Source organism: Pipra filicauda, unplaced genomic scaffold (assembly GCF_003945595.2).
Source record: "Pipra filicauda isolate LSUMZ 115617 unplaced genomic scaffold, ASM394559v2 scaffold49_size4853605_pilon, whole genome shotgun sequence".
In the NCBI taxonomy this organism is placed as follows: Eukaryota; Metazoa; Chordata; class Aves; order Passeriformes; family Pipridae; genus Pipra; species Pipra filicauda.
The window spans coordinates 254,716-386,581 of record NW_024104642.1 but is presented as its reverse complement, the minus strand read 5'-3'; the positions used below and the strand labels follow the sequence as shown (position 1 = coordinate 386,581).

General features: G+C 40.5%; 1 protein-coding gene and 1 long non-coding RNA gene across 2 annotated transcripts; both read left to right on the top strand.

Annotated features, from left to right (window-relative positions):
* Positions 1-22,858: 22,858 nt before the first annotated feature.
* On the top strand, positions 22,859-27,439 carry SOX4 (SRY-box transcription factor 4). The gene has a single exon (XM_027748325.2). The coding sequence runs from the start codon at positions 23,734-23,736 to the stop codon at positions 25,033-25,035; it is 1,302 nt and encodes a 433-aa protein (XP_027604126.1). The 5' UTR covers positions 22,859-23,733; the 3' UTR covers positions 25,036-27,439.
* A 23,398-nt stretch (positions 27,440-50,837) lies between these two features.
* LOC114002394 lies at positions 50,838-131,219 on the top strand. The gene is made up of 3 exons (XR_003545841.2): positions 50,838-50,936; positions 53,122-53,429; positions 131,140-131,219. It is a non-coding gene; the product is annotated as an uncharacterized LOC114002394 (long non-coding RNA).
* The last annotated feature ends 647 nt before the right edge of the window (positions 131,220-131,866 follow it).

The following is a 131,866-nucleotide window of genomic DNA, read 5'->3' as shown; positions in this document are numbered from 1 at the left end:
CTTGGTTATAGATTTCAGTCAATGTATATAACTAAATTTTTTAAAATCAAATAATATTTTTTCAAATGGACCTTTTCAGGGTTTGGTTGTGGGTTTTTTTGGTTGTCAGATTTAAGTAAATCTGATTGTTTTGATTTGAATGATGCTACTGTGTAAGAAAGTAACAATGAATACATTATTCTACAGATTTTTCCTGTCCATTTTTTTACTTCTTCCCAATGTAAAAAACCTGGAGTCTTCAGGTATTTACAATAATGAGCACATACTGTATCTTCCCAACAGCTAGTTCTCTTAAGAATTCAGTGACGCAGCATATTGACCACCATCCCCTGTTCCCTATATCTTCAATAAGCTTCATATAAGTCAAGTCTGCTGGAAGAAAAGAGACTCCAAAACTCTTACTTTTCTTCAACAGAACCTGCCAAGGAACTGACTTTTCTAAAAACATGCTTTCAGAACTAGTCCCTAAAAACACTTCAAAAATGGCCTTATCAAATGGGACTCAAATTTGAGATATAGAATTAAACTTTTACAAGCTGCCCTCAGAAGACTAACAGGGGCTAATTAAAAATATAACTCCTGTCACGGAAGTGAAAGAGAATCCTGTGTATTTCCCAATCCTGCTTCTGCAAATCCTTCCTGCTGAAACAGCTGAATCAGAACAAATTGCTTGTGTGTGAGCTACTTTGGCCATATGGTGAAAGAAAAAAAGAGTTGTGTGCCTCCTCAGCTATGTAGTAAATAGGAACTCCCTCCATGTGGGTTTACACGTTAATAGCTAATGTGGAGACTTAAATGTGAAATTAGGAAAATTTAGTGAATTCATGAGTTTGTCTCTGGGACTTGGGACTTATAAGTCAATAAAAAGATGTAAAAAACCATGTACAGATATATATATATATATGTCTCAATACTGATTTCTCCTATGAATAACCTTTTTTCATTCAAGCGATTAAAATGCAAACAAGACTATGTGAAAAATAAAACAAAATTGCGATATGCATAAACCATTAACATGGAAATTTTTTGATCCAAAGTGTGAGAAGATCACTGTACGAGGTTGGTGAATACGATGCGACAGGAATGTCAGTAAAGGACAGGCATAAAAGAGACATCTTGTTGTCTGCGACACATCACTGGTGTCAGTCACTAACGATCTCCTTGACATGTTGAGTACATAGCTCAGAATGTATCAACATTACTCTTTTTTTCTCCATCACTATTAATGGAAGTTGGTTTAAACTTTCCGTGATAGAAACCAAGGCTTGTGCAAAGGGGTGGTTGCGTGCCTTGAGGAAGATTACAATTACATGTTTGACCTTATTTGGATGTGGCATTTGATAAATCTGGGATAATTAATCACGGAATAATCTATGAGATTATCCATTTGGGGCCTCTGTTTTTTCAGCTTTTGTTTGCTCTTTTCTTGGTATTTCTGTTTGCTGAGAAAGACTGCAGTAGTGCCAGGGATGAATGAGGAAACAATCTTGGAGAGAAATAAAAAGTGAAAAATATGGAGTAAAGTAGGGGAACCTCTATAAAAGGACAAAACTGAGTGCACTGAATGTATTGGCCAAATGCAGCAGTCTGCAGATAAAGCTGTCAATCTGCTACAGCCCACCCAGAAACCTGAAATTCTCTGCGAACTTTCAGAAACCTAATCCTCTAATAAAAAAAATTCACACCTATATCCAGAACACCAAGCTGTGTTTACATGGCTGTGTATTTTTTTGTATTTGATATGCAATGATTTTACTTAAAACTGTCATGCTCCTAATAGAAGCATTTTTAATAATCACTATTGCTTGCAATTGGAAAATAAATCAATTTGTTCATTTAAACTATTAAAATATACACAGCTAAAAATAAAAATTGGAATTAAAAATTACAAATAGAAACAAACATGCAGGGAAGTGCTAAAATGAATGCAATCAGTTCCAGATTTAAAACAGCTTCCCCACACTCACCACTCCCCCTTTCCACTACTGGGTGGTCACGGACTCATTGCTGTTACTCGTGGTTTTCTTTAGAGTCATTCCAGACTTCTATTTTCACTCATTTAAAAATGGGAAGAAACAGAGGTATTGACTTAATTTTCTACATGCTCTGCACTAAGTTTCAAAATTAAGGAAGCAGGCTCCTGAAATGGTAGTGCAGTATTCCTAATCAGTGGAGCAGTGGGAGTCTGGAGGAGGCTTATAGTACAGAGAACTTGGGCTAAAAAAAAGCCCAAAAGTTATTGTCCCTCAGGATGGATCTTACTAGGTTTATAGAGTGCAGTCTCTGGCATACAGGCTGTGATGTGCAAAGGCTGAGCTCCCAGGCATTAGGAAGTGATGCAGTCCATTAGCAGCTGAGTGATAGAGTAAAACATTTGATGCCAAGCACCTGGTACTGGCCCTGTATAAATTTCTGGGGCTTTACTTAGTACTTGCACTGGTCCGGCTCCTTGGGACAAGATGGATATTAGGTGCGCTTTTGGTGCATGTCCTCCAGGTTAGGGTAGTCCAAAAGGAAGCCACTGCGTGTGCTACAAAGGGGCTCCGCGGTGCAAACATCAGCAGAAATGGAAACAACTGAAAGACGTTCTTCAAAAGAACATCAAGATGTGCTTGATCCAAGCTGAAGTCGTAGACAGAGACTCTCTTCCTGTCTTATGGTCAGTAATAAAACTGGCCTACTTCAATGAAACAGACACTGGGGATCTGCCATTCTGACCTCTCCTCCCATGCCAACCCCCACCTGCTGTGTGTCCTCAGTCAGGCCCTGTGTGACACAAAACTGCTTAAGTTCTGGGCCCCTCAGTTCAGGAAGGATATTGAGGTGCTGGAGCGGGTCCAGAGAAGAGCAACAAGGCTGGTGAAGGGACTCAAGCACAAGTCCTATGAGGAGAGGCTGAGGGAGCTGGGGTTGTTCAGCCTGGAGAAGAGGAGGCTCAGGGGAGACCTCATCACCCTCTACAACTCCGTCAAAGGAGGTTGTAGCCAGGTGGGGGTTGGTCTCTTCTCCCAGGCAGCTATCAGTAAGACAAGAGGGCACGATCTTAAGCTCTGCCAGGGAAAGTTTAGGTTGGATATTAGGAAGAAATTCTTTACAGAGAGGGTAATCAGGCATTGGAATGGGCTGCCCAGGGAAGTGGTGGATTCTCCATCACTGGAGGTTTTTAAGATGAGACTGGATGTGGCACTTAGTGCCATGGTCTAGTAACCACGGTGGTGTTGGATCAAGGGTTGGACTTGATGATCTCAGAGGTCTTTTCCAACCCAGCTGATTCTATGATTCTATGACATTTTATCCAATACCTAAAAGAATATCAGAACCTGGGGTTTTGTGTAAAATTAAAAAAAGAAATTGTAGATAATATTACGTGGGCTGATGTAGCATAATTAAATAAAAAATTAACACAGTTATTTAGAGTTTTGTTTCTCTTCCTATTCAGTTATTTAAAAAGTACTTAAAAAGATATTGCATTTCTTCTCATTTTAACTTGCATGTTTCTTACCTTTCCCTCCCTCACAGTACAACTCTGATGGCCACTTGCCATTTCACTCTCCTGTTCTGAGGCACAACTGTGACCTGATCTGACCTCTCCTGCCTAGAGAGGCAAGAGCTCAGTTTTGTCCCATCCATCCAGATGTATTGACTTGGCAAGTCTCAACTTGAAGTTCTTCTACATGTATGCAGTACAAAGTTCAGGGCCTAAATATCCTGCCTTTCAGAGCATTAAAAGAAGCACCTAGTTGTGAGGTAGCAAGGAGCTAATCCACATCTCCTCCAAGGAAAAGACCAAAGGGTCAAAAGAAAATGTCCTGAGAGCCTGACTTGGCTGCAGGAAAACCTATTAAAGCCTCCTGCACAATCCTCCTGCCTGAACACAGGGCTCCCCATACCCTTGATGTCAGATTAGCTTTCCTAAAACTAAAACACATACTTTTAATGAGCCTTAGCAAGCTTTCTCTGCAAATAATCTTTGTGACATTCTAGAATAAGTAGGGCAATAAATCATAGTTGTAATGCAGGTTTCATGTTTGGTCTGCTGGGATCTGTGAAGCTGTGGCAATGCAGCCACTTAGTTAGAATTAACCAAATCATCAATCCATTCACTAGTTTAATGGAAACGATTTTACATGCAGATTTGTTATTTGTTTTACTGTAGAACTGCAAGAATACTTTGCACTTGTGTACTGCTTTTATACTACATACAGCTCTTCTGAAGCTGTGAAGTTACTTGAAGAATAAAGTATTATTACTCAGTATTGACAAGATTATTAAAACTGGTTTCGATACAGCTGCTAAAGGCAACCACTGTGACTTAGTTTTTAAATTGCATATGCTTAAGAGAAGATGGCTCCTCTATATAGGAATAAACATTTCTCTTATGCAAGTGCACCTGTAGGTAACATCTAAAAGACCATCTTCCATACATGTACTAGGATTTTTGATAGGCCCAACGCATGCACAGTTCATGGGTAACACACACGGGCACACGTACAAACAAGTTCACACTTCAGAGCCTGGAACACTGGAGGCTCCTGTGCAGACAAAGACCATACACCCAATGACCTCTGTATCATCCTTCATCTAGGAAATTTCCACTTTTTTCGTGGGTGTAAACCACATTACATTTCATATTAAGACAAAAATGCAGGTAGACAAACTCACCGCTATCCACGTACGACAAGCAAATTGCTAATTGCTAGGTCTAGAGGCATGTATCTGTGGAAATACCATTTAGAACTACCCAGTTTCTCATGCTTTGTTTTTCATCAGCTTCTGCTGTCCAGAAACAGGAAACCATGCCTGATGGACTCTCACCCACTCAGAGGAACTCTAACGCAATTACATTAAGTACATAGCAAGCCCACATCACTTAGCAGACGGGCACTTAAATCCACAGCTCATTCACCAGCCACGTGAAAGTACTTCACAGTCACTCAGAGGTTACAGACTTCTTTGCTTTACACTTCCAGTTTTGCTCTGTTTAACGATTCTGCAGTTTTATATAGTGCCTGAAAATTACTCATTTCTCCTTCTATCTGCAAATCAAATATAGCCTGATCAAAAAGAAAACAGAATTTAAACCTCTTTCAGGAGAAATAAAAATGTGCCATTCTGTTTTGAAACTTAAAAAGAATAATAGTCATTATATTATCCCATTGATTTAACAGGGCCGGGATGTGATGTGCAGTATTTCCTTTGCTCTGCAGTCTGAGGATGGGAATCATATTTCTGTATGTCTTTGATACAACACAAAATGCAGTGTATCTCTCATCTTATCTGAGCCTATAAAGTGCTGTTATGCTAAACAACAATGTAATGAATGATTTTTTAAAAAAATTAGCAAAGGAAGTTCAACCAGTTCTTCTAGTTGAGCTATTAAATGCAATTAACATTTGCCTGAAATTTATCCCCTTGTTCCTTTCTGCAGTAGTTTAAAACCTGAACTAAATGACTTCAAAAGTAACAGAAGCCTCAAGTTAAGCATATGCTTAAAATACGTCTTAAAAAACTTTTCTGTAAAGAGGTTCCTCTGATATCTGTTGACCATCTTCTGAAAGTTCATTCATGTTTCTCCATCTTATTACTCATACACCGTATGACCTTGTTTCTGCTGTCAATGGGCTAATTTCCCAATGGCTAGAACACAACAGATGTGACCTACTGCAGCCCCAGTCCTGTGTCACATCCACATAGACCAGTGGTCTGGGAGAGGCAGGGCTTATACAAGGTTTTGAGCATTTGAAGTTTGAATGTTTTTTATTTGTTTTCCAGCTTGATCTTCTTAGTTCCATGGGCCTTGAGCAAATTTTGGGTTGGTGAGTTGCTGTACAGTTATTATTTATTTGGTAATAAATTTAAGCAATTGAATGTGTTGAATTAGAGACCAGAATTCTAGGTTTGAAATACAATGTGCATCTATGACAGTATAAACAAAGTTGTGTATATTTACCATATTATGAAATTAGTCATAATACATATAGAAAACATGATATCGATGTTTCTGAAAGGTACTATGAAATTAATCAGTGTAAAATTAAGAAATTCCAGTGCGTAGGAATGAACTCTTTTCTTACTGTGAGATACTGTTGTTCTTAATTTTATTGTTGCAATACTTAAAACAGCTTTGGTTGAAATGTTTCATGGCACACATCTAGCTCAGGCTGGCATTTTACTGAGAAGTTGTGGTTAAATCCATTTTGATACTGTGACCAAGGAAGAACATGTCTTGTCTACCTTAAGAGCACCACCACATTTTACCAGCTGTTAGGAACTTGCTTTGTTGAAGCCTGGACTGGAAATCTGAGAGCCCAAAGAACTGCGTCACTGTGAAAATTTGGCATAATGTGACCAAGTTACGAATTTATGAAATATCAAAGTTCACACATGTTTGCGGTTTAAGGTCTGGTGTTGAGTGTCTTGGAAAATTAGGAGCTGCCCACCAGGCTCTGCTTGTTCCATCTCCAGAGTGACTGATGGTGTTTCATCCTCTTGCAGCTTTGGGTATGTGGCTGGGCAGTGCACATGTCATTCCAAGGAAGTATGATCTAGCCCGAGGCTACAGCATTTCCCTGTACATGCACTTTTTGATCATTGAAGGCTGCTGCAATATCAAGAAGACTGTCACACTATTTGACAGGAGAAAATCTATTCTCTTATATATTAAAAATTATATTTTAAGTAAATACATGCAAAAAGGGTTTTTACAGAATGCCGAGCTTAAGGCTAAAATAAAAGAAATGCATTACTAATATATCCTACAGACTGTTGGGCCAACATTTTAAATTATGTTTTAAATAATCCTGCATACTTTCACTGTATGGAACTTTGGATATAATAATTACTTCTCAATTTGCTCATAGTTGTTTTATAACCATTTAATCTTTTGGTAATCCCATTCTTAGCTTAGCTCTTTAAGAGCTGTATTCCCTATTTGCTGTTTATTTTAATTAGGTAGAAGTTCAATCCCCTCTTTGCCTTTGGTCTGCCAAATTAAAGAAGCCAATCTTTTTTAGCCTCCATACATACATTAGATTTCTCTGCTCCCTTGGAGAGAGACTGTTCTCTAAACCTATACTAATCTGAATTCATCTTTCCTGAAAAATGGATGACTAGTGTCCCAGGTTTCTCACTAACATCTTACCAGGACCTTGTATAATAATATTACAGTTTTCCACAATCTCTGTTGAAAAATCCTAAATTGATCTTAGAATCATTATAATTTATGAAATTATTAAATTTATGCCTCTCTGTGGCTGCTGCACCTTGATTGATGATAACCTTGCTGTGACAGGCTTGTATATCCAGAATGTTCTATCTACCTTTGTCATTTATAATCACTGCACACTTATCCCACAGTAACAATGATTGCTGGTAACCTCTACCAGCTTGGACTAGCACTTTCTACTTCCACGGCCCATTTCTCCTGCCCCATTCATATGGTAATCCAGTTCTCCTTGTAAGTTATCCCAGTCCTGCTCTCTACTAGCAATGCCTCTTTGTGTTATGAGCAGATTTCCTCTATGTACTTCTGAACCATTAATGAAAATACTAAATGAAAAGGTCAGGACCAATCTTTGTCAACTTCATGATGAGCTTCCCTCCAGCCCATACCTTCCCTTTTCAGCAGCCTCCAGAGCTGATCTTCCTGCCTCCATGCCTCATCAAATTCACAAACAAAATTTCCTCGGTCTCTCCAGTTTAAGTAATTATTCCCTGCGCAGCGCTATATCAAACACTTAACTGACCTCTAAATACTTATTTTTGTTTTTCTACAGAATTTTTTATTTTACCTAATGCAGCTTTTGAGTTACTCGGCCATAGTACACCTTTCGTAAAGCCAAGAGAGTGTGTTTGTCCATCTACCATCTGTTCATTATACTGTCTGAACTGATGAGGATCAAAGACATTTCTTTTTACCACTTTGATCTACTTTTGGTCTGAAAACTGTTACTACTAGTAGCACCAAAGGTACCAATGGTGTCATCTGTCCCTTCTGCATCTTGTGGGTTTAGACTTGTAAGTACCAAACCTGAAGGTCATTTCCTGGTTCCAATGGCTCATCTTGTCTTTTCCTGACTGAGCCTATACCCAGCAGAGGGCTTTTGCTGACAATATGAAATCTCAAGTCTGGAGCAGAAACAGAATTGTCCCTGCTGTGAGGTTTGTTATAGTTTATAGACCAGTGAAAGCCAGCTTTTCTCTTACATGCTACCTTGGGCAACAAATGGTGCTGCACAGTCCAGGAGGAATGGTTGCTCTCAAACAGGTTTGCCATGAATGGAAAGCGCACTTCCTGCATCCTTCAAAGGACAGCACTCATTTCCCTTAGCTGAGGCTGATGCTTAAATTCATGCCCACTTGCTGCAGTGGCAGCATCTGAGAGTGGTAACATTCTTTTTAAGGCTTGAAATTGGAGTGTCTCTTAATAAATTTAGGAAGGAAAAAAGCATTTCTTACCCCTCCTCATGAATCTCTCCCCTAAGCCAGAAGACAGAAGATTACTTCTCAAAACTGAAATGCTATACTTCAATGAAACAGTCCTTATTAGAAAATAATATTCTGTGAGGGTAAAAAAAAAGTCAGTTGTGCTTGCCTGCTCTGAAGTCTGCCAGAGCATGTGTAACATATTCTGAGTCAGGAATAATCATTACTTGAGTGTCTGAAGTGCCCTTATTAAAATAATGGTGTGCTTAGTCATTAAAAAGCAAAATGAATCCAATATCATCTCAGGTTCTAAACAGGCAAATTTAAAGAAAGCCTTCAGATTGACTTGAGAAGTCATTTGGTAGTGGGGCACTCCTTCCCCAACCATCCTGCAGGGATAAAGGTTCGGCCCTGCTACAGTAAAGTACTGTAAGTTATCAACTGATGAACTCCCAGGGCCAAAACACCTCTATGTACCTACAGTGAAAGGGCAAAAGCCGAAAGTTTCATGGCACAGAAAAGCCAGGTGAGTTCAAGGTTGCTGCTGCTACAATAGTGTTTGGGCTTTGAGTACAACATTAGGTGTCACACCATACTCTTCACCTCAGAAGATAAAAACAAACACTCCCTAGAGAACATATCAAATTAGGCAATCTTATGAAGTAGTGTCTCACGTTAGGAAGTTGCCCGCATTCAGTCAGTAAAAGGAAAGACGCAAAGGGGATGATGAGCACATCAGTACCTGGTGGTTTATTATACACATAGAAATGTCATAGTGAGGCTGAGAGCAGCGCTTCTCTCCAACCTTGCACCCATTTCAGCTGTGCATTCACCTGTGTTTCTAAAGAAAATTGTATGAACCGTGCACTTCCTAAAACTAAATCTTCCTTCAGTGGATTACTATTTACTGAGTCTTCAGATGCCTGTAGTCAAAAATAGTAATATAATAAGCAAGTACATGGAATACTGACAGGCAAAGACCTGTGATGGCACCTGAACCTCAGCATTTGCTTGGCAAAATAGCCAAGAGCTTCTTGCTCTCCTTACTGCAGGAGAAAAATCAAAAATATGAAAATGTGAGCCAAGGGTTAAAGATTCTGAGATGCGTGCCTCGGTCAGCAAGCAGATATCATGAGAATTGGGAGACTCCAACATCTTGTCCCAGCTTCCAGAGAAGAGAGGATCTCCAGTGGGGATCAGCCTGGCTAGGAGTCATAGTGCTCTTGTGCTTTTGCAGTTGGTTTCCCTTCCATGCATGGCCAATGGAAACCTTTGATGCCCTCAGATTCTCTGCAGGGTGTCCCGCTCCACAGACCAACCCGGGAAGAGAGCAGCAGCATTTGGTTAAACATCCTCCTGCCTCAGCACCGGAATGGGACACTGCTCCTATGCTTTTGTTCTTCAATTTACTCAGTAACAAAACACTGAAATCACCTGGCTCGGCACTGGAGATAGAGCCAGAGATAAGGAAAGTATGTTGTACTCCTTGCTGCTGGTAAGAGCAGGTTTTCACTCTTAGAGAAGAGTGAAGAAAAAGAAGGTTCAGGCTTTTTCCTTCAGCCTTTCAGACTGGAGGAAAAATCAGCAGGACTAAACCCATTTCCCCTCTTTTTAATGAATATAGAGGCTGCAAAAGGCACCTTGTTCAGAGACCCAAGGGCAGAGCCATCCAGAATGGTCAGCCAGGACTCAGTGGGTTACTATGGCCTCAGTACACACACGTAGAGCAAATAAAATGGACCTGTTAAAAACCGTTATTGTCACTAACACATGCCTATTGAAAGTCTACAAGTTTCTGCTATTCTGCAGGTCATTGTTTAGAAAGGAGCTGTAGAATAAGTGCCCTTGGAAAAAGCTGTGAAAAGAAGTGGTGGAAGAGCCACCCCTAACTCCATGGACCAGAAGGGTGAGAGCTGCTCTTTGGAGACACGTTCACCCTTGCTCACAACCAGTGTCAGCAGCAGTCCCAGGGTAACACTCAGCCTCACTTCACAGGCTTTCAGAGCAGTACCACTGCCACTGGAACCCAGCCACGGGCAGGCCACCCAGGAGTCAAGCCCCACACTAGTGAGGTGAGGCCAAATGCACCCCCATCTCTGCTCCACAGTACAGACAGTGAGTGAAATCAGTATGATGTGCATAACATCACAAGAGTTAGACAGGCATACATGTGTTAGTATCATCTGCTTTAGACTGGAAGGAGCATGTGTAAGCAAGCATAAGCAGTCAACTATTCAAATATTCAATTCCTGAAATTTATGTACAGACTTGACAAGTAAATCATGTAAGGCAGTTACTTTACCTTCCAACAACCAAAGCTCCTTAAGCTGGAGGCTTAAAAATTGCTATTATTTTCCTGCTTATTTTCCTGACTGTAGATTCATACATTTTTACAGTGTATTATTCAATCCGGATAATTCTGTCTCCAACTCCAGTGACAAAGTAACTGATGTAGATAGCCTTACCTGAAAAAGTCTGCCCATCTACAACAATGTGATGAGCAATAAGAAGATGGATGAATACCAGAGCCTTCAAAGACAGGACAGTGGAGAAAAAAGGTCAGTTTGTGCAAAATCTTGGCATGCATCTAATCATTATTTATACCAAATTACAAAATGCTTTAAAACCTTCCTCTTGGATTTTCAATCTATAAACAACTGCTAATAGACCTTTTTAGGAAAGATCTTATTTTCAGTGTTTTATACAGCAATGCAAATATAGCGCTAGGATTAAACATTAGAGCATTAAAAATGTGTTAGAAGGTGAAAATGTAATTCAGAATAAAAAGTCATAGGGAATTCCAATCCACCTCAAAATAATGTGAGCAGAGAAAGGAGGTAGTCTGAACAGGGAAATTATTCCTTGCAATTATTTCTTCAGGTCCATTAAATTCATACATTTAACCGTTTCCAATTATTATGCATACATATAGTGCTCTATGCCAATGATAAGACACTTCTGGTCATGCATTTTAAAACCATCATGAGGATCAAAATCTGAAATTCTCTTCTCTCTGTTTGTCTTTTTTTTCTATAAACTCATTTACATGTGCAACTTCATTACTTTCGAGAACACCTGACTCACACACATTGACATGTGAGAATAGGTGTGCTCTTTACCATAAAATTCCTTTTGTTGGGAGCAGATTTGAAGATAAGTGTAAGCAAAACATATATAAAAATGTACACTATTAAGGAATTATTTATCATTCTTTATCTAATACAAAATGGTCTTGATGTAAGTGAAAGCCAAAAAAAAAAAAAAAAAGACAACCAAGACTATCACACAGTACAAAAACTGGAAAAGACTCATTAGTAAGGGCCACATACATGTATTTTACATAAAGTCTTTAATTTTGTACGAGAATGTAGAAAGCTTTGGAGGTTATATGGTTTATTTAGTTGGTCCACTGCTGTATATATAAATATATATGTGTATATATATATATATACACACACATCCCATTGTCCACAGTATGAGCCATAAAGCTAAGAAGACAATTTAATACTTTTTTTTATGACCAGTATTTAAAATTCAGCTTATACAGATTATCTTTGAGTATTTGGAAAGGCTGACAGTGAATCCACCACATGACTTGATGGAACTAAACAGGCAAAAATGAGCCTTCATCAATGACGGATCAGTTTTAAATATATATATATATATACTTGACAAAAAACTTGCCTTTTACTGTAGATTAGACAAGCACAATACCTAAAAGTCTCTAAATCCCTAGAAAAATGAATGGATAAAAAGAAAACAAAATGGTTTCTCTGAAAGACATTGTCATTTTCTTCCTAAGTGGCACTAATAACAAAAAAGCCACACACACAAAAATTAAATGTAAATTCAACAACTGGGACAGTTTACGAATCACTTCTGTAGCCTCAAAGCACAATAAAAGCAAATAAATATACTTCATGGTTGGTAACCTATTAACTGACACCAACTGTTGCAGCTGTGAATAAAACAAATGCATGATAAGATTATCATGCACCTGGCCATCTGTAAATTGCTGCTTACCATAAGAATCACATGCTTTCTACTAGTCACTGTGATAAATGCAGAGTAACTGTTGTTGGTGGGGTGTTTTTTTTTCCTTTGGTAAATAATAGAGGAAATAATAAGGAAAAACTTGTATGCAGTGGATTTGTTTTTCTAGTTTGTGAAGTGTCCTGTTGTTTTCCTGCTTTTAAGAAGAGAAAGAGAAAGAGCAAGTCAAATAAATGAGACTGTATCTCACCAGTGTGGACAGAATAAGTCATATAAAAGTGTTTGTTTCAGATAGAGAGACGGAAAACACTCTGTAGTGAAATTGTCTTCAGGACTGCAAAGGCCTTGCAAGACTTCCTATGGTTTTGAATAAAAATACAGTGTAGGTCAACTTACCAACAGCTATAGCAGTCACTTTTTTCCCTTTGAGGAAGTCACCAGCAGCTCCTGAGTAGCAGACGATGTTGATGATGATGATGATTATCCCTTATTTTTTGGCTAGAAAAACCACAAAAGAAGAGGATGGACATGGCATGTGTGGTGTTCAGACACTGCCTTATCTGTTATTGAGTGAGTGTCAAAATGCTGGGAAGCAGAAAGTGGCTGTGAAGAGCAGCATGAGGCTCTCGCGGAGACCAAGGTATGCAAAACGTCTGGCACCCCCCCAAAAAAAAGCAGCAGCTGACCCCTCCAGAGCTGCTCTTCCCCTTCCCACATCACTGCTGGGGTTGATGTCTCCTCAGGAGGGGCAGCTGAGCGCCTTGTAGGACAGGAAACTTGTTAAGGCCCAGGGGGAACACCTGAGGCTGGGAAACGCTCAGAAAGCACCCACTCCTCTGCAGCAAGGCAGTGCCATGAGCTGATGGGTGACTGGCCACCATTCCTGGGGCAGGGCAATTGGGTACCACATCCCAAAGCAGTAGGATGTTTTCCTTCTTTATCGTGGGAAAATGCTGCCTGAGTGTTGTCTTGAAGGATCACCAGCCCTGGGTAGACTTGCCAAATGCGCAACCAGATCAGGTACTCACAGGTTAATTTAAAGAATCAAAAGCCAGAATGATAAATAAGGGGCACTCTGAATACAGGGTGTGGATTTTTTTACTCCAGCTAGATACTATCCTATGCTGTATTAACTAAACCTTAAAAAATTGCTCAACCATATTGATTAAAATGTACTTGTGCTATAATTTGTCTTTGTTTCAAATGACAGTATCAGCTATACGAGTCTCTCATTTAAGTAATGGCATATCACAGCAGTCAGCATGAATATTACAGCCCTCATTAAACAACAGATTCCACTGGTCCTGTCAGTGTCTGTTTAATATACTGCTGCTGCCCTGTGTTCCAAAAGAACAGTTACAGACAAAAAAAACCCCAACAACAACAAAAAAATCCCAATCAAATATCTGAGTTGAAGTCTTACCATGGCTGTGAGATAGTTGGGTGTCAGATATCTTTCACAGCTGGATTTGCTTAGAAATCTGTGAACAATCCAAAGAGCAGTCTGACACCACTTCTGCTCCCCTAGATTGCAGTAATTTTGGCATTACATGTTGAGCTTTTCTGAGAAGCAGCTTCAAGCCTGTTTAACACCAGGATGTACTGCAGCATGCATTTTGAAACCTCAGTTACTGAATATAGTTATGAAGCATATAAGATTACAAAATACATCAGCATATATCTATGTAAGAACAGCAGAAATTCTTCCATTTATAGCAGTAAAGATGGTAATATATTTCTAGGATAAGAAAATAGAAAAACAAAAATAGCTTACTTGAGAAAGTTTAAATGATGGATGATTTTTATCTTCATCAGTGGGTGGCCAATTTATCTGCTTACTTGCTCCATGTGATTCTGAAGATGAAATCAATAAAGTACCCATAGGTAAATTTTTGCAAGGCTGGATGGAATGCGAGCTATGCGCTGAGTGAACGCAGTTTAAATTTCCTTTATGTGATTAAAAACAAATTAACGCAAAAGTTATATTAGAGGTTGAGAACAGGGAAATAGAAAGTTCAAGACACAAGAAGGTGTGGGCTGGGGAACCTATGCAAAGGAGCTGAAAGCCTGCTGGTGCTTGCTTGGTGGAGCCCGCCCCCCCGGATGGAACAGGAAGCAGAGTTGTGCACAGGGAAGCTACAGGACAAGAGCCAGGTAGGACATACCTGCACCACAGCCCATTCCCTGCTGCTGTGTAAATAGCTCGGGGAACTGGAGCCACCCTTGAATCACTGCTGATGGGTTGCATAAAACAAAGGTGAGAACCGAAAAGCTACTATTGTTTCTAGTGCCTGAGATGGCTCATTTACAGCTAGCTCGGGTATTTTTACACCACACCACAGTCTGTAGTGTATATCTATCCTAATAAGCATCTCCTCTTGCTATAGGATATTTCTATAGGAACTTGATATACTTATGTCTTTTCTAGCTCTGTAGGCTAAATATTGGGGGGTTTTCCCCAGTGTTCTCACTATTTGTTTCTAACAGTGAAATTTTTTCCCCCTTTTATATATATAGGTAGACAAGGTCATATACAGAAGTCTTCAGTACCGTGCATATGCTGGTGCATATGCATGTGCTTATATCCAGCAACGCCCTGTGGTGCCTCAGAGCTGTTCCTTGACAGTCACACCTCTCCAGAATGTTACTTAACACACCAGGTACAAGATACACAAGATGCAGTTTTGTATCCTGGTTACTTCCATACCCTGTGAAACATCTACACTGTTTCCACATAACTTCCCTGCCACACCGGCAGAGGCTTTCTTTGGTACTTTAAGTCACAGGATGAGAGCCTGAGGAAACCAAAGTGCCTCAACCCCCACACCCGCACCTCACTGGGGCACACATGGCAGCATTCAACCCTGGGGTTTGAATACTTAGTATGTGGCTATGCTGCAGCAACCACCCACCTACCAGCACCTCACCTTACCTTCCACCTCGGAGTCTCCATGAAGACCAGTTACCAGGATGAGAGCCTGAAGGAGTAGATCTCAAGTGCCTGGTGAAAGCAGGTGCAATGAAGTTTAAGCAGTGTTAGTCTAAATGCTGACTTTCTATACTATCTGGGAGATACTTGGGTTGTAAGGCAATTTTAGAGCATCTTATTTGGTATCTAATTGTGTAACTTATTAATAGTTCTGAGCAGATTACTAATTTTTGAAAGCATCCCAGTAAGGCATTAAAATAATTCATTTTTTTTTAATGAAATGAGAGTAAGAATAGACTATTTGAAGGTACAGTCTTTCCCGAATACTGATATTTTCTGACCTATCAATAAGATTTACACCTCAAATTTCAAAGGGTTGTTTAGCTGGTAATCTTTCTATGGAAGAGCTTTGATTAGCAGGAGTGCAATATTTTTCAAATTTTTCAAATACGATATTTATAATCCACAAAATTACTATACACTAGCATACTCTTATACAATATTAAGTATAGCAGTAGTTTTATAAAGCAAAATTCAACAATTCAGGGGTTTTTTTTTCTAATTAATTTCTGATACAAAGTTAAGACACCAGACTCTCTGTTATTGTTGGAAACACAGGAGATAATGATTACAACTTTGGAATATGCCAATTCTTGTACTATGAGACAGTGTATAATATTAAAGCTTCCTGAGGTTTCATACGGACAATTTATTTTTGATAGAAATTAATCAAAACTCAAATACAGACTCTATAAGGTAATGCAAATTCAGACATCCTGCCTCACTTGAGCACACCTGCACATCAAGATTACTCATATATACAGTTCTTGAGCATGACAGCTAGATCAGGATTACATAAGGTAGTGCAGAACTCCTCCACATTTTTCTGACATTCTGTTCAAAAAGGTACAATTCTTGGAGAAAACAAGCTTTCAAAAATATATTTGTTTTTTCAATGAATATTGATGTTTAATATAAAACCAGTAAATTTATTCTGCACAAGCAGCATAAGCAAGGTAGGTAACAGAGATTATAGAACAGACCCTGGCAAGTACAGAGTGGTATCATTTGAGCAATCTATTTGGAAAAGATTAAAAAAAATAATCTACTTACTAGTTGTCACACCACCACCATCATTAAGAACAATTATATGGAAGGAAACCAGGATGAAAGCCAGACTTCTATTTGTCCTGAGCACAAAAGGGAAAAAAAAAATTAGTTTTTTCTCCCATTCATTTTAGATTTAAATGTATGTTGCCTCTTTCCACCAGAACGTGCTGTGGCTTTTTTGATCGGTGCATCAGAAACACCAAATCAGAAAAAATAAGTACAATTTTTTTGACAGGAATTAATCCCTTAATGTCTAAAGACTATGGGGCTCAATGAAGGGGATGAATTTTTGAGTACAAAGGCAATTTTATGATAAAAAATACTAAATAATGTCTAAGGTTGAAATATCAGAAAATGATAGACCACTCTTTGTCTACCTCTGTCAGAACCATCTTAGAGTACATAGATAAACCCAACTGCCTGCAGGTTGCCAAAGGAGTTTTCTTTACTTAGAGTTGGATCCTGTGGATAGCTACCTGTTAATAACCTAGTTTGCAAAAGAAAAAAAAAGACAATTTTCACAACTAAATAGTATGAAGGATATTTTTCTTTTTTTCTTTAATTTAATTATATTGAATATATCACTCAAGAAATAGTCTTGCAAAACCAAGTTAGAAATGCAAAGGCTTAAATTTTAAAAGAACCCTTTTTTCTGTGTACACAGGGATTATCTTATGCCTCCTTTCCAGGAGTACTAAGTATAAGCAACATTTTGCTTAATACAAAAAGACATTCTGAATTTAATAGCATGTAACAAACCACTTAAAGGTCTTTAAAAACAACCCAAATTTAATTCAATGCACAGTGGTTTTGTAGCTCTGTCTTATCAATGATGCTAAAGTCTGGGTGACATCATCATGTTGTGGAAGTGGGCAGAAATATTGCTTCATTCTTGGTACTATGCGGGCTTCTGCTGAACTGTCTTCGTGCAGCTGTTTGCTCTTTCATAGAGATGGCAGGAAAAGATGAGCTGAACGTTAGAGGGGTGGTAGTGATAAGGTCGAAGGACAAGGCAGAGAAAGGTGAGAACCAGCAGGAAGGAGAACACAGATGTCTGGGAGGGAGAGTAAGGGGCGGAAGAGAGGAACACGTTCAAAAAGTGCAGTGGTCCAAAGAAGTGGGGCGCTCCTTCCCTAATCCCCCTGCAGGGAGAAAGGCTCGGCCCTGTCAGAGAGATGGCTGCAGGCAGCCCGGAGCTTCTGCTCCCCTCCACTGGCTCTCCTCTTGGGCTCCCCTTCCTGGGGTGGCCTTCACGCAGCTGCAGCTCATGCATATGCAATCTGCTGCTACATATGCAGCAGACCGGTAATTCCTCTTCAACCTTGTGGCTATGTTGCTTTCCACTTTGCAGAAAAGGCTTACCAAAACGGCTTTAAAAATTAACTAAAAGCTTTTCTTGTATGAAGCTGTTAAAAAACAAAAAACCCAACCAAACAAAAAACCCCAACAAAACAAAAGTTTACTAAATCTTATAGAATTCTCCTTTTAAGTAAATGTAAACAATGTATTTTTCAAGTTTCTTTTTTTAGTATTATTTTTAAAAGAGCTTTTTGAACTTGTGTTATTCTTAGAGAACAAGTTTAAACTTAAAAAGTTACCAAAGTGGATAAAAAGTAGAAGGTATTATCATATTTTCTTATTAAAAATCACTGGAGAGATGATTCTGCCTTCCCAAACCAAGCATTTCCATATAAGTGATAAATATCTGAATTAATATAAATATGTATATGCAAATGGATTTTTACCTACTTATTGTATTAAATGAGTGAGAAATGTCTTGGCATTCTCATAACAGGAGCACTGGGTGTCTATGTGAAGGCTTGTATGCAAGTAAAATCCAAGTGAATATACAGTCTTGAAGGAAGCAATACCATACAACTTTAGGCAACAGATTTTCACTCCTAAGTAAATAATATCCTCCATAAAACACTTACCAGTAATAAAAGTTCTTCTCCACAAAGCTATCGGAGAGAGTTCAAAGCATTTATGAATCACGTTAAATAAAAGTATGCTGTGAATTGGAGTGATGCAACTGTACAAAGGAGTTTTCTTCTCACAAACAGGACTAAGAAGGAGGGCCCACTTTCATGTCTCAGTTTACACCTCTGATCCTTAAGCACGCTCTTCTTTGATCGTGAATATCTGTTATGACTTTATTTTTAAAGCTATGGCTTTTTTTTCCCCCTTAATGGCAACTATCTCATCTACTTCGTTTTCTTTGGATCAAAACAGGCAATGGAAAGGTGGTGGGGGACGTGTTCTTTAGCAGCACACCTCTGCTCTCTTGGCCTTGTAGTTTGCAGTTCAAGAAGTCTAAAATAACCCCAATACACTCATTTGAAATGCGGAGCAAAACGCCAGGGGAAAACACGTGCTATGGCGGTGAATGTTGGTCGCAGACAGGAAAACACTCAGAAGTAATACAGGGTCTTTTTCAAGGTAAATAAGACGCCACCTCTCCCCACTCTGTGGACGCCTACCACGGGGTGACGGGGCCCTCGGTCGGCGGCGGGGGGTCGCGGCGAGCCGCGCGATGCCCGGCACATCCGCTGCGGGCGGTGCGCGGCCGCGGAGCTCCCACCGCGCATTCCCTGCAAGGGGGGTGGTGCACAGCGCCGTGGGGGTGTCTGCTCAGGTTACAGCATGGAATCAACGCGCGTGTTAATTAACCCGCACTCCCCAGCGGCGGGCTGAGCTTGCCGGTTCCCCGTGACTGGGGGTAAAAAGCGACTGAGGGAGCTGCGGGGGCTTCTCGTTGCGCACCGTCAAGGCAGGGGAGGGCTCCGCGCCTGCAAGGGCACGCAGAAACACGCTCGCAGGAGGGAAGGTCTGCTCCCGAGAGCTCCGCCGGAGCAGGCTGCAAAGCATTTCCCACAGCCTACAGAGCTGGGGGTGTGGAAAAGATCAGCTGCAAGGGCTGCAGTTAAAGAAGCCTGAGCACTCGTAATCCTCAGTTTAAAACAGAAGAAGTGGGGGAAAGAGTCTGCTACTGTGCTAAATCTGAGTGCCCTTAAGATATTTGAACCGATGGGGACTGCAGGCTAATTCACACATAAAACCTGGAATCAATCGTAGATTCATAGAATGTTTTGGGTCAGAAGGAACCTTAAAGATCATCTAGTTCCAACCCCCCTTCCGTGGGCGGAGATACCACCCACTAGATCATGTTGCTCAGGGCCCCATTCAACCTTGTCTTGAACAGTTCCAGGGATGGGAATCCTGGATCAATGGTTGCGGAGCCCAGTCCTGCAGTAGATTTGTCCAGAACGTTGGCTCTGAACAAGCTCTCTTGCTCCGTGTGCAAGGCAAACTGCAGGTCCCAGTGTGTGGAAAAGGTGTTAGCAGTGCCCGTGCCCTTAATTTCCACAACGGGGTTTAGCATCAATCGCACACTGTTCCGGCGGCGTACAGGTGACTGCGTGGGCACTGCCGCTCTCTGATGCAAACCTACAGTGTTTCAGTCAGAAAGCTGCAGCGTTATACTGCTCGGTAAGACCATAGGGAAAAAAAATAATTAAAAAAATAATAATCGCGGGTTCGCTAGCTCCGCGTTTTCCCACGTCTGGCAGAAGAGGCTCAGCGCTGCCACCTCGCGTCCCGTGCCTCACCCCCGGCCTCATGGAGCCTGCAGGAAACAGAATGGAGTTTCAAGGCTTTTTAAGTTGTAAAACACGGAGAAGTCTTGCCAATGCTCTTAAAACTTCATTTTTTAGACGGAAGCTGAGTGCTCTCGCTTTACATTTAGGCTTAAAAGTTTGGGGAGCTGGAAGGTACTTTCGGTCCAGCACTGGAGGATTAGGGGTGGAAGCAATTAACTTTGAGGAAACAGCTAAGAAATTGTAGTAAAATGCTTTTATAGAGTTTCACATCTTGTTCTCACACTTGCTTTATTAAGCAGTTCTAAATAGCACTTTTGTACAGTTTTCTTTCAGGAAATAATACTCTTCTGACCATCCCACATAAACACTTTTTCAATCAAGATTAAATTGATGTGGCTGCTTTCATTAAGAAAAAACTTAACTCCTCACCTGGAGATAAATTTTATTCATGGCAGTTAAGACCTTGCAGAACATAACACAACCAAATGAAAAGCTTTTCTAAAGCTTTTTCTTTCTATGTCTGCCTATCAGTTTAGTTTTTATTTGTTCTGCTTTAACCCATGTCTAGAAACATGAGAATATTTTACTTGCTTTGTAGTTTAAACAAATTGATATTTATATGCAAAATACAACAGTTGGGTGTTGAAATCCTGCTAGATACTGTGCTGACAGGTGGGGCAGCCAGAAGCTACTGACTGCTCCCAGTCCCAGTTTTTCATGCTGCTGCACATGAATACCAAGAGTGTAAGCAAAAGCCAGTGGTTATTCCTGACACCAAACCCACTGCGAGCCTCTGTTTCTGTAGATGGTGCTGGTATAGGGTAGAACAGATTTGATCATAGCTTTGGGGCTGCAGGGGAAAAACACAGTGTGATTTATTACTTACGAAGTGTAAAGGTGAGAAACTCCGCTGATGTCACTGGGTGTCGTCAACCTAGTGGAAAGCAGTATTTTATCCAATGCTGACCAGAGGCTGTATGAGGAACCCATGTATTATTTTTGCAAGCAAACCAATAATTTAGCTTGTATCTTTGTAAACAGTCTCAATAATGTAGGTGACCTACCAGGGAGGTATTGGGAATTCAGGATTTTTCTCCACACTTCACGACAGTGTACTTTGAGTCCAGTGTGAGATCCTAATATTCAAAGCCTGTTCTCAAGCTAGCTAGAAACTCTGCTAAAGAATCCTACAATAAATTTTCTTGCAAAAATATGTAACTTATTTTCTAGTCTGAGACATTTTAGCTGTTTCCAATCATTATTTTTCTTCTGATTTAAAACGTGTTTTTAACTGGTGTTGTGTGAAACAAAAATTTTCACAGCTGTTTTGTCTAACAGCTTTTGTGGGTTCCTGGCCAGATGAATGATGTGAGGAATCTTTGGGGAGTAACAATGCTATTATGGTCTTACCGTCCCCTTTACCTGGATGTGAGGTGGGTTTTTTTGGTTTTGTTTTGGTTTGTTTGTTGGGTTTTTTTATGCCACGGGGCCTTAAGGGGTGGTGCACAGCGCCTAGCACTGCTGCCTTGCTTTTCTTCACCACTAATCATGGCAGAGGGGTACATGAGATGAAATAGCAATCCCCGAAAACCACCTTGCGCCCCAGGAAGGGCCCCGGAGAGGGGGTAGGGCCGCTTAGCAGGGCAGATTGGGACACGCACGGCAGCACCTCCGCCCCGGAGGCTGATACCTGCCTGCCGGCCGAGCACCGCTTTTTCCCCCCCCAGCCCCTCCTTCTCTCTGGGCAACCGGCGGGGCCGGGCTGGGCCCCCCCAGCCGCAGCCTTTCCCCGGGGTCGGGCGTCGCGGCGGGACCGCGGAGCGAGGGAGCGGCAGCCAGCGAAGCGCAGGGGAGGGGGGCGGAGGGTAAAAAGGCGATAAGGGCAACACCTCTTCCTCTCTTCGCGCCGGGGAATTCGGGATGGGTGGCAGCGGCTAATTAGCGCTGTGACCGGCCCGAGGCCGGGAGCTCCGCGGGAGGTGTCAGCCGGCTGTGCCGTCCCACCCCCGGCGCCGCTCCGCTCCGCTCCAGCTTCAGCTCCGTGGCGGAGGGGGCGTGACGGCCGCGCCTCGCGGGCTCTTCCCGAGGGGTGACGACCCTTCCGCGACACTCTGTGTGTAGGCGCGGGGACGGGCATGCGACGCCCTCCGGCACCCCCGGGCAGCGCTGCCCGCTGGGCGTGCGGCGGCTCCGGGGCGGCAGGAACATCCTCCCGGCCCTTTGTGCGGGCAGGTGCCCCCGCTCTCCGCCCCGCAGACACCGCGCGCGGGGACAGCACCGCTTAATTCCCCTCTCTCCCGTTTTTGTTTTGTGTTTTTATGGTTTTTTTTTATGATTTGTGTTATGATGATTTTTGCTGATTTCCTAATTTTTTTTCCCCGGCAAAGGAAGGCAAGGGGAGGGGGAGGGAGGGGAAAGGAAGGGGAGGGAGGAGCGCGGCCGGGGGCGGGGGTCGCGGGCACGTGCGCGGCGAGGCGCGGGGCGGCGCGCGGAGCTGCCCTCCTGCCCCTTTTAAAAAGTTCGCCCCGCCGCCGGGAATGAGGTCAGCGCGGGCGCTTCCCATTGCACGCGGCCATTATTACCGCGCCGCGCCGGCCGCCAATCCCGGGGAGGCGGGCGGGGCTTGGCACGCGGAGGGCGTTGGATACAGCGCGCGATTGGCCGCGGGGCGGGCTGCGAAAGGATAAAGCGGCGCGGGGCGGGCGCGGGGTCCGCTCTCAGCTGCGGCCGGCGGAGCGCGGCGTGCGGGGGGCGCGGGGCAGCGCCCGGCGGGCGGGCAAGCGCGGGGGGCGGCGGCGGCGGCTCCGCGGGGCTCCGCGGGCGCGGAGCAGCAGCAGAACCACCACCGGCGGCGGAGGAGGACGGGACTGGGCGCCCGGCTCGCCGCTCTCTTCCTGCCGGGGACGTACACACTCGTTCATGCACGAGCGCTTTTTTATTTTCCTTTTTTTACGTCGATTTTTTCAATTATTGCTGGGTTTTCCTTCTTTTTGGTTTTTTTTTTTTTTATTATTATTTCTTTATCCTGAGGGGTTTCCTTTTCGCTCTGTGCCTCGCCAGCTGCCAAATCCAACCTGCACAAACTCCTGGCCGCTGACCCCGCCGCCGCCACCACGCGTCCTGGAGCCGGGATTTTCGGTGCTTCGGGGGCGCGCCGCCTCCCCCCTCCCCCGCGGCGGTGCACGCTGGCCGTGCCCAGCGCTGAGAGACTTTCGGCGGCAGGCGTGCCGCTCTCCTGAAACATCGGGGGCAGGCGGAGCGCACTTGTGAACTGGACCAGCTGCTTCGGGGAGGGGGGAGACCCGATGTGGTGAGGAAAAAAAGCAGACCGACACCCCCCTCCAAAAAAAAAAAAAAAAAAAAACCAAAACAAAAAGCCAAAAAACCCAAACCACGAGAAAAAAAAAAAAGCAAACTTGGACGGGCGGCTCGCGGCGCTGCTTTTGCAGAAACTCTTGACTGACCGCGAGCGGCACCGCTGCTGCCGCCGCCGCCTCGAGGCGGAGAGGACCGCGCCGCCGGGGACGAGGCGCCGGTGTGGAAGTACAAGTGGTGCGGGGAGCGGGGGCGCGGCCGCGGGGGCCTGCGCCGCCCCGGTGCCGCTGTGAGAAGTTGCGCGCCCTGCCCCGCGCCGGAGCGGCGCTGAGCCCCGGCGAGCCCCCCGCCGCCGCCGCCGCGATGGTGCAGCAGACCAACACGGCGGAGAACACGGAGGCGCTGCTGGCCGCCGAGACCTCCGACTCCGGGTCCGGCATCGAGCTGGGCATCGCCTCCTCCCCCACGCCGGGTTCCACCGCCTCCACGGGAGGCAAGGCGGACGATCCGAGCTGGTGCAAGACGCCCAGCGGGCACATCAAGCGGCCTATGAACGCTTTCATGGTGTGGTCGCAGATCGAGCGGCGAAAGATCATGGAGCAGTCCCCCGACATGCACAACGCCGAGATCTCCAAGCGCCTGGGCAAGCGCTGGAAGCTGCTCAAGGACAGCGACAAGATCCCCTTCATCCGGGAGGCGGAGCGGCTGCGCCTCAAGCACATGGCGGACTACCCTGACTACAAGTACCGGCCCAGGAAGAAGGTGAAGTCGGGCAACAGCTCCGCCAAGCCCGGCGACAAGGCGGACAAGGGCGGCGGGGGCGGTGCCGGCGGGGGCAGCGCGGGCGGCGGCCCCGGCGGCCCCGCGGCCCCCGCCAAGCCCGCCCCGAAGAAGGGCGGCGGCGGCGGCTCCAAGCCCTCCCCCGCGGGCGGCGGCGGAACGGGCGCGGGCGGTAAGCCCCACGGCAAGGCGGCGGGCGGCAAGGCCGCCCCCTTCCCCGGGGAGCCGTCGGCCGCGCTGCTGCCGCCCGAGCACCAGGCGCTGTACAAGCCCCGGGGGGCGGCGGGCGCACCCTCGGCACCCGGCAAGCCGCTGGCCGAGAAGAAGCTGAAGCGGGTCTACATCTTCGGGAGCGGGCAGGCGGCGGCCGCCTCCGCCTCCCCCGGCGGCGCCGTGCCCGGCAGCCCCACGCTGAGCAGCTCTGCGGAGGCCGGCGACCCCTTGAGCCTCTACGAGGAGGGGGGCGGCGGCGCGGGCCGGCCCGACGGGGACTGCGGTGGCGTCGCCTGCCCCTCACCCTCTGGCTCCGGCTCGCCCTCGGATCACCGCAGCTACACCAGCTTGCGCGCCTCTTCTCCGGCCCCCTCGACGGCGCATTCCTCCTCCGCGTCCTCCCACTCCTCCTCTTCTTCCTCCTCCGGCTCTTCTTCGTCGGACGACGAGTTTGAGGATGACCTCTTGGACCTCAACCCGAGCCCCGGCTTTGAGAGCATGTCCCTGGGCAGCTTCAGTTCCTCGGTGCTCGACCGGGACCTGGATTTTAACTTCGAGCCCGGCTCGGGCTCGCACTTTGAGTTCCCGGACTACTGCACGCCGGAGGTAAGTGAGATGATCTCGGGGGACTGGCTGGAGTCCAGCATTTCCAACCTGGTCTTCACTTACTGAGGCGAGGGCCGGGCCCTGCTGGAGGAGACACCGGCGCTCGTGGCTGTCGGCAGGACTCGCCCACCCCGCCGGGCGCTTTTGTGTCTTTTTTCTGTTTTCTTTGGTGTTTGTGGTTTTTTTCGGTTTTGTTTGTTTCTGGGAAGGGGCTGTTGAAAGACTGCTTCTTGTACTCGGGGAAAGAGGCGGCGGGATCGGGATCGCCCTTTCCTTGCGGAAAGGCCAGCAGTCCCTTTCCTCTGGCTGCAGATGGACCCGCACACACCCCCTCCGAGAGAGGAGCCTGACGGTGCTTTTTTACAGACTGGCGGGAGCGAAATGCTGCCTTTTTCCATTTTATTTCCTGAAAAGAGAGACAGAGAAAGGGGGAGGGAGGGGGGAACCATACACACCTCTGGGTTCTTTGTTATTGCCCACTTTACACGAATAAAGAGGAGGGGAAGCGGTGCGTTGTGCTGAGCGCACACTGGATGTCTTGAGGATTCGCCCTTTCCTGTGAAAGAGCGATCAGAACTGCTTGGAAAAAAAAAAAAAAGAGAGAGAGAAGAAAAAATCCACCCAAAGCCTTGCAAGGTTCACGTTTGGGGGGGAGAAATCCTGTCCCGGTTTCTTCTGTGGTGAGAGGAGGCGACGATGCTGGGAGGAGGAGGAGGAGGAGGTGGATGGAGCTGGACTGAGTCCTAGTTAACCGGAGAAGATCCAGACTTACACTTGAGAGCTGTCTTGGAAATACGGTGGGGGGAAAATAATAATAAACTGAAACGGATTTGCACGTACAGATGAGGTGACAGCAGCGCTTTTTTCAGTCACCTCATGTTATATGTGGAGAGAAACATAAGGCTGAAACTTCAAGAACACTGAAAACTTCTTTTGAAACAGAGAGCGAATAGGAACGGCTTCTGTCATGATGTGGTACAGGGGAAACTGAGGGCGATGGCTTTTGCAAAAAAAAAAAAAAACCCAAACCCGAAAATACAAAAAAAAATAGTAGTTTTTTTCTTCTTACTCAGAATCGTGATGGTGTTGGATTATTTCACTGGTGGGGTTTAATATAGCATGTTATACTGTCTATCTTTTCAAGATTTCTGTAAGACTGTTGAACAGTTAAAAAAAAAACAAACTAGTGTTAGGATAATATAAAAGCAGATAGATGGCGCTATGTTTGATTCCTACAAAAAATATCACCAGCTTTTTTTCATTCTTAACTCTTTAAAGGATTCAAACGCAACTCAAATCTGTGCTGGACTTTAACAATATGAAATTCAGGACCAAATTTTTTCTCAGAGTATGTATGTGTTTGTTCCTTATAGCTGTAAATGAAAAGACTGTTTTTTCTCACCGATGCTCCATCCTCGTATTGTTTTTTTCCTTGTAAATGTAATCGGATGCCATTTTATAAGTGGACGTATTTATACTGGCCAAACATTTTTGACTTGTATTTCTTTGTCCTTTTTTGGTAGTTCTTGTTGTTACCCGCACCATTTTTATGTCTCCTTCACTGAAGGGCTAGAGTTTTAACTTTTAATTTTTTATATTTAAATGTAGACTTTTGACACTTTTAAAAACAAAAAGAGAAGAGAGATGAAAACGTTTGATTATTTTCTCAGTGTATTTTTGTAACAAATATATAAAGGGGGTGTAAATCGGTGTAAATCGCTGTTTGGATTTCCTGATTTTAACAACAGGGCCGCTGGTTAGTATCTCACACGCGTGTGCGCGCTCACGCTCACTCACACTCACACACCCACGAATCAGCCCCTATTTTGTCCATGTTTACACTCCAATCTGCAGGCATCTGAAAGTGACAGCATCCCTCACCGCCCCCGCCGCTGCCCGCTCTGCAGCCCCCCGCCTCTTCGCGGAGGGGGCGCGAGGGGACCGGAGGGAAGGGATATACACTATATGCTACCGTTTTGGGGAACCACTTGTCCCCAAATGAAGTGAAGCAATTGGTGCATTTACATAGAAGGGATCCTGTACCTTTAACTTGTAAACCACATCTTTTGCACTTTTTTTCTAAGCAAAAACGTGCCGTTTAAACCACTGGATCTATCGAAATGCCGGTTTGAGTTCGCGACACTATGTACTGCGTTTTTCATTCTTGTATTTGACTATTTAATCCTTTCTATTTGTCGCTAAATATAATTGTTTTAGTCTCTTATGGCATGATGATAGCATATGTATTCAGGTTTATAGCTGTTGTGTTTAAGATGAAGAAAGTGAAAACATCTTTGTACATTTAAGTCTGTATTCTAATACGCAAAAAAGAAGATTGTGTGTTTATGTATGTTAATATAACATGACCGGCACTAGGACGTCTGCCTAATGAGGTGGTTCCGTACAGGATTTAACTTTTTTGTTCTTTTTTTGTTCTTTTTTTGGTCATCCATCCTGTGCACTATGCTGTGTAGATTTTTATCGTCTAACGATCACCCCACAATGCAGGTGGGGAAAAGAAAAAAATCATGCCAGCTAACCATGTCAAGTTCACTGCCTGTCAGATTGTTGATATACCTTCTGTAAATAACCTTTTTTTTTGTTTTTGGTTTTTTTTTCCTTTTTTTTGTTTGTTTTGGCTTTTTGTTTGGTTTTTTTGTTGTTTGTTTTTTTTTTGTTTGTTTGTTTTTTTTTTCTTCTGGAAGGAAATAAAATCAGCTGGAACTGAACCCTAACACTGGGCTGCTCTTGTCGTTATTGCTAAGTCCTCAGCCCGCTCCGGGCAGGTGTATCGGAGTCCCACGGCCGGCCCGGCCGGGAGGGGCCAGGGAGGGAGGGGCGCCCGCGCCGTCGATCCGCCCGCCCACCCACCGCCCCCCCACGGGCCGGAGCGGGGCCGGGGTGTGGCCGACGCGGGTGGGGGCTGCGGGGCCTGGGCTCCCGGGGAAGGGGCGGGAGGACAGCGAGCGTGGCGTTTGCTTCTCCCGATTTCCCGGCAGCGCGTTCGCCGCGCCTCGCCTGCCGGGGCAGCCCGAACGGGCACCGCGGGTTGAGGTTATTTTCCCTTTAAAGAGATACCCCGCTCCCCTTCTTTTTTTCCGTTCTGCCCCGGCGTTTCGGGTGCAAACCGCCGGAGCAAACGAGAGAGCAGCAGTGAGACCCCCGCGCCCACCACTCATCTAAAATAGTTTCTCTGGGATAATTTAATGAAGCCTTTCTAAGGCAAAGGGGTTGCACGCCCGGCCATCAGCGGTGTGAATGCGCGGGGCGGCGGCCCGGGGCCTCTGTGGCCCGAAGTGGAGGTCCTTGCTCCAAACTCCCTGCTGGCCCTCGGGGTGGGGGGTGACCAGGCCGGGGCCAAGGTCGATGACCCCGCTGGCTTTCCGTGTCCCGAGTACCCGCCTGCGTTTCCCTCATGCCCACGAATATGCATCGTACCTCAAGCAGTGTTTTGTTAACCGACTAAAGCATGCCACTGACATAATGATTTCACTTAGCTGTTAATTTACAGATTCCTTTGAGCCACAAACTCTTTTTCCATGAAAAAGGAGCAGCAAACGAAAATAGCCGTGGCACAGGCTGTTTCACAAAGCCACCGGCACAGGAGGTTAATGTTTGCTCTGCCTTATCCCCGTGAATTCCTGGGTTGTATTTGCCATGCAAAAAAACCCATCAGCATCTCCGCGCCACCCATCGCCCGGGAGCATTCCTGGTTACTCGCTTTGCATGCACCGCCTTTCCTGTCCAAGGCCACTTGCAAAAACGATGTCTCTGCCGGTGGCCTCGGCGTGTCCCCGGGTGTCGGGGCATCCCCGGCCGGGCGGGGCGATGGGGGCGGGCAGGCATCCCACCGGAGGTGTGAGCCCGGACTCGCCCGACCAGGGCACTTTGCTGTGCACAGGTGTTGTGGTTAGCGATAAACTTCCTCTTGGAACTGGGCACTGGTCAAAATCAGCAAAGAAAACGGCCAGGGATCGCGATGGGACGGGTGGCAACATCAGGCTACAGCCACTGGCAGACGACAGGCCTGGGACGTCATCCCCCCCCGTGCCTGGCTCCTGTGCCCGCTGCCGCTCCAGGCCTGTCGTCCGTTGGCTACAGTTAACTTGAGGGGTTTTATGGTTTCCTGCGTATGTGGGTTTCGTTCTTAATTATAATACAGTCCAGTATTGGCAAACAGATTGTTTTTCTGGGGACTCTTTGGTGACAAAAGTTGTTGCCTCCAGATAGCAAAGTGGAAGTCAGGCTAAAATACATATATATATGTTCACACAACAGTTACATATGTGCAAATATACATAAATGGGAAATATTCCTGTGTTCCTTGCTGCTTACAGCAACATAAGTCTCTCACTACAGGAAATACCCAGAACAAAGCCACACAAGGATATATAACCAAATGTACTCCCTGCACCCCCACCTCCTTTTTTTTTTTTAATAGATCATATTTCTAATATAATTGTTTTGGAAGAAAAAGTAGTAGCCCTTTAGCAAATGTGAAAACTAGCAAATTTATTGGAGATTTTTTTTTTGTTAATGAAGGTTGATGTAAAAGAAAATGAGATTTTGGGAATCGCAACTGTTGTCTCACTGTAGGATTGCCTAACACTCTCTTGGACATGGGCCAGAGTGGTGGATGCCTACAAAGAGATGTATTTCCACAGCATTGTGAAATCTCTCACTCGAGATTGCTGTAGCTTTCATTCTCTCCTGCTGCCCCACCACCGTTGCCAGAGCCTCTGCCCCAGCTGCTCTGAGAGGCCCCAGCCCTGCTCCTGGCAGGTGCAACCATGCTTCAGCACACAAGGCAAAGAAAAATTGCTCCCTACCTGCTGTGCCTTCACCCTGGTAGTCAGCATTTTAGAGATTTCTACAGCCACACACGATCATTGTTAACAGTGAATCCCATCCCACTAATTATTTATTCTATTCTCCATGGCATTCCTTTCTTGCTTGTGGCCTTCACAACATCTTGTGGAATGCTGAGGGAATTGATTTGTGTGCTGAGTGAAAAAAAAAGTTTCTATTTTCTATTTTAACTTTGCTATAGGTAATTTTGTCTGTTCTTGTGCTGTGACAATTTTGTCTCTTCATCTTTGCTAAGCCACTCATTTTTATAGCTCTTTTCTGTTCCTTCATCAGCTCATCTTATAGTGCACAGAGATATAGAAAAGAATTGAACTGGAAGATTTAAATGAAAAAGTCATCATAATAGGCTCCATATGTCTGTTGGTAAAATTTATTTTTAATAGATCATGCTTCTTTGTAAATCATTAATTTACCTGCAAATTAGATGAAGACTGTTCACCTCAAGAGTGTATATATAATTTTCAGTAATCAGATCTGCCTCCCTTGTGTATCATTTCATTTCCTTCCCATCCTTGTCAAGCAGTGTGCGATGTGATTACATGCATAGACCGTATTGTATTTTCTTTCTTTCCCAACACCAAAGTAGGATTCCCTGGGACTCCCTGGGAGTCAGCAGTGCTGAACACATTTGCAAGCTTTGTACTCCTGTGTTATGCTTCCAGCAGAAAAGACCTGTCTGAGCAGAAAGGACAGTATTGAGCTAGAGGCCTCCCCAGCCTCCCTGTTAGCTGTCATGACACATACACTCACACGATACATGACAGAATATCAGCTGTATGAGTGCAGAGCCTTCACACTGACCAGCCCCTTCTCTGCCACATCTGCTTCCACAACAAAGTGGAAAAAGAAGCAGATTAGAGTTTAACCCTCGTCTCAAGGGCTCTTTTATTCTGCCTGTTGGATCTAATTTTTGAATGTATATATTAAGGTTAATTTTTTTCCCATAGAATAACTCCATTAAGGTCTCTGAAAAGCTTAGAAGACATTAACAAGGTATTACAATGAGACCTCCTGGGCCTACACATGTTTTGATCATATTAATATGCCAGAGTTCAAAAACTATTATCCACCTCCCACCATTTCAACCTTTTCTCTCCAGGGTCCTCAAATAAGCTCTAAACGTCTGGCAGGATTTTTGTCACCAACATGAGGAAAATATATGTGGTTTTCTGTAAGATGGCTATACCATGACACAAAAGATGACTTATTCACATCTTAGTAATTACCCAGTCAGTAACTGCTCTCCTTTGGGCATTGTACATAAACCTCTCAAGGCAAGGAGTAGCATTCACTGAACTTACAGCAACCAACCTATAGAACACCAACAGAATTAAATTCCCTGGATAGGCATAACTCAGCATGGCTTTGCAACCTTTCCTAATACTACTAATCTTTTGTCAGATTATACTAGTCTAGAGTCATTTCCTGTGCCTTTTTCCTACCAGTACACTGAGTATCCTAGTATCCTTTCTCCCTCTGTAATAGCCCCTCCACGCTTCTTGCAAACAAAACTTAATTCTCCTGCATGGCAAAAGAGTATCCCCAAACTTCAAATGGCTCCTTTCACATCTTCCCTTTTGAGTGAGTTTATTTGAAGCAAAGGACAACGTAACAGCAGACCCAGAACATTACATCTTTCCTCCTTCCCAGACCACCTTTTTCTCATGTTTAAGCATTTAGTGTCCTTTGCAGTAGAATGAAAAGAAATCTAATTTAGGATGTATCCAAGATGTACCCATGCTACGTCATCATCCTGAGCTTAGTCCAAGGCTCTCAGATGAGGGTATCTCTGCACATTGTCTGCCTCAAAAATAGCACCAATCTGCATACAAACTGTGATGGTGTTTCTGAAAGCTAAATGAAAACAACTGGTATCTAACTGAAAAATTTAAAATGCAGTTGCTCAGGTCGACCATTTGGAAGAAATGGAATTGCTATGAAACCAGACAAGATCTAACTGCGTGATCTCAGCACAGTTCACTGAAACCCTTACACTCAGGTTCAAGTCTGACCACATCTTTCAAATAGTCGCATTCTTCACATGTCAGACTCTTTGCTGTATCATTCTGCCTGAAGTTTGTGATTGGGTGCAGCTCATGGTCTGCTCGGTCTGTTCTGTCCCTTTCAAAAAAGTGAAACCAATATCCAAATATTTTCAGGCCCCTGGAACTGCTGAAGCCATAATTACTGGCGCAGTGGGAGGGTTGCTAATGAGGGTGCGTTGGCCAGACACAAAGAGACTGCTGTGCTGATGGTGTGGGACACAGTGAGTGGCAAAGGGAATGGCAGTTTAAAGGTGGATCTGGGCATTTCTCCGGATTTGAACACCTGGAACTGGATTCGTTTACTTCCATGAAAGCAAATTCAGTCTTTAGACTTATCAGAATTTGTGCTAGAGACTGCTGTCATTCAGACATGTGGTATTTGAGGTATTGCTCCTGTGATGCCATCGATTAAGACTTACTCAGGGCACCAAGAAAGGCATAACATTTTTCATTATGTGAGGTAGCTCCTGTCTACATATAAGTATTTATGTGGTCTAATTGTTTATAACTTTAAGGCCCAATTGTCAAGAAGGGGGTGTATTTTCTGTAAATAAGAAAACAACAGGATTATTTTCAAAAGAAAGAACTTGCATAGTTCCAACTGTAAGGAAATGAGAGATACAGTGAATAAAACAGGCAATTGGATAAAGGCATCTTCAGATTAATTCCTAGTTTTCCTGCAAACTTTGTCCAAGGCTCAACGTCATTTGGTCTATCTTATTAGACTGCTTTGGTTTAAACGTTTGGGGCTTGGTTTTGTTGTTGTTTAGTTTTGTTTTGGTGGTGTGTTTTTTTGTTTGGTTTGGGTTGGTTTTTTTTTAACTAATAAATTATAAATGTATGATGTTTCTAGGAAGCAGGGTAAAGAAGCAGAGTCAGAATACACCTGTACATTCTCATTCAAAAAAAAAAAAAAGGAGGAATCCTGAATATTTTAAACATATTTGGGTTTGTTCTCTTTGATCAACTTTGTGGGGAAGAAAGTGTGAAAATGTTCTTTGCTTGAGCTCTCTCCTCACTTTTAGGATCATGAAGCCTTATGAACTGAATCCTTTGCTCTCCTATCCTGAATTGGAAATGCATAGTAGTGTTGTGGAGCTGGTTGAGAATGGAAGGTCAGAAATTCCAGCTCAGCTTATCTAAATGGTGTACTTCACATAGTTATAAAATACTGTATTATCTCGGTGAAAGATATGCACCCTGAGTTAGACTTTAAGTGACGTACTCAGTGATAATTACACAAAGGAAGCTTCTTAATTCCATTAACAAATTGTTCCAGGTTTAGATAGAAATGAAATCATAGTGTCTCCTCCTCTTCTCCTGCGTTGTATTATTACTGTTGTTATGTTGGTGCCCTTAATCCTAGATCAGCAGCTCATGTCCTTGATTCACTATCAGTACAGGACAAAAAGAGAAAACCCACTTTGGACTGTGTATACTTTAAATGTAAGACAGAAAAGCAGCCATGGACGAGCAGAAAACAAACTAATATTACCATTTGGTTTGGCAGCACTGATTGCACTACATCTCACAGCAGCCTGAGCTAGCTGCTCTTTCACTTTTTGTAGGTATCACAGATGAAGACAGTTATTAATGAGGGATTTGGAAGACAACACACATAAATTTGCACTACTGAACAAGGACCTCTTTTGAAGTATTTCTCACCAAACAAAAATACAAAACATAATAAGCAAACAGTTAAGAAGTTGGGATCACAAAGTGAATGTAGCCAACTCTTTACTGCTGCATGGCAACAATAAGATAGTTAATAAGCATGTGGTGGTGCTGGAAAGGACCCTGACATTTGTGTGTGCCACTGGCCCTTACTTGTGAAAAAGGGCCAGTGGCACACACAAATTGGGTTACTGTGGTCTAGCCCAGGGCCCGTGAAAATCATCATTGAATCAGAGTCTGGATGCATAGAAAGATGGGAAAAACCTACTGCAGTAGCAGGGACCCAAGGTGATGTGAACTTCAAGAAAGATTTTAAAAAGACTCCCATACTGCTAAATCATAGCCTGGGTATTAAAGGAGAATTATTGCTGATGACTAACAGGAAACTGGTGTCTTAAGGCAGTAATTGAGAAAGAGGTAGGAGGAAGGCCTTAATAGCCTAGTGGGGATTGAAAATTGTATCTTTTTTAAAATTCAGGCAGAGTATACAATCTGGGTGTTCACAGGCAATGTTCACAGGTAATGGATGAGGTTTTAATTTCTTGTGAGGTGAGGATATCAGCAAATTGTTGTGTTAGCCCATGAAACCTGCTTTCTACAGATCCGTATCTCAGGAGAGCTCCTGCTATAACCTATCTGGCAGGGCCTGAACCGCATTATCTTCATTCTTCTGGCCAACCCCACCTGGAACTCTTATCCACCCCTGATGAGCTCATCAGGGGGTCTATCCTTTCTCCTAGGCTTCTCTCTTTGCAATACCTGTAGAAATGTAGTGTCTTTGGATCTCAGTTTCCCTCTGTAAAAGTTACGGATGGATGGAGGAATGAATGAGTCAGTGAAGACACATGTATGATCCCTCTTCAGGAAAGCAGGTTAAAAATGCAAGTCCGAAGAGCCTTTTGCCTATAGCCATCTCCAGCTGGTGAAATGGGCTTAGGAAGCATTTGAGTGTTGTGCTTGCACTGCTCCCAGGGACCTTAGAACTCAAGATAGGACCTGGTGTCTCATGGCCTTATTAGCTGTGGTTTTTTGGAGCCTCCTCTGAAGGATGTTGGATGCCAAATGGAAGATCTGAAGCTTTTGTAGCTCTGCTTGTGACTGGCAGGTCTGTTGGTGATCTGAAACTCAATTAATTCTAACTTTTCCTGTAATGTTATGAAATATGGGAATATGATGCAAGAATGGGAAATATTATCACTTAAAAAATAAAATTCCCATTTAATGATATTTCTTGGTAAATAGAGTTGTGCCATAGGTATGCTAAGGGGTAGTTAATGATTGTCTTGTCATAAATGAATTACAAATATATAGAGCAAAATGTTCTCATAAGGAAATATTCACATGTGCACATTTACAAATACTTTTTTCATCAGGCTGCTCTGAGAACAATAATGATGACAAACAAAATGGCTGGTTTCACATCAAGGGGATAGATTTAGATCAAAGTCATTTAAATTGCCAATTTTAATCATGATTTAAATTGTCAAGTTGGAAACCTTGATTTAAATAATTGATTTTCATCTTGTTTTGCATTTGTGCTTCCGAAGTATTTTTCTAAATAAAGGTTGATTCTCATTGGCTGTTGTAATTCAGCTTTTCCTTTTGCTAACCATTAGGATTTAGTACATATTACGTCTGCATATATTTAAGTAGTTTAACATATATTTACACAGATTCTTAATTTATACACTTTTATCATGCTAGCAAAATTATTAATGAATATTTTCTGACTTTCTAAATGATGTTTATTTTTCCTCATGCATTCATTCAAACTGTATTTGGATGGTAATTAAACTTTCATTAAAAATACATACAATCTGGAGGGAAAGGGGGATGTTAGTTAAAATATGCTGGGAAACTAAAAAGTAGATTTCAGTGTCTCATAATGTGTTTTAACCTAATTGAACAGGAAGAAATGGACCATTCTACTTTTAATCCCTGTTGTTTTCTTTGTGTACCTTGTGCTCTCCTGGAAGGCCTGGTCGTTGAAGAAGGTTCTTCATTTGCTGTACTGCGAAGTATAAATTATTTAATTTTTGACACTGAAGAAGGCATTTATACTTGTTAATCAGCAAAAATGCAGCACAGTTTTTTGATACTTTATTTTTTTTAAGATTTAAATACATGTACAGTGTCTTTAACATTCTTTTGTTTATGGAGTAATGAGGAAGACATAGTTCTTCCTTTGCTAACTGTGATATCTTGAACATACTGATTTTATTAACTACACAGTCAAGACATTTTTTTTAACCTTTCATCCTGATGACAAAAGATTACTTGTGAGTGTAGACTGTTTGATCACTGTCTGTTCCTTTAGGTAGTGAAGCTACTGTGGCTGTAGGAAATTTTAAATGAAAATATTTGGAAGGTCTGTGTGATCCTTAGTGTTACACACACATTTCTACACGTGATAAAACTGAACAGAGCAAAGGTGCTCTAAATATATTCCAAAACATGTAAGATGTATACAGAGTGGATGGTTTGACTTATAAAAGGAGAGGCTTAAATAATAGCTGTTCAAAGTTTTCCCTAAAATTAACTTTCTAAAATCTCTTAGTCCTCGTAAACTGCTTGGCCAAAGTTGTTTTAAGTAGGAATAAGGTAACAAATTGCCATAAACTTTTTTTTTATTATTATTTTATAAGAGACTGTTAACCTCTACCTCTTGATTTCTGCTTAAATAAGTCTGACTTTTTTTAATTAAAATTTTTGATTTTTGATTTGACAGTCAAACATAGAAAAAGTAACAAAGTACTAATTAAGTCCTATCTAATCTCAGTCTGATCTGGCCATCCATGCCCATAAGTTTCTCAGGTTTAAAGGCACTAATCACTTAAAACAGCCAACTGTGCTAATTGAAATTAATGGAATTCATAAAATATGAATTCAGCCCTTGCAGAACTCATTTCACATATTTGTGTTAGCATTTTTGTCATTGTGGTTCCAAGTGTCTCGTAGTGCCTTGTCTCTGTAAAGGCAAGGACAAATAATGCCTGAACCTTCAGTCCCAAACGTGTAACAAATGTAAAAAGAGACATAGAAAACAATATGAAATTGCACTTTATATGGTGATGAAAATTATGTTAATGAGATAGTCATGACTATGACATGTCAAGACAAAGTCTCTCAAATTTGAGGATGGTGATTCTTGATTCTGTGCTTTGGATGTTTGGTGGTCTTAGTACCATATTTAAACTGGTTAATTTTAAAAAGAAGATTTCTTAATTTATCTGGGGGGTTGTTTGCATTGTTTTATCCATCGTGTCTTACAAAGCTAAAAAAATACCTCCCTTCCTCCAGAAAAGTCCAGTATTTTTATTCTTCATAGAGGAATAAATGTAATCCTCTTTGCTTCAAAACATCCCTTTCCTCTGATCCTCAAATAGCTACTCTTGGAAAATTTCTTGCCTTTTTGCTCAAGATCTTGATTTATCTCCAACCCTGTAGATCATTATGAGCAACACCTCAGAGCTCTCACTAACAGTGTTTCTCTTCCTCTCACTTTCTTTAGTTCAAAGCTGTCCCCAAATATTTCTCTGCAGTAAATTAATGTACTCAATATCTATGAGTTGTAAGGATAGAATTTTGTAAGATCTTCTGAACAGGTGGAATATAAATTCCTTCAATGTGTACACAAATAGAAGAGAGGAAATGTTTAAAATTCTGAGAGTGTCCTGCTTGTAGGGTGAGTTCTGATTAACACCTGATAAACAGTACTCTAAGGTTTCATGCCATATATAATAACATAGGAGATTAAAGAGGATATAAGTTTCTTTAGGCCTTGCCCATTTTATTGGGCGTCGTATCAGGGATTAGATTTAATTTGATCTTTTGTGCAAAGAATTTTTTAATAAAGTAGCCATTCAGATTAAAGGATGAATTAATATAATAAATATTCTATAATAAAAAGTGTTGAATTGGATAATGTGTTACCTTTGATGATATCACAGAAATTGCTTATTCTGATCAAATGTTTCTTGTTATAGTTCGATGGAATATAAGTATGTCCTAGAAACTGCATTCAAAAAATAAAGGAGTTTGAACTATTTAAATAGGTTATAATGGAAAGTAAATGAAATAATGCTGCCCTTAATTAAGAAGGAAAAGAGACTACTTTTAGTTCTGCTATAGAAGTCTTGTTGAATAAGTGAAACAATGCAAATTTCTCAAACACACCCAAGCCCAAACTGAACATTTTGGATTTGATACAAAGGCAACAGTGGAGAGAAAGACTACAAAAACCTCACAAAGCAACGAACTTTTATGTTCTATCCCTGTCATCTTATGCCAGTTTGAAGCTGGGTTTGAGTTGATAGTAGCTATTCAAAATGGCATAAATTATGAATAAACATCCTAAACCCCCACTCCTGGGGGCGAGCGGCTTTGCCTGAAAAAGGCTGTGCAGGCTCAGGAGGAGGTGAGGCGCGATGCCCATCACAGCTCTACCTTGTCTTTCCTGCAGAGCTAAAGGCCTTTTTTTGCTCTATTTGTTCTATTCTGCACTTCAGCTGAAACACCATGAGACCCAAAAATTACTTAAATAGCAGCACCAGAGATGAGAAAATGAACATTGGCTCACATGTTAATCAGCTCTCTTATCATCCACAATGCAACCTAAGATTGCAAAAATATGCCTTGGTGTTTCTGGTTGTTATTAGTATTACATACTTTTCTAATGAGAACACCCAAAGTCATATTTTATGAAATTTGATGCAACGTGCACTGAACTCAAGCAGAAAAGGCACCACTGCTTTAAATCTGTTTTGGATTATGCCCATAGCAGCAGCTGAAGTGACTTCTTCTAATCAGGTATTCCCTTTCTGAGATAATTCTCTTCTACTTCTGAACTTGGCTACTTTGTTCAATAGGGCTTGTTTATAAATGCACATTCTGATTTTAAAGAGGATTTTTTGTCAGTAAAAGCTGAGATAATTCTCTTCACCAGTGATTGGAAAACCGAGGAATAATTTAGTACAAGAAGAACCTCCTGCAGGACCTGCAGGATATGGTATAAGACACCTGACAGTTCCAGCTGGGGCTGTGTGAGTCAGCAGGGAAGAGGGTGATGTAAACTAGCTAAAGCTAAGAAGTGCAGGAATGTTCAGAAAGGGAAATCTTGATTTTATCTTTTTTCTTTTTAATAGATCCTACTGAACCATTTAACCCACTGATGTAGGTGGTTGCACCTCTTCCAGATAGGAGTAGGTCATAATCCATAACTCCAAGAATCCTTGTCATTCCCTTTTAAAATCAAATACAATGAAGTGTTATAACAACCTGCAATAACATCCAGTTTCTGCCAGCTGATCATCTCTGTTCAGATTAACATGCAGTAGGTTAACAATGGTAGGTTGCAGTGCCAGGACTAATCTGCAGTCTGGGGAGATCCTACAGCATCAGCCAGAGGCTGTGACTGGCCACCATTGTCCCTCTTTCTCCAAGGTCATGTGTCCCTCCCATGAGTGAAGGTGTCATGTGGTCTCAAGGCGCCTGAATGCTGTGTGACCAGAGAGCCAGGTGCTTACTGGGGAGCACTGGGTTGAACAAGCTGGTGTCTTTCTTCTGTGCAAAGGTCTGCACAGGCTTCACAATGTGCACTATGTGATGGGGAGGACAATGAAGAAGGTCGTATATGAGCCCCCTCTAATGCATAAAGTCTTGAATAATGAGTCCTAACTGCCAGAAAGGATGGGCACGATGGGTTTCTATAAATCCCATTTCTCTGATTTGTCCTCAGAATGCCCCTCCAAGCGGGCACTCTCCTCTAGGCACCAAAAGGTAACAACAGCTTTTTACCATGGAAGAGAATTGTCTAAGGCAAATTAATCGCATCGCTTCTTGCTACCCTTTTGTTCCCTCTCAGTAGTTATCCTTCTGAATTTGGAGATAATTTGAGATGTTTGAGTTGTTTGGGCTGGAGTTACATCTAAATGCTTCTGGTCCTTGTGAATTCTGGTAACTCTTCATACAAAATTATTTCTATGTTTCATAACTATCTGGCATGTGTGTATATAGCATTTTATATACAGAGATCAGTACAGGCCTGGCTAAGCATCTAATTTGTCTACAGTTTATTTGCTATCTGTCATCTCACTGCATTTTCAATCTTATGATGTAAAATGTCTCCTGTACCTAGAAAGCCATATTGTCTGTGGCCACTTCAAAGGACATTTCCCTCATCAGATGTATTTCTTTACATATATATTTATATTTATTTATAGTTCAAATCAAGAGTATTTTTAAATTTTGAATATTTAAATATGACACAAGAACATTTGTTATTCTTTTCTTGATGATAAAACAAGGAAAGTATATCTTTTCACACTGATTTTAACTTTGGAATGTTTATTTTTCTTAGAATTCTTTATTAGAGTAATAATTTGATTTTTACTGGGTATATAAAAATATTATTTATGTGATTTTCAGAAAGAAAGGTAGGAAGCAAACAATGTAACTAGACATGTTTTCTAACTAAAATTGGTTAAAATATAGTCTGGTGGTCATGGGGTGGCTGGAAACTTAGCATCAGTAGGTTAACAGTTTCTCTGCAGTCTCTAGTTGTGGTTAGTTGTTGACATGATTTCCAGGAATTTCAGTTTTTCACATATATTTGTTCATTTTATGTGATTAAATATAATGACCTAAATTTTCCATGGGTAGCTGTCTATGAGCTTTTGGTTATTTTTTTCCTTTTTTTTTTTTTTCCCAAATTCCATGGTGTCCTCGCAATTCATATTCTGAATTAGCAGAAACTTTTTTTCTTGGAGTGGGACTTTCAGTTTCTGTTTTGCAATGAAAATGGGAGAAATTGGGTTACATTGATTTTTTTATTTTGTGTTTTTAATTGTCCGTGGAAATGGAAGTGCAAACTTCATGGATTATGTTATTGATGTAATGGTAGATGATTTATCAGCGAAGGAAATTTCCCAGAAGTCATTCCAGTGCTTTTAAACTGACCTTTTCAGTATAGTACGTCTACATGAAACAAATCACGACATAAAATACTCTCACCGTTTTAGATATCCGTACCCAGATGTTCCTGTTATATGTTTTAGAATATAAAATCGGCATATTCAGCCATCACTAAAGCTGATAAATTGCTGAAACTGCTCTCGCACGCACATTGTGTACATAGGTGGTTTAGTGAATGAATAATGCAAACCAGAGGTTTCTAGAGTTTTCGCTAAAGAAAGGAGGAATGAAGCTTCCTATCAATATTTAAGGCCTGACTCTTCTTCATCTCAGATCTTGTGTGAGCATTTTTATCTGTGTGAAGTAAGCTTAAGAAGAATTAAAAAAAACCTGCTCCACTGGAATTTACATGGCTCAGGAGGCTCATAATAGGATGAGTGTCTTTACTTCAGGTCACTGATTTAAATCCCAGTTAGAAATAGCCAGAAGTCATTACAATCTGATGGCCAGTGGGTGACCTATGAAATGAACTGGTGATGGGAGCCACCAGTTGCCACCAAGATGTGGCTATGTATTGCACCAGTGAAGCAATTTTAGTAGCCTGCAATTATGGAAACCAGAGTTTTTCTCTTTCTTAAGGAATATCTCATTTCTCACTGCCCAGCCTGCACTAAACAGTGCGCAGTTGAGTTTTATCCATTAATAGGAGATTTTCTTAGAATTACAGTCTTGATAGCTGATCCTTTAAATCTGCCCAGACAACCAGCTGCAGCCTTTAGGTAGTAATATATGTCCTCTGCTGGTTTTTATCTAGTAAATGTTTACCTCTTTTCATGCATATGGTGATTTTCTCCAGGCTTTTCCTGTCATCACCAAGGAAGCAGCCTCTCTTTACCATCTCCCACGCTTTATTTCACTTTGTAAAAAGAAAAAATGTTAAAAAAATTGATTGCTGTCTCTGTGACTGTATTATTATATAGTTACGTACAGATGGAGTCTAATATAAAATGCCTGTTGACTCATGGATCCTGTAAGTTACCCATTGTCTGTGGAGGCATAATCTGGAAACATTGTATGCTTATGTGTAGTAAATACAGAATTTTTAATTTGAATTTACATGCAGAGGTTACTGACAGATTATGCATCTCTCAAGTCTTATTCCAAACAGTGACATATTACCAAAGATATTTTCCTTTCATGACACCTCTGGCATTGTGTGGAGCACAAATTTGAAGAGAATTGGCTTATTTGAGCTTTATTGCTTTTTATTTGACACAGTTTCTTAAAATTAACACCAGTCAGAAAATAAATGAGGAAAAAAAAGAAAGGCTGGGGATGGGTTTTAAGGGTTCAAGCTGTTGCCTTTGGAACTCACCAAAGAACTTGACTGAGACTCTCCAAATACAGCTTTCTTGTAGTAGTCAGGCGCATAGGCATGAAATCACTTGTGTGGGAGATTGCATAAGTGGGGCTGGAGAAAGCATGCTTTTCTTTATGAAGTCACTGCACATCGTGTTCAGGTTTGCATGGGGGCAGGCATTATCAACATTGGTGTCAATGACATTTTTTTCAGTCATTTCATCAACAGATGGATTGAATCTCTGCTTATTAATCATGAGTTTAAGGAAAACAATCTACTATTTTACCAATACTGACAAATATACACCTCAGCTTTCTTGAGGGAGCACAAGCAATATCCCAGAGACTCTGTATATATTTTATCTATTTACTCATGAAATACAGAGATAAATTCAACTTTTATCAGACTGACTTTGTTATTACATGTATTTCATTCATACCAAATAACCTTATTCAAGACTGGGACTACCCAAGATGCTGGTTTTCAGTGTACAGTTTGTATTTTAATAAGTCCTTATTAAAACAAAGAAATGCTTTGAAAAATGTTAGCAGCTAGATAAATTATGTTTTGTAAACAGTGACAAAATAGAAATAAATTGATAAGGCTGAGTAGCTACTTTTTTATGAATATAGATCTATTAATGAAAGTATTCTGTATTAGTCAAAGGCACAAATTTTTGAATAAGTCACAACAAAATAAGATTGTAACATTCCACATGAAGCTTCATTTGAAAAATTTGAGAGCAGTGCCAGTGTTCAGACTGATAATCATATTGACCTAAAGGACCAAAAAGGCAATTATAGAGGTTATAGACAAAGGAACAAAGAACAGTAATAGAGGTCACAGGCAAATGGAAAACCAGACAGTTAGTTTATCTCATGTCTATATTTACTATGCTGGTTTTACCAGAGCTGGTATAGTATTTCTGTGCTTAGGGTGACCTTGATATTTCTTGCAAAAACAAATTATATTCCGTCATCCTTCACAATGGCAGATGTACGTCTGTATTTTTGCCACACCTATTTCTGTGTAGAAAGGGTCAAACTCATAAGACCTAAAGATACAGTAGGTCAATACTTACACAAGCCAAAATCAAAGAGGGAGGATGGGCTGGCTTGCTGTATCTGTGGGCAGAAGAATGTGGTATTATCGAGGGTGACAAAACACTGTTATGCTGGTGTGGGTGGAATTGCAGTGCAGTCTCATGGTGGCCCCGGGCAGCCTTCTACTCAGAGAAGGTTTTCCTGCTTGCATGGCCTCTGACAGGATGGTGGAGTAAAATCTGTCCTTCATCCTCTTCTCTTTCCTCAGCTGTTCACTCCCTCCCTCCTTCATCTGGTGCTTTCCACTTGTCCCAGAAGCAGCCGACCCCTCTGGGTGCACAAGCTTCCTGTGCCCTGGTTCTTGCCGGCACCTAGGTATGCCTAGAGCCAGGAGAAGAGGAGCAGCTTTGCACTCTTTGGGTTGGCTCTTTCTTCTGTCCCCTTGTCTATGCAGGAGAAGTGTGTGCTGTCTGGCAGAGTGATTTTTTTTTTTGAGGGCTGCAGACGGTGTAACCGCACCCACATGAAGCAGAAGTGCATTTTTTTGGAGAGTTGCCTATGGTTGCAGAGATGGGGAAGTCCTAAATTAGATTTTGTGCTGGCCGCAAAAACCCCCGTCTGTGTATCTATCTGGTCATGCTTTGAAGGCACAAAGATATATTGTTAAGTTAAAACAGGCGTTTTACGTGATAACAAAGTGCACAAAGCCCTGTTAAACAAGGCCACGATTGTAAATAGGATTCCAATCTTTTTCTTGGCATTGTCCTATATATTCTCTATATGAGGGAATTCAAGACAAGGATTTTGTAGTCTCACTGCTTAACAAATATTCAGATGGTTTCTCAAAAAGTTTTATGAACCAAAGAGTTCGTATTGATAATGATAGCAGCACCTTTGTCAACACCGTGGGATGATTTCTTAAATGAAGTGATGAGCTAGAAAGGCTTACGTTTCCCATATAAACCAGAGAGAAGGATAATTGATTAAATCAGATTAAAAGCAACTAGAAGTGACTTGAACATTGTATAGGGGTGAGAAGAATGGATATTATCAAACAATATATTCAGAATGTTAGTCTCAAACATTCAAAATAAATTGTCATATTTTTCTTACAATTTTGGAGGTAAAGGTATGTGTATATTAGATAATTCATACAATATCAAATTTTTGTAGCTATATTTCGACTTACTATGTCTCAAACAGATCAAAATTTTCATGACAGAATAAGTCCAAGTTAATGTTTTAAAACTTTAAGGTTGAAGAAAGTAAGGCTGAAACAGAACTCCCCAAACTTAGTCTTATTTTGACAATAACAATCCATTTAAGTAGTACTCATATATAGCATAAATGGGAACAAGAATATGGAAAAGTAATGATTTTGCCCTTATCTCTTAAGAATAGCATAAAATGGACCTGTTCATTTGTTCAGCTTGCAATGGAGATTTCATTCTTCATAATAAAAATTTTTATTTGCGAGGAATAGAAAACGTACTAGCAACCACCATAAACAAACATATTGCTGAACTAAACTCTTCTTTGAATTTGCTTGGGAATTATCTGTTTCTCTAGTGATTCTTGTACAAGATCTGTTTGAAGAACCACAGGCTCGGAGGGAAAAGTGGCAGAAACAGTTAAAATGGAATCAGGTATGTGTCAAATTATTGATTTGCCAAATACAAAAAACCCAACCAAAAACCCAACTAAACAAGATATAAATGGAGCTGACAAAGAAGCTCTAGCGTACACATTTTAAAAAAGGTTATGTTTATGGGGTCTATGAGATAAGACTTGGCTTGATCAAAATGGAGACTTCATGGAAAAGAAGACCAGAGAGTCTTTCACTACCTTTTTGCTGGCTTAGGAGAAAACATAAGGAAAATGCAGGTAAGTTGCAAATCAATTACAAATTATATTTTCTTTTTCTAGAGTGCAGATGTCATGAAAGACTTTTAGGTGATTTCAAAGAATGCAGTGCTGGAAAGCTCATTGTTTTCTATCATTTTGGAATAATATAATTTGTGTTGGGTTTTTGTTTTGGTTTGGTTTTTCCCCTAAAGAAAACATTCTATAAATTTGCTGAGTATGTGTCTACAGAGAAGAATATCTTCATGCCAAAACAATTCTCTCATTTGCAGGTTTATCTGTCTTGGTCTTTACATTTACAGGAGTGGATTAACCTATTGATTTGATTCACACTTCTACAAGAGAGAGTAGTGGTGAAATCAGCTTCTGCATATAGAAAAATAAAACGAGAATAGCTAGTTCTAGTTTGCTAGGATAGCAAAACTCAGAAGGTCGTCTGAATTATCGACTAAAAGACCACCTTTTGCTGATCATCTGCCGTATTGCCCATGTTCCTACACATGTCAATATTCAAAAGCCCATAAGCAAGTTAGAACTTTCAGATGCTCTTGGAAGAAAAGTAGTAGTTCAATTCTCAGGGAAGCAGAGTCAAACAACACTAAGTAACTTTTCTTGCAGTCTTTTCTCACAGTAAAAGCAAAGATAGTAACTGTACCTGATGTATGCTAACTTTTCTGTGAGTTCTGTGGGTTTAATGCTGATGTATTAAAATACAAAGGACTGAAACCAACTCTCCTCTTCTGGGACACTCTGTGATAATGGTTTAGTGGTCTGAATTTCTTCTATGCAGCCAGGAACAAAGATCAGAAGAGATCATGTGGGTTTTCAAATCTGACCTCTGGCAAACTGCTGGAGGGGTCACAGGTGACATGCTTTAGGACTCCCCCCCCTTTTCACAAAAAAACCCCTGAGGTAGGAAAGCAAAAAAGGCACATGTAGGATGTGTAATGGGAGTGAGACATTATCAGCATCCCGCTTTCTGCTGCAGGCTGACCTGCTCTTCATTTTGATCTGCACTTAAGAGCCTCCACCTGAAAGGCAGGGGTTTGGAGGTGACAGTCTTTCCACTGACACGTGCTTCAAAATGGCCATTGCCACTAGTGTGGCAACCAAATGTTGAATGAGTGTTACAGCCCCAAAAACCCACTCAGCTAGCAAACTTCAAGCAATTGTATGTTTTCTTGGTAAATGTAATGGAACTTAAGTTAATGTAAGTAATCCCTCAAAGAGATTAAAACAATCCTGTAAGTACATTATCTCTGCAGGAAGGTTTCCTGTCCTGTGCAGCCAGTCTTGCTTTCAGGCCTCCATTTATAAAATTAGTTGTACACTAATTTAATGTGGTGGCGAGACATAAAATTAATTAAAAAACATAACTAGAAGCTAAAGCCAAACAAATTTTTATTTCAAATGAAGTACAGTTCTTTTTTTTTTTCCTTTTTTTTTTTTTTTTTTTTTTTTACAGCAAGTGTTGTAGTTGACTTCACTCTTAAGAGAAGTCATTGACTGTATATCACATGATGTTTTAGCAAAATGGAAAACCTTTCTGGACGTCAGACTTCAGAGGAATATGGCCAACCAGGATAAATACAGGAAAAACTGTGTCTAGTTTGAGAAAAAAAAGTTTGATTTAATGATGATTTAATGAACTTTTCTGATCTTAAAAGTCCTCAGTTTATGTCTAGAGTGAATTTTGATGAAGCCTTTCCTCAAGAAGACTTGGGAAGCAAAATAAAAGTCACATGAAGTAAGAAAGAGATTCAGATATCTGAGACTGAAAGAATGAAGAAAAATGTGGTCCTGCAGTGGGGGAATCAAGGATTTAAAAACCAAACATATGTAGTTTAGGCCACTTTTCCCTATTATTTGGGAGCCAGAAGAGACTAAGTCACTGCCATTTGTAAGTGGCATTTGTAAATATTGGCACTCTAGGGGAAATTCTTCACTGTTATGGCTTTCTTCAAACCAGACCAGTTATCATCCATCCTACAGCCACAGTGAAATCTAAATACAAAGGCAAAAAAGAAGAATTAAAGATGAAGGAATGCTGCTTTAGAATCATTATTCTTATCCTTAGTTCTCCTTGAGTTTAATCCCATGTCAGGCTTTCCACTATTTTTTAAGGGATGAATGTCAGGCAAAATGGAGTATTGTAATCTGGGTCATTCTGTTTGCCCTTTTTTCATACTGGCACAACGTTGGCAATAGATTCTCATAATTTCCATGACATTCCAGGATTTATTAAACTGAATATCACTGACATGAAGTACCAAGTATTTTCTGATGCTAGGGTGCAAGGCATCCAGAGCTAAGGATTCAATGTTTATTGGAGATAGGTGCTGCCCAAAGACCAGGTCATTTTCTGTGTGCAGTATTTATCTTTCCACTTACAGAACACAGGTATCGTTATTAGTACATTTTGTATCATAATTAAAAATGTTACTATGTCTACTGACAGGTGTATGAGCATTATTAGGAGATGCTTAATCCCTCCCTTACTGTAAAATTATTGGAATTTCATCCATTCCAGATGCGGATTTTTCAGTAATGTTTTTGACTTTTCCAAATAATTTTATGCATTATATAATGTCTATTTCATGTTAATTATCATCAACTGCTCCTTTTTTATTGCTTCCTATATATTCCTTTTTACTGCTTAATGTTTCTCTTTACCTAGCCAATGAACCACAGAGAAATTTCTACTAAAATTTATTGTCTCGATGGTAGATTTCCATTTATCCATCAAATAAACTCTTCTATAAGACACAGTAAATTTTATTGAAATGTTTCTGGCATTTTTGTCCTTTCAAACAATTTTTCTGTTTTCCTCATCCTTGATCATTTAGCTCTTCACTAGATATTATAAACTGTGACTCTCTTTATGTGTATGGAATGTGATCAGGTCATGATTGCAGGGCCCTAGGCAACTGGTGACCCCTGGTCCAATGATTAACTAATCTTTATCACTCATAATGAAGTAATAAGGTAGATATATACCTTGTTTAAATACAGATAGTATTAGAGAATTACAATATACACGATCATATTTTTTTAGACATTTTTGGCCTCAAGCTTCCAAGGACAGGTGGAGAAGTGGACATGGGTGATCCTATTTGCCTACCATACAAAGTCCAACTCAGCTGGCAGGCCATGAGGCAAGTCAATATCCTTACAAATTATCAGCAAGTCATAGCTTCATGAAACATACCGTTGATGTCTGCCAAAGCCAAAATCCTACAAAACCTGGAGCTACTTGTACAGTTTGTGCTTTTCCAGAGAAAACCACTAAGAGTAGCCCTTGGTAAGATGTTTTCTTGTTGTGCCACAATGCACAGTCTTCCACCATATTTGGGGGTCATCTGGGAAAGAGACCCAGCAAAAAGCTATATATGTGTTAGCAGAAGAGTACATGTTGTTTGGATTTTACTGTGCTTTGGTAAGAGAAGGCATGTGAAAAACAGAGAAAATAAGGATGGAAGTAATTAAAGGGCTATGGTACAGTTGTCGTTCCTCTTACACCATGAAACCAAAGGATTAAGGAAACAAAAGTGTGGAGATGGAAAGGGAAACATCAACAAAACAACCATGGGAATAGTGTAGATGTAGAGAATAAAAATCTAGGATCAGTGAAAAGTCAGAAATGGAGGGAAAGGAGAAACAGTGTGTAGCAAATAATTTAGGAGGAAATTGTAAAGGTGTTACGATAGTTGCTCCAGAGCACTCAAAGCAGAAGGGCAGAAGAAGGTGAAAGGAATAGTAAAGAATGACTTCAAGGATGCACTTTGCGAGCCTGGCGTCACGCTATGTTATGTATTATTATTTCACCTCAGAAATCTATAATGAAAACCAACAGCCACGTACATTGCCACAGAAAGTAGGAAGATGATGCTTGAGAGCAACATAAATCACAGGCAGCAATGGAAGAGCTGGGAGCAGTGTCTCTGGAGCAGGAGGATAAAAAGGTTGATCCTGGGTGGGGAGTTGCAAAATGTTTTGAAGAACAAAATTTCGAGGCTGACAGCATTGGGTAGGAGGGAATGGTTTTAATGAGCCTCAAATCTAGGGAAGATGGGTAGAAGAAAAGGAGCTGGGAAAAGGACAAGATGGGTTCACTAGCATGAAATGAGCATGAGCTGAAGGGAAATAGGAAAGGACATAAGTGAGCAGGGACTGTAGAAGGTGTCAACAGGACTCCAAAGGCTAAATAGTGTGCCCTTCCCATCCTGTTTTTCCTTCTTCTTCTAAAAAAATCCCACCACTCAGGATCATACTGTTTTCTGACTTTGAAAAACTAGCCCTACCATACTGGGTGTGGGCTGTTATTGACTACCAATTCCTAGTAACTTTTTCTTTTGCTTTTGAGGAAAAACGAACAAACAAAAAAAGAAAGTAAGCAGCAATTAGGACATCTTTCAGGCCTGGTGGGACAGCTCCTGATGGCTGGGAGCTGCCCACCGTGCACACCCACGGTATGCACACCAAGCTCACACTCAAAGTGCACAAACTCGCAAGGTACCCACGCGTGCTGCGACCGCCCACACAGTGCACACACGCACAAGCACCGTCGATGCCCCCCTTCCATGTGCACACGCACACCCTCGAAAAGACAAAGAGAGGCACATCCGTGTCGTGGCCCCTTCACCCGGCGGCACCTCCCGGCAGCGCTCCCGCCCTGCCGGCAGCCCCAGGCCCGCCGCCCCGACGTGGGGGCTCCGCTCCGGGCGGGCAGCCCCTCTTCTCCCTGCCCTTCCCGAGCGCGGGGCCGGGACGCTGGGATGCTAGGTGGGCACAAAAAAGTTACGTTTTAGTTACGGACCGGGGCAGGGAGGGCGGGTTTAGGCGGCAAGGCTGTTCCCCCGCGCTTTTGTTTAGTACGGGGGAGCGGACCCTTGACGGGGCTGAGCCGGGCGCTCACACCCCGGTTCTCAGCATGTGCCTGTCCCATGGCCCCGCCGTCACCGTAGGGCCACGGGGTTGGGAAGGAGGAGGAGGACTGAGGCGGAAGGTGCCTCTTCAGCCTCACTCTCCCCCTCCAAGGTGAGTTGCAGCACTGCTCCGCGCTTCTTTTGTCTCTGTGCGAGGCCGCAGGGCACCCCCGCCCCGCCCCGCCCTGCCAAACTTTCGGCGGGGACCTCGGCGCCCCGACGGCCGCCCCGGACCCAGGGCCGGGCAGGGTGCGGGGGCAGCTGCGGTTTCCGCCAGGGACGCGCCGGGGCTGCCGGCGACACCCCTGTCGGGAGTCCCCGTGGGGGAGGCCGAAGGGCAGGTGAAGGGGCCGTGGGGCTGACGACGGTCCCCTCCTTCTCTTTTGGTTTCTTTGGGACGGATGCGGTCGGGCCCGTCTTTGCACTTTACGCAACAGGTAGGGATGCCAGGAGCTGGCGGCGGTGGCACGGAGCCGCTGCCAGGAGCTTTCGGGGGCTCTTTTTTGTTACGGTCTCTGGAAAAGGGCGAAGGGGAGGGGGAGGAGAGGCAACAGTCTTCCGAAATTCCCCTTCAGTTGTTTATTTCTGTACTTCCCGTATCCATGAAAAAAGAGTTCGTTTCGCAACTCCCGAGTTTTATATTGTTTTGTATTTACTTTCTTCCCCCTTCTCTTTCTTTTAAAGTTATTTTTCTTTATGTCCTGCGTTTGCCCATCTCATTCCGGGAGATCAAACTGTCCGAAAGCAGATCCCCAGAGGCTTGTCCTCACTGACAGTCGGGGGAATCCAAACAAAGAGGTGCATCTACCGGAAATAATGATTTGAGAGATGGTTCTCTCCCTTTCCAACCCCCACTCCCCCGCCTTGAATTAAATTGTTTTCTTTTTCTGGGAGGTTCAGTTCGAGGGAAGTTTTGCGCTGGAGCCGGGGTCGCGGCTGAGAAGGGATGGAACAGACGGAAAGTTGCGGTGGTGGGAGGAGGCGGGGGGCGAGGGCAGAACGGGACCCCGGCGGCGCCCGGGCCGCGGGGGGAGCAGGGGCGCGGGGGACCTGCCGCCGCTGCCGGCTCTTTGTCTGCTCGGGCAACTTGAACAAAAGGAGAAACTCGGATTAACTCTCCATCTCTCCCTCGCCTCTCCCGGGTTATCTCATCTTCGGCAACTTTATCCGGAGAGATTTACTCAACTTTCTCCGAGCTCTCCCGCCGCTTAAAAGTAAAGAGCCCCGCCGTAGGCTTCGAAGGAAATCTGGTTTCACAGTTTAGAGAAAGGAGAAGGTACGTTTGGACTTGGGGTTTATTGTTCTTTCCCGGCTCCCTCGTCGCTCCCCCCTCCGCCCTGCCGTCCGCGCCCGGGGCTGGGAGCGCAGCGGAGGCGGCTGCGGGCCAGTCCAGCCTTTCCTTTGTACTTTTGGGAGCACATGCAGGTATTTTTGGGGAGCGTGAGGCAGTCACTCTGCCCGAGCTCCGGTAATGAGGGCTGGGGGGCACTACTCGAAGGGGTCTTGTCTCCTTCTTGTGCCTGCTTTGTGTTTTATTTTAGGGGCTTAACTTCTTTTTTTGTGCGGAGGGAAGTGGACTCGGACGGCTTTCTGGGTCGGGCTGTGTTTTCAAGAGTTGAGACAGAGGAAAGCTGAAGACAGTGGAAACTTTTTGGGATTGTAGGAGTCCTGGCGGCCCTGGCCAGGGAGTGGGGGGCCAGTGGTGGCCGTGGGGCTGGGCAGGGCAGCACGCAGCAGGGCCAAAGTGGGGGCTCCGCCGTGTGCCAGCTTGGGTCGGGGGGGTCGGGATACACAGAGAGTCTCACATTTGCTGCTGTGGAACCATCCTAGGGGAACAAGGTGCACAGAAGTGCCGAGGGACAATTTTAGGAGGAGAGGGACTGGAGGGAGGACTTTGTTCTTCCGAATGCGTTGATCATAGCGAAAGGAGAGAATAGAATGGGTCAGTCCAGGCTGTCCCTTGGTCGGCTGGGCTTTCCCTGCACGGTGCAATCTGCTTCATCCCTTTGTAAACGCAAGAGTCGTTTTGGGTCTTGTTCCGTTCCTTTTGGTATTCGCACTTTCTAGAGCAAGCATCGAAACTTCAGAAAACTTACTCATGTGCTCTTTGTACTTTTCTTAATTATCTTGATCGGTGTAATATGTTATTATTTACCCATACTTTTTTCTATGCTATGTAACTACTATAACTTTTTTCTCATTTTTTTTTCATCCCTATTCACTACTTTCTCTTTCCTGTGTTATTTTCTTGTCCCAATTTCTTAGTTGTCACTCTCTCTCCTTAGATCTATCCATGTCAGAATTTCTGAAGCCTCTACTTTTTCCCTTTCTGTTGTCACTCCTTCTCCTCCTTCCTGATCCCTTACCACCTACTCTTCTACCTTTATGCTTGCTTGCATTTCTCATGAAAAACTCCTTTTGCCGAGGTCTCTCCTTTCATGCATGCATAGGTATGCTGAAGTTTCTCCTGATGTGAAGCAAACATAAAGCTTCTTCTTGTTCTCTCTTCTAAACTTATTCTTCTGTGGTCGACCCTACCTATATGTTACTCAGTTGCACAGACAGAGCTTCTAGCAATAGTTCTTCACCAATACTCACCTTCTCCTTTCTTCTTGTCTTTATCTCTGTGTACAGACATCTTCCAGTCTCTAAAAGCTTCTTTTAGTTCCTCTCCCTCGTCTTTGGTGCGGGAAATTTGTTCTTTCTACTTTCCTGCACTCCAGCTTGGCAGATGCGATGATGTTCTTCATGTCATTGTTCCCTCCCATGCAGAGTACTAAAGTTTTTCTCTCCATTCCTCATAGTCCCCTTCCCAACCTAAGCAAAATTTGCTGTTCGTACTTCTGAAGGAATTGCACAGAGGGAGTACCAGAGTAGAAAGACGTGGGTTTGGACTCTTTGGCTTGCTCCCAGATAGGCCAAGTGTCAACAGTAGTTCTCATAGTCCAGGTCTCAACTGAAGTAGCACATCTACTGGTGGAGGTGCTGTGGGGACACTGAGATAGGGCTAAGGAGGGAAAAAAGGTCACCATTAAGTTCTCTCATCCATTGGACCAATATGTTTCCTTCAAAAGTGTTGAGGAGATTTATTTTTGCGACTTGGGGCTTTTTTATTGACTTACTGTTTTCATTAGTTTTGAAACACCTGCAGGGCAGTTGAAGACCCTTTATATTACCTTTCTTTCCTGCCACTTCAGTGCTTTCTGGAATATAAGACTGTGCAATCTGTAGAGATATATGTAAGACTTTTTCTTAAATCTTCTTCTGTTATACTCCATCCTGGTGATGTTTTTATAGCAAAATGCCATCTTCAGGCTTTGAGTTTAGGAGGTGTCTAAATCTGTGAAGAAATATGTGTTTGAAATTATTCCGAAGAATGAAACTTTATATTTGTATGTTAGTCCCCAAGTGGTGTGGCAGTTACTGTTCTGAACTAACACTTCTTCCTCTTATTTGAATAGGTCAAAACATGGTTGTCAGGAAAATGAGATGGTTGCCAGAACATCAGTCTGTGATGGGTGCCATACTGCATTACTCTTTGAATGGTGGAATACATCTTGGGATTCTTCGGGGTGCTTAACGTGGTACAAACTGTACCGTACAGCTGCTTAGCATCTTAAATGTTTGCATTCATACATAATTGTTAATGGTCTCCTGGGGGAAGTGGAAGAGTCTCTCGAAGCTGAAACTTGTGGATATGTAGAAAATGCTGCTGAGACCAGTTGGATTATATCAGAACCTGACATCCAAGTTCTGCAGCTGATGAAAGGTATGCTTCTCCCCTGTTACAAAAGTACTGTGTCTCATACATCAAAATACTAAGTGCGTTGTCTTTGTTTTAAACAAACTTGCCTTGTAAACTTTTTTCTTTTTTTTTGTCTTTGCCTTGCTATTGATACCTACTGATAGTTTGGAGTGGTGTAATCTGACAGAAATGGTTACTAGTGGTTTGACAATGTTTATATCTTAAATGTAAAAGGAAAAACCAAACGTGAAAGTTTTTTTGTTTTCATAGTTAACTTATATTTTCAAGATAATGACTTCACTAGGTCTATGAGTGCTTAGCAGCTCTAGAAAATGAGACTAGTCAACTTTTAAGAAAAACAAATTAAAGACAATTTAAACAAAGCTTTTTCTGCAGTGCCGATCTTCCAAATAGCCAATTTTGTTTGAAGACGTCACTATTTTGAACTCAAGAATGCAACCGTCTATTATTTAACCTCTCTTCATTCAAACAGCAACACAAATCTTATAGATGGCTTGTGTTGGGGAGAGAGAGAGTAAATAAAACTATTTCAGTTAAAAATTCAAGGAATTATTTTGCTTCATAAGTTTTTAAAGTTTTGATTTAAGGCTTCTTGCAGAACCTGTTTGAATCCTGAATGTCCTAGTACTGAGAAAGTCTATTGGATGAAGTTCAGTGCTCTGTTTTCTTCTTATTTTATGAGATAATCAATGTACAAAAATGAAATGGAAACTAGTGGAGAAAACAAGTGGTTAAAGAGTTATTAATGAATAACAACTTATTCTTGAATCTAGATGAAGTGTTAATCCAATAGTGAGGAAATCATTGAGCTCCTTAGTGAATGATGATAACAGCAAAGCAAATTTTAAAAGTATTTAAAATCTGATCATTTTATACCTGTTTTGTGCACTTCATTGTAGCTTAAAATGAATGACATGAAAATAGTCGGGTTTGCTGCGTGTTTCAGCTCAACTGATTGGTTCCAGCCTAAACCGTATGTAGGGCAGACAAGTATTCATAATCTTAAGGAAAGTGCTGAGCTGGCTGGCCTACTTTAGAGCAAAACAGAAATCTGAACTAATAATCACTTGTGATCCTTTCCAATTGTAAACAGAGATACAAGAAGCAATACAGTTCTAATTTCCTGGTTCTGATTGTGTTTTAATAAAGACCTACACTTAATTTTCTCGATTATTGAGGATAAGCTTTCTGTTGCGTACTGAATGCAATTAGTGTACGTTTAGATTTACGTTTGTAATACTGTTCTGCATTTATACTATTTTTGAACTTTGCATGACTTAAGTTAGCCATATGAAAGTCTTCAGTTTGAAGTCTTGGAAATGGAAAGTCTTAGGCTGTTTGTGGAAAGAGAAAACAAAGAGTAATAAATGGATTGTGCTGGATAAAAATACTTAGAGCTGCTATCTAGTGTCATCTTGGAAAAGAAGCCCAGTCATTATGTGTCTGTATTTAAAGGAAATCAAAACTGCAGTCTTTTTTTCTTTCTGTGAAGATTTTCTTCTAGTTCAGCTTCTTTTCAGGCACTTGTCATTCTTTAGGAAAAGCATACTGGACAGAAAGTTACACTTCATTTATCTACATGAAAGCTATTAATTTTCATCAACACTGAAAACTGATGGGAATTTTTACTTATTGTTATTGTAAATAAAGACTACTCCTTATCTTAGCTTCATCTGAAAGTTCGTGTGATTGAATATAATAATTGCCATAGAATTCTAGATATAGTATGCAAATTATTAAATATATTTGTGCTTACTTATATCTGGAATATTTCAAACTTTAATAACTTGGTGACAAACTGTTAAGATTTACCGCTTATTGGTCTTCAAATTTCTTTGGACTCTTTCCAATAAAATGAAAAGAATCATTCTCCTATTTGGAGATGAGATCTGCAGAAAGGGAAAAAGCAGGGCCAGCTAGGAAATGTTGAGTGCAGTAGTTCCCAACTGGTAGATGTGCTGCATCAGTGGGAGATGAGACCCTTGTGGGACTTCCATAGAGATGGGGGACATGCTTTCTGGGGTGCCCTGGCCAAAGTGTCTCCTGGGAGCAGACCCAGCAAAAGAGTCAGATGAGGCAGGGGTTGGTTGGGTGGAGGCTGAGCACTGTGGCAGAGGAGCAGCACTTGGGCCCTGGAAGGGGTGATGGGGAGCACTTGCCTTACCTGCAGTGGGAAGGAGCCTTGCTGCCCTCAGTGGGGGCTGGTTGTAATGAGCTGAGGAGCTGCTGCTTGAGAGGAGAGTTTCAGGTATATGAGCCTGAAGTGTATGAAAAGGATTGTTTCTGTGTTTTGTCTTTGGTTCAATTGGGCAGTCGCTTCCTTTGCTTGTGATGGTCCTGGAAGGTGATGGAAATCCTTGCAGGTGTCCGAGGCGGTGTGGACTTGGAGGTGAGCTCTGAACACCCCCTCACAAGCTTACCCTGGAATGTGTAATCTGGTAGCAGAACTTACAACTAAACGTAATTAAACCAACTCCAGACAATCAGAACAGCGATTCCACCTTTGAACTGTGCTCTCAGTTAAGAAAATCTTCTAGCTAATGTACTTGGTTGTTTCAGAAAGTGTTATGCTTTATGTAACTGAGGTGAGAGTAAACATGAGGGTGTCTCAGTCCAGCTGAGCCTGTGTGTGGAAGGGATTTAATAGGCTGCAAGGGGGGCTTTTCATGACGCGGTATGTGTGTGCAGGTGAGTTGCTGTGTTGGAGTTGTGTGTTGAGAAGAATGGGCAGAGGAGAAAAGGGCAGGTTTTGTAGCTGTCAGATTTTTAGATGGAGGAGGAGGTGATATATGGAGTAACTTCCTATCAATTAATATCTAGAAGGGTAGGAAGAAAAATGTATTAAGGACTTCATTTCTTTGATTGTTCCCTCCCTTTAGTTGAAGTGTTTTTCGGGGTGCAAGAACTCCAGAATTCCCAAGTGAGGTAGAAATTTCTGTGGACCCACGTGTGCCCCACTGGTTCATGACACAAAATGGAGATGGGGATGCTTTTGTGAGGGTGTGCTGCCTTTCATCCCTCCTGTGGGAGGCCCCACTCCTGGCAGTGAAGGACAAAGGAGCCTTGTTCTCTGGAGGCTCTATCGGAGTGTCCTCCTCAGGATGAAGAGGCATGGTTTGACTCGAGTAAAATTCTGTGAGAAAGCTTCTAGAAATACAGTTGTAAGTCCTTGAAAGGGCTCCCAAACAGTCCAAAGAGTATTGTGCAATTATGAGGAGGCTGGCTTGGTATATAGTGACTTCACGATCTTCACTGAGAAAGTGAGGTAGAAGCTATAGGACTGGGCATGTTACTAGAATGGTTGCATAGAAAATGGTATTGATAATAGTGTCTGGGGTTTTTTCCTCCTTATTTTACTGAGGGCTAGTTGAATCTCATGTGCTGAATCATATAGTAGAAATCACAATTACAAATATGATGTTTTCTTTTTTTTTAATTTTTCTGCTTTCACTTGTTTGCCACCTTATCATGCAACTTGAGGTACAGTACTCTTACAGAAGCAATATAACCATTGGAGTAAAGTTGTTTCTATTTAGCTGGAAAGGAGGGAGTTCCTGCCTGAAATTTGGGGGTGTGTTTACACAAACCCCAACTCCCCACACCTTCTATTACAGTTATGCTTGAGAAATAATTGCATGAAAACTTAGAATGAAAATGAAGCTTCCAACATGTGACCTGCTTTCTGTAAAATGCTCTCAGTTGTGTCAGGACAGAAGCATATGGTGTCTGGCATAGTTTTCTGTTTCTTGATTGGATTTATTTTGCGTAAATTTCATGTTCATTGTCATAACATGAAATTTATCAAAAACTATTTGTGAAGCCTGAGGTGGGATGCTGCTGTGTTTGAGACCTTGACCTTTCCTTGATTGAAAGGCATTGATGTGTTTGGGTTTGGTGGGGGGAATGGATAAGCTAGAGGGATTTAGAATATTTTAATACAAAATTAGATCTGGTCTTTGAGGACAGGGACAGTACTTCTCTGAAATGTTACGACTGCTACAAGTGTGGATTCTGTATTTATATCCATGAATATTGCAGTTTAGTGAGAACAGTTATGTTTAATTCTGCACAAAAGAGAAAAGAAGAGAAAAAGTTCCTACCTAGTCCAGAATTGCTGGTCTAGGCACCTTTTTTTTAATTTTTTCTGAAGCCATAAGTCCTGCATGAGGCGATGAGTGTGGTGTTGCTCTGGATGTCAGCATTACTTCTCCTGCAGGGATAAGAGCGCAGTGAAGTAGAACCACGGATGTTTTCATAGAATTCCTCAAAGGCATGGGAGGTGTGTGGACGTGGAGGGAGGAGGCATATGATTGCCACAAAATGTCATAAGTGGGCAATGGGAGTGGGTAAGATAAAGATGGAGTCTGACTTGGTTGTGAGCTAGTGATGATTGGTGAGGAGAGGAAGCAGTCAGGCATTTTGAAGATGAGGGCTTGTTGCTAGTGATGGATGGAATAGAGAAAAGAGAGGTGGACTTTGTGGGAATGGGTGAGAAGCTGTCATTATTTATGTGTCTGGAGGCCTCTACCATCAGAGAATTTCTAATAGGAAAATGTAGTGAAATCTTTAAACAGCTGTGGCATAGGTTGTAAATATCTCAGGAATCAGTAGTACTGGCATCTTTTTAGTGTATGATAGAATTGTGCTCTTTCATGCTGTAAAAGGAAACAAATATAACTTTACCTTTGCACCTTTTGAATGAAATTACTCCCAAAATAAGTGTAGTCTTCAACTGAGGATACAAGTTAATGTCCTGTTTTGCTTTGCAGTGCTGTGCAAGGGAAGAATTCATTTAGGTAAGCAGTTCAGGAGTCGTATGTGTTATTTTCAGATTATCTCAGACATGAGACTTTGTGTGGTGGCTCGTTAGTTATCTTTCAGAATTTGAAAATGTGGTTTTAGTTGGTACCAGTGCTGCTCTGTGCACATGCTCCAAAAATAACAAAAGTTGTGATGGCTCCAGAACACCTAAGAAGGTACCCTAGATTATGTGGCAAACATTGTGGTGTATCTAAGCAACTTACTGCTTTTGTGCAGCATGTGTGGTGTGCTGCCATGTAGGGTGTTAATTTAAACCTGTAAGTTACTTTGTGTAATTGTGCTACTGGACATCATCTGTCAGTTGTTGCTTCTCTGCTGAACTTGTTGTGATGTAGCTTCAGCTCTGCTGGTGCTGGAGAGGACCTGAGCTGGTGGTAGCTCAGGGGGCTTTTCCTTGAGCTCTCTTGTCAAGGGCTCAATGGTGGCTTTGTAGAGAGGCTGTTGTTTTAAGGTTTTGAGCTTCAAGCATTGGAAGATGCACTCTCTTGCCCTTACAAAAGCTGCATTGTTTTTTTGTTAAAAAAGATAGATAAGAAAGATGATGAAAGATGTGTTATCTCTGGGCCTTAAGTTTGCCATATTCAAAGTTTTATGATGCCATATAGCCAAGAGCTTTATTCATTTGAGCTCCCGGACTAGAGTATGTTTAGATATGTGTCCTTACCAAAAGTCAGACATTGGAAGGAAGGGTGGTTCTGGTTCACAACTTTTTTTTTTAATTTATTGAAATCCATTGCACTTGCAAAAGAAGGAACGAAAGAAATGTAATTCTAAACGCAAAAGTTTATTCTTTATCATATCACCTTTCAGCTTCAGGATTTTTATACATTATTTTAATTGTCTTAAATCTATTCATTATATGGCTTTATCGTTTTATAGCTTTCCTTTTGCATACAGGTTAAAATCTATGTCCTAGATCATGGCAGGGCTTGATATGTGTCTCCTACAGGAATTCCAATGCTTGGGCAGTGCAGGAAGGGGTCTATAACCTGGTGTATGTTTCTGACAGCAGTTCACCTAGTAATAGGACTGAAAAGGAAGTTTTAAGGGCAACAGTAAGAGAATGTTGCTCCCATTCCCCCAAGAAACAAATGAACAATTTGCTCAATGTCCGCTGAGATTGGTTTTGGACCACACAATGCATCTAGGTGCAAGATTAATTCGATACTAATTTGTTTAAGATATCTTATTTAATGAAATTCATGATTAACATCTTGTATGCATTTTAGTGGGTAGAAGCTCAAAACTAATACCTGAAATATTTTCATCAGCCAATCTGGGTTATCCAGTGCACTTTTTTTACTATTTAGCTACCAACATTTGAGCTGTTGTGTCTAAATCCTGTCATCTAGGTCAATTATTTGTAGAGCCAAATTGTTGTTGCTGTTGGCTTCAGCGGTGATACTGATGACTGGTGTTTTTGGAAAATCAGGTCAGACACCAGAGCATCAGTGAGTGTATACACATACATTACATGTTTATATTTTGGATAAAAAATGTCATATACATACACATATACATGCATATCATGTAGTCGAAACCCAAAGGTGTAGTGCCTGTGGCAGCTTCATGACGAAGACAAGTGATTTTCCCCCTCTGTTTGAACCAGTGTCTTGTTCATTCCCAAACCTTGCCTCTTGTTTTTTGTTGGTGGTCTTCAATGCTGTGTTCCCTCTTTGTTTTAGATTTTAAGTACTTAAAATGAAACACGTGCCCTGCTAAAATTTAAGTTTGTTTCTTAAAATACATTCATCCCATGTGTATTTTTCTGATGAGTTAAAAACCATACAATGAAAAAGCATCTATGGAATAAGTAGCAGTCAGGTGTATACTGAAAGAATTCACTGTAAACAGTTGTAAAACAGTTTCAGTCTCAGGCATACTTCTCACTCGTCCTCCACACCCCTCCAGAAGAGACCACTGAAAAGCAAGTAGGCATAGCTGAAATGTACCTTTGACAGGCACTTAAAAAAATTAGTTTCTTCAGCTGGTAATCAATATGGCTTAATTTTTGACATGTTAATGTATAATGTATATATGTATGCACCCGCTATATCTGTTGGTTTGATGGAATTCATTGCTTTAAATTATGTGCAGTGTAATACTTGAAGTGACTAGAGGAGATTTTTATTTTTTTATTTTTTTTTTAACATCTTCTGTAGGAGTTGTGAATGCTATCCACACTGTGTGTGGAATGTTACTTGCTGTGGACTTCATGCAGGGTAGGTGTATTAGAGGCTCTCTGTTTGAGACATGTGAAAGGATGTTTGCAAAGGAAGACCAGAACCATTCCCAGATTGATTTCTTTGCATTTGCAAATGCAGAGAAATCAATCTGCGCTTTGACCCTGTATGCAATCTGTATGCAGTCTGCTGCTTTGACCCTGCAACGTGCAATCTGCTGTATTGCATGTTGCAGTTGAAATAGGGTTTTTTTTCCCCTGAACACTGTTGCAGAAGTCAATACGTTAAGATATGACGCATCAGAGAGAATAGGACAGAAAAGAGGCAGAGTAAGAATTCATTCTTTTGCGGATTTGCGTGTTTGAGGTTACTGCACAGGGTTATGCATCGTGAGCATTTTCCTAAAGTGTTGGTACAGTCCTGTGAAACCTAGTTGAGCTGTCTGATGACTCTGTAGGAGAGCATATTCTAGACATTGAAAAATGTCATTATTAAAAATAAGGACTTGCAGACACACTGTGGTCTGGTAGGTAGTTTCTGAAAATGAAAGGGAGGGGAGCTCTCTGATTTGTTACTCTGCTGTATCAGAAATGGTGTATCTGGGTAATAGTTGCTGGATTAAAGCAGTGTATATTCTAGGCTTCTGATTGCTTAGTGTGAGTAGTGCTGTGCAAACACTCCAAAAATTGCCAGGAGCCGTTTTTCATTTAACATTTTCGTTTGTTGTGGGCAGTAGTATGTCCGTGACTTGTGCAAGAGGAGGAGGGTGTCGGTATTTTTACTTTTTATACTGAGTGCTTCCAGGCTGAAGAGAATTATGAAGAAAACCTAGTTATTTCAAGTCAGTTCCTGGATTAACTTCTTGGCAAAAACTTGTTATGGATCATATTTTGCTATCACTGCAAAACACAGTAAGTCAAATAGAGTATCTCTAGTTCTGTTTAGGTAAGATCAATTTCTTCCATGAAAACCACAAAGAGAATATCTGTGAGGAGGCTGGAGTTGAATGTAGTATAATAACCACGTGCCAGAGAAATACTTGATTGTAGTTAGCTTTTGAGGGAGTTACAGCCACTTAGTGTGTGTCTGTAAAGAGAACCAGGGTGCGTTCATTGGAAGAATATTGGTATATCAGTTGGACAGCAAATGTTGTCGTGTGTATTTTTAGTGACTTTTTACTTAATTTGCCTCTTGTCTTGGAGTTCAAATATGAGAAATACAGACTGAAGAATATTGTCATAAACAGTTGATGTCTGCTTCTGGGTTTAGGCACATAGTTGCTGCATAGCAGAGCTGGCAGAATCTATAGGCGTTACTGGCTGACTTATTTTTTGTTTTCCCAAGAAGGAAGAGGAACAAACAATTCATTAAGCATAACAGAACATTTCTTTCATCTTATAATTTTTATAAGGTTCTTGTTCTGTCTTGGCTCTTCAATTCTTGGAGTTAGAATTGCTATGCTAGCTGCACATGCCTTATTATTTCACATTGAAATAAGTAGAAATTGTATTTGAAAAAATTCAGCATGAGAATTCTAAACCAGTTGGTATTAATTTTAAAATGGAATCTCATATATCAAGGGCCAACATATTTTGTTTGTGGAAAATTATCAGTATAGAAGCTCTCTGTATCTTGAACTGAAATGGTTTTTAATTTATGCTTGATTCTTCTGCTAGGTTAATGTTAATTAGTTTAACATATCACTCATAAAAGATGTCATAGTTGAATCATTGTGTAGGTAACAAATCTTGCACTGGCGAGCAATGAAGAAATATTACCTCTATTAAAACCCACACTTAAACTATGGAGTCAGTAAGGGCTTATGACATTTTGCAGTTATCCGGCTTAATGCATTTTAATGCCTTCGGTGGTGTGAGGTTTTTTCTTGGGAGGCTCTGTGGGGGATAAGCAAGTGAGGCAGTTCTTTCAAATTATGCAATGCAATATATATAGTGTAGTCTGTGCCAAGTGAGAAACCCGGTAGAAATGCTGGCTCAGGCTGGGGTTAGGGCCTGGATACTGTGACACCAATTCAGCCTTTAAATTTAAAAAAAAAAAAAAAAATCTATCCAGTGTTGGGTTATCCAAAGGAAATATACATAAACAGTGGTAAAAAAGCTCAAATATGCTTATATTTAGAACCCAAGTAATTTGATATTAACAACACAGCTAAACAATTACAAGTATGCATGCTCGTAATTAGCTAAATAGTTTCATACATCTCTGCCCTGAGAGAAGCATTAGAACTAGGCCTGTAGTGGAAGGCAAATTTCAGTCATAATTGAGGAATAGTTAGTGTGACTCCATAATCCTTTTTTTGAAAATAATCCCCCAGCCTCCTGGAGGAGGTGATGATGTGGTGCTGCCAGCTGTGAGCCTGTGCTGAGTCCTAGCATCCTACTTGGCCGTTACAGGTATTCCAGGGTATGTGATGGGCGAGGCAAGTTAGTCTGATCAGACCTCTAGCCAAAAGTTGCTGCCCACATTTATTTATTTATTTAAACCATTGGCATCTGAATGGCAAAGACCGATTGAAAAAATATTTGAGAGTGCTATTGCTTCCTCTGCCTGAGGAAGCCGGGGTGAGCGGAAGGTGTCATATCTTGAAGGCTGGTGGAGGTTTCACTTGCACAGCACAGGCAGGCATGGTCAAGAGCTTTGCATCTGAAATGTTAACATGAAAATATTTAATAAACCTTCTCCATTGCTAAAGACCATGTAAGCACTTACATGGCACAGGAGCAAGGCCAGTCCTCCAGTATGCGGCAGAGAATGTCTGAAACTTTGGAGGGCACCTACCAGTGCAGCTCAGAATTCATAAAGCAACGAACCAGATATGTTTTCTTGCAAATTGTGTTTGTTTCCCTGTAAAGCAGATTACTGAAGCTTTGTGGCCAGATAAACATGGTGAGGTTGATCTTATGAAAGTAAACAGCCAACATGTTCTAGCATCTCAGAGTCTGAACATGGGAAGAAACTAGGTAATTTAACTCTAATATTTTTAAGTATTCTGTGAAATTCAGTGTTTCAAATCTGAGAAATTGCAACTTTGCCGTGGGTGGATCTGGCAGAAGGAGTGTTCTTCTTCTGCCTCCTTTCAAATTGTATGAACATTTGAGCTCCTTGGGACTGTTTGTATCTCTGTACTGCAGTAGAAAGCGGAGCTGGTGATCATTTTGTAGTGTGAGGATTCAATTTTATTAATAAAAATATACTGTTCTTTGACATCCTGCTTTACGGCTTATAACACGGGTGTGTTTATTGAGTGTCTCAGCACAGTTAGGTGAAGATGTAAGACAACTATCCCTTTGAAGTGACTACAATATTCAATGTGTCACCCTGACCTTATAGTGAGATCACTGTTGTATATGTAACTATGAACATTAGGTTTTCTTTAGTTAAAGGAGACCTCTTTCTATGAACACGTTGCTCTTAAGGTGATGTTTTCTGAGATGGTTCTATTTTAGCTTCCTTAGCCATTTGTTCATTCATTTGTTTGCTATTATAAATTCTGGTTACCGCAAGAGTTGAAAAATTGTAGCAAACAAGCGACTTCTTTCTGAATTTGCTTCTCACCTTGGATTTGCACTAAGCTTTCAGACTTCCTTTAATTTTAACCATGAAAACTGAATATATTACAGTAATTTTATTAACATCAAAAGGCTTCAAATTGTTCACATGTAGCTCTTAAAATTTATAAAGCAGCAGTTTAAGACTTTGAAATTCTTAACAGATGCTCAGCTATGTTCTCAGTATTTGAGCTTAAAGCAGAAAGAATTTAACTCAATTATAATAATGTAAACCTTTCCACTTTGCTTTGCATAATTAAATATTTTCATTTACATAGCACAGAAGTTTAACATTCTAAACAGGGTAGATAAGCAGAAGAAAAAAGCAGACAAAGATGCATCTTTAATGCATGCAGAGTAGTAATGCACTTGCTGGTAATCTTACTACACTTATTAATAATAACTTCAACTAGAAAGCCATATGCAAATTCCTGTGAATACAGATTCTATTTAATATGTGGAATTTATTTTTTTTTAATTTGTGTGCATCTCCTGAAATATGCAGTAAAATACATTAAAACTGGAGCAGAAACACAGTAACCTTGATATCTTCTTCTACTTCATGTTTTAAAATATTAATTAGTAAAACAGGTCTGAGGAAAATTAAGGCATCCTTTTATTTATTTGGCCAACTTATGTGGATACAGGAAATGGCTTGAGTGCGCCCATGTAGAAGTCTGTGATCCTACTGCTGGCAGAAAAAACTATGCTACAGGTGGTTGTTACTATCACTTTGAGTAATGCCGTGTCTCAGATTCACCAACCTGCTGTCAGAGTACCATCTCCACGGTATAAGATGAAGCATCAGGTATTTTGAGGACTATATAATAGACCCAAGATCTGCAAATAAACAGTTGCACTTTTCTAAGTTACTGCTGATTGTCAGGTCCAAGAATTTTATTGGTAGAAAGGCAACTGGAAGCTGAGCGTGGTGTTCTCTTAGTTTATCATTATTTCTCATTTTGCTTTAGCTGTTGACTATTTTGCTGGTTTTCTGTTGTATTCTTGCTTCATTAGACTTGTACTACATTTCTGAAGGGTTATGAGAAGTTTGCATAACCCTTATACAAAGGGTTATGAGAAGTTATGAAGGAGCTGCATAGCTCAGGAAATCATAGTATTCTCTAGATTTTTGAGTTGTTTTGTTGCTTAGGAGAAAAATGGGTTTGTTTTTTGGTTTGTATTGAATTATGTGTAATGAATGTATTGGAGAAGTGTCAGTGTTGTCGTCAGATAAGTTGTTTTTGTACACGAGGGGTAAACATGGTTCTGTTCTTGGTTTATCAACTGTATGTCTTAGATGTGTTGCCTTCCAGCTGGTTTTCTGTTATCATATTATCTCTGGCTCTGTTTGTGCTCATTTACAAGTGGATTTTACTATACTGAGGCATCTTGGGTGAGATAGGGAATTGTTTGACTATGTGAGGTGAGGCGCTTACCTGATTTTCTATGTGCATGAGGTAGGATTTGTTTTCTTTTGGTAGAAAGAATCCAATTTGGAGAGCTCTGTGTAGAAGGTAGGCAAATACCTTTCTTGCTCACTGGATTTTGTTCACAATTATCTTATGAAATGTGGCTTAATTTATTACAAAAGTAACATGTTGCTGCTTTGCTAAGCCTTTCTCTCTCCCTTAAAGTAATTGTGTGCCCATTTTTCATTTAAAAGCTAAACAAAAAACCTCTTACCTGACATTCTGAAAATAATATTGGAACATTAGACCTTGGGAGTCTCTGGAGTGAAACCATTTGTGTGGTAGGTGCACTATTCTCAGGTTTGTTTTTGTCCAAAAGTTTAGGGATTGTATATACACTTTCCGCTTCCCAGGTCCTTACTGATTTGTGGATGATTGGGTCCAAGTTTAACTATTTGCCTGTAATCTCTGGGGATTAGAATTCCTAGATGTTTTAATACCTGTAACTGTAGCTAGAAGCTGCAGTGAGTAAGCAAGTCCTGATTTATGTGCATTTAATTAATCCTAATGCCTGGGATTTGTTCCAGTAAATTCACACATCTGAGTGAGTGCCCAAGGTTTTCAATGAATTCTTATAATTTGCATATTGACCTTTGAGGGTTGGAAACTTGAATCAGGGTATCATCCACATAAAACATAGCTCTTTTGTGGGACCTATTTTAGTGTTAATATTTTTTAGACCATGGCTCTGATTATGTTGAAGAGGGGCAAGGGGAGCAGATGTTCTTGCTTTTTTCTCGGTTTTGAGAAGTATGGGGTTTTTTGGGGGGTTTATTTTTATTTTAGAATACGGGTTGAAAAACAGACCTCTCCACAGAAGTTTAATCCAACTGGGAGTTGGTCAGTGTATCTCATTCTCCTAAGAACTCTGATGGGATAATCCCAGGTAACTCCATCATAAGCTCTTCTTAGCATCTGGCAATACCACTGATGAGTGCTGTGATACTGCAGGTTGCTTGATTAGTTGCTTGAGGTTGTCTGGTCCAGGTCTGGGTGCAGTAAATCTAACCCAATGTATTATAATAATTTTGAGTACAAACTTATTCAACCTAAAAAGTGGGCAGTGGTGGAAGAAGCTTTTTCTTGGAGTCTTTCTGTAGTGGGGATTTGGCTGCACACTGAAAGAGTGAAGTATTATCACAGCAGAGGAAGGACATGTTAGGAAAAGTTAAAGTGAACATACCACTTCATGGGACTGTGATCCTTGTGATAAAGTTGTGATTTATTTAAAACATACTCAACTGATGGCACCTATCCCTGGCTGGTTTCTAGTGGACAGAGATAGCTGTTTTTTCATGACTGTAAGAAATAGGCATCCTTTCCCAGGGTACCTTGTGGGAGTGGTAAGAACATTTGCTTTGCTTTCAGCATTGCCTAGGCTTTCCTGTATTGCTTCTGTATTTGGATCTTTTTTCCTCTGGACCGAATGATGCTTCTGAAATGCAGGGCACTTAAATCCCGAGAAGGATCCTCCTTCCCTCTGCATCAGTTCTGTCAGTTGGAATGGCAATATCATTTGGGGATATGCCTCTGTAGAGTATGTGAGCAATGAGTTTTACATCTCTTTTTCAGGTTTTTGTTTTTTTGCCTATGTGGTGGGAATTTGATTTTTTTCTATCAATTCTGATAATTTTGCTGTAAGGGGTAATAGACAGTCCTGTCTTGAGTATCGTTTTTGTGTGGGAGCTGTTTAATCATTATACCAGGATTTTTAGTGTCAGGTGGGGTACTTTGGCGGGTTCTGTGTTTCAATTTGTGTGCTCTATGGTCAGGATTTCTCAATGTTGTGTGTGGTGTGTTGTTTTGGGTTTTGTCGTTTAGTAGGTGCGTGGTGGATTTGTTTGTTGCTGTTGTTGTTGTTGTTGGTTTTGTCCCCTTCCTCGCTGTTTCCTTCTGTAATACCATGGTTGGAACTGGAATCCTTGAAGGTCTCTGGTTTGCTGTGAAGAAAATCCGCAAAGTCAGTACCTGGGAGAAGTGAGGTATCATTTCTCCCTAGCTTTCCCTGTCCTTTGGGTGGGGAGGTTTCAGTGAATGTCTCATTGTCTTGGGATCACATTGTCTACTTCTATAATTTTTGCCTGGTTATTTGTATCTACAGCTACTCTGAAGGTGTGAACATGAAAATGATATTTTGCCTACATATAAAAGGAAAAATTTGACAGTATTGCTAAGGAGGAAGAGTGTGGGAACGGGAAGAGTTTGTATTTGTGCTTTCAAAGTTCCCAGTGATTTATGGCTTTTGAGTCTTAGACTTGTCTAAGTGAAAGTGTCTTTGTAGTTAATAATCATCTGAGGATTTTTATTCCCATCACTTTTTGAACCAATCAGGACTGGTAGTATTCACTGCGCCCAGTGGCACTGAATCCCACAGCAGACTTCATGTGAAGAAATCTAATTTGTTTGATTTGAACCTGCTATGAGCTGTTTCTTCCAATACACTTCTGCTGTTGTAATACTCAAGGTAATTATTCCCTGCTTGCCTTACCCTGCCAGCAAGGAACTTGCAGAAGAAGCAATGAGGTTTATGTACTGATATAGCTTTTTTCTTTTTTTTTGGTAGTATTCTATGCACATTACATAATAATGATAATTAATAACATTGTGTTTGATTTTCTTTTTGGTCTGCTATGAAGAATTGAACTATCTGTTAAAATAATCTATTGTTGCCACAAAACTTTGTTCCTTACTAGTAAGACTTATGACTGTCTATGTAAAGAGAATACTAGGTGTTCCATGTCATCCTCTCACTCCATATTTGTGTTTTGTTGGTTTTTTTAATTCAGTTTCACCTATAACTTAAATGCTGTAGTCACTGAAGATGCTGATAACATTTTCTAGAGATTAAAGAAACACTGATCAGAATAAAGCTGAAAAGCCATGGCCATAGCTGTCCCAGCTGACAGTGCAGACCAAAGTAGAGCTGGAAGGGCTCATTCCTTAGAGAGGCAGATAGCAAGTACAAGAATCCTCAGAGAAGGGGTAGTCTGTCTTCATTGCTGGCTAAAAATACAGGAACTGTGGTTGGGGTTTTTTTGTTTTGTTTTGTTTTGTTATCTAGTATAACTAAATAAAAAGGAATATTGTTTACTATTTACTAAGAGACATCGGTGAAACAGAGGATTTTAAACAAATTGTCCAATTGCTAAGTCATTAATATTTTGAGGGGTATTTGTAGCAGAAAATTAGTGTGGCTTTTTGCATGTTTTCTGCTATATTTTTATTTTTTTAAAAAGTTATTTCTCTGAAAGCCATAAATTTATTTTTGGCTCCTGATAGTTTCACAGAAAAAATGTAAAATAATTCTCATGATAAAATCAACCTACGTTTTTCATATAGATAATACATCCTGAGGACAGAGAAGAAAGAAAACAACTAGATGCTTCAAGTGTATTTGGAAAGGGCTAGTGGTACTGTCCTGAAACTATGCCAAAGTCAGTGAATATACCTTCTTTTTTCTCTGTTAGCTGAGCAAGATATATAGGTACAGCACACTAAGATGGAGGCTGCTGTCATTATGCCTGGATAGAGACTCAATAGAAATGGAAGGGTTCAGGGATTAGTGGGAACTATGATGTAGCAGCTGATAGGAGAGGCATTAGGAACAGGGAGTGTTCCCGTGTGTATTATGGATATTGGAAGTATTTTTTTTTTTTTGTTAGCTTTCAGTATATGGTTTGCAAATTGCATACGGACCCAGGTAGTTGCAGACATGTTTTCTATGATTCCTGAAAAAAAAGTAAAAGTCAGTCAGATTGTGTGTTCTACTCCGCTTAAAATTAAAACTAGAAATTGCACCTCTGGTTTGGTTAAATGTGGGCTTCAACCACTAGATCTGCTTCAGAGAGGTGTACAGAGGGGACAGCCAGACATTGTATTCCTGTCCTGTATTACCAGTTTAACTATCTCCATTCTGGGCAGGATTCTGGTTAAAAACATTTGAATTGTGATTCTTAAGAGGTTAAACTTTTTGAAGAAGGGGTATGACAGTCACTTAGGATCAAAAACGTAAGAAGCAAATCAGAGCTCTTCTGAACTAGTTCCAGAGGAATGCTGTGGCTGAAGAAAGTATTAATTCTTCTTGCATATCCCCGAACTAAAAGAACTCATCTTGATTGTATAGGGAAAAGCTGAGCCCTTTGAGCAAAGTAGCAGGAATTAGTGAAATTGCTGTTGCTAAAAGTGTTTTTCCCCTGTAGAGATGGCATAGCTGATTATAATGTGTGCAAATTGTCTTGTATGTTCAGTGAACTTGAGTTTCAGGCACTGTGGATTTAAATATGTAATGACTAGATTTCAGTATCCATGTCTAACAGGCTGGTGCATCTATGTAAAATTAGGAAGTACCTTTTAAAAAGGATGGGGAATCAGGTTGATCCATACTAGCCATGTTAAATTATTGAACAGCATCAAAAGGGCATGAGTCATCACCTGCTGACACTCTCTTGAAGAAATGGCAGAAGAAATTCTGTCTGCACTGTTAGAAACTGATGTCAGTCATCAGGGCTTTGTGGATGTGTAAAGGGAAAAGTAAGGCAAAACTGAAATCCTGCTCTTGGGTGTTTCCACTGCATGATGAAAATTATGCTTTGCCTGGCTATAAATGGAAACTGTGGTTTCCAAGATGCAGTATATGGTAGGTCTTTTAAGACTCTCTTGTATCAATTTAGGAAACTAGGCATCGTCTCTCCAAATCCTCAACAGCAGGTGAGAAAGAGCACTCATTTGATTCGGATATTTTGCTCAAGAAGACCTTGGGGAATAACTGTAAAAAATTAGAAAAGTAAAAGAGAGACCTAGTGGACTTTTGTTGTGCAGTATCAGTGATGCTGATCTCCCGTAGGAGAGGCAGGGATCTGTTTATTGCACATTGCACTTCAAGCCCAGACATTGGTTACCTGGCTATAAGTGCTGGAGGTTGTCTGTCAGCAATTATGGTTGAGTATTTGTGTTTGTCTTAAGAAGACTGATGCAGGGAAGTATACTGATCTTTGGCACAAACTTCTCAGAATTAGTTATGTTTTTCAGTGTTAAGATTAGCATGCTTGATATTTTTTTTCTCTCAAGCAGGTTTTTGAATGGCAAGCCCTTTGTGCTCTGTAGCACACCCTTTAGTTTGGGTGAGTGAGTTTGCCTCACAGGCATCAACCCCTGGGACCTGCTTTGCAAATTCCATGTGCACAGTTTACTTGGAGTGAGCTGCAAAACTGTGCTCATTTGTAAATAAATGTGTTGAGTCCCAGGAATCATTTGCACAGGGATTTAGTTTCTAAGTTTTCTATTCACTGTTCTGTAGTCAGTAGGCTCAGGTAAAGGGGAGTGGAACTGGGCAAGGGCAGCGAAATCTTTCTCGGTTGTGTTAGGCTGGGGTTTGGTAGCTAGAAAAATGCATCTCATTTGAGTTAATGGATTTTGGAAGAATAGCTTGCCTATGCTTATTGTGCTATTTTTTTTCTTCTGCTCCCCCCCCACCCTTGATGCCAAAATTGAAGAGCAAATCACAAGCAAGTGGACCTTTTGCCATAGTGCTTGGCTTTGAGAGTAAATGTCATACTCCAGGCTGTGTTGGGGGGCTTGCCTGAGACAAGTTGCTGCTTTCAAAATTCTTATTAGGGAAAGTGATGGATGGCTTTGTTCCAAACTGCCCTTTCCCCTTCAGGGTGAGCCTGGGAAGGACATGGCTTCTGAGAAGTTGTCAGCACTTGATAGCAGTGTGCTGCATCACTGGAGCAATGTTGAAAGAAAATGGGAATCATCTAGAGACCTGCCTGTTCAAACAGTATCTGCTAAATGTGCTGAAGTGCAGGTAGAACCAAACATGTCTGATGAATCATGTCTTTTCCATGGTATCAGATGGGAGTTGAATATTGCATAACTATCAGATTTATTAAGAGTTCTTTTCTTGTTCAGTAAATATTAAAGAATGATACCTCTTGTGTTGAATAAATAAATAAATAAATTTGTTGATAGCAGTCTTTTTGAATCCAAAGATATCAGGACTGCATTTTGAAAGGTGGTGCTTCCAAAGAGGCAGATCAGTTGAGAGAATAATATTTTTCTCTAATTTCTCTTCAGTGAAGAAATGCCGTGGTATTAATTGAGCATTTTAAAAAAATATTAATTGAGAGAGTCATACTTTTATTTCTCCATCCAGTTAAAAGGACCTAGTGAAGATTTATGTAGGCACTTAAAAAAAATTAAAATTTTGTACTTTTAAGTGTGTCCAAATCAGAAGTTTATTTTTTGGTAGTCATGACACACTGGGTGACAGGTGTGTTCTGGTGCTTTAACACATGCATCAGTGTACTATCCCAGTAAGTGATCATACTTTCATCACTAACTCTGTCTTTTTGTATTCACACATTGCTTTATTTCTCAACTTTGCAGTTAAATGCTTAAATAATCTAGTAGGGTATTTCTACTTCTCGTTCCTTTCCCTTGTCTAAGAACAATATACCTTGCAAGCAAACCCATTTAAATTGAAATGAAGTCTGTCCTCTGTTTCCAGCATTAGTCTGTATCTAAATGAAACCTTTACATATTGACACGTGTCTGAGATTAGAAATTGTGATATGGTGCAATTAAGTTTACATCTCTACAGCTGGATCTGGCACTTAAAACAGAGATCTTTCTTCTTTGCTATGTACGAAGAATAAAATAAATCCTCTTGGGGAAAAAATGTATTTCCAGAGAATTTAGAAATGTATTAATTTACATGAGATAAAAATAACGTAACTTTAAAGAGGGGTCATTAAAGCTGTTCAGAAGATGAGTCAGACTTCTGATTCCAAGTGTTCTCTAATCAATTTACCTAGCTCAAACCAAGAAACTTCTTCTAAATCTAACGGTCTTAATTTATTGTGCGTTCTTGCACCTTGGGAAAAATTCCTCACTAGAAGGTGAAAAAATGTTTTAGATCAACATTTGAAGGAGGAATTAATTATTTTCTTAAAAACATCTGTCCTTTCAAGTGTTTTTCACATGCCACAGCAATCTTGCTGTCACCTCTTGCTCTACTACTAAAGGAGGAGGCTTTTTTCATTTTTAAAAGCGTGGTATGATGATTTCATTGTTGGTACAACTGGAGAATCTCCTAACTGCTTTTTAACCAGGTTCGGTGTTTAGATTGGCACTGGTGGCTGGGCTGGTGAAGGAGAGGAGAGGGGGTGCCAGGCTGCAGCAGGCTGTGTGGTGCACTTGAGGACTGTCCTCCTGAGGAACACGGGAGTCCTTAAAGCTGCTGCTGCTGCCCTCCAGGTTGGCCCATTCCAGGCTCTATTCTGCTCTGTGGTGGGAATGGGGCTAGCATGAGTTGTCAGCATTTTGTGTGCTGCCTAAGCTGTCCTTGACAGATGTCCTGTGTCCCGTTGCTCTGCTGTTCTCTGCTCAAGGCACGTTTCAACCTCAGCAAGAGGCTCGGCTAAGGGAGATTAAAAATGGGCTACTGCCTGTGCCTGCCCTGACTGGAGAACAGATCCCAGTTCCACATCATCTGTTTCCTTGTTGAAACATGAGCTGTAGGACCTAGAAAACAAATGTACTTCTCATTCTGTTGATCTGGCAATTTTTATTTGTGCAGACCTTGAAATGAAAATCATGCAGAGAGCATGTGAAGCCTTTCCTTTTTCCCTTTCAGGCCATCGTCCACAGGCTTTTGGAGTTTGTTTTGTTATAGGGTAACTCAAAGCCTGGTTTTATCATGTCTGCAGACAAATAAGAATACTTACACCATATATAATGTCTGTAGTGCAAATGGTCCCAGTGGAGGATTGCAGTGCTGTGAGTGAAGTCAAGACATTAAGTGCTGTCATGGAGATACGGGTGGGGTGGCATTATCTATTCTGGGTTCACCTTGTGTGCTATGTAAATACACCTACTCTGTGTTTTTGTTACTTACATTAGGTTTGTGTTTGGCTAGGTTTTGTTTGTCAGTACAAAACTAGAGAAATGACAGTATTTCAATTGCTGCCACTTTAGGAAAATATTTCTGCATTTAAAAAAAACCCAAAAGGCTAAACTGGTGTAAGAGTAGGAATAATTGTTAAATAGAGAAACAGGATGAGGAATTGTTGGTTCTGAGGTTTGGGTGATTTTTGTACAAAATAGTTGGGTAGTCTTCACTTCTTCCTATTTCTTTTAAATATACAAATGCACTAATAAAATCACAACAGTTGATTCTATGAACAGGGCAGTAAAATCAATACTTACACTTTTATTTATAAATAAAAGCAAAATTTATTACTTACAAAGGCCACTCTGAAAGATTTGAGTGGATGAAAATATTTTTATTTTGAAAAAGCACGTAATAGTTCGATATTTTCTTGAAATAACATTGAGTTTAAAACTGACTGGTGAGTGAGGCATGGGATTATTTAGGGTTGAGGAAATTACAGTAAGTTAAAAAAATAAATGCAAATTTTCTGTTGAACTTGGAGAGAAAAATTATTTCACTGAGTGGTGGGAGGCTGCTGGATTTGTGCCTGAGGTGTGAACATTTGACAAAGCCAGCCTGCTCATACAGAGGAAATATTTTCTTTCCATTCAGTTCACTATAGTAGCTATTCCATTCAAAATTATGAGCAGATTGGGAGAGAAGACAGGAGAGCTTATTTTCCATCTTCTGGCATAAGACAGCAGTGGGTGTAGTAGGTGAGGATGTACTACTTCTAAACGCTGCAGTGTGTGGTCACCAACAGAGTCCATCATATTCCCTAAACAACAACAGAATTTACGGCAAAGTGTGGGAGCTATTGTAAGGATAATACTTAATTTCAAATGAAAAGGTCTTGAAGATCACTAGTATAGATTTTTTTCCTTTAGAAAAAAATAAGCATAAATGCAAAGCCAGCTTGAATTTTTTTTTTTTACTTTGATGCAAATGGTGATTAAAACTGTTGTTTTTAAGTCCCTTAATTTAAATAATCTTAATGTGATGAAAGTAGGAGTCTTTGAAGGGTATTCCCTTTTTACTTATTTTTATTAGTATTAGAAAAAAATTACATAAGGCCAGAGATAAGCATTATTTCTTTCATTATCTTCAGCTGCATTTTATCATCTCCCCCTTGAAGTTAGATATCTGTTTCAGTGGGTCCAGAGATGAACAAAGTGTGCATCTGTATTTTGTAATTTCTTGTGGAAGCTTGTGAACTTAGTGACATTAGTAATAGGGTAGGAATAAAGGATCTGTACAAATATTTGAAAGATATAAACATAATTTTTTTCACTTTCCTTAGAAAGAAATTTTTCTGTTGGATAACACAGTGATCAATCTGGCATCCAAATTTTCATCTGTGAAATCAATGCTTTGTGTGGGTGTGTTTTTCCTTCATTTTCACTTTGTCAATCAAGAGCTTTCTTCTTGTTTAGCAGCATTTTATCTATGATTTTCAAGTAACGATGTGTTTTCTTCTGAATGACTCTTTAATTTTCCATAGTTCAAGAACAGAAACAGAGGATTTAAAAACTGTTTTCTCCCAGCAAAACCACTAGATAGTATTTTTTTCCCCCATCCTCTGCTTTGCTCTCTTTCTTTCCCTCACAACACAAAAGGTCAAACAAAATCACACACACATAGCCCCCCTCCCTGATTCGAAATGAGAAGAAAAAACCTACATCTTTATTTCTGAATCTGTCGCCTTGCTTCCTACTGGTAGAGCTGTACATGAAGTGGAGATAAATATCAAGACCCTAATTTTAACAAAGTATTTAAATGTGTAGTTACATTTTATTTCTACTTAGGCCGATACTGAGGTTTAGATTTTGTTCTGAATAGAAAGCACTTTCCTGAGTTGGAGTATGGAATGCAAAGTGTCTGGCATTAGTCATGGCTGGTAGATGAATGTGTACTCTGTCCAGAGATTGCATTTCTGATACTCTGCCGATTGCAAATGTGATTTTAACAGTTTGGTGTATATTTAGGTATTTTGCAGACCCCAGAGAAGGAAATGGTAGAAATTCAAAGAAAAAGTACTGAAAATAATATTGTTTTGAATAGAGGTAGCATTAAGTTTGAAGGCTGGTAAACCTAGCTTTGTTAATAACTAGGCATATTCTTATGTGCGAGTCTAGGTACTGTTAAAATGTTTCAGTGATGAAATGATAAAAATATTTGTTGATGGCAAGTTAAACAAAAACATCAAAATGCTGTTTAAGTGTCAAATTTTTTCTCATTGTTTTTTTTTCTTTGTCACAAACAAAAAATAAGAACCAGATCAGGTTTAATGAAGCACATGATAATCTAGTAGGCAATCCTGCTTCTTGCATCTCTATTTTATGGGTGTGGCCTGTGCCCAATATGGACTCAAACTGCAGTGCAGAGTTGTACCCAGAGCCCATGCTTTCTGTGTGGGAAGTTTCCCCTTCTGTATTAGCAAGGAAGATGACTATATTTCATAGTTACTAGTTGTTGCTTTGGGCTCTTGGCAAAGTATCAGGGTAGCTTCTGCTTGGGTAATGTTTGGAAGTGTCTCTTTTGCAAGAAAATATTTTGGCACATTATTATGTGTGGTTTGGTCCAGCAGAAGAGTGTGTGGGATGTGTAGTCTTCAAATGGAAGTACTGTAGGAGTATTTATTTTAATCAGGTTTTAAACATGCATCATGGCATGGCTAAAAATACCTGCCTACTTCAGTAAAGTGAAGAAAGGCACTGTAAATATAAACGTAGGTGGTGTGAATGGCTGGGAGCTGGGTAACGTTTGCTGTAGGCTTATAGTTTTATGAGAAAGAATAAAACTCACATGTGAACGGCAGGCCATAGGATTTATTTTTTATTTTTATGTTTATAAATAGCTGGATTTGGAATGTAAAAAGATAACGAGCCAACATTGTGTTTTATTTGTTGTATTGGATAAGGTCAGGAGCATGACCTACACTGTTCAGATCTGACTCATTCTGTCTGGCTGTGCTGAATATTAGTAAATCTACAAAGGCAGTTTTAAAACACGTGGCTACAAGTAGCTTGTTAGTGTTTGGTGATGCAGAGTCCACATAAATCTCTACATCTGGAGCGTGTGAACCTATGAGTATCTCCTGTTAATTATCCTGTTTGACATTTCCAAAGCTGAAGAAGAATGATGGTTAGTTATGAATCATATCTTGCCATGCTGAAATGCCAAGTTTCATTTTATTGTGATAGAGATTAAGGCCAACAGAGTCGTAACTAGTCTCAGCATCACAGTTTTTGCTACTGTCAAACTGCTGATGCAGCATTTGCTTAATATAAATGAACCTTTGCACTCTTATAAAGTGCTTTAAACCTAGAGAAAATTTATGCCTTATCAAAAGGTTAATCCTGACAAATTATTGTAAATTATCTACTGTCTGTGCACTGCAGGTGCAGTGAAAATAATTTTCTGTCTTGCAGGCCAATGCCTGCTTCAGTAGATTGGAGAGCATCGTTGCAGGTGCCAGCAGCACTGGGGTGGTCATCAGGAACAGCTAGGAACAGCTAGGTCATCAGGAACAGCACTCTTAATGGGTCAAGTCTCTGAGTAGCAGTTATGCATGGGCTAACAAGCTTCATTTCTGCTGCTCGGCATTTTGGATGGACTGTGTACCAGCCTTGTCTCAGGGAGGTATGAAATACATGTGCTTAAATAACATCAGATTTCAGTGACATAAAAGTGCTTCAGTGTGTCAGGACCTTGGGTTGTGTGTAGGTTTTTTGTTGGTTGATTTGTTGGTTGTTTTTGAGGTTTTTTTTGGTCTTGTAGGATAGCATCCACTTTCTGTCTGGGTTGCTGCATTCTTAGTCCTACTATTAATGCAGTGTGGGGAAAAAAGCTCTGAAGCAATGAGTGCTGGGTAGCCTTTAACTATCACAAAAAAAATCCAGATTTGGGCATTTCAGCACTGTGTGCTTAACCAGCTACATAGCTCAGATTTAAGGGAGTTCATGAGCTCCAATACCTGTTACTTCCTTTCATTTCTGTTTTGACTGAGAAATATGAAGAAGTCTAACTGAAAACTGCGTTTTTAATCACAGTTTAAAGTTATGCAGGGGTGCAGGCTTGTACTTGTAACAACTGCGTTAACATTTTGTAATTTCTATTACAACATATAGAATAAAATATTTGTATAAGTATGTGATGGGCTACATCACAGTTAGGTAAATTTCTGAAGACTGTTTTGGTTTGGTTTGGTTTTTTGTTTGTTTGTTTGTTTGTTCGGTTGTTTTTTTTTTGGTTTTGTTTGGGGTTTTTTTGTTTGTTTTTTTTTATGGTAGCTGCCATGTAGCTGTAGGGGCATGCAAGCCTTCTGAGCAGGATGCTGCACTTCTTCCACATCGTGTAAGCAGCTGGTGGGCTCCTGGGCAATGAAATGGGTTAATAAGTGAAATAACTTCCACCTCAGCACTGTCCTGTGTCTCATGTTGATAACCATTAAAAAACCCTTAAACAAGGATACCTTCTGAAAAGCATTAAGACACAGGATTTTTTGGTGGTGTTTGTTAATAACACCTTTTGCAAGTGTGAGACCCGCATGTTGTATAGCTTGGAAATGCAGGTATTCTCTGTCTCAGAACTACCCTTTTTTCCCTGCTATTTTTGAGGCAAGAAAGGCACATGAAAAAGGTTAGTGTGATATGTGTTGACAAAAGCTTTGTTTTAATGTCAGGCAGTCAATAGGACCCAGAGTGTGCCCAGAAGACATCAGCAATTCTGAACAACATAATCTGAGCTGTGGCCTCAGTTTTCCTCCGAAATAGGTCCTTTTGAAGCACATGCTGGGTGCACTGCTCTTTCACTACAGAAACAGTCAAGCCCCCATTTCCCACCTTCCCTGAGGGTGCCTTACCCACCTACTCAGATGGTCTGTTTTTGTAAGGGTGTCATTTTGCTGAGGTGGTGTCGGCCTGCAAAAGGAAATGCAAAAGGGAGCCCCTGCCATGGCGCAGGCCTGCGCTTGGACGGCCAACTATTGTCAATTCTTCCTCTCCTTAGAGTCCGGCAACCCTTTATATATATATCTATCTTTTTTTTTGATAGACAAACTGTTTCAGCATTTTGCTTCTTGATGCTGTGGCTGGTGGTGTCTCCCTTCTCTTTTGCAGTACCGTTTTTTCCCTCTTTCCTCTTGATTGAAGTTCTCTCTTTAACTTCTTATTGTATCTACCCAATTCCATAAATTCTTTTTCTGAATTACTATTCCTTCCCCACAAAAAGCCCCTTATTGTCAGAGGGGTATGCGTTCTTGCCTGGCCTCTGGACAGCTGTTCTATTCAAAACCTCTCCCCCGGAGTAAGAGGCATCCCACAATTCCTTGCTTTTTTCTTTGCCATGGTAAAAGCTAAAAGAATGTTTAACAAAGACCTACAATTTGTGAGGGGGATGGGAAAACGTGAATGTAACTTAATAGTTTCAGAAAACTGCTGAATAATATAAGCCTTTAAAGAACCTTTTTGAAAGCTTTATCCCCGTTCATAAGCAGCTGGTAAGCAATAAACTTATAGGATTTGATACAAATATCTTATTTGGACCTCAGTGGCGAGTCACATATTTTAATTATTTAGTATATCAGAGATTTTTTTTTTTTTGTCAATGCAAGGTGGCATGAAATTAAAGCACATATTACATGTGGTGGATTGATAATGACTAGGAGAATGATGGGTTGTATTGTGTTTTGGAGATTTTGGAGTCAGGAATGTTATGAAAATGCAAATTAAGGGCAACACATTTGTAAAAAACCAAGGTTTTTTGGTTGCATTTGTCCATTAAAGCCATTACTTTTTCTTTTAAGGATTTGTACATATTTGATAAACACTGTTTTGATCATGGAAAGCATTTGTGGTATGGATTTGTATCCTAGTGTGAACAAATTTCTTATAGAGCAGTGTTCTGAAATTGGTGTTTTAAAGGAATGTAATCATGTTAAAATTACATTTTTGTGTCTGTTGAAATGTTAAAAACCATTTTAACACTGAACTACAAGTGAGAGGAGGTTGTCTCTCAAAGAAAGATGAGGAATAAAATGCTTTACTCTAAATCTTTTGCTATTTGAACAGGCACTTTTGATAACCTTTCTCGAATGTCGGGTTCTGCTATGTTCTCGCAGAGGTCACTTGCTTTGTTTTTTGTCGAGAGGCCATTTCGCAGGGGTGGGAGCCTGGTGACAAATGCTTCTGGTTTTGAATGCGTTTAATTTCAAGTGCAAACCTGCCTTCTGTGTCAAGCCGTACGGGGGGGATGAGACTGCCATTTTGAAATGTTAGCGCTTCTCAGCTCACAGTGGTTGCATTTCCATCCCTATGCGGTGTCACATGCACGTACAAACACACCTTCAGTTGATAAAGGACTTGGAGTGCTGCAAATGCCCAGTCCGTGTGCATCTGATGACCCTGCTCACTGTTTTACGAAATCTCTCTTACCTTTGTACAAGTACCCAGAGTATCTGGGGTCTCGTACAGGCGTCTGGCCCCAGCCCTGTGGCTGTGCTTTAACACAATTGAATGCACCTCCAAAGGAGTCACTGGGCTGCATTGCTACAGCCCTTTGCTTCCCGAAGGGGGGTGGGTGGACAAAGGATCCTCCCCAGCCAGCCTGGGATCGCCTGGACCCAGCGCCCGCTGCCAGCCCGGCCATATGCATATGAATGGAGCTGTGCATCTGCATTTGCTCCAACCGTTACTCCATTGTCCCGGATTCCTGTAATGAAGACTCCCCGGGTATTCATTAATGTGCCTGGCTTCGTAAACAGTTTTGGTGCAGGGTACTTAGCCACGGCTATTCCTGTGGTATAAATGATATACAAAGAAATAATTTAAAAAGCTATTTAACAGTAGTCATTATTAAGCAGCTATTTATTTAATAATAAATTCGATTTATTATAAGAACAATATTTAATAACTAGTTAACATACAGAAAAACTATAAGTCAGAGTGGACAGAATCATGCAAAATAGTCGTTGCAAAGTTAAGTGTACTTAAAACTGTCTTCTGGTGGTGTGGCAGGGATTATTTTTTCACCAGTGACGGAGCAAGCATTTCAGTGAAAGCCAGACTTTTCCAGTCATGAGTCCTCTTTGTTGTGCTGATCTCTGGTGTATTTGCAGATGCATGGCTCGCATCACCTAATTTCTTTGAGCAAGGTTGTTCACCGATTTTGCAAGGTATCTAGTTTTCTTATTGCAAGGTAGTACGAGTTGCTAAGGTTTGAAGTGTGTTTCACTCTGTGATAGCTACATGGGGGGCTTGCGTTGTGTGGGTTGTAGCTGGAGGAGCTATACCAGCAGCCCCTGTCTAGAGACTGAGAAGGAGCTTTGTGAAAGATGACAGTTGGCTACCAGATGCATTCAAAACCAGGGCTGCTGAGCACTGCCCCATCTGCTTTGAGTAGAGCAGCAAGGGTTTTTAATGCCTACGTATTCATTATGTAGAGGGAGTGGCTACATGTTTAATACAGGTCCTCATTAATTTTGTGTAGCCCAGTAGAGTTCTCTAGTGTAAGTATGAAGAAATAAAACTCATAATGATCTCTTCTGTTCTCTCAGCTTGCATCTGCTACACAGGATCCTCAACAAGGCTTTTTGTCGCCTTTTTTTTTTTTTTTCCTTTTAGGCTGTAATAGGAAGCCTTTAGGAACCATATAAATGTCACTGTACTATGCAACAAGGACCTGTGTGTCAGTCAGGGGACTGGAGGCAGCAGATAACTTGGTGAAATTATATTCTTTCTGTACTGCTCAAGAGTGCCTGGCCAGCTGGTGCCAGGTGGCCTGCTGCTGGAGTAGCAGGGGATGTGAAAAATAAGACCTTGCTTTCAATGACAAGTATCTACCCTCCTGGGCTTGCAGTCTCTGCAGGGCAGCTGTCTCCTCTCCAGTGAGTGCCAGATTTCCATGTTTTGAAGGAGTAGCCAGCAGTAAGTTCCCAGTAGTCAGAGGGATTTAGAAAAGTGTGTGACCATCCCCCAAAGACTTGATAGCAGCCTCTGACATGCAAATACAATTCTCGCCATCTCATTTTCTGATTGGTGCCAAAGTCTTTCAGGTCCCAGCATGTAGGCACTGGTTGTGCTGTAGTGTGGCATTCACATGCTTATGGTGTTAGTACTTCTAGAGTCACTGTAGTGAAAGAAACAGCCACAGAGCTGATGCCAGAAGAGATGAGCTTGTGAATTTTCTGACTATTACAGATAGTAGTGAGGTTTTGAAACATAGCCAGAGACACTTTTCCAGCTTTCCCTATCTCTAAGAGTTGGGTTTTTTTCCTTTTTTTGTTTCCCTGTTGATTCAGAATTCCAGGATGTCTATCTGAAATATTGATTTAAAGTCCTAAATAATTTGTGTGATAACTGAAGATCTTATAGCCATTTATCACAGATTATTTTTTTTACCTTCTGTGCTCAGTGCCTGTTGAGATTGCTGTCACTGAGGTAGCAAAATTACTTCTGTTGTAAAAGAGCTGGAGTTTGAAGCCTTTGGATAAGACACCAGAGTAAGTTGTGAATTCCTTGTTTAATCTTCATTCCTGACCTTTAGTAGCAAGGAGGAGGAGGGGCATGCTGGCTCCTAGAGATCGCAGGACCAAGACCCATTCAATGCTTCCTTGTAAGATGCTGACCTGCTCTCCCTTTGTGCATCTCCTGGCTTGGGTGTATGATGATAGAGATACTAACGTATCAAAACCTAGGTGTTGAAGAATTCTTGACTTCTTTTCACCTCCCACTTTGGATAGTACTAGCTGCAGAAGGAAGTTTGTTTTTTGGTAGCATGCCTACTGGCATGTGCTCATTTATAAGTGTAGATTGTAGAGCAAAAAACATAGTTTGCCAGTTTTTAAAGTGAGGTACAAAAAGTGAAATTTATCTTCTGTTACTTTAAAAATGCTGTTAATAGTCATCATTTCTTGTAAAGTAAATCAGTATAAAATCCAGGCAACTATTTTCTATCCTAGCACTTAGTGTTAAGGTTTAAGTGAATATGTTGAGAGTGAACCTTGGTGAGGGTGGCAAGGACATGCTTTCTGTTCTGCCGTCTCAGCTACACAGATGGCAGTCCTTGGGCAGGGATGGGATGGGAGAGGACGGTGTCCTACCCCCTGGCAGAAAACTGCTGCAGCTTCCTTGTCAAAGCCCTCATTTACTGCTATAAACCTCTTCCTTTCCCCTTGTTTATAGGGAGAGACAAGCTTTCAGGCTTCGTCTGCTGACTGATCCAACTGATTTTTTAGTAAGACAACTTATGTGAGTAGTGCTGCTTGTCTGCAGATGGCACAAAATATATGATGAAAGTAAGAGAGGAAGAAAACCCGGGGAAATGGCATGAGTCTATTTACACGCAAGCAGTGTGCAAAGGTATTAAAGAAAATTGCATCGAAGCAACTTTAAAGTGCTAGGTTGATGATGCAGGCTGTGATATTTGTCAGCCTTTATCAGGGACTAACCTAAAAATTAGGCATAATATAAGCTTACCCTAAGGTGAGCCTTTTGATTTCTGTGCATACTGTGCAAGGGGTATTTACATTTTGTCATTCCCTTGTTATTTCTTATTTACATTATTGTTCCCTTGTTTTATGAATATAGGTCACAACCACAGACTATTTTACACTGCTTTTAATCATGAAAAATTCATGACAAACCTTGAGAACATTGTCTCCATGTGTAGTAAGTGTTACTGGTAATAAGTAAAGAAAGGTACTTCAATGCCTTTTATCCCTCTATATTTTGGGGAGGGGGGGAATAGAACGTTAGATGAATTTTATAAGATCTTTATTGTGTCTTATGTCTGTAAATCTGTGATGCTGGTTGACTGGAGTGCAAGTCAGTCCATTAAAGAAATGTCAAGTGTAATTTTGGAAGAGATATGTTTTAAGACAATACATGCATAAAAAATAGCATAAGGAATTTGCCTCTGGGTTGCTGTGAGGGTGACACATTAATTGTCACAGATGAAGAGGTAGACCCCCCTTGGAGCTCATGATTTCATTGTTCATGATTTATGAGTCTCACCTCTCATTAGAGGGGGACACATGTGCTATTCTCATAGCATTTAAAAGATAGTCTGTTTTACCTTAATCTTTTAGCAACAAACTTGTAACTTTCTAAGATCTACCAGTGCTTTAATATTACTTCTCCCAAACTGTGCTTTCATTTGGTTTTTAATTGAGTGGCAAGTGCAGATGGGTTTTCAATTCTTTTTTTTTTCTTTTTTTTTTTCCCCTATAAGAAGCGTTGATCTATGCTAAATATTGATTTTTTCCCCCCACTTTTTATCAGGATGTACCGAAATGCAGACAGTTAAACTAGTGGTTCTTGTATAGTACATAATAAATCATATCTTGTCTCTTTTTTTCCTTTATACTTCCTGTTCAGTTTATTCAATTCAGCTCAGTAGTGAGATCAGCTAGATGATGCTGTTGCAGCAGAAGCAAGAAGGCTGTGCTGTGTCAAGTACTCCCCCTCCCCCCCAAGTGTTTATTGCAGCTCAGTTCCTTTCTCTGCCAGTATTCATCTTGGTCTGCACACTTCCCACCCCCCACCCCCCCACCTCCCCCGCACAAACACGTTTTGCTTATTAGCTGAGAAATGCCACTCTTGTCCTGATTGTGATGGTGGCCCTCACCTGTGAGTTTAACAACAGGAAGAACAAGTGATGTTGTACAAGGAAGATAAATGAAAGTCTTTCACGTGGGCCTTATCTCCAAGCCTTGAAAATGACTGCCTGTGACCGACTAAAGATATTTCCTTGCCTCATGCAGGCATTTCTGTTCAAATTCTACCATTATAGCAGAATGCATTGAATTTTAGCTCTATAAGGCACTAAGAAAATATATAAACATAAGAATATGTTGCCCAGGCATGTCTTTTTTCATTGTGCTGCCTCCAAAACAAAACTTTCTGGGTTTTTCTTGTTGCAATAAGATTTTTTTGTTTAGTAAGGTGTTGAATAGGATGTCACATGATTTTTCACTCATTAGTTCAGCTGTGACTGAAATGTTTTTATGAATTTTTTACATGAATCCTTTTCCCTTCACCATCAGACTAGAAGTCCAGCAAGTTTTTCCGAAATTACTGATCACTGAAACACATATCACACTAACTTGGTTCCTTCTGAAGGCACTGAAGTGCATTTGAAATATCCTTCTATATCATATATTGACTTTTATATATACTGAATGTCAATCCAATTCATCAGTTTCAGAAACAGAGTATAAATTGTAAGATTTTCATTCAAAAAATTGTTCTATGGATTCTGTATACCACTAGCTGGTTTATCTACTGGCCACTACAAAAGTGAGAGCATCTCTGGGCTTGTATGGCTGTGCATATGAATGTGATGCCCAGTGGAATTGTAAACAGCAGTGCAGCAGATGATGTTGAGGGCTCTGCCTGCATCACTGTTCCTCTGCCCTGGGCCTAGGAACAGCTTGTGAGCATCTGCAGAGGAGAGGGAAGTTTTCACTGGTGAATGTGCCAGAGCTGAAGAAAAAAGAGCTGAGATGAGATTATCTTTTTATTATTGTGATAAAAGAATGGGGAGGACGTAGGGTAGTGGCCGGTCTTTCAGAGCTTGACTGCCTGTCTCTGGGCAAGATGTTCCCAGTGTGCTTTCCTGGGAGTGATGCCTTCTTTTTATGCCTGAAAGGTATTTATGTATGTTTTCTAAAAAGGTATTTCTCTTACCTTTAAAGGGTGCTCACAGGCTGTAGTGGGGCCATAACAGGTGAAAGAGCAGGTCTATGCCAGAAGAAACTTGCCCAGTCTTGTTTCCTAATGTCTACCCTGTGTATCCATCAGCCCCCTGGAAGGTAGTGGGGAAGGTGTCACAGCATGAATATTCAACTTGGGGCTCAAGCTTGCCCCATAGAATAGGCCAAAATAGAAAATTCTGCCTTTTGCTTCCTTTCTGGTGATTTATTCCATCTCTTCAGTAGCCTTAATGTTGTTTGAGTGTTTGTAGGAGTTGGTGTATATTTATTTAATGTCTTGCCTGTGTAAGCTTCTCACCTCTTTGCCAGAGTCAAAAAAGGAATGGTGCAACTTTTAATCAGTAAATGCCTTCAAATAGTCAGTATAAAAGCCACTAGACTTTAAGAATATTTCATGGTTTTGAGACAGTACCTGGAGATTCAGACTTGCCTTGTCTGTGTGTTATTTCTAGGAGAGACTTATTTTTAATTTACATGTTAGTCTTCTGAAACAGAATGCCCATAACAACGGTTTTGTGCCTGCACATGTGGAGAGGAGCAGGGATTGTAATCATGCATTTCCTTGATGGTGCTGCTTCCTGAAAGGGTACTGAGTCTAACATGGGTTAATTGCTTGTGGCTGACTGATCAGTAATCTTTTTATATCTCTTCGATAATTTTCAAGGATTTTAAAGAATGAGTTTGTAGTTTCATTCTTTTTGGGTTTTTTCTTCCAGTTGATTATGATAATTCATATCACATTATTTCAGTCACTCCTATCCTATTATTTTAGTGTAGTGTATTTCTAGAAATTCTGACATTCTTCTGTTTTTTCAGATACATAAACTTAGCTTTATTTACCCCAAATCTGTAACGTGTTCCCACTTTATTTCTGCTTTTCTATGACTTCTAAATGTTTTGTCTGATTTCTTTTTTTATGAGATAAAATAGAAATAAGTTTGGTTTATAAAATGTGATTTTTGAAAGGCTGGTATATTCCAGGAGATTTCAAACCATGCTGTAAGGTGATACTACTATTCTCCATTTCTAAAGCTGAAACTTTTTCCTTTTTTCAATCAGTAAAGGGACTGGATGATGGAGTTAATAGCATGTGTGTTTTGCTATTTGAGCTGGAGTTTCCTTTCTGTTTTCCAAGGATTTTTTTTTTTTTTTTAATATTTTGAACATCATTATTTTATTTCTTGCTGTAAATGAATCGGAAATGATTCAGTGTCACAAACACTGTCATAGCATAGCATAAAAATAGAAAAATAACTCCAGGAAACACCAAAAACCATTCTAAACATAGCAAATATAACTGATTAGTATTCACTTAATGGGTGTAAAAGAACTTGTTTTCTCTAAAGCTGTTCTAAAATTCACACCAATAATCTGTTGTTGTGGTTTAGGTATGGTATTTTCGAAATTAGTGTTCCACTGAAACAATGAGCCTCTTGCTCCTTGCCCCTTCCCCCTTCTCCCTTTCCCTGCAGTTGGCTGGAGGGGAGAGTTGGAGGCACAAAAGATAAAGATCATGGATTGAGAGAATACCAATTTACTGGAAACAGCAATGAGATAAGAAAGGAACAATAACATCAACAATATGAATAACAAAAGGGTACAAAATTGAGAGAGTGATTCACAGATCTAATGCTTCTACAGAAATGCTCTGTTTTTGAACTTAATTTTTTTAAATTGGTAACCTCAAACTTATTTTTGATCTTGTGAGTTGTTGTTTATACGTATTGGGAGTCTTTGTCGCGGGCAGAGATACAGTTTTGCTAGAATTTTGCAAACTTAAAGGTAACTCTTGCCCCACAGAGTTTACAGTGTAAGTATTGTATCTGCATTTGTCACTGCTTTGGAGCTTACCAGGAAAGGGCTATTTTGTGTTTCTGGGGAGGGGCTTCCCACAGAATCTAGTTTTCCGCAAGTACCTTACTCTGCTCAGAAACAGCTCTGTGCTTGTTACTGTACAATAGTACTGTTACAATGTTACTGTAATGATGTATGTTACCCCCCCAAGCAACCAGTACACAATGAGTAATGCAAAAACCTAATCAAAATTAGCACTTATTTTTAACTTTCTGCTGTTGGTGGTGTGGTGTTTAGTTTTTGTTTTTTTTCTTTTCTTTTTTTTCCCCCTAGTTTGTTTCTTTATCTTTCTGTTTGTTACAAAGTCCAGAAAACAGCTTGTCTTGAAGCAGTGCACTCAAAAATCTGCAGTGAAGCATAAAGCCTTGCTGCCTCCTAAGTTGCAGGGTGCCACAGTTTCCGAGTTCCCAGGCTGTCTGTACTGCCAAGGCAGCTGTAACTGCAGCACATCTTGGGATGCGATGGCACAAGGTATTTCTTAACCATTCACTTTCTCTGACTTAGAAAGCCGTGGGTTTTGTGGTCGCCCATTGAGTTTCCAGTGCTACTCTCTTTTTCTACATTTTCAGGAGGAGTGTGTCTAAGTTTTAGGCTCAGGGAGAATTAGCAGAAGTTTGCAAGGTGATAGCAGCACAGTTTTTATGTCTTACGCAGTTGCTTGTGTGAGGCACATGTGTGGTGGATGTTTACGACACTTAAACTTCTGTCTTAAGCTAGAAACAGAGATAAAATACTAGTTTGCTATCTAGAAGACATATCTCTTCTGCTCCTAGTCATTTGAGTGAATGATATACTTATACAACTTCCATTTGAAAATATGATCAGAGCATATTTCTATTGCTGATGGTAATATTTATATTCTATATCCTGTCTGAGGGATTTGTGAACTATTTTCTCAAAAGGGGGTGGGAGAAGTCTGTGTTACAGGAACTCAACAATAGTTCCAGTTCATCACCAGCATCAGTGCTCTTCAAAGTGTTAGAGGGTAATGGATAGTGTTCAGTGGAACAATGGTTTTGTGTTTTTATCTTTAAAAATATAGTAAGAGGATTTAAGGGGTGGTGGTGGAAAAATGGAGCCCTATATAAACACAATATAAAAAATACATTAAGCTCTTAGAAAGCATCCAGAGAAGGGCCCTGAGGGTAGTGAAGGGCCTTGGAGGGAAGCTATATGAGGAGCAGCTGAGGTCACTTGGTCTGTTCAGCCTGGAGAAGACTGAAGGGAGAACTCATTGCAGTTACAATTTCCTTGTGAGGGGAAGAGGAGAGGCAGACACTGATCTCTTCACTCTTGACCAGTGAGAGAACTCAAGTAAATAGTATGAAACTGAGTTGGGGGAGTTTAGGTTGGTTATGAGGAAAAGGTTTTTCACCTGAGGGCGGTTGAGCAGTGGAACAGGTTCCCCAAGGAAGTGGTTACAACAGCAACTCTGTCTGAGTTCAAGAAGCATTTGGACAACACTCTCAGGCACATGGTGTGATACTTGGTGTGTCCAGGGTAGGGCCAGGAGTTGGACTCGATGATTCTGATAGGTCCCTTCCAACTCAACATGATTCTGTAAGGCCAAGTAAGCGGTATTGTCCCAAGAATTAGTATGTGTTTTAGAGCACTTATTACCCATTGTGTATTCTAATTACATGGTGAGAAAGGCCTGCAGACTGAGGAGCTACACAGTGGAGATATTTTGAGCCATGACTGTTCAACTGAAAATTCTCCTTCACAAAAGTAGGGAATGTATTTCTTTTCGTATGATACAACTGCATCTTGAAATGAATCACCAGACTTAGTAGGTAAATAAAGTCATGGATGTAGCAGATGGAGAAGAACAAATAGCATACATAATAAGATTGGGTTGATTATGCCATTACTTTGCTTGCTGCTACCCAGCTTGCTTTTTGACCCATTTTTGAAAGACTAAGCTGGTAGAATGGTTGCTAAAAAATGAGAGCTTCACCTTTTTCTTCTAGAAGTATGACAACAAAATTTTCACGTGGCGTAAAACACCTTTTACCTCCTACATGTTTGTTAGAGACCATGCTCTAAAATGTCAAGGTAATGGGGGAGGAGAGGATGTTTGAGAAATGAGGAGGCAAGATAGGTGTGAACTTAAGGTGATAAGTTTCTGAACTAAGAAACCCTTCAGTCTCACGTGAAGGCGTGAATGGGCCTGTACCTTTGTATGATATAGGTCGTAAGTGGGGGCTAAGTCTTCAGTTCTGTTTCATCTCTTTTTCTCTGAAGATGAGTTCATTAAGACTTGTATCATTTTGGATCATAGATTTTTATGTACACTAAATGTGTTTTAAAAGGGTTCTGCTGCAGATGCAAAGGTTAGAGCTGAGGAACGAGCAGAGCTGAGCCTGCCTAATCACGTTATGTTCCCACAGAGGTTTTGTATCCCTTGCTACAGATTTGGATCTGAACTTTTTACCTGGTGAGCAGAAATTGTATGGGTGGCATTTGTTTTTGCTTTGAGACTTGGCTGTGTTTTATTCAGCTTGTTTCCTACCTTTGCTCTTGATTTCTGGAACAGGCACATCAGCAATATTAATGAGTTTGAATTCTTACATATTCCATTTCCCATTATAATTTCTGCTTTTAAAGTTCCTTTGCTACCTTTGCAAATTCAATCAGTGGAAAACTATATTTTTTTGAAAAATAATAATGATGTTCAACAGATAATATGGACTCTCACTTCTGTGGAAGGCTGGACCTGTGGTACAAAGGCCTTCACAGATGACATATATTCTTTCCCCCTCCCCAAATGTGGTTTTGATTTGCTATTGTCTTTTGCCAAACTGTTGGCACTCCAGTTTCAATGTAGTGTAAGATACATCTTTAATTTCCAAATATTTGATGGTGTTTCCATATCTTAACTGTGGTGTTTTGCAGCCTTTCATATTGACAGCTCACTGTTTTGTATAAATTAGCAGGGGAAACCTACATACTTTGGCAAGTCAGAGAAAGGTAAATTGTGTTTTGACAGTTGTACAGACTTTGAAAGATGCTTTGGAACATGGTGAATTTTAATGTCTGAGATGGCTAAGGCAGCTCATACCTCAGCTGATTGTTTCAGCCTCCATACCTGCAGCCCTGCAAGTGCAACTTCATTGGCTTGCAGTTATCTATTATTTTAAAGTTGCTTCTGCAACTCTGAGTCCAGTATACAAACTGAGATTTTCTACCTTGGTAAGTAGAAGTCAAGGGATTCCAAATTTGCAAATATCACCCTAAAGTTGAATGAGTAACTTTTTGTTTGATTTTGTGATCTTTCATAATTGTGAGTCTGAATGCATACTCTATGTGTGTATTGCAGGCACCAGAGTTAGTCTTGTTCTCTTCAGACACACTAGTGCTGTGGCAATTTTCATATTACCAATTTTAAAATAAGTATCTTTAGGTTTTGTTGCACTCAAAGAAAAGTGTTTGACTCATAGGTGTGACACATCTTGTGAGAACTTAGTGTATGACCATCCTGCTATTAGCATAGTCTGTTAGTTCTGTATTTTCTATATCTTACTGTTTGAAAAAGACACTAGTTTATTACTGATTTTTTTTTTTTTTTATTTCCCTCCCCCTCCGTACCATAAAGGAACATTTGCTTCGTTAATTAGACCAAAAATGGAAGCACATTCTTTCCCACTGAAATAACTGCTAAATACCCCTGATGTCTTGTTATTGGGTCAGTATGCTTAGTTGACTGTGAGAGTAGGGGACAACTTCTCATTCCTATTTGAAAATTTGAGTTTGAGCATTGGTTATAATCTTTCTAGAGGTCTCAGAAAAAGCTGCTAAACTTTTTGTTTGCTAAATTTTTCTGCAACCATGTTGCACAGTGAGGGGCACTTATGATTTCATAAAAATAAATATATAAGCCCATAATATATGTAATTTCTAGTTAAAAAAGGAAAAAATAATCATATATTCTTCTCAGCCCCAAAGCAAGAAGTATTGCGTAGGCTGCTGCTCCTAAATGTGGAAAATGAAGGCAGAGTGAAAATTAGACCAGCTCCCAATAGTTTGCTCATGCTTATACCAACTTTCTTTTAGCATCCATAAATTCTAAGTGTGAACATATTTTATTTAAGAACATGTGACAGAAGGCATAGGCTTTTCCTTCCATTTCGCAGCAACCCACACTTTTCATATGCTAGTGCATGTTAGTATGAAGAGTAGTTTCCACAGTAGGAAAGTAATTCCCAGCACTGTTTGAGGGAAAAAGGGGAGAAAGGATCTGCATTTATGTATTCCATTTTAATTGACTTACTGAGTTTTCTGTCTTCTTTGGCTAAAATGGGTGTCATTTTTTCAGTTCATTGAAGCATCTTTGATTTATCCTATTGTGTTCCAAAGGGTGCCATGCTTTGCAGTTGAAGTTACGAGTTAGTCATTCATTGCCATGTTAACCTTTTAGTTTGGGAGCTCAGTTTTGGAGTGCAGTCAAGGCATTGGGAGTTGGGGCTGACCATGTTTGTATTGGTCCGTGGTGATGGGCAAACCTGAGAGCACAATTTGGATTCCTTACAGATAACACCAAGTCAAAAGACTTGCATCTGGAGTATACTTCTAACATTTCACTTCCCAGTCCCTGCTCCATCATGGGGGCATAGTGGAGCTGATCTGAAATAAAACTCCTGAAACATGCAATGTGCCAAATGTTGAGTCCTTAATATCAATTGTGTTGCTCAACTCGTCGGCTGCAGTGGGCAGCCTGATGTGGTAATGTAAGTGTAGCCAGGAGGCTTTCTGAGTGGCCTAGAAATAGAGCGAGAGGAGCAATATAGATTGAAATTTCTTCTCTAGCTTGGATGAACTCTCTGGGAAAATTTGCTGTTTCTAGACTTTATGGAGATTTTTGTCAAGATACAACAGTGCCTCACTTTGAATCCTCCTTTGGCTTTGAGTAACAATATTGAAATTAGAAACCACTTCTTTTTATTTGAAATTACTAGATTGTGAGGTTTCTGGAGCTTCTGTCAGTGAATTTTGGCAGTTGTCAGCTGGTTTCTCCTCTGTGATGGTGTTTTACTTTTGACTTTTTAAAGTTCATTACAGAATTGAGTAGTTTAAAATTTAACACCATTGCTGCTGCAGTAATGCAGATAAAGCACCAAATATTCATTATTAATAATCACTTAAGCATAGTTAGCATTTCTCTTGCTTTGATATCAGGTGAGACTGTCACGCAAAGTCTTCCTTCAATATTTTCTTACACCAGCTGTTTCAAAGCCTACCAGTTATGAGCTTTTTTTTTTGTTGATCTTGTGAGTCCAGATACCATTAAAAACAAGTGTACTTCTGTTGGGCTCATGACTCCAGTCATAACTGCTGTGACCCTTCTTGGGGGTCATGACCCCTTGTTTGGGATTAGCTGCATTAGAACAATACGAAAGAGTGGTCTTGTGCTAATGCATCAGGAGGCAAATGCAAGGAACTCAAGAAAGCAGTGAAACAGATTAATCATGCAGAGGGCTGAAAAAAGTTATCTTCTGCATGTTTAGTGTTTTAGGAATAAATTCTACTTCACTCCCCGTGGATTATGTACCTTTTGTTTAGAAACAAAATACCAAGAACCCACACATCATAAACACGTTTATGAAAACACATAAAGATCAACCACCACTAATTTCATGTAGATGCTTGCATTTTCTTTGGAAAGTAACATAAAGATTTTAAAGTGAATATTGTATTGACAACCTGTTCCCTCTCACTCTTGCCCAACTTCACTAGCCTTTTATAGGTAGGGATGCTGTCTCATGTTGAGAATGTGTGTCAAAGTTCAGCCTGAAAAGACTTGTTTTATAATCCTTAGACTAGTGATTTGTAATGAAGATAGTAATGACACTGACTCTTTAATGTCACAAGTGAAATTTTTCTGTCTTTTTGAAGGAATAACCTTGAATACGTTGTTCTAACATCTTATTTCCTCCATTGTTTTCATACCACAGTAAAGATTCAGTAAGTCCAGCTCTCTTGGTCTGTGGGTTTAGCCCTATTCTGGATTAATTTATGCCATACGTGCTCAGCTTTTTTTAAGTTAATGAACCTTCATTACTTGAGAAAGGTGACTGTGTTGTTGTCCAGGGAAATGCTCTTCCTCTGAAACAGAAGAACTAACGCTGATTCAGGTTGGTGATGCTGCTGCTTGTGTTATTTCACCTCTCTAGTTTTAAAGGTGGTTTGAGGCTTCTAACTAGTGAAACCTAGAAGTTAGAATCACAAACTGTAACGCTGAAAATGCATTAAGGCCTTCATGGCCCTAAATGCCTTACTATTCTGGCAGCATTTTTAAGAAGACAAAGAATCTAATACCTACATCAAACCTGACCATATAATATTTTCAAGCAGCTTAGGAGTCCTTGTGATCTACGGACAAGCAGAATCCACAGCATTCAGTCATTACTTTGTTCATAGGAAATATGGATGAATCCCAGTCAACTGCAGCCTGACCTCCACCAAGAGCTTTGAGACCTTCTGGATGGCAAAGAAAATCCGGGATGGAGGTTTGCAGTTGGGCAAACCATATCTGAGACTCTTGGGTTATATGCCTGTCTGTGTTAGTGACATTGCTGGGCAAGCTTTGCCTTGATTCTTACAGATGCGGATGAAGGCCCATGCCTCCTTTTCCCAAGGTACAAGCAACTCTGTTCAGTCACCCTGCTCCCCACTGTACCTTTGGACTGACAAACTGTCTTATACCTAAGGATAAGGAGGGCACCCCCAATCTTGGTCTTTTCACCCAGCCTTGGGTACAGGTTGGTTGACTACCATCAGCAGTGCTGCTCAACACAGTTGTGTGAAGCAATGTAACCTATGAAATTCGCCCCATGGAAGCTGAAGAGGCTTTTGTAAGAGGAAGTTCAGGACAGTGCTGGGAGACTCCATTCCAGAGATGTTTGAGGGTGCTGGTGGATGAGAGGCTGGACGCAACCCTGCAAAGTGCACTTGCAGCCCAGAAAGCCAACCCTATCCTGGGCTGCATCAAAAGCAGCATGGCCAACAGGTTCAGGGAGGTGATTCTGCTACTTCACTCTGGTGAGACCCTACCTGGAGTGCTGCATCCATTTCTGGGGTCCCCAGCACAGGAAGGACATTGACTTGTTTGAGTGAGTCCAGAGGAGGGTCCCCAAGATTATTTGAGAGATATAGCACATCTCCTACTAGGAGAAGCTGAGAGAACTGGGCTTGTTCAGCCTGGGAAAGAGAAGGCTTTAAGGTGACCTAATGTCAGCCTTCTAGTACCTGAAGAGAGCCTACAAGACAGATGGAGAGGGACTTTTTACAGGGGCATGTAGTGACAGGACAGGGGAGAAGGGATTCAAACTATAAAATAGTAGGTTTAGATTAGATACTAGAAAAAAATTCTTGACTGTGAAAGTGGTGAAGCACTGGAACAGGTTGTCCAGAGAAGTTGTGGATGCCCCATCCCTAGAGGTGTTCAAGGCCTGGTTGGATGAGACTTTGAACAACCTGGTCTAGTAAAAGGTGTCTCTGCTCACCGCAGGGGTGTTGGAATCAGATGATCTTTAAGGTCCCTTCCAACCCAAACCATTCTATGATTCTGTGACCTCTGACTGTGTGTTGCATGGATGCAGGGCTGGTGTCTTTTAACTCTTTTGACAGTCAGCCCTGTGAGTAATGTGTTGCATTGCTGTAGTTTCTGTTCAGTTTCTCATAATAATCAGAGATACTGGCATTCATCAAGGGTGTCCTTTGTGCTTGTTGGTCTGCTGAAGATACCATTCTCAGATGAGATCTTTCCTCCATCCTTTTATAACTTATTAGTCTTTTCGAAGCCAACTGTTGTTGTGCATATTCCCTTTTATGTTTGTAATCTCACCACAGAGATCCACTGGCTGGCATTTGAGTTCAGAATTGATTTTCTTTAAACAGGTCAAAAACCATCAGGTTTATAGGACTCTAGAGTAGTTAAAATATCTCCTATGGAAAATGTTACCACTTCAGGGATTGCAGTCTTGAGCATTACTGAGTGTCTGTGGTGCAGTGCAAGAGGTGCTATTTACTGAGTGTCTTCATGGGTACTGAATGCTTTGTCTTGGTGCTCGCTTGTTCTGTAACTCTCTGATTTCTTAACGTGTTCTAATTTAAATTTGAATTTGTTAGACTGCCTTTGCAAACCTCTTATCTTTTTCAGCATTACCTGTTAAAATTAGAGGACAGTTATAGCTGTGGGGGGAAAAAACCACGTTATTATGATGCCGATCTCATGATGTAATCCTGCTAATATAATAACTCTAGTGATACTGAAGTAAGTACTTTGGCTGTCAAGTACAGATAATCACAGTTAGAAGAGAGGGAACAAGCCTTCTGAGATTCAGCATTGGCCTTACTGGCTTTGCCTTGGCATAATTCTTATTTCTCTTCTTTCATCAAGCAGAAAACAATTAGTCAAATATTCTTTTCTGCCTTGGCAAGTGTGTTATAGTAGCTTCAGATTTCTGTGCTTGGTCAAAAATAGCTGTTTGTACCCAAAGCCCCCCTTCTGAGATAGACCTGTTAAAGGGGCAAAAAGCTTCCTCATAAAGGCTGATAGGTACTTTAATACGTAACTGCACTGGCTTGTAGGGATAGATGTCTTTGGTAGAAGTAAAACAGGGACTGTAATAAAGCAGTACATTGCGCTAATGAGAAGTTAATGATGTTAGTTTCTTCCATTTCTGGAAGACTGCAAACATTGCATCTTTGGCACACTGAAATACAATGCCAACTTGTTGTTAAGATATTTAAGAGGCACTTTGCTTAGTCCAAGCTAGTTTCATCTTCTAATAGATGTTCATGGTTGTTAAGTCTGGAAAGCAGTTTAAACATGTAGCTCTCCTCTTAAAAATTTTCAGACCTCGGAGGGTCCTCCGACATTCATATAGGTCTTCTGGAAGGGAAAATATAGACTTTAATGGTTTTTTAGTTTCTGGCAAGTGATCTGAATAGGCAGTTATCAAAAAGGTGCTGCTAATAGCCTAATGAAATACTGGGAAATATTTACTTTCATTCACAAGGGGGATCAGTGTGTCTATCAAAACAAATTTTATCTGAGGCTATAATAACAATTTAGGCAATTTCAGTTAATGGATCAAGGTGATAGTATGGTTACACTGCCTGCATGTGAATAGGTGGTTGCTTTTCTTTATCAAGAAGCAGCAGCAGAAACAAAATAATGGTGTTTGTGGTTATATATATGACAGTTAAACATAAAATTACCTGTAGAGTCTTTTGATGTTTCCTCTATTGGTCTCTGTAAATCTTTCCTGGCAGAGTGTTAAGAGGATAAAAAATTACTTTATGGACTTAAAGTTCATATTCTCTCTTCTGAAGGCAATTATGTCTGAATAACGAGAAAGGAAGCACATGGCCTTTAATTTTGATAGAGTTGTCCTTGTTTTAAGTAATATTATTAATGAATTTTTAGAGACCTGATATAATGTGAGAGATAGGCAGAAGACTTCTTCCTTCCTAGTGTCAGTTGTCTCGACAAAATAAAATCCTGTAGAGATACTAAAATAATAAAAATGGAGCTAGATATTTTTCTTGTCTTCCAAAAAAATTAGAGATGTAAGTGATAAATATATTTGAGAACTTTCCCCCTTCACTTTGAAAATATTTTAGGTTGTAAGACAAGGACTAGTCTATGCCCCATCAAGGCAGTTACATTTGTGTGTTATTATGCAAAATGGTAATGTCTTCAAAGAATCTGAAAAATAAATATAATAGATAAGAGGCTTTGAGGACAGTCCATTGTGAAGCTTGTGTTTTTCAGTCCCAGTTTTGTTTCTTTTTCCATGTTGCTGTGGGGAGTTTGAACTATTAATCTGTTGATTTTTCTTATAGTAGTTATTGTGGTGATAGCTGCATTTTCCCAGGAGTACCTGTGTGGCCCATGAATGGGGAAAGATTGTGGTGTATTTAGAGCCAAACTCTGGAAATCCCTGGAGGCTAAAACTAGGATTCTTGAGCTAGTCTGGGAACCAGTGGAGTATATCCTGAACCTACTGATATGCTCTTTGTGGGGCTTCCTGCAGTCAGTATTCACATGTAAGCTGAAGTTTCTGATGCTTTCGCTCTGTCCCACACAATAGCAACCCTAGTGGCACCACATTTCCTGGCGAGCTGGAGACAGGAGAGACTTATCATTGTTGCCAGGACATTGTTAGGGTTGCCAGGAACTATAATTAAATAAGGTTCAAGGTTTCATACTGATGTGATGAATGTGGCTTAGACTGAGGGGGAAGGTTGCTTTTTGGACTTGGTTCTCCAAATGTTTCCTCTACTCTTATCAGTGTGACTTCTCTTGTGCCAGCATCTTTCCATATGGACACAGATCTCTTGCTGTTCTGTTGACATTTTCATGATGGGTTGGGTGTACTCGCTAACAAGGAGAGATAAAGCTGGGTGGTGTGCATTAGTATATTGCTACCAGATGTGACATCCAGCAGCTGTACAATAGCATCCAGAAATCTGAGGGTAGAGTAGAGCGTCAAAGGCTCCTCCTTTCCTCTGGCCTTCCTCTGCAAAGCAGCAGCTGGTGGTGGTTGATGGGTTGTGTGCATATGTGTCAGTTTGTTTTGTTTGGTTTGTTCTTTTTTTGTGTGTGTGTGTTTTTTGGTTTTTTTTTTTTACTTCTCATTCCCCCTCCTACCTGCCCCCCAAGCCCCCCTATTCATTGTGGTATATAGGATGGTTGGCAGCTCTTTTCTGATTTTTATTCTTTCTCCAAGTAGATTGTTAGGTGCTGTGATGTATGGGCTTTTTTTTTTTTAAATCTCCGTTGGAGGTAACTAAGGTGTTGGGGTGGGAATTGGTGAGTGCTCAGGATCACAGGAGTGAAAAAATAATGGAACAAAAAAGCATGGAAGGGTTGATGTAGCTGTAGCTCCAAGCTCTCATTTAATTAAAGCACCAGAGACTTTTATTTCTAACTGAATGAGATTTGTAAGTGTCACCCACAGTGATCTTGGCAAGTGGCAATTTCTCAGGAATTCTTAAAACTTGATAAAACTTTGTTGTCCTTACAGTAGCATACATCCTGCATTCTTTTCACTTTCTCTAGAATAAAAGGGCATGACTGTGACCTTACTGGTCAAATTTAATCACAGTCCTGGAATCAGCTTATGTGTGTTAATGTTGTTTATGATGTAAACATAGAACAGAGAAGTTAGACAGTTTTTTTCCTTGGGGTTTTCAGACTGCAGAAGTTAGTGGTCAGTGCATTTCCTTTAACAGCAAGTCAGTTTTCTGTTTGTGATCTTGATTTAGATAAAAATATTGCAGCATTAGCAAAGGAATAGCTAAACTTTTAATATAAAACTATGTGGTTAAGTAAGGAAAAATTTTACTCTTCTGTTACGGCTGATTTGAATACTGTTGAATAATTACTATCATTATTAGAGGGATACATTAGACCTTCCATAATAAGATAGAAAAAACAATGCAAAGTTGGAATGTCCTTATTGCACAACAGGTACATTGTGCAGTGTGGTATCAAAGCAAGAGTCTTGACTGTAAGAGTAAATGCCATTGCAATGACGAAAGTGATAGTCACTGTTCTTCTGTTAGTCATAGGGGTGTTAGTCTGTGTTCAGTGATATGTATTCACAACTGGTTTGTCCACTTGGTTTTCTGTGTATTAACTTAATGTAGTGTTTTGCTTTGGAATTTGTACTGAAGATTGTTTTCAGGTAAATGCTATTTGTTAAGAACGACCATACGACTGTTACCTCTTCACTTTATAATTTTCCCCGCATTAAGTAGTACCAACTCGGGAAATTATCTTCCAAGGTAATGTTGACAAGTTTGGGTTTAAAAAAAACCCTCACAACACCCTAAAAATTAAAAGTATCTGAACAAGAACTTAACTTGAGTCATAAGTGGCATCAGTGACCAATATGTGATGAGTGCATTTCAGTATCTGTGCTACTTAGCTAAACATTTTTTCCTAACAAGTAATTATATGTATTTAGTTGTTATAGCAGAGTGAATATTGGTTTGGTGCATTCCTGTGTTAAATTAAAATAGTAACAAGTGATTTTTTGTATACTCCAGACTTCAGAAGCCACCAAGAACGTGGTTTGGATGTCTTTAACAAGGTGGCAATGTCAACACACTCTATACAAATGTGAAATGTGTTGCAGAGTTGAGGTTTTTGTTTGTTTGTTTTAATTTACTGGTGGCAGTGATTTCCTAAATGGTTGTTGATTGTATACAGTGAGAGTTGTGAAGAGAATCAACAGTTAAGCATCATATTTTGCTGTGTTTCTCTTCAGTGAAGCTGTCATCCTGCCCCAACCTAACGCAGTGCCTTGAATAATGGTATCATGCCTGGGAATGTCAACTGACTAATGTTGATTTAGAAGGTGCTGCTGGTAGTTATACTCCTCTCCCAGGTTCACTGCAGAGAGACCAGGGCTTGTTAATGCATCTGAACTGCTTCAGTGCAGTGTTCAGTGTCTGTAGCTTGAAGAGCAGATGGTGATGATGAAGCACACATGCAGCTACTTCCAGGCTCGGCTTGCTAGTCTGGCAAGTGGTAACAGACAAGAAAGGAAGAGGAGGGTGGGAGAGATATTAAAGCCTAAACCACCGCAGCTTTAAATGAGTTTAAATATTTAAATGAGTGCATGTCAAAGGCCCTTACAGTTAAAAACACAGGCCACTGCAGTGGGTGATGTGTCCATGGGTTTCCTGTATTGAAACACCTCTCACTCTACACTGACCCGTAGGACCATCCTCTGTATGGAGTGCTTCATAGGACCAAAGTCGAGGCCTAAAGTATATGATGTGCAGTGTGGCTGTTCTGCCACTTCTTTGTCATCAAAGACCATAGTCAGACATGGGCTGAATATTAAAGAGGGTGGCCAGAGGGGGTTAAAGCAGCTAGAGCAAAGCTCATTTAGGAAGCAGGATTATAAATGCCCCTCAGCCCGCTCAAAGACACCATGTGTGATCACAAATTGCTAGACAGTTATGCCAGAGGCAGAAAGAACAGTTTTGTGGTTAAGGCAGGAGATCTTGTTTTACTGTTATAAACTTCCTGTTTGTCTCAATCTCCTGTTCTTCTGTGTTCCCTTGTGGAGCAGAGGTGATCATGCTTCTCCCCTTCCCTCCCTGTTTTTCCAGGTCTCTGGGGCAGGGTGTGTTGTTTGCTCTGTCTGTAGTACAGCAGGGGTCTTGTGATCACTTGATGTTGTATTCTGACCTGACAACGTGGAGTGAAAGCCTACTGTCCAACAACATGGTGATCCTGGAGAGTGTTTGTATAAGAAAAGGAAGTGTCATCTGCAGTGCCTGTACAGAAACACAGCCTAGGAAACAAGCAGTAGCTGGCACTGCATGTGTGGTGATAGCTGTGACACTGCCAGAGGAACAGCAACGTGATGGGACAGCATGCAGAGACTACAGTGCTATGGTGGACAGATGCAGGTTCTTGAGGACAGGTAGGAAGGGGAGGATTGGAGGGAGTTTCACTCCTGTAAGTGAAGGAGCAGTTTGAACGTATGGAGCATTTCTGTGGGACAGATGGCAGGCTTGTGGGTCATGATCTGGGTGGGATAGGTGAGTAAATGGGACATCATGTTGGGAATTTCTTACAGATCACCTGATGATGAGGAGGAAACAGACAAAGTCTTTAGACAATTTGAGGATGTTTGTCTCAAAACCTTACGTGGTTCTTATGAGTGACTTGAAGGTCTTTGACATCTGGAAGAGTGGTATGGTTAAATGCAAAGAATTTTTTGAGAGTATCAGGTTTAACTTCTTGATACAGGTTTTGGGGTCAAACAGGTGTGACATTGCATCTGCTATTCACAAAGTAGGTAGAAGTGATTGAGAGAGTGATAATGGCAGTCTTGGCTGTAGCCACAATGAAATAGAGGAGTTCAAGGTTGTTAGGAGAGTGAGAAATGCAAAGAGCAGGGTGACAGAACCTGACCTTCAGGCAGGATTCAACTTGTTCAGGCAACTGGTACCAGATAACATTCATAGAATCATAGAATCATGGAATCAACTGGGTTGGAAGGGACCTCTGATATCATCAAGTCCAACCCTTGATCCAGCACTGCCATGGTTACTAGACCATGGCACTAAGGGCCACATCCAGTCTCATCTTAAAAACCTCCAGGGACGGAGAATCCACCACTTCCCTGGGCTGCCCATTCCAATGCCTGATTACCCTCTCTGTAAAAATTTCTTCCTAATATCTAATCTACACCTCCCCTGGCAGAGCTTAAGACCGTGCCCTCTTGTCTTACTGATAGCTGCCTGGGAGAAGAGACCAACCCCCACCTGGCTACAACCTCCTTTGACGGAGTTGTAGAGAGTGATGAGGTCTCCCCTGAACCTCCTCTTCTTCAGGCTAAACAACCCCAGCACCCTCAGCCTCTCCTCATAGGACTTGTGCTCGAGTCCCTTCACCAGCCTTGTTGCTCTTCTCTGGACCTGCTCCAGCACCTCAATATCCTTCCTGAACTGAGGGGCCCAGAGCTGGACACAGTACTTGAGGTGTGGCCTCACCAGCGCTGAGTACAGGGCAAGAATCACTTCCCTGGTCCTGCTGGTCACACTGTTCCTGATCCAGGCCAGGATGCCATTGGCTTTCTTGGCCACCTGAGCACACTGCTGGCTCATGTTCAGCTTCCTGTCAGTCTAGGCTCCCAGGTCCCTTCCTACCTGGCTGCTGTCCAGCCACTCTGTGCCCAGCCTGTAGTGCTGCATGGGGTAAATAAAATAAAAAAAATAAAAAAAAAAATTTCGGGAATTCCCCAAAGAGTCTCATTGAAACTCTGAAACACATAAGAGCTCATGAAAGCTGAACAGGTCTTGAAGGACAATCTCTTCAAAGTGCAGTAGCAGTCCTTACTTGGAAAACAAATGGATGTATTTGAAGACCAGACCAGCTAGGCAGGAAGCACACGATAGAGCTCCAATGCAAAAAGGCCATTTACAGAAAGAGGAAGCAGTAAAATTTTAGGAACTTAGAAATATTGTCCCAGTGTGCAGGACTGGTTTTACAGAAGCGTAAAAGGTGGTGTTGATGTGCGCAAGTGGTATAAAGGGCTGTGGAAGAGTTTCTACCACTTACACTCATAGGAGAAGGTTGAATAAGGAAATTGAATGAGGAAGTGTGGGTCTGCTGCTGAGTGGGATGGGTAGCAGTGGGCACAAGTAAGGCTGAGCTACTTGTGCCTCATGCACTTGTTTCCACCAATGCCGCCTCATAAGCCTCTGTACTTAGTGAAGGAGTTCGAAGAGGACAAAAAGTCTCACTGGGGCCAAGGACAGTGTCATGGAATACTTGAGAGCTTAGCCTGTGTGAGCCCAAGGAGACTGTGCCATCTTCACCCTTTGAGATTTTCAAGACCCAACTGGATAAAGATCCGAGCAAACTGATCCCACAGCTGGCCCTGCTTTCATCAGGGGCCTGAACCTGACCCCTGAAGGTTCCTTCTAGTCTGAACAGGTCTGTGGTCCTGTGTAATGTATACTGTTAGGAGGGTTGTCCTCAACCACTTAGCCCACTCTTTGAATTTTGAAGTGTGTGTTGTAGCTCTGTATGTAGGAGATAAATTGCTTTAGCTCTTTGTGTAGGAGGAAGCTCATTTTATAGCATGTCAGCAAAAGTGTCTGTCCTTCCCTTACAGAATTTTGCCATAGTGTGTGAAGTTAAGCATAGTTGCAGTAATCTGTCCTTTAGAGGGGTGCGTACCCTGGTCTCCTGAGGGGTATGGTCAGTTCAGTGAGAAGCTGTTCTATGTGGTTTCCTCTGACTAAAAAACCCAGTATGGTGCTGAGCTGGGCTCCGTGTGGAGCCTCTCCGCTTGTGCTTATGATCACTTGTCAATGAAAGACTGCTAGATGCTGCCAGCAGCAGTTATTCTGCTCGAACCTCACCTGACAGTGCCAGTCCCAGTGTGACAAGGGGAGTCCCTCTTCTCTCCTTTGCGTCTCACCTGTGTGATGCTGTAGGCATCTCACTTCTTGTCCTGAACTTCTGCTCTCCCGTATTGCTAAGAAGCTTCTGGCTCTTGATGCAAAGAACCACATTTCAGTGATGAATGGGGTTGGTACTGAATGTTTGCTTGTAGAATACTTTGGGAGTCTTCCCAGTGAGAGGCTCTGTATCAAGAAGCTGAAGTGTGAATCACCGTTTTGCATTCTCTTGCCAAGCTTTCCAGGCTGAAGTTGTGGGGCTTAAATTCCTAATGGTTCTGTTTTTTCTCAATGGGCTTGTGAAGAACTGATATTATTTTTTGAGTAACTATGAAGAATTTACTCATACCAGGCTTATAGCTAACACACTGTCCTCATTTTAGGATAGTTTTTAAAAGCTACTTTTAAATTGGAAGGCCTTTAAAAGACCTTTTTTAGGATTGTGTGTTAATGAGGACCTCTCCCTTCTGCCATGGAAGGATGGAAGAGGGAGAATGGGGTCAGTTCTCCCTTGGGACTACAGCATTCCTGCCTTTATGCAGCCTGGAACAAAAAACTTAACTGGAAATATATTTTCCTTGTGCTCCCTTTCTTCGCATGCTGAATTGTTTACTTTTTTTTTTTTGGTAATGCTGTTCAGCTGTCTGTTAATTCTATCACTGTTTCCTGATAAATTTGAAGGTATTGTACTCTGTTAATATATTTTTAAATGTTTCTTTCCGCATGTGTGTTACTATAGTCTTGGGAATTTTCTTCCAGCGTTCTGCTAATGTCTTTAATATTTGGTTTACTGTTAAAAAATTCAAAACGGATGTATTTCCTGGTTTTAAATTCTGTAATAGGAAGAAAGGAATCACAGTTTTCCCATCTCAGTGATAGCCTGAAGCAGGATGTGTGGCATACAACAGACTTTTACCAGGAGGAGGAAATTAACTGGCTACAAATTAAGGAAAGTTCACGAGAAGTCATTACTCTTCATTTATTTTTCAGTGAAGCTTTGAATCTCTAGGCAAAAGGACAAATTATGTAGTGAACAGAGTCCCCATGCATATGAATGTGCAGTGTTTAGATATCTGTGTTGACTGTGACTGTAAAAAGATTATGCAACCTCTTATATTAACAATATTATCATTGCACACTCTTTTCCTTTCTTATTTTTTTTTTAAGGAACGGTGTTTTAATGCTATTAAATGAAGTACTGATGCATGTTTCCATGGCCAGATTCTGCTGTGTTTCCAAGTGGTGTGTGACAGGAGTGTACATAATTTACCCAGATATGTCCTGTCAGCTTTTTTGTCTTTATTCTTTTCAGTGCCTGTAAAAGTGAGATAAAGCAGCTTATCTTCCTTCAGACCTGTGCCACATTCAAAGCTGCTTCGGAAAAGAAAAGGAGCCTTCAACAGTTTTTCTAAAGTTGATATAGACTAATAGCAAAAAAACATGGTCAGAAGAGTTACTGTTAATGAGGCTTGAAATTTGCTTTACTCTGAAAAATCTGCAGACCAGTGGAGAGAGGGAAAAGGTTGAAACCTCTAGAATGGCCTAGTGCTTTGGAAAAAAACAGCTTTTCTTTTTAAGTAAGCTTTGGTTGCAATATTCCTTTTCTGTAGTTTACTCACTCTGTGATGCAGAGTACCTAGAGGCAATGTATTGAATACTCTATGGATGAAAAAAATCTACTTCAGCTGTTGTTTTTCCTCACTGGGAGACACCTCTCCTCTATCTTTGAACCACCTTGGAGTTTACTACAGCATTGAATTTAGTGTAGTGTTTCAGTAGTAATACTTATCATAGCAGTGCTTTTCTTTTACACTGGTTTACAGTCAGCAACACAGAATTTATCCATGGGATGCTACAGGTAAGGATAATTAGCTTAGCTTGATGACATTTTTCTCTGTTGCACTAAATTTGTTTTGGTAGGTGACATATGCAAAAGAGCTCTTCAAATTCTGTGATTCTGTGACTATGAAAAGTAGGAGATTCATATTTTAAGGATTACTTTTGTCCATTTCCTGCTGCATTTCCCCCCCCCCCCCACTTCTTATTCAAATTTCCTTTTGGGTATGTTTTACAAGGCTTTCATCCTTTCTTACAACTTTTTGTGCCTAATTCCTTGCTTGTAAAATGGTATTAATATTTCTTCTTCCTTCCTTTCCTGCTTATTTTTGCTGTGCTACATATTTTTGTATGGAAGATCTGAAGTTAATCCCAGATTGGTATTTGCATTGCTTGTTACCTAGGCACTCAATGGTTGCTCTCCTGATGTGTATTAATTCCAGTATTTTTCTCAAAGTGGCAGAATTCTGTCAAAGATCTGTGGAGGAAGGGGTTGTAGTGAGAATCATTTCCTGAGTCATTCCCAGTTCTGTTTAACAGGTGTCCATGTTTTTTTCTCAGGTCAGCTGTGTATCTGGATTTGGGTGATACTTCATAGCAGTAGAGTTTTTTGGATACACTTATATCTTGTAATATTTCAAAGACAAGACTCCAGCTACTCTTTCCAGCAATAAAGTAATGGTATACAAATCTTATATATGTATACAGTCTACTAAATTTTTGTGATGTCCTATTAGTAATACTAGGAAAAAGGCCATATTACTGGATCTGTAGAAATGTCTATTTGTAGAGTAAAAGATTTCATAGAGGTGTTATTCAAGAGAAGTGAAAATATTTTTAGCAGTAATACTTCTGTTTGAAGCTCTTGTTTTATTTGCTTTGTGTTTAGCATACAAAAGTGAAAGAAGATTGGCTTTTTGTGTTCCTTCTCTGCCGTGTATCATCAAGTGTAAGATTCTGGCATCTCCATGGGAAATTCTGGAGAGCAGTTGGGTATGCCCAGAGGAAGCCAGCTGATGCTCCAATTGACTTATTTCCCAACATCTTCCTCCTTTAAGAGTGAAGTATGTCCAGTAAACGTGAGAAAGAATTCATTCATGTAGCCATGTTGTCAGCTGGAAGGAACATTAGAAGAGTAAAATTTCGACAAATCTCTCACTTAGAGAACTTGCCCTGTCAAAGCTTATAAATGAGATGCACTAGGAAAGCTGATACCAAATTCACATTGAATGCTTTCAGTCTGAGGGATAGTAATTAATGTATACAATATTCTCAAACATTTATAGGCTGTTTTCATCTTGGTTTTGTGATTTTTTTTTTCTTTTGGGTTGTGGTGTGTATCATTACAGTAAAATTACACAGTCAAAATGACAGTATTCTTACTACTTGATGAAACAAGACTTGTTAATGAAAAACCTGAACTGTTAAAAGAATGGTTATTTATATATACTCGCAGATTAAAAGAGTTTATATATGTTTTTTAAAAATTTGAGAACAGGTTGCTAGTGTTCATTGATTTCTAGCCTTTGCTGTCTAATGGGCAACTGGTGGAACAGGTAACACACCGAGCAATATCACACCAATGCCTGCCTTCATCTTTAACTTTTTTAACATCCTGTGTCCCAGCACAATATGAGGATTTCATATGAGACTTGTTTCCTATCACGTGTGGGTCGGTCATCGTGGTGGTTGATTGTGAAGTGGATGTACAGCTGCTAGGGTGCCAGTTTTATACTAAGGCCAGACATGCAGTGAAGAACTACTTGTCCCAAGGGCTTTGTTCCTTCCCTCACATTAGTTTATATATTTTTACATTTAACGATCACAGGTTTAAAAGCCATAAGAAGTTTGATAATGGAAACCATGTTATCTTCTTCCTAGGGAGTGTCCTGACCTGATAAACCATAGTGTTTTTCTCTGGCTGAGTTAATCCTGGGTGCTATTCAGTAAAGTGGCAGGAAGGGAGGGGAGGGCTGTGGCATTGAGAAGCTGATGAGCCACAAGCAGCCTAAGGAGCACACTTAGCATGTCTTCCTTTCAGTGTTTTTTTTCTTTCAGGTGTGTGTTGGGTTTGGTGGGGATTTTTTTGTTTGGTTGGTTTTGTTTGTTTGGGTTTTTTTTAGGGGGGAAGGAGGGTTCTGAGAGGTGTGAGGTTTTGATTTTTTTTATTTGCTTTTATTTTGAGATTCTTTTAGTGAAAATAATTCAAGTTGCTGTCATATTTTCCTTGAAGCTCCAGGGCTGTACAGCATGTGTTGAACATTTTTACATCTTGCCACTGATGAGATTCTATTTTACCCCTTCCTACTCCTGGCCACAGGTTCCCTTTGTCTGGCACTCCTCATACCCTCTTCTAGCCATCTTTTGGTGTGAAATGTGTGGAAAAGCAACCTAGGAATAGAAATGGCTCAGTGTTTCTGCTGCTAGTTCAGTGAGTTGGTGCCTTATGGAGCAGCTGGTGGTGGGAGAGCAGGGAGAGCCCGTGGCAGGAGCTAGGTGGATGGAAGGTGAGGGACAGAAGAGAGGACCAAGGCTGCCAGTTTGGGGGTGGAGGAGAAAGGGAATGGGCCTTTCTCCTTCCATCAGTAGACAGCGATGGGTCTGCAGCCATGCATGTTATCAGTCCTCCTGTCTTCTCTTCCTGTGTCGAGTGGAAATTAATGGTGGAAGCACAAGGGCCTGTGAGTTTCCAGGCACAGTAGGTGGCAGGTATGTGGGGCACATATTAGGCCTTTGAATTCTGCCAAGCTTCATTTGAGGTGCATGAGCTCGTCCTTTGGGGGTTTAAAAAGTGTTTTTTCCAGTGCCTTGGCCTAAGAAGCTTGTGCAAAGCTTTCAAGAAAACCTATGATTGGGAGAGAGAATTTGACCATAGGCTTTCCTGAGTTCTGGAGGTGAATAACCAACAGCTAAACCCTCTTGAAATGTTTTTCTTTGATAAGAGAATGAGCTCAGCTTGGCAGAGATGGTGAACAGACACAGAAGCTGTTTGTAGTGGGATGGTTGCGAAATGAAAAAGGTTGACTGGAGAGGATGCAAATACACAAGTGATGGGGGTCAAAAACTGACACCTACTGCACTTCCTTTGTTTTATATTCATAGCATGTAGCAATGACTGACCATTTTCAGGCCACACCAACTGATTTTTTTTCTTCCCCTGAGACAGTCACAGCTTTTGGCATTATTGCATGGTGTGTCAACATTTGCCAGTAATTTTTGCAGACAGATGTGGTCAATGCGTGTGCTGTGTGCCATAGTGGTGTTCCCCAGTGCTCAGTATCATATATAACAGTATGTATCTGTCCTGTTTAATATCTTTATCAATGATCTGGATGAGAGGATTGAAGGCACCCTCAGTCAGTTTGAAGAAGACAACCAGTTGGACTGGAATGTTGATCTTGGAGGGTAGGAAGGTTCTGCAGAGGGATCAACTTGATGGCCCAAGTTGTATGAGATTCAATAGGGCAGAGTGCTGGATCCTGCACTTGGGTCAAAATATCCCCATGCAGTGCTACAGGCTGGGGGCAGAGTGGCTGGAAAGTGGCCCAGCAGAAAAGGACCTGGGGGTTCTGGTCGACATCTGGCTGAACATTAACCAGCAGTGTGCCCAGGTGGCCAAGAAGGCCAATGGCATCCTGGCCTGGATCAGAAATAGTGTGGCCAGCAGGACCAGGGCAGTGATTGTCCTCCTTGTACTTGGCACTGATGAGTCTGCACCTTGAATCCTGTATTTAATTTTGGGCCTCTCACTACAAGAAGCACACTGAGGTGCTGGAGCATGTCCAGAGAAGGGCAGCAAGGCTGGGAAGGGTCTGGCACACAGGTTGATGAGGAGCAGCTGAGGGAGCTGGGGGTCTTTAGCCTGGAGAAAAGGAAACTCAAGGGAGACCTTATCGCTCTCTACAGCTACCTGAAAGGTAGGGGGTCAGTTTCTTCCCCAAATGACAAGTGACAGGACAAGAGGAAATGGCCTCAAGTTAGGCCAGGGGAGGTTTAGATTGGATATTCAGAAAAATTTTTTCACAGAAAGAGTGGTCACATTTGGACCGGTCTGCCCAGGGAAGGATTTGAGTCACCATCCCTGGAGGTGTTTAAAACCCATGTAGATGTGTTGCTTGGGGACATGGTTTAGTGGTGGACTAAACACTGTTAGGTTAATGGTTGGATTTGATGATCTTAAAGGTCCTTTCCAACCTAAACTATTCTATGATTCTATAGAGATTTGGAGTTCAGAATAAGAGAAGAAATGACCATGTTCAATCCAACAAAGAAAATACTGCTTTTTCTCCATGGTGTTAAGGAAAAGTCTGTAACAAATGTGGATAGAGCCTTCCCAAATTTTTGTTCGCTAAGCCTAGTCATGATAAGGAAAAGTAAAAAAATCTTGCAACCTTCAGGTTTCCTTGTTGCTATTACACAAAGACCAGCTTACTAATTTTTTTTTTTCTTTTTCTTTTCCTCCTAAGGTTTAGCAGCCCTTTTGGGCTTTCTGGCTGTGTGTCAGTATAGTGGCTTGTAGACACAAGTGATATCAGGCTTTACAGGTGCAGGAGACGCAGGAGCATTAGTGTAACGTGGTTGTAAACACTAATAGGGCTTTATCTGTGTCTCCTTTTAATGAATTTTGTTGAATATGACTTGGTTTAAAATAGCATTTCAGGTCCCCTGTATGAGTTTTGATGCTGGAGCTTAGCTGAAGAAATATATTATCTTTCAGCATGAGTTCTGATGCCAGCAGAATAAATAAGTAAATAATGGAGAAAACAAACAAAGAAAAAAACAAAACCCACATGGTGAAAGATGCAACCCAGGAAAGAAAACATGTTAAAAGGATAGGTAGGAGGGGAAAACCAAGACAGTTTGACTCCATAAATGTGGAGCTTCTCTGATTTGATGTGTTGCTTCCTTTTTCTCCTCCCACTACGACTTGCTTGTTGTCTTTCAACATTAAGCTTCAGTCTCAGTGTAGTGAATGTTGTGCTCTGTAAGTCCTGCTCCTGCCCTTGCTCCCCTGCTGACCCCCCTGCTGAGCTCAGTGCTGACAGCTGGGGGAAATTCAGTGTGATTTGGAGCCCTGAAGTGCTGTATCAGCACATGGGAGATTAAGGGTTTTAGTAAATTTTTTTCAAGCTTGTAGAGTGGAATTAGTGAGTTCCCAAATTCGCTGGATTTATTGGAAATCTGTGCCTGCTGAATGTATTTATTCCCTCATGTTACTGGCTGTACTCTTGACAGGTGCTGAGAGGAGATTTATAGAAACAGCAAATATTTGCTAGAGTGGCTGAAATATCTGAGGATTATTTAGATGTGACTCTTTATCATCATCTCTCTTAGTTCTAGTTCAATCATTTAAATGCATAGGCTTGAGCCTTTGGAAATTTTTAATCTACCTCTCTGTTGGATTTTATGCAAGTTTCATGACTAAATCCTACTGCCAATGGACTAGTTCAGAGCTGATACATAGACTTGGAGAGTAACATTTTTTCTGGTTTTTAGTTTTGATTAAGTAGAATTGTGGGGAGAGCAGAACATAACTACAGAAGAATGCTACTCATTGCAGAAAAACTAGGGTTGTGTTCATCCGATTCAAAGGAATCTTGAAAAAACTCCTGAAGAAGAATTTCTGTATTAGTTCTTCTGTCCATATTTCTGCAGGACTCCTTTTTGCAAAAGTTAAATTTTTTGTTAAATCTCCTTTTGTGGATAAGTTGTACATCACTAGCTTTTAGAGGAGGTACAAGAGGATGAGAAAATAAAACAGATAACCCCTTCTGGATGTTCGGATCAATAATTGTAGAAGGAAACAACAATAGCCAGAAATCATTAACCTTCCCTCAGGTTTCCAGTTAAATGCATAGAAATCAATATCAGCTTTGCAGTTTTTTGGGACATTAAAAAGTTCATGCTGTTATGCACCAACCCTAGAAGAGAAGTCCAGAAGTGGAACCTTGTATGGAAAAGTCTGCTCCAGTTCCAGCTATATGGTTTTGCTCATCTGTTAGCAAGCTCTTCCGCTTCACCACTGTGCCTGACCTTAATTTTGACTGTTTAGGGAAGAAGCATTTGCTGAGGTACAAAAGTCCAGAACTGTTAAAATCATCTTTGTAATTTGTCCATGATACTCAGCAGAGGGCCAAGGCTGTTCGGGGCTCTCTGCCACCTGTCCTTGTGTCTTTTAGCACAAGAACAGCTGTTTTTGCAGATGCTTCGTTTTTCTTACATCCCTGGCAGGACTAGAGTTTATCAAAATCGGGTACCTGAACTTCATTTGGTTAAGATGATACTGGCTGGATCATAGGAAATAATTAGGTAGAGAAATGACAACTTTCTTCCCATTTCTTCTGATTGTTGTGCATTTTCTCCTCCTCCCTCACCACAAAGTTTTCCACCTACAGGTACACTGCTTGGAACATTACCTTGTGAAGTGCTTCAAAGATGCAGTGCATATTACTGTGTCTTTCCAGCCCTTCCTAGGTGAAGAGGCTGAGCTGATTTTTGTCAGCTCCTGCCATTTGATATTGGATTAATGTGCTCCATCTGGGGTTACCATGATTTCCACAGGAGGTGGTGCTACTGTAAAATGTGGTATTTATTTACAAGTGTGTATGGTGTGTTTTTGTTTTTTTTTGGTATTTATTTTATTTTGTTTTGTTTTCTATTTTTTTGACTGTCTACTTCTGAGTGCCATTCAAGGTAGATTTTAAAATTGTTCTTCCTTTTCTCTGCTGGTCTTACTGCTAGTTGGTTGTGTTTGGTTTCAGTGTCTCAGAGCCCATTTCAGCTGGAGGTAGCATGGCTTTGATATGGATGTCATGTTCTTGAATTTACTTTTTTCTTGGGGAGAGCAAAAAATTATTGACCTTCATGGCCTGTTTCAAAGTGCACTGCCTGGAGGGTATGGAATGTGTCTGAGACTTTGAGTTTCTGGGAGCACCGGTCACATTGGTTCAGTTGATGCATGGATGTGTCTTTGCAGGAATTTGTATACATGCACCTTGGTCATGGCAGGTATAGTCTTAGACCCTGAAGGAATGAAGCTCTGTAAACGACTGCCTTTCAAAATGTTTTTGATTGACTGATTGCCAAATTATTCTAGGAAAATCTGAGAATATCAAATTCAATCTGAAATTAATAAAATGAGATGTGATTTAAAAAGAAGTTGATTGACACCCACAGCAACATTGGACTTTAATGTCAGTTTTGGATTCACATAGAAGCATTCAAATGCATTAAAGAAATGAGATGTATTCTTGTTTTCAATTAGAATATTGCATTTCTCCTATTTACTTAGATCTTCAAGTTCAGCTACAGCTTCCATTTTAACTCTTGAAAAGTTTGAGTTGCCATACATAGTGAATATGCAAATATATCTCTTTATTTTGGGGCCTGTTGATCTGACCAAACTAACATGGGTAAAAGTACTTTTCTTTTGGCAAAAATGATAGTCCATTTTTTTGGATTTTTTTTTTTGGACCAGCAGGCAATTAGATTTGTATTGTGTTCTGTGTAACCTATTGTTGGATAAGGATTACAGGAAGGGTTTGGTTAGTAACAAGTAACTGTTCCTAACATTAATTCACACCACAGCACCATCATCCTCCCCACCCCCTAGTATATATATGTACATATTTAGAGAACCTTGTAAAGCAAAAATTTTCTATGGAATGTGTTTCTGTACATGGATGGATGGAGAGGTAGAGGATGAAATGTTTCTAAATGTAGCTTTGTCTAACAAACTATTATGTTTTGGTTATGAAGGGAGCAAAGTGTGCAGAGCAATATTATTGGTACTGCAACTATAATAAAATAGTGACGAAAGCAGAAAAAACTATTGCTCTGAAGGGGCTAGTAGTGCATTTTTATTTCCCTTGTTTCATAGTGCTCTGTGAAAAAGAGATGTTATGACTTATGTTTATGGAAAAATCTATCCAGAGTAACTTTCTCTGGGCCCTGTGGCCTCATGCTTGGCAGGAAATGCGTGGGAGAAGATGCAGCAGATTGTTTTGTTCAGAGGAGTAGCCAGAGCCCACTGTGAGCATCAGAAGTACTCTTGCAGTTGCCACACTGAGCCTGCAACCTGTTGAGGCTTTCAGCTTGACTGCCTTGGCCCGCGTCGTTTGTGTGATGACAGAAATGGCGAGGCAGTGGTTGCCTTTCACCTCTCCTCTCTTTTTCTAAAATTGCCTGTCTGTATCATTTATAGCACTTCAATCTGCTTCACCACTTAGCACCATGTGAGACACTTCAGTCCAGTGCAACTGGACTTCCCTTTCTCTTTACCCAATGAGAAAAAGTACATCTAGAGTAATTGCTTTGGTTGAAGTAGTAGGCTAAATCTAAATTATTCTGGGCTACGAGCAGCTGGGGAGGGAATCTCTCCCACCCAGTCATGCTGCCCCTATGCCTGGCTGCCAGTACTCACGAGTCAGTTGGCAACCACAGTGAAATTCCACAAGTCGTACTTGTACGTGTGGCAAACTCATTTTTGGTTGCCTGTGCTGAGTTCCCTTTGGCTGAGCTTCTGTCCTCCTTTAGAGTTTCAACACTTCGTAGCCCTGAGACATTGTCTTCCTTCTAATTAATCTTTTCATTCTTTGTAGAGTCTGGACTTCCTCTCAGTATCCTGTTTGAAGTGTTTATTCATCTGGGCAAGCTTCCAATCTTTCCTTACCATTTTTTTCCCTCCTGCTTGGAATAGAAGTGTGAATAACGTTTGTCTTTTTCAAATGAGATATTTCTATGTTTGAGCTAAAGTGTTTGAGAACAACCTCTGTAATTTCCTTGGTTTCTCAAAACTTGCCATTCTGAGATCCTGAAGTCTCCATTGCATTTACTTTTGTCTATTTGATCATTCTCACTAAGTTGACATATGCAGTAATTGACTCTCTCGAAGGCAAGGGAGGCTCTGCAGAGAGACCTTGACAAATCAGAGGACTGGGCAATCAACAGCCGTAGGAAGTTCAACAAGGGAAAGTGCTGAATTCTGACTCTGAGATGGGGCAACTGTGGATGTTTGTACAGATTGGGGAATGAGATGCTGGAAAGCAGTGCCATGGAAAGGGACCTGGAGTTGGTGGTCAATGACAAGTTGAATATGAGTCAGCAGTGCCCTGGCAGCCAGGAGGGCCCACTGTGTCGTGGTGGGTGTCACACAAAGCATCACCAGCCAGTTGAGGGAGGGGATTGTCCCACTCTGCTCTGCAGTGGTGTGGCCTCACCTTGAATATTGTGTGCAGTTTTAGGCACTGCAGTATAAGAAAGATATTAAACTCTCAGAGAGCATCCAAAAGAGGACAACGAAGATGGTGAAGGACCTTGAAGAGAAGCTGTATGCCGAATGGCTAAGGTCACTTGGTCTGTTCAGCCTGGAGAAGACGAGACTGAAGGGAGACCTCATTGCAGTCTACAGTTTCCTCATGCGGAAGAGGAGGAGCAGGCACTGCTCTCTTCTCTGTGGTGACCAGTGACAGGACCCAAGGGAATGGCCTGAAGCTGTGTCAGGGGAAGTTTAGGTTGGATATTAGAAAGAGGTTTTTCTCCCAGAGTAGTTGGGCACTGGAACAGGCTCTCCAGGGAAGTGGTCACAGCACCGAGCCTGACAGAGCCTGACAGGGCTCAAGAAGCGTTTGGATGATACTCTCAGGCACATGGTGTAACTCTTGGGGATGGTCCTGTGCAGGGCTAACGGTTGGACTTGATGATCCTTGTGGGTCTTTTCCAACTCAGCATTCTGTGGTTCTGTGAATAACAGGAGGGAAAAAGCTCTCAGACACTTTTTTGGACAACATTTATCAAACAAGGCAAAAGAAGCAATATATTTTAGTGTCAGAAAGGGAAAAAGATAGAATTTGTCCATGTAGAAGTTGTCATTTTTCAATGACATTCTTTGCATTTCTAATTTGTATGTATCCACTTACCTTACTAGTTGAAGCAGGCCTGAAGTCAGTATTAAAATAGTCTACATGTAAGCCTAGATCTATGTGCTCCTGGTATATGGCCTTTTGGTACATTATAGGGATCTTCCAAACAGTTTCCATCAGGCTTTTTCATTCAAAGCTGATAGCCTGTCTGAGGAAATATTCTTGGCAATTCCTAGGCTGAAGTGTCAGAGCAAAAAGAGAAGAGGAACAGTATCATAGAAGATGGGTCCTATGGAATAGTTTCTGTGCTTTCTTAGTGAGCACCTCCCTCTTTTCTCTTGTGTGCAAAAGTTATCCATGCCTTAAATAAGTACATTATTTTTTAGGAAAGTAAATATCACATATTTTTTTAACCTAGTAATTTTAAGGCTAAGCTTAATACACTGACAGTACTGGAAATAGGATGCATGTGGCTTGCATCTGGGACATAGTGGCTTGTAAATAAAATGTGCCCAAAAACTGTACCAACTTTTTCCCAATGTCCATTTTTTTATCACTGTGTATGCATTCAAACCTGAGTGCACATTTCCTTGGTGAAGATGTTTGATCTGTGCCAATCATATAGGTTTATCTAAGCATAACAAAAGAGCACAATAAAAGTACTATGTGAAATCAGTAATGGCAATAGTATTAAGTGCACAAAGTTGGAAATGAAAAAAGGTTGAGTTTAGAAATTTGGCCCACGACATGCACCAGAAATGTGTGTGGGTTTTGTCTCCTTTCTTTCCTTGGAGAATGTAGAATGCCTATGTGGAAAACCTCCTCTTACTCCTTGCATTTCATTCCTTTCCAATACTGAAATAAATCCAAGTTCTCATAGTTCACATAAAATGGATTCAGTCCAGGGAGATCATTGCCCTGTTCTCATTATTAATCTAGAAGGTTTCATACTTGCGGCATGTCACTGTGCTGTGAAGAATACAGAGAGGGCAGAGCCGCCTGCCTAGGGGCTGGGGGGAGAGGCGAAATGCCTCCCCTGGTACCCAGCAGCTTTTTCAGGGGTGATTTCATGTGGATTTGAGCATGAGCGAGCGTAAAGCCAGGCCAGCCCAAGCTGTTCTCACAGGGAGTTGATGTGGGAAGGAGAGGCGCTGGGCTGCCTCTGCCGTGGGACACTCCGTGGAACTCAGCCGTTTCCGTCGCCAATCCCTGACCCAGCTGACAGCGGGGAATTCCAGTTGGAGGTTGTGAGACCTACACAAAACTGAGTCACACTGTGTTTAAATCAAAATAAATATTTAGTGAGTGTTTTTCTTTAGGACCCTCTTGTGTGAGACTTATTAAATGTCGGTGTTTAACAGCAGTGCAAACACAGCTTTAATTAGAAAGGATGTTTTTGCTTAAAGCTATATGCCATCGTTGTGACTGGGGTTTGTAACTGTTATTAATGGCTTTTCCCAATGACCTGGTCTGAAGATTCCCAAACCACGATCCCATAGATCACTTCAGGTCTGCAGGGAGCTGACACACTGTGGCAGCTGCTCTTAGGCTTCTTGCCAGAGATCAAATCATGCAAAAAGCAGCTAAAACCACACTGAATGCTTTTTTTTTTTTCCTTTCCCCCGTCCCCACCACTTGCCCCAAGTAAGTAAGTGCTGTCTAATACAGCCCTGTTACTTATTTGTGAGTGGGAGGAAGAATTCCCAGGGACATCAGAGCTCTGGAGAAGTGGTTCCTGGTAGCTCTTTAAGGAGGAGTCATTGCCACTTCTTTCCCTGTAGTTTTTTTTTTTTTTTTAAATACATGATGATTTATGTATGTTGGTGTTGGATTAATACTTGCTCCTACTCTCCTAGGATTTTTAGCTAGGTAACTTCTGGTGTAGAAATTAACATTTCTGGTGGTCAAAATGCATGGAATATTCCATATATGGAATGTGTGCATGGAGGTACAGAAGATGGATGGTTTTACCTTATGAAAAATTCACTATTTTGCGAATCTCAAATATGACAGTTTGTGGTTTGGTATTTTCTTTCTTTATTTCTTTTTTTCCTTTCAAAATCACAGTCTTAAACAACCAAAAAATCAAGTTCTGGCCAACTCCTATTTCAAGAAGGTTTTTGAAAATACCAAAGAAATTTTTTTTTTGAGCTGCACATTTAATCCATATTAATTTTTTTGATGTCTTATGAATTTCTTATTACTATTCTAGTCTCTTAAGATTGGAGAATGCTTTCTTGCAAATAAAAAGTTAATTCTTTTTCTGTGACTCAGGAGAAGAGTTTTCAAATTGTGAGAATATTTATTTTTATCTTATCGACAAGGATGTTGAGATGAAACAAATGCTTTTTTAAAAGACAGCAGCTGGTTCCAGCCTCCAGGTTTGAAGTATTTTCAGTTTCATCTGCTTACAAGCAGCTGGAAGCAAGCCTGTGTGGGTTGCTTGTTTAAGAGGTTAATGTACTTTCTATGGGGAATGCAGAACTGGATCTCACAGAAAGGAATATATTAATGTTGTCAGTGATGAGTTTTCATAAATTGAACTTGCACCAAGGGCCTTTGAAAAGGACTTTACTCCAAAAGTAATTTTGATCTTCTACAAATAAAAATAACAAATGTTTGACCATAGCCAGGTTGCATTTGTAAGAGGTAGTGTAGCTATTTTAGATTTGTTGGCTGATTTAGGTTTTTTAGATGAATTTGAAACAAATATCCCAATAAAAAGAAATTTTCAGGGAGGAGGATTATTTTATGTTCCAGTTCTTGGCAAGGGAAGGAATGCTTTCGAATAGCAAAAATTGCACAGAGGGCCTTTTTTATTCATGGTGTGTGTGTACATAAATACATATATGTGTCTGTATTAGAATTTTCTATGCAACTAGTATCTAGCACCATATAAGTCTAGCAGAAAAAAGATTCAGTTTGAAAGAAAAACATTTAATATCTTAATTGAGATGATGTATGTTGTTCAGCTGATGTATTGCTTTACAGAGAACGTGTAGTGAGTGAGGAGGGATTATTTTCACTTGAACTGTTCTTGTGATGAAGGGAAGATGAGGCAGCAGTAAAGTGGGTCACACTGAGTCTCTCATTCTTTGTATAGAATTTGAAAAAATGGAAATTCTTTCCTTGCTGTGTGCATATTCTGTATTTTCTGGTTTTAATAAAACTGTTAATTCTGCTCTGTGTCTTCCTTAAATTCTCAACAGTTAACATGTGTTCAAGATATTTCCTTTAGGAAAGTTTTTCTTTTTCCTTATGCTAACTAGGGAGCTGTGAGGAGCACTGTCTTAAAGGGAGAGCAATGCCTGGTTCCAGAAGAATGGTGGTGACAGACATAAGGGAAAAACGATGACAGTTTCCCATGTCTGCTCAAAAAGTGTGGTACTTGCTGTATGTTATAATGACCTGCTTAAAAAAAATTAATTCATTGTCAAAAAACCCCTAAGCATCATGAAATATAGTTCAAGATATGTTTATGATTAAGATGTAGGCAAGACTTTGTTTTCTAACAATTCTTTGAATATTATTGTTAAGCATGTGAATAAGTTCTGTCAGGTGACCTGTATCACTGAGTGATGGTAGCTGAGGATATAAAATACTGTACCATTTTGCCTAATTGCAAACCCAGATACACCCCACTGGGAACTGTTCTTCTAGATGGTATTTTGAGCTTGCATGTTTGAGTGGATTTATTTTGCAGATGTCTGCTTGCCTGCTATCAGTAGATTCAAAGAATCTGGGTCCTGACATTACTGGCTTTTTGAGTCAGGGCATTGCAGTATACCTATAGGCAATTCCCTGCCTTTGGCTCATTTAACATCCAGAACCTTCTTCCATATAATAACATGTAAGCTATGATATATTTAATATATCATAAAAGTCTTCTTGCACTTTAAAGAAATAGCATAGGATTGTCACTATGGATCAAATATTTGTTACCTTGATTTGCAAAGTACGTTCTTTGTCTACAGCATTCATTTCTGTACAGCTATTTCACATCACTACTTTGTCTCACTTTTGGCTTGATCTGTACTATATGTGCATATTGTTCTGTTTCATTGCAGAAATGGTATGTCTAACAGCCAATCTGTCCTCCTCTATTCAAGAACCTTGGTTTTCTGGACCTTAAGAGACTATATGGACACTTATATAGATATACATGTGTATATCTCTAGTATCTTTTTCTAAAATCACAAACAAAGAGAACCTAGCCCTGGGATGCAGGTGCCACAGTAAATAAATGGAGATCAAAGGATTTCATATTGTGAAGAGGTGCAGTCAAATCAGAAGGCATAAAAAAGGAGAATGTTTTTAAAAGGCCTCAATCTAGGTGTTTTTTTCCTCAAGACATATCCTTTAATTTTCTCAGAAGTCTTAGAATGCTTATGCAGTGCAATTTTTTTCCTAATCTTTCCTGTATTATATTGATGGTTTGTGAACTGGAAAGGAGTGCTATAGATGGACCACAGAGTTTCCATGTATCAATGTGTTTTTGTTCTCTCTCTCTTTTTTTTTTTTTTTTTTGAGGGTAATGTGCTTTGCAACTTTCATATGAATGTAAGGGAAAAATGAAGCTGCCAGTATGAAATGGATGTGTCCGTATGTCTTGATTACTTTTTCTTCCTCTTTCTTTTATGAGAATGCTTCACCATAAGCGTTATCTCAGTATCTCTTCCTTTGTAATTAATGATTATAATTAATATTTAACTGCTGTTATATCATCATAGCAGTGTACTTCTGAGCATTCTTTTAAAAATCATTTTGAAATGCAGCTGTGGAATGATAAATATAATTTATATATAAATATAAATATAAATGAAAAATATAAATGGGACAAACTACATGGGAGAATTTGAAATAACTAGAAGTTACATTTTTTTTCTGATAAGGAAAATCTTGAAAGTATAATTTTTCTTCTGTTTAAACAGAAAAGTGGATGGAAGAGAGATAAAGAGGGGCTGTGAAGTTGTTTACCATGCCTGTGTGAAATAAACAAAAGCCAAATACAGTATTGGATCATGATAAGGGGACAGCTCATATCTTTTTAGCTGTACTGCTAAATCCATACCTGATTTAGAGTGAAGACATTTAGAATTGTGGGGTGGCATAGCCTATTTCAGGATGAAAGGAAGTATCTTTCTGGCAGTGAATTGTCACCTGTACAAACGGCACTTACTATACTGTTCCATTTGCACTGGGGATGGTGACTGGGGTGAGAGAATCTTCCCAAAACATACTGCTTCTGGGATTCTAGAAACTTGAGGCAGTTTCTCCTTGATGCTTGGTCCTGCATCTCAGGGGTTTCAACACCCTAGTCCTGTGTAGCACATGCTGTCGGTATCACAACTTGATTGTTCTTAGAAGCAACCGTGTCAGTCACAGATTGATATGTTCCCAGGCAATGCCTATTTAGGAGAGGTGTCAAAATTTAGGATTAATAGTGCCTGTTTATCTGAGAGATGTGCAATTTTTAGAATTCTTATCTAAACACTAAAAAGATTTTCTGCTTATTATGGTGCCACTCTGCTAAATTGATGAATATTGTCCTTTATTTGAAGTTGATTAATAAAGATCTTAACATATTGTTTAGATTAAAGCAGCTTTGCATTTCATTAGAAAAAATATTATGTAATGATTATATTTGGACCTCATCTTCTTTTTCTTTTCCCCTTGCTAGTATTATTCTGTGGTGGCCTTCAAACAAGGAGTCTTGCTAGATTCTCACTGGGTGGCCAAAAAGCAGAAGATTACAAAAGTTACAAAGATTCATGTTTGTTTTGGGTGGAGGCTTCAAAGGCTCACAGGCTTCCTTACACAAGGATGCAGTCAGGAAATGGGAAGGGAGAAAAAAAAATTAATTCTGTTTTATATAAAAAGGAGGTTGTAAAGCCACTGTCCTTGCTTAGCCTCAGTGGAAAGGCAGTGTACTCACGGGTTTCTTTGCACTATATATGTCTTTGATGTTTGTGTTAGTTGCAGTCAATAAAGCTTCTTTTTTTTTCTTTACCTGTGTGCCTTAGTAATATAAAATACAGTGATATATTCATAAGGCAAATTGTAAGCAGTGTGCTAAAGCTTAGAGACTTAATGTGTATAGTTTTGAGGTGCTGGATGATGGGATGTATTCCAGTCCATATGTTCTGCAGATTGCAATTAGTAAAACCCTCCTGCTGCTATGTGGGATAAAGTGTGAGCTAGGATTTGAAGTTTGGGTTTGATTTTTTTTTTTTTTTGCTAAGTTACTGAAGGAATTACCTCATCAGTTCCTTCCAGTACTAAAGATAACTCACTCATGTGGCTTACCCAGGCTGGTCTGTATCTGGAGGCCTTGTGATTTCGTTGTATATCACTAACGTTAGTCACTTTATTAGATGGTGTTAAGATACAGCTGTAAATCAGAATTCTAACATGATATTATGGATGTCTGCATGAACACAGGTCTTTATATACCATGTCAGACTGTTGACACTTAAATAATTGTGCACACATATGTGCTAAGGATGGATGAAAATAAAAGGAAGAAATTATTTCTGGTCCTATTCAATCAATTGACTCCTTTTGCAAAGAAAGGAAGGAAATGCTCAGTATTAATATGCAGTTGCTTATATATGCTGCCAGTGGTGTTATCTGTTATGTTTTAAATATCTTGGTCAAGAAAAAAGATTTTTCCTGTGTTTCCTAGCTGTAAATTTTTTCCCCCAAGGTTCCTACCCCTCCACCCCCTCACTTTTCTTTTAGGAGGCTTCTCTTAAGGAAGTTGCACACAGGAAGTGATTTAGATTGTAGAATGGACACAGGCACCATACATATGCATGAGGAGATGCTGTGAGATAATCAAGGCTTTGAAAGAAAGTCGCCATGGAGCTGAAATCCCACAGAGGAATGACTGGGAGGATTCAATGTACTCAATTTGCTTCTTTGAAATTGTTAGCCTTAGTCAATATTTGCCTATGTAGGAATTATTGGTTTTGTTATTTATGTTCATTAATAGGTTAAGCCTTACATCACTTTTGTGGTGAAGTAGCTGTTTGTTTCAGTTCCTGAACATCCAAGCACTATATCAGTTTGCCACTGGGGGCATTCTGCAGAGCACCCAATGCCCCAACACTATTTGAGTGTTTTCAAGCTCCATCTGGGTCTGTGGGAACCAAGGTGTATGGAAAAGAGAGGGCTGGACACAGCTAGGAGCTCTTCTAGGGGAGGAGATGATGTGCAGCTGAGCTCAGTAACAGGATATAGCCTAAAACTGATTTGGCTAAATCTACCTGGGCAACCAGGACAGGGCAGGCAGCTGAGGTCTCTCCCATGCTGCTGCTAGTTGGCCAAATGACTACATGACAGAAGCTGAGGAATCCAGGACATTTTCATTTAAAGTCATAAGATGTAGTCACCCACTGATTTAACGAAACTGAAACTGAGGAGTAGCAGCAGACACTGCAGTGTTACAAACTGGTCAGAACCCAAGCTGGTTAACTGAGCACTGAACTTACTACGTGGGAAAAATTGAGCAAACTTAGTTTTCTTGGCAATACTTATCCCTGTTTTCCATTTCAGGAGGATCTGGGGCTCTGTGAAATATAACTAGAGATTGTCGTTATGAGTCCTGCTCAAGTCAGCTTCCCAAGACCTCTTATGCTCAGCACTGACTCTTAAGTCAGTTCCAAAAACTTTTAAAATAGATATTACAGTGTGATTGTTGCAAGATTAATGGTACAGATTCTGTGGATGTAAATTATAGTTCGATTTGGGAAGGTTTGCTTGTCTAAATCCCTCATAAATACCTTCGAGCAAATATTAAAGTGATGGGGGGATCCTTTATTTGCTTTGGGTTTCTCTTGGTGTACTCATTCCAAGAACTGACTTCAGTCTGACTATAGTGGCAGAAAATGAAACCTGATATAATTTCCACTAAGGGATGGGAAGATTAAAACAGTTTTGGAATCCAAACCTGAAAACTTTCCCAGGTTTGTCAGTCTAAAGGTGTTCCATTAATTCAGTGAATTCATCCTTACCACAATGAATTCAGAGATGAGAAGCTTTACAAATGGAAGCTGTGACAACCATTACACCGGCAAAAATCAGTTTTGTCTCTGGAGTAGCAGGTATTCAGACACTCTTTCTTTCCTGTTGCCTTGCCTGAGAGTCAGTGCTGTAAAACTGAGAAAACTGATTGTTGTTCATACTTAGGCATCCTTATGTGGCTGTGATGGTACCCAGGAACACTTACCTGATGGTGTTTGCTGAAGTATAAACTATGGTAATAGTTTTTGCTAGTTCACTGAGGTACCTGATTTTATTAGGGATTAGAATACTATCTTTTAAAAACCCAATGATTCTCCCTTCTGAATTTACTACCAGTATAATTTAATTAAGTATACATAATTTATTAGAGTTACTGTGACTAAAAGTTGGATTTCTGATTATGAAGGTATTCTTTTTGGTCTAGAAATACATCCTGAACCTTTCAGAGAAGGTGGTTAGAAGTAGGTTCCTGTCTAAAGATACAGAGACAAAAAAACCCCAACAAAACATACTATTTGGCATCTTATTTATCGTTTCTTGTGCCAGCCTTTTAGAAACTTGAATACAATATTTTTTTCCCTATCTATGGTTTTTCATTTGTTTTTGTATCAAGATAATAGACTTCATTTCGATTTTTTTTTTTTTTTTAAGATGTTAAAACATCTGTGTTGTCAGTCATTCTCCAGGCTGGGTTCCTCAATTATTTTGTAGTGAATGCGGTAACATCATGGAATGTTTACCGTTATTTATGGGAATTGTAACCAATAGGAAGAAAACCAAGTGAATGTTTGCATTGCTGCTATATTTTGGAAAAAAAGATTTTTGGCAGTGTAGAATACATGTGTGTAATAAGCTCTGTATTTTAATTATAGTGAGAAAGACATAAGAGGAAATTTCCTGTATTTTTTATGAGCATGACTCATAAGGGATATGTTTGCTATGGTTAATATCCAGTGGGTTTTGCCCTCCTGAAGTAGTGTCCGATGTCTGTGCACAAAACTCCTTTACTTGGCTGATCTTAGGCCTTGGCTTGTTTTTGGTTGATTTCCACTGTCTTTAGTCAAATGCAGCTGTATTTTCCTGGTGTATACTAGGGGTAAATGCTGCCTCAGTGCACTGAGGCCAGATTCCTCCCTCCCCCCCCTTTTGTGTCTGCAGTGCACCATATTGTGGAAATGGATACTCTAAAATCTCATCTAAACTCATGGGTTTGGAACCTAGCTGAATTCGAACTGCTTTGGTACATTTCCTGGCAAGCACATGAAAGCTAAACTTGTTAACTGTGCTGTCAGTGATGACAGTTTTGGAGTACCATCCCCCAAACTTGAATGTTTGTGTAGTCCCATGAGACACAGTGCTTAGATGCTTTCCTGAATACTCGATACCGAGGTGTGCTGGACCATAGCATGCAGTGTGGGCATGTTTCCTGCTGTCTCAGGTGAGTAGATGCAGCCAATACTGGGGTCTCAGGAGGAGGACAACTGTGGAAGTGTAAAAGGGATTGGTGGGAACAGCACAGGGGAGTTTCCCCATGTTTTTCTTGAAATGGATGTTACTGTTGTTTAAAGACAAAAAACCAAACAACATAACAACAAAAACCTACTGACACACCTTTGGGGAGTCCAATAAGAAAAAAAATGTGGCAGATGGCTGCCATCCTAAGTAACTTTATTATATTAGTGGAAGAATGCAGTAGATGCGTATGTTTCTGTTCTGCCTATGGCTGAGGTACTGGTGATGGTACTGGTATTATTTCTGTTCTGCGTCATCCCAGACATTTTCTAACATGCCAGTATCACTAGTTGCTGAAAACTAAAAGCAAGTTAAGTATAGCATTAAAGCCATCTGGTAGTTCAAACAGAAAAGTTAGATAATTAGCTGTTCTTGTCAAGGGACTGTGATTAAAATAGGCCATCTTCATAATAGTGACTGGTTTGCAAGGGACTTCCTGGAAACCACCTGGGATAATGAAAATTAAAAGAACAAAATTAAAAAGGATGGGGAGGTTGTGCCATTATAGCTCACGATGACTTTTTTAAGTGAATTAAGTCGGCTTTTAATTTGAAGACTGTTATTTTGGTACTTCAGAAAGAAACAAAGATTGAGTTTTCTGACTGTTTGGCAATGTGATGCCATTAGGTCAGCCAGGTTACTGCTGGAGATCCTTAACATTTCTGTGTGAAGCTCTGGTTTCATTGCTCTCATCCTTATTAACTTGTGAGTGCTGTCAGCAGAGCTCAGCTTCAAAGGCCACTATAATCTGTGTAACCTGGTGGCTCTTGCTTAGAGAATTCGTTCCTTCTGGGAATTAGCACTATTAAGAAGAGGAATAACATCAGAACACAATTACTGCATCATTCTTTATCAGTTAATGATTGCAATATACATAACAATGTTAGTGTAATATGAATTTATATTGATAGATAACTTTTAAGGGAAAAGCTGTTTACCAAGTAGTCTTAAAAGAAACCTTATTGTGAAGTGGGAGGAAGGATCTGAGTAACTTTGGCAGCTCCAGCCCCCTCTCCAGCACTACTGTGGGGGAACTTTGTACTCCCTTTGGCTTTTCCTGCTGAAGTCTTGTCCTCTCATCCAAAGAGATACCATCAGGGAAACCTCCAAAGGCTGAACAGCACTTGCCCTTTCCTGCATGTGGATTCCTTAGTGGATACCCTGTGCCAATGTGATAATTTTAAACAATGAAATTTGACCTGAATCATCTAAGTTACGTATCTTTGAGAATACACTGTTAAGGGCAGCTATGTTAAATAGACTAGTAGGATAAAATAAATGTGTAGTGAGAATGCTCCATTATTGGTATGATCTAATTAAATATATTTTCACTTCATATGGACAAAAATCCTATATATAAATTAAATTAGTTGAAATTTATTTGGCTTTCTTTTTTTGAATTGACAGTTGCTACTTATTTAACAATTCTAGTAAAGAGCTGTTGCTGTTTCAGATAAAGCCTTGTTAAGAGTTTCAGTGTGGCTGTAATGTTTTTTTCATATGGAATGTTCTGGAAATGTCTCGAAAATGTAATGAAGCTGAATACTTAAATTAAAATATGGACAACAATTAAAAGTACTCTGGCTTTTCTAAATTATTCTAAATTATTTTCATTTAGTGGAGCTTTTATGTCTCTTTATTCCTTGATTAAGAAAGCAATGATTTGAAAAATTATTGAGGTCTCAAAAGTGTGAGGGATGCTTAGCTTTAAAAAGCATGAGTAAACATTTCAGTGCAATGTGCTCCAAATAAATTGCTGTGAATGTTTGTGGTTATACAAATATTTCTGATCAGTATAATGGGTCAAGCTTTCATATCATTAGAAAGGTGCCAACTGTACGTATGCATGATCTCGTTAATAATGTATCAACGCATTCGGTATAAAACAGCAATGTGATGCATCTAGTGAATGCTTCTCTCAGGCTTGTTGTAAGAAGTGCTGACCCCAGGGAATGGCCTGAAATTGTGCCAGGGGAGGTTTAGGTTGGATATTAGAAAATGGTTCTTCACCCAGAGGGTGGTTGGGCACTGGAACGGGCTCTCTCCCCTGGGAAGTGGTCACAGCACTAAACCTGCCAGAGTTCAGGAAGTGTTAGGATGATACTCTACATGGTGTGACTCTTGGAGATGGTCCTGTGCAGGGACAGAGTTGGACTTGATGGTCCTTGTGGGTCGCTTTCAACTCAGCATATTCTGTGAATCTGAACACCGCATTATAAATTTTCTTTTCCTTTTTTTTTTTTTTAATATTGAGAAAAATAAACTATTAAACTCTTAAAAATTGCTTTTGAAGTGCTTTCTTGAAAACCTTCAAAAGCAGAAGATCCATATTTTAACTTCCAGGTGCAGGTTGGCACTCATGCTTTGGGTTGCCTAGTCATGAGCTGTTTCAATATCAACACTCAGTGACCTGATGGCCATGGTTCTGCTTTGTAATATTTTTGTTGGTAGCACACTTTTCCATTATGTCCAGTGAAAGAGTCTGACTTTCTAGTATTTGTACATTTTTAATGTTATTTATGTACAAGGGAGAAAATGGACTGAGAAGCTGACGACCAAGGTGAAGCAAGAACAGGCTTTTCACTTTGTAATATTATGACTGGCTTCAGATGAGTCTTGCAAATGAGTAAGCTGCTGTTAAAGGTATGAGATAATAGAAAGCCTGGGTGGCTTGGGTTGAGCACTGTGAATCTCTTGGTGGCAGTTCATTGCAGTCAAATTTAATCTGCTTTTAAAATTCGTATTTTATTTTTAAGACCTAAAGCTTGTTATGTGGTATGACAAACTATTAGAATATTTCCTCCCCAAACTGTATTTCTCTAATGTGCCAGAGTTTTTCCACATCTGCTTTTTGATGAGGTGTCTGATTATACATTTTTGTTTTGTCCTGTTCTTTGTATGAGCTGGTGAAATTCAGATTTTCCTGTAGATAAGCCTTTGGCTTTTCAGTTGCTTCCACCTTGCAAAGAAATTAATTCCTTCAAGCCAGTGAGTCTGCAGCTCCAACTGTGACTGTAGATGAATGTTCTTGCAGGGTCATGTACTGTAGCTCTGAACCTAAATAAAAGGATTAACAAGAGTTCACTTGGAGGAAAAACACTTAATTTCACTGTAATAACTATGAGAATCCATAGGGAAAACCAATAAAGCTTTACTATTAAAATTGTTAACAAATGATTATTCCACCCTGACCCCCTCTTCCTGCTGTTACTGTACTTTTAGAGCAGTAACAAATGATGGGATTGACCTAATTCATGGTAGTGCTTTAGTCCCTGGACTACAAATGATCTTTTACTTGTAAAATAATTCCTAGTCTAGTTCTTTTAGGAGACAGTGATGGCATTTATGAAGGAAACAATATTTTCTGATGCATTTCACTCAAAACTTCGCTTGGTGTGAAGGAAGAAGAGGCATTGTGTAGACAGTGATGCTGGGACTGAGCCTGATAGCTAGCAATGCCCAGATAATGCACCTCATTTCTTCAGAAGAGCGAGAATATTTTCCACAGCCAACACAAACTACTTTTAATGATTCCTGGCAGAAAGGGAGGATTTCCAGGGTGACTCTTCAGCTGCAGATAATAGACCTCATTGTTTTATCTCCAAGCCACACCTCTGCTCAGGATTGGGGGAGGGTAGAGGGGCTGTTGGCAGGGGGCTTCCTCACCCAGCTGTATCTCTGTTGGGTATTGGTGACTGTGGTACAGCTGCTTTTCACTGGAGCAAGTGATGTGAAGGGCCAAGCCACTGCTCAGGCAATAATCCTTGAGGGCTCTCCTGTCGCAAATGGAGATGCAAGGAGGGGATAGAAGGATTTTGATCATAGTAATCTTGACTCTTCCTCTAGAATTCTAGGACTGCCAGCCTCAGGAAGCAGTCAAAGCAAACAAAACAATACTTGTCCATTTCCTTGGGAAGGAAATCAAGTAATCAAAATTGACTAATGTGACTGTCCTGCTCGGTTTAAGAAATCAAACAGAAAAAAAGTTGTCTAATTTTAAAGGTTAAAGCTCGATAGTAGCTTTGTCTTTTGCTTCATTTGGTCTTTGGAGGTGGTGAGTCTTGGTAGGTTGGTGACCCTCATGAACCCCTGTCTAGAAAATGCCACAGTGCCCATCTGAGTTGCCTGCTAGGAGCTCCTGATGCTGAAGCCGAGGCCTGAAGTATGATGCATGAACAGGTTTCCCCGAAAATGGTCCATAGTTCTGCTTAAGCACACACTTAGCACCACGAACTGGAAAGCATTTTAGGTTCTTTCATGTGCTTTTGTGTTCCTTATTTTTATTTTAAACATTTTGCCCCTTTGAGACTTTTTTTTGTGCCTACTATATATTTTCAAAGAAATATAACTTATAAAAGTATTCCTCAGTCTTTCTTTCATCAAAAGGTTACTTTTTTTTCAGAGAGAAGAAAAATCTGTGGACAGCATTGAGTTGTGTGTTTCAACAATGGTTTTCATTCTTGACCAGATGAGAATCACACTCTACTTTGGCTGTTGACTCACTTCTTTTGTTTCTCTCCAGTTTTCTTGCTTGCAGGCTCAGGAATGTGTTTTTGATTTTTTTTCCTCTTCATGATTATTTTGTGGAGAACCATCTGAGACTGTAGGGACTATCACTAGTCCATAGGGAAGGCCTAGGAGACACGGTCTGCATAGAATTTCACATGAACTTTTGTTCTTCGCTATACCCTTGCCCCAGCACTCTTTGAGCCAAATTTTTTGATGGTCTCTTGTTTAATACTTAATGTGGCCTAAGGTAGGAATTGCAGTCAAATAAATTAGGCATGCTCTTTTATCAACTAATTTTCATTAGTTGATTTGATTTTTTTTTTTAAAAGGTAAGCAGTCAGTGCTTTAGAGGTGTTTCTGGTTTTCCTACATTCCTCAGTGATCTTGGGTCCCCTTGCAGAAATTGCAAAGGTTCTTTTGGAAGACACTTGAGTTTTAAAAGCACTATTTTGTGGAAACAAAAATAGTGACTGGATTTTCAATACCTTAGAGCTGTAAGGTGAAAATTTTAGACCAAAGCCACCGCAGATAATGGTACAACTGTCAGGTGTCTCTGTTTATGTGTTAGGTCTTTCATTGTTGAGTACATATTAACAGGATTTAAACATGGACAGGGAAGTGTAACTTAGGGTCTTCTCCCTCCTCCCTTCCCCCCCAGCTCCCAATAGCTTGAATGTTCACCAGGTTTATAAGATGCATTCTGGATAAAGCTAATTTACATTAGCAATTTAAATGTTCTGTATTCTGCTGCTGAAAAATGCTGCTAAATCCATGTCTACCAAAAGGCAAGGTGAGCCGGGGTTCTTTGTCTCACATCTCATCCAGTTTGTACTCAACCACGTTGTGCAGTCTAATCTACACCTGGGTAACAACTCATTGCCCTTGGAACTTTCCCTTCTGTCTGCGCTGTCTCACTGAAGGCTGAGCAGGTTGTGTGGACGTAAAGGCAGGTATTCATTAGCCACGACAGGCTGTGGCTGCTACTGTAACATGAGAGTAGGGGAAGCACAGCTCGACCTATTTTTTTTTTTTTAGGCTAGTTTGATCTGAGAGCTAACAAATTGATTTATCTATTTAATTTGTAAAAAAGAGCAAATATGAGAGGAGTCCATGATGAAATAAGAATATCACTTGTTCATGCTGTTTTTTAAGTTATTTCTTAACACAGGGCTGCATTAAAGCCTCTTCTGTGTAATGGGTGGCAAGGTTCTGTAGACTTTTTGACAGCTGTGTAAAATTGGTGGTGTGAAAAGACACAAATTAGAAAACTGAATGTTAGATAAAACACTTAAAATTTTGTAGATGACAAGATAAGTATCTGCGCATGGATTTAGTAAACTTTGTCGTATAATAAATGAGGTGTAGTGAAACACAGTTATAACCATATCCTGAGTGATACTTTGCTAGGCCTTATTTACTGGAGTAGGACTGTCCATGAGTAGCAACTGTGTTAAGTAGCAGAAACCAGAATGTTCCTATCTTGCACCTTAGATCTGCTGAAGATAATTTTATTATGTGTATAAGGAAGAAAATATGTGATATAGATGTAATTCACCATAAAGTACGGTGTCCTTCATAAAAACAGACCCACTGGCATTCTTTTATGAAGGAGGACCTTTCATGTGCCCTAGAAACCGTGTTTTGTCCATGAAGTTTACAGTGCTGTGCTGGTAAACATGGGAGTTAATTGCAGTACATGAAATCTGAAAGGTTAATTTGCTGTCTAGTTGACTGCACCGTTACTCTGTTAATCAAGCAGATGCATGTAACACTAGCAGTGCACATTTTTTCTTATTTGGTGTTTGATTTAGAAAAAGAAGACTTTGCAGAGATACCATTTAACTGATATAAGTTGCAGAGCCTTTTAATACACTTCTGCTGTGGGTCTAAAGTCAAAAGGTAGCTCTAAAAAATGCCGTGTCCAGAATGTTAAAGTATTCTTTATACCCGGACACTTAAGAAATACAGAGCTTTACAACTGAAAATAAAGGAAGAATGATAAGGAAGGGCATATTTCACATTTAGCATAAGTCATTCTTTCTGTAAAATATAACCATAATTTGGAAATGTTATTTCTTTTTCTGTGAGAACTGAAAAACTTCTCTAGGTATAGTACGAATTGATATCAACAAGTGAATATGTAGATAGAGCATAGTTGCCAAATAATTAAAACAACCATGGATGATTCTTTCTCTTCTGATTCTTCTATTTTTACATGTCATGTTGATTTTCCGTCTTTAATTATTCTTGCTAGTGATTGTGTTTCCTGTGGTTCTGGTTCTGCCTCAGCCAAATGTTCCACAATTTAGCTTGAATGCACGGAGAAAGTCTAAATAAAAAATTACATTAAAAAAATAATTAGAACAAAAGAAATCCTTCCAAATGCAGTGTCAGACTGAATTATGAAGTATTATTTTTCTATTTGCTATGGATTTGGTGACTTTTGTGTTGTGTAACATGCTTATATTTTTTTTAAACACTTAGGAGTTCACCAGACGTTTTTGTTATGTGGTTGCTGAAGCATTATCCTGGGACAATAGTAATGATGGATGGGTGAACGTACTTCAGGTAAGAAATCAGATGTATGTCATTTGGGATGGCTGTTCATTAACTTTCCTCACATTGTTTTGGTTCAGCTCTAATAGTAGGAGTCTTTAATGTTACAGCACTAAAATTCACTGATTATTAAACATAAATCTCTTGTCTACATGAATGTTTACATATGTCTCTCTGTAAATCAGTGTCGGCAAATTTTTTGTTTTTCTTCTAAATTTAGTAACTCTGATAAGAGATGATGTTGCTGCTATTATAGTCCTTACCCTTGCTACTGTATAAAAACATTTCCTGAAGAATTTTATTTCACATTAGCAGTTACAAATGTAGGTCTGAATATAAGGATAATTTCAGCATTTCTTGAGTGGTTTAAGTAACTTAACTTGTTCTTTAAGGCTGTGCCAATTCAGGATCTAGTTGTGAAGGTGTCAATACCTGTGGAAGTTAACCCAAGATTGTTAAAGCCTGCACAAAGGCAAGCAAAAGTTGGTCTTGGTTCACAAACTTCCTGAGAAAACATGGACAAATTCTTTAGTTTCAATATCAGTGGAAAGTAAGTGCCCACACACCAATATCCTTCCATCTCTGGTAGAGAAGATAGTATGTCCAGAGTACTTTTTTTGCACAACTCTGATATGCCCAGGGCTACACTGAGCTT

Bases quoted from the DNA above. Each gene is read 5' to 3' on its own strand.
- SOX4 (XM_027748325.2), top strand. From the start codon at position 23,734: ATGGTGCAGCAGACCAACACGGCGGAGAACACGGAGGCGCTGCTGGCC.